The sequence below is a fragment of the Schistocerca piceifrons genome, chromosome 2, assembly GCF_021461385.2.
Source record: "Schistocerca piceifrons isolate TAMUIC-IGC-003096 chromosome 2, iqSchPice1.1, whole genome shotgun sequence".
In the NCBI taxonomy this organism is placed as follows: Eukaryota; Metazoa; Arthropoda; class Insecta; order Orthoptera; family Acrididae; genus Schistocerca; species Schistocerca piceifrons.
Genome location: NC_060139.1, coordinates 397,284,669 through 397,428,847, shown reverse-complemented (window position 1 = coordinate 397,428,847; position 144,179 = coordinate 397,284,669). Strand labels below are relative to the sequence as shown.

General features: G+C 41.8%; 1 protein-coding gene across 1 annotated transcript; it reads left to right on the top strand.

Annotated features, from left to right (window-relative positions):
- Positions 1-26,386: 26,386 nt before the first annotated feature.
- On the top strand, positions 26,387-143,067 carry LOC124776519 (RNA demethylase ALKBH5-like). The gene is made up of 8 exons (XM_047251547.1): positions 26,387-26,557; positions 27,207-27,416; positions 55,098-55,340; positions 85,061-85,192; positions 103,976-104,056; positions 105,640-105,738; positions 132,576-132,761; positions 142,269-143,067. The coding sequence occupies exons 1-7, from the start codon at positions 26,454-26,456 to the stop codon at positions 132,748-132,750; spliced, it is 1,044 nt and encodes a 347-aa protein (XP_047107503.1). The 5' UTR covers positions 26,387-26,453; the 3' UTR covers positions 132,751-132,761; positions 142,269-143,067.
- Positions 143,068-144,179: the final 1,112 nt, after the last annotated feature.

Here is a 144,179-nt window from a genome sequence, read left to right as displayed (position 1 = left end):
GTTGAAGTCTCTCACCAACTGATGTACTATAATGATGAGAATACCTTGTGATGTTCACTTTCCTCTTGTTTAACTCCTGTAGCCACATATAGTAGTACTATCTAGGTACTGTAATGACCAGATTGGCCAGCTGTTGTGGCGCATAGTAGTGATGGCCAATCGAGGTCAGGAAGTTGGTTAATTACCACCCTAGGGCGAGAGAGAGCACTGTTGTGGTGAATAGATATCTGCTAGTTGCCCCAAGAGACATCAGAGAAACACCATTGACAAACTATACATTTATTATTCAGTATACATCAGTATTCGTGTCGTCACCACAGGCAGCCATTACCCACAGGGTGTTGGAAGTACATGTCCAGTGAGATGGGCACTGTCCAGCACAGGCAGGCAGCAGTGAGAGAAGCAGCTGCATCGGCACCAGTGACACCATAATGCTGTTGATCTCATAGAGCTGGCACACTGCTTCACCACATTGCCCAGTGGCCACTAACAGCCTCAGGAGTAGTTAGCCAGGGTATTTATGATCTCAATGAACACAGTGCCAGTAGAAGAAGGCACCAGCAGCGGAATCTGCCCTTGAGAACAGGACAGGCAGCATGTAGTTTACCTATACAAGTGGGCGTGGACAAGTGGCTGCACGTACACAGTTGCAAACTAGAGGCCGCCAAGAGACCCACGGGTTGCAGGACACCAAGCCCATATCATTGGACTCTGCATTAGCACATCACCATGGCCAGCAGCATGTAAATACACAGGAGAAGACGTGCAGAGTATTTGAATTTGTACATCAGTAGACACAAAGACTGCAGACAATCATAGGTCACTCCTGGTAGCCAGAAGCTAGCAGACTGAGATAATGTAACTGAAAAAGAGAAATATTTATATAGACATGGTGAGCGCTATTTTGCTGCAGCAGTGGTTTCTTCCACTCAAGTCATAACAGGGAATGATCTAATCAGGTCACCTTCACCACTCTGTGTTTCTGCTGTGCCAGTCTTTTGGTATGCCTAGTTGCCTAGCTTGCCGACAACAGGAAGTAACTGCCTCACTTCCTGGGCAGCAGTTCTTGCTGCATCAGCATGCAATGCTGGGTAATTTGCTTGGTTGGCTTGACCTGCTTCTCTGGATTCTTGCAGCATGTGGGATGATGTCTTGATTTTACTCACCCACGCCAAGTACATAAGTTTGCAGGGCAACATACCTCCCTTCTTGAGAAAATCTGCCTCAGATTTTGCTCATGGCTTCTCTGGAAATGTCTCGACATACACTTACAGATTGGCAATCAAATACAGTAAACTTAGTTTTCCTGTTATACTAGTCTCACACTATCCACAAGTTTCAATGCCTGTGTTTCTAATTCTATGCATCATTTTACAAATTCAGACCTATGGACCCAGGTAATTTCCTTCTTAAATCTTACTTAACTATTCCTTACTTGGCACAGGTTACCCACTCTACTGGTGTTTGATGCACTGACAGTTCCTAGGGGGGTTAACAGGTTTCTGATTAAGACAGATGTAGGTTACACAAAATGCAATCAGAACTAATACAACACTCGAAATTGCGACGCTTATAGTCATAACGTTATGTCGCTGCTTATCGTGATACAGCTATACATGCTGAAATATCAGTTCTGCAGTAATCCATCCTTTTGTGTAGCTATATGCTGATATAAAGTGTGAAGGAATTCCAGTTTCAGGGTGTGAATTAAGAAGGTTAGGTTATGGGTTGGCAACACATCTAGAGGTTTCTCTTGCTAATACAATGGCAGCAGTATCAGTTTGATCATAATCATTCCACTGTCTTTTGCTGGAAGACGAAACTTCACACCCGCTTTGTCTCAGATCAAATCATTCACTAGTATTCTGTTACACAGTAAGTCTGACCTCATCATTCTCATAGGGCTTCCTCGGTTATAACATTTTACTATTGTCAGAATAAACTCAATGCACGACTACTTTCTGGAAATAAGGCTGTGGTGTCAACACTTCCCTCTGACATTCTGCTGCTTGTGATTTACCAAAAAAATAATTATACATCACATGTCCACGCACTAGTCTGAACCAACCTAGCTGGATACATCATAATGCTTCCCCTCTCTCTTCGTCCTGAATCATCCTGAATCAGCTCCACAAAAATAGCTCAACCTTAACATACACAGGTAACTAGCCAACACAGTGTCTGATTGTCTGGAAAATAAAATTCTTGATTTGAGATGCCGTTTCTGTATTGCATGCACTACTTCTCTCCTGAAGAGGTGTAGAAGGTCAGAATTATCATACCTGTTCTGGAAGTTCTCAGTGGTAAAACCACCTGGGAGAAAGAAATGTGCATCATTTCCCTTCCCCCTTTCAAAAAATGGGAGATACATGATTTATTAGTCCATTCACAGAGCGTGCTCACAATCTGAGCACTTAACCTATAACACACAAACATGATTAACAATAACAACTCAGTAATATAATCCTAATATACCAAAGCAGGGACAAACTACCTCCACATTACTTATAAATTACTCTACAAACCTCCATTATACAGGGTGAATCACAAGGAGATGCAAAGATTTTAATATGTTATTCTACAAGTAAAATTTAAAAAAAAGTTGATACAAACATAAGTCGCAAATGTTTATTTACAGAATTGTGGCTAGTAAAAGATTTTGTCTAAAATTTAGCAGCTTCCCTAATGTGAAGCCATTGCAAAACTGTATGATGTTAAAGTAAAGCACGATTTCCATTTATTTTGTCGTTATTGTTCTGGTGAATCTAATAAAACGTGTCCCAGGCTTGTATCTGCGGTAATTTTCCAGAACATCCAGAGAAGCAAAGATTATTATATAACTAAATTTCTTTATTTTCCATTAAGAATGTAGAAACATTTATTTCATTGTTGCCAACCGTAGTGAGTTGTTTCAGTTGTTTCCTAACCTTGAAACGAGTTAGTTTTCTGTAGTGTTCAGTGAAAGAACATAATAACAACAGTGTATGTAAGTGAAATCACATAGTAACTGTTGTAGCTTGTAGATTATTTATGAAAGAGGGATGCCTTTCAAATTTACAACAGAGGAATATGCCGATATGGTGTTTATTTACGGCAAATGTGATGATAATGCTGTGGCTGCAGTTAACGAATATCGCTTATTGTGAATGTATTGCGAAATTGTATGAACACTGTACAACTTCCTTAACAATCAGCTTTGTTTTTTCTGGTTTAACATTAATTCACATGGGCTATGGTATTAATAAAAGCAGATTATCTGACACATTCATACAGATTCAGTTAACATTATTACCACCATTTTTCCAAAATTAATTCTCTACAACATCTGTTGAAAACTTTGTTGAACTGTGTGGAATTAAAAAAAAAAAACAAATTGGGCCAAGTAGTTAATAAACTAAAAATTCTACGAAATTCCTTCTTTGTTTCTCTGGATGTTCTGGAAAACTACTGCAGATAGCCATCTGGAACATGTTTTATTAGATTCACCACACAAATAACAACAAAATAAATGGAAGTCGTGCCTAACATTAACCTTGTACAGTATTGTGATGGCTTCATATTGGCGAAGTTGCTCAATTTCAGACAAAGTCTTTTATTAGCCGTAACTCTGTAACCAAACATTTGCCGACCTATGTTTATTTGAAGATTTTTCTTTAGTTTTACTTGTAGAATAACATATTAAAATATTTACATATCTTCATGAATCGCCGTGTATTTCTGTTTATCGATGTAATCTACGCATAAGGCACCCTCTATATACCCTGCTTGTTAATCTCCACCTTCATCAGTTTTGGCAAAATGTCCACAGCTCCCCTAAACAGCTTAATGCTTATAGAAAACTTCTTGGGTGATAGTGTCAGGAATTCCTTTGTCTTACCCTTAGGTGTGTGGGGGCTTCTCAGCAAAACCCATTGATAAGTTCTGTACAGGGGTAATTTACCAACACATCCCACTTACTCCTGCTACTAGAGTGTCTTCATATCAGCTTTATTTACCCTCTTCCTGTAACATTTTTACAATCTTCTTCATTGACTCCCTCTCACACCAAAGTTTAGTCTTCATTACCTTAAAAGGTCAAAGCATCTTTCTATAATATATTACCTCACATGGTCAGAGTCTATATTACCCCAAATGATGAGAGTCTGATGCTACTACATACTTTAGAAGTATATGTTGCCACAATGTAAGGAAGGTAATGTCCCAACCATATTGACAGATATTTACACAATAACTTAACATTTTGCCCATTGTATGATTAATGTGTTTCTCTCTTCCACTTGATTGAGGGGGGAAAGGGCTAGTCCTGAGATTCAGAAAGAGAAGCAAATAGCATAGCTATTTAATCAGACCAGAAATAAAATTAGTATCTTAATCTACACTTATGATGTCAGGAATTCCAAACTTTAGTAAAAGTTGTACACACTGGCCTATGGCACTGTACTTGCTGGTTGATCAGGGATTGCGGCCATTGTGACATAATGGAAAAATGGTCTATGGTGGTTAGCAGGTAATGGTTACCCACCAGTGACGGGTTGAATGGTCTTAGAAATCCACCCCTAACGTTTCAAATGGTTTGGGTGCTTTCATTTAACCTTTGCAGTGGTATTCATTGATGACTGAGCTCTGCACATTGTGCACATGATATACAATTCCTGACATATTATTCAACATCCTGCCTCATTTTCCACCAAAATTCCTCAGTTACACAGTGATCAGTTGTCTTTCACCCATACAGGATCCACAGATATATGGTCATTTGCTTGCCTAAACACTTACTCCTTCAAAGCTGCATGTACCACCACATGTGATGTATTATATACAGCAGTTCCTGATGCATTGTAAGCTGCAGCTGTGTCCTAAATTCTTGACAGTCAGTGTCAGCAGCCTCTGTTTCTTGCCACTCAGCAACTCTTATGCAAAGTGCTAACACAACCCCAATTTTCCTGCCAAGGCGTCCAGATTTGTGTATTCTTGTTTGTGGTAGTAAGAAATCAGTTATTGCACAAATCAACCATGCATCAGTTTTCATATCCTCTTGGCTAATTATGTGATCCAGATAATTTACCTCTGCTGGTGCAAAATGACACTTCTCACTACTCAACATGAGATTTCCAGAATGTAGCATCCTAAACACTTCCTCCAGTCATTGTGCACATTCTTCCAAGTCTTTGTAAAATTCAACTATGTTGTTAAGATTAAACAAACACTGTATCAGTTTCAGTCCTATGAGCACTCCATCCAGTAGCCTATGGTAGGTGGCTGGCACATTCTTAAGAAGACTAGTATAGTGTCAAAAAATCGATTTTTTAAATTTTATATTGAAAAATTCTCTGTAGTTTTCTGAATAAGAAAAAGTTTATTTCAAGGATATAGTACTGAAGAAAGCACCAAAATAAGAGTAATTTAAAAGTTTCTGTACATGTGATGATGCTCCTTTGTCATGCACACGCCACTGTTAGAAACTGATCCTCGACCTCCCTTGTTTGATTGTTATGACCTTTTAGTCTGTAATGTCTTGATGATACAATATTAGACAAGTAATTACATGTGAGGACTCAAAACCCAAATGAGAGTTTTAGCGAGTGTATATGGGAACAAACACCAGAAACATTTCTGGTAGGACTAAATACTTTGAAAATAGGTGTGCTGGATGCTCTGCTATGTTCCATTGACGGTGGAGTGTGGTGAACTAAACATCCAAAGAACTTTAATTGCCATTGACCACAAAAGACTCTTTGAAGCAGAGAAATCGGTGCTGTAAGGCATCAAAGAAGCCATAATAAGAAGATGAAGTCTGAAAAAGAAAAGCGAGGGAGAACAACACTGGAAACTGTACTAATGTGGAGCTTGAATGCATCATTTTCATGTAGGGTAGGTTGAGAAACAAGCTTTACCTTTAATTTGGATCTCCTGGATGTTCGCGTTTTTGATGTTGTGGTACACATTGGTTAAAAGTTGTTAAAGGTAGAGGACTGAAATTTTGTATACTGTCGTAAAACATACTTAACGCAAAGTAAACTAACCTTATGGCTAAAATTTGAAAATTAAAGATATTTTTAAAGAAAATCTACCTGTTAATTACTAAAGTTTTTGGTAATCATTATTAAAAAATTTTAATTATAATTTATCACACCAATATCTTTTTAACAGTCTACTTCGAAAATAACATTTTAATAACTTCTGGAAAAAATCAGGTTTCTACTTTGATTCTATTTCGAGATATGTGTACCAATGCTGTAAATAAATAATTTACATATTTCGTTTCACTTATAACATAAAGTACAATGCAGAAAAGAGTCAGAGATCAAAAGCTGTGGTTTGTATGACAAATTGTTCCCAAGAGATCTGTTGAAAGATAGTAGTCATTGCATTGACTTACAATTCTTGTTCTTTGAGCAACACCATTTGGAAAACTAATAAATTTTTCAAGATTTCCCCTTGTGTTCATGAACCAGTCCCCATGAGACCAAACGGCATCCATCAATATACATAGTGACCTTAAGAAACAGTAAATGCAGTCTTTATCTCGGCTTCTGGAATCACTTCCAATTTGTGACAACCACTCTTTATATCCATTATTGAGAAGCATTTACATGCACCTAGGCTGTCTTAAGGCTCCATTATGTTCAGTACAGGATATGCATCTGTGATTGTTCTTGCATTTAGGTACTGGTAATTGTAACAAAACAAAATGTTTCCTTCCATCTTATGATTTCTTTGGGACGATTACAACAGCTGCTCCTCATGGACTATCAATTTCTTCAATAATGCCATCAGCCAACTGTTGATTAGTAAATTTATCCATTATCAGTTGTAGGTATATAGCTTTTTGTACATAGGAATTGTTACCTATTGATATCCTATGTTCCATCACTAGTGTTGCTGGTAGTGGGCCCTTAGGATTTAACAGATCCATGAATTATACAAACAAAGCTTCCATAGCTGACTTATTTCTTCCCTTCAAAATTCTTTAACTTCTGAGATAATGCAGATGTATTGACAGATTGCTTGTGTCAAGGTTCTCTTTACTCGACAAGTCCACATCATCTTGCCTGGGATGTCCAAGTTGGTAATCAATAAACCCTTTGCCAGACTCACCTCATGAGAGCCAAAATTATCCAAGCTCTTGTGAAGAATGTAATCTCCATCTAGTTCACTTGTCAATGCCATACTTTACACACAAAACAATGCAGTATGTCAAGTTCGCACCTGCGTGCCAATGCCTCTACAGCACTTACATCCAACTTCATACGTGAATACCCATACTTACACAAAATTACTTTCCTGTACCTCTCATTCCTTTATAACGTCAAATGCGCTTTAATGTATGTGTCTGCAGTTTATTTGGTACTACCTTTCATGATTGGTGAAACCTGTGATAAAGTAACAGACACAGCCATCGTTCCCAGCAGAAACAATGTAACACTAAGGTCTACATTATTCTGTGGAAGATCATTTTTTTGAGAAATCCACATAATCTAATCCTAGAATGACACAGTGCCACTCACCAATATGTGTCAATACTTTACACACTCCAGAAAACTCTTGGGTCCAGCGCTGAAACTGAGTAATGTTAATCCCAGTGCCGCCACATCTCTATCTCCTACTCCATGTAAACTGTATTATGGAGAGTTTAGTCTCTTCCTACCCAAGAGGTCCAGACTAATTCCAACACACATGTTCTGCTCTGACCACTAAAAAACTATGTTCCCTTCCACTTAGTATGCCTACCAAGAAGCACTCTGCCACTGCACATGCATTTCATGACTCTGTATTATTGGAAACGCCATGTGGTAGTTGAGGAATTACCATTGACATTTAACGAATGTCTATGACAGTGCTGACCATTTTGCTTCTTATTCTGACAGTCATGTGCTGGAAGCCTCACCACCCCTCAAAATAACACATCTAAAAATTTTGCAACACCCCAGTTCCCAGAACTCCTGAAGATAGACGTTGACTGTGGATATTGTATCACAGACACAGTCCCTTTGACTGTTCAGAGATGTCACTAAACCCGCTCAAAGATGTAAACAACCATGCATAAGCAGTACCTATTAGACAGATGCGGTTCGACAGCAGATCAGTTCCAGTCATTCCACCAGGAAGGAGGTACACAGCTAGTCTTGTCTGTAGTTCAACCATGCTTAGACAATCAATACGGCAGTTCGATCGCGTCCACATTGTTACTTTGTGCCAGGAAGGGCTCTCAACAAGGGAAGTATTCAGGCATCTTGGAGTGAACCAAAGCGATGTTGTTCAGACATGGAGGAGATACAGAGACAGGAACTGTCGATGACATGCCTCGCTCAGGTCGCCCAAGCGCTACTACTACAGTGATGACCGCTACTTACGGATTATGGCTCGGATGAACCCTGAGAGCAACGCCAACATGTCGAATAATGCTTTTTGTGCAGCCACAAGACGTCGTGTTAAGACTCAAACTGTGTGCAATAGGTCGCATGATATGCAATTTCACATCCAACGTCCATGGCGAGGTCCCTCTTTGCAACCACAACATTATGTAGCACGGTACAGATGGGTCCAGCAACATGACGTATGGACCGCTAAGTCTTGGCATCACGTTCTCTTCACCGATGAGTGTCACATATGCCTTCAACCAGACAATCGTCTGTTTGGAGGCAACCTGGTCAGGCTGAATGCCTCAGACATACTGTCCATTCGGGAGGACGACGGTTCAATCCTGCGTCCAGCGATCCTGGTTTAGGTTTACTGTGATTTTCCTAAATCGCTCCAGGCGAATGCCGGTCTGGTTCCTTTGAAAGGGCACGGCCGACTTCCTTCCCTATCCTTCCCTAATCCGATGAGACCGATGACCTTGCTGTCTGGTCTCCTCCCCCAAAAACAACCCCACCAACACACTGTCCAGCAAGTGCAGCAAGGTGGAGGTTCCCTGCTGTTTTGGGGTGGCATTATGTGGGGCCGATGTACGCCGCTGGTGATCATGGAAAGCGCCATAACGGCTGTACGATACGTGAATGCCATCCTCCGACCGATACTACAACCATATCGGCAGCATATTGGCGAGGCATTTGTCTTCATGGACGACAATTCGTGTCCCCATCGTGGACATCTTGTGAATGACTTCCTTCAGGATAACGAGGTCGCTTGACTAGAGTGGCCATGAGCCCCACTGAAGATGCCTGGGATAGATTGAAAAGGACTGTTTATGTACGACGTGGCCCACCAACCACTCTGAGGGATCTACGCCGAATCGCCGTTGAGGAGTGGGACAATCTGGACCAACAATACCTTGATGAATTTGTGGATAGTATGCCACGAAGAATACAGACGTGCATCAATGCAAGGGGACGTGCTACTGGGTATTAGCGGTACTGGTGTGTGCAGTAATCCAGATCACAACCTCTGAAGGTCTCGCTGTGTGGTGGTACAACATGTAATATGTGGTTTTCATGAGCAATTAAAAGGGCAGAAATGATGTTTATGTTGATCTCTGTTCCAATTTTCTGTACAGGTTCCGGAACTCTTGGACCAGAGGTGATGCAAAACTTTTTTTGGTGTGTGTATGAATGTGGCCCATGCTTGTTTTGCCACAGGGCTGGTTTCTTCCACTCCAACCATAACAGAACAACAGCCTGGGCGTGTGGTAATCAGGCCACCCATGCCATGGTACCTCTGTCCTTCTGCTGCATTGATACTTTGGCATCTCTGGTTGCCCAGTTGGACGAAAATGTGGAGTAATTGGCTCAGAGCCTGGGCAGCATTTCTCACCGCATCAGAATGCAGCACTGTGCAACTTGCTTGGTTGCCTTGATCCTTTCCCCTGACTTCTTACAGCACCCGAGATGATGGCTTGATTTTACTCAGCCATGCCAAGTACATTATTTTGCAGCACAACATTTCTTTGAATGTTAAATAATTTTCTTTATGATGTTTTTGAAATGGAAAGTCATTTTTATGTGCTGGACTCTTGTAGATTTTTCGATATCTGTGGGAATCAGTTGCCATACTATAGTGTCAACACACAAAACAAAAGCATTTTATATTGTGGTACTCGCAGCTTTTTGTTATGTGTTGAAGAAGAAAATGATAATGAAAGGACTCTTTAGAGCGATTTTTGATGTAGTGTTGAAATGGTAAACATCTCATTTTGTCAAAAAATTGGTTACTGAGATTTTAATGAAGTTAGAGTGACTCACTCTTAACATGTTTTCCTAATACGTAAAACTGCAGTGATTTCTTTAAAACTCTTCACCAAATGCTGGGATATTTCTCTCTCATGATGAACGCTGATGTCTCCTTCCATCCCGCTCAATCTGTGTTGACATTCTGTCTGATATAGCTATACTGAAACATTATTGTGACACTCTTTCTATGGTCAAATATTTAGAAGACTGCTGTAATGTGATTCGACATCAGACATGCAATGTTGTGAAAAACCTGTTTTTCATCTTACATCTATTTAATTTACAAGATCTTACAAATATTAAAAACCACACGAGATACACATAAATTAGAATAGATGATAAAGTAGTGAACTAAAATCTGTGCCACAGACATGACTTGAGCCCATGCCTCCTAATTACTAGACAAATGTGCTGACCACTATGAACCCAATGGATTCAGTTATTTCAGCTACATCGACTACTACAGTCCAATGGCCTCTCTAACATTTCAGTTAACTCCTTCAGGAAGGGCAATGGACTAGAGCAGTCTGTGCAGGTGAGGTAGCTAACCTTCTATGATGGTGTAGTGGTTAGAACATGTGCCTAGTAAGCGGAACATGTGGGTTCAAATACCAGCTATGGCACAAATTGTAATTCACTGTTTCAACTTCTATCCTACCTGAAGATAAATTTGAAACTGATATGTCTCCAGGAAAATGTAATTCCGTCACATTTAGATTAATTTATCTTTCAAATGGGTCTGATTTCATGGTTACCTAAATCCAGAAAAAAATTAGCAATAATCAAAAAATGGCTATTCAGAAATTGTAGAAAATTACAGACCAACTTTCATAATGATATCCAACTGTAAAATAATGGAAACAATTATGCACAAAGGACTAATGAAGTACTAGATAATTATAACATTATTTGAAATTGTCAAATCATTTTCAGGTTTAGAAGAAGTACATAGTTGCTATAGCAAACTTTATGAAAGTTGCTCTTGAAGCACGGGATGAGGGTGACCTTGTAGAGCACATACAAAATAATGTGACCACTACACAGAAACACATTCTCATTCTGAATGCTTGGCAAATGCTAGCTATTCCTGTTGCACAGTAAAAAGACGAAAGGAGGAGGAGGAAAACATAACTATAAGTATCTAGAATGAAATATTCACTCTACAGCGGAGTGTGCACTGATATGAAACTTCCTGGCAGATTAAAACTGTGAGCCGGACCGAGACTCGAACTCGGGACGTTTGCCTTTCGCGGGGAAGTGCTCTACCGACTGAGCTACCCAAGCACGACTCACGCCCTGTCCTCGCAGCTTTACAGAAGGCAAAGGTCCCGAGTTCGAGTCTCGGTCCGGTACACGGCTTTAATCTGCCAGGAAGTTTCATAACTATAAGTACTTTCCAATGCTTCATAACTTTGGAAAATTGCAGAAAAAAGAAGAAGAAAATTTTATATTTAGGTAAAATGATGAACAGATTGCAGGGGACTGACATATAATTTTCATATGACACACTGTCTTCATTGTATATTGTTAATATTTTAGTAAACATCATTATCTGGTACTTGTAAGTAAAACTTTTTAATCCTTTTTTTCTATGCAGTTTTGTTCTGGCAGCATGTGACTGAACTTGTTTTTTTTTGTCGCTACTTTTCTTATGAGATTAATTCTTTATTGGTGCTCTAGTAAGAAACTATTGATTTTGGAGATCTATATTATCGAATTATATGTCTTACTGACATGACCTCTTAATTGTAATCATGTACATTTACATACTCACTAGCTGCAGCTTTTCAAGTTATGTGAGCTATGCGTTTGTTTATAGGCTTCAGCTTTGGAACTGTAAACCCCTCCCTCTTCCTGTATGTGGCTGTTCAGGTTAGAACCCACATCGCTACCGGTGTCTCTCCCATGCCACATCATCTGTGCAGATATAGGCCAATTTATTTTGTATTTTCTTAGATTTCTCTCAGGTCTTTGACACTTTTATCCACAGAATGTTATTACATAAATTAGAGATAGTAGGAAAAAGAGGTGTGGCAAAATACTGGTTGAACCTAACCTAGAAAACAGAATGCCACAAACTGAAATTTCATATTCTTCAAGAAGATTACTGGTTAAACGCTTACTCAAAACAAAATATATTAATACTGACGTCTCTCTGAGGAGGGGATTAGTCCAAATCTTTTTCCTATAATAGATTAACAATTTCCCATCGTGTGTCTAGACAGTAAATAAAATACTGTTTGCTGATGACAGCAACACACTGATCACAGATAATACACTAACAAAACTGACAGAAAACCAATAATGCTTTAACAGATGTCCAGAGATGGTCATCGGATAATAGATTAAGCTTAAATATAAAAGACAAACTTCTGATTAAATAAAAAAATACAGTGATGCTAGATTAAAAGTCAATATCACTGTACTGGGATGTATAACTGAGACCAACTTCTAGTGGACGACTCTAAAATACCACTTGCAAGCAGATGGAATTTGTGAAGTTTTTTACAATGAAAATATCTACAACATGTTATGCACTTTGAATCCTCACTCCAGAGTGCAACATTTCATACCTTAAAATGACCTACTTTGGATATATCTATTCAGTCCTCAATTGTGGGATCATGTTTTTGGGGAATATATGCTGGAAATGTAAAGGCTATCTACAAGTTGCAGAAAGTATTGTATGTATCATTAAAGATGGTAGCAGTAGGGATTAATTGTGTTGAATTATTTGAAATGCGAGAAATACTGATTGTCCTGTGTAAATATATCTTTCAAAATATAATGTACATTAGGAAAGTCTTCATCTATAAGCCACAAACAGAAGAGCATAGAACAGGAAAGCCTAAAATACAAAATAGTGTGTTATATAATGGATTAAAGCCCAATTCACAATTGCCATCATGTCTCGTCACGTCAAAACATTCCACAATGAATTTCAAATGGTGGCATTCACACAGGCTGTCAACGACACATCACATCAAGATTTCTGGGAAAGAAAGTCGGTGGAGGGGAACTGTGTTATCGTCGGCTAATGCTAGAAATTAACTAATTTCCCCAGTGCTCACACCCGTTGCAGTAGTGTAGTTTGTGTTTTTGTAACTTCTTAATCTCAGTTCTATTATTTTGCGTTGATTCCGTTGAAACTGCAGATTTTCCTTTATGACTTAGATATTTTTTCCGTTGAGTGTTCTTCCATGAGCAAGGCCAGATATCCGATTGTGAAAAATGATTTTGGTTTTACAATAACAGAACTGAACTGATGTCTTATAGTTTTGTTAGTGGTGAGTACGACAAGGCATCCAGTGAAATGTTACTAAATGCTTCTCTGACAATAACCTTGAACTGGTAGTTCAGAACCCCACTCATGATGGAAATAGATCTAATAGCAACAAACAGACCTGACTTTTTTGAGTAAGTCCACATTGAAACTGGTATCAATGACCATAATGCAGCTATACCAACAATGAATACCAAACCACAAAGGACACCTAAAACAAGGAGAAAGATTTATATGTTCAGCGAACTAAACAGAGAAACAGTAGTGTGATACCTCAGTGAGGAATATGAAACCTTTAGCTCAGGACGGGAGCATGTAGAGGAACTCTAGCTCAAGTTTACAAGAATAATTGACCATGAACTGGACAGATATGTACCCACTAGAACAGTTCATAATGGGAGGGAGCCTCCATGATATATTGTCATTGTAATGAAACTGCTAAACAAATAGAGACTGTTGCATAATAGGCATAAAACAAAGCATGGGGTTGTAGAGAGAGAGAGAGAGAGAGAGAGAGAGAGAGAGAGAGACGCTGAGTGAAATGCGTTTGGAAGTCAAGATAGCAGTGCAATAAACCTTCATGACTACAGTGGCAGAATATTGTCAAACGACCTTTTGCCAAACCCTAAGAAGAAATACTGGACATATGTAAAGGCTGTTAGTGGCAACAAATTTAGTGTACAGTCATTTATAGATAAGACTGGAACTGAAGTTAAGAGAAGCAAAGCAAGAGCAGAAATGCTTAACTCTGTTTTCAAGTGTTCCTTTACAAAGAAAAATCCACGAATACTGCTCCAACTTAATCCTCAAACTCCTGAAAAATCGAGTGAAATAAATAATTGTGTCGGTGGTTTTGAGAAACAACTGAAATCGTTAAAATGGGGCCCGATGGAATTCCTATCAGGTTCTATACCCAGCTGATTTAGTCTATGTGTTAACTATAATCTATCGTAGATTCCTCAAACAAGAAACTGTGCCCACTGTTTCGAAGAAAGCACAGGCCACATCTGTCTACAAGAAGGATGGCAGAAGTGATCCACAAACCTTCTATCCACTATCCTTAACATCCATTTGATGTAGAATCTTATAACATATTCTGAACTCAAATGTAATGAGGTATCTGGAATGGAATGACCTTTTTTGTTCCGACTAGCATGAATTTCGAAAACATTGATCGCATAAAACCTAATGCACTATTTTCTCGTATGACATGTTGGAAGCCATGGACCAATACAGTCAGTTAGATGCAGTATTTACCAATTTCCAAAAAGCATTTGACACAGTACCTATATGGGATTTCAGACGAAATGTGTTACTGACTTCAGGATTTCTTGTCAGGCAGGACACAGCATGTTATCTTGCATGAAGAGTCATTGACAGATGTAGAAGTGACTTTGGGTGTGCCCCAGAGAAATGTGTTGAACCCTTTCTATTTATATTGTATATTAATGATCTTGTAGACAATATTAATAGTAAAATAAGACTTTTTGCTGATGATGCAGTAATCTATAATGAAGTACCATCTGGAAAAAAGTGCATAAATATACAGTCCAATCTTGATAAGGTTGTAAAGTGGTGCAATGATTGACAGCTTGCTTTAAATATTGAACAGGTAAAATTGTGTGCTTCAAAAAAAGAAAAATCCTAGTAGCCTATAAATACACTCCTGGAAATGGAAAAAAGAACACATTGACACCGGTGTGTCAGACCCACCATACTTGCTCCGGACACTGCGAGAGGGCTGTACAAGCAATGATCACACACACGGTACAGCGGACACACCAGGAACCGCGGTGTTGGCCGTCGAATGGCGCTAGCTGCGCAGCATTTGTGCATCGCCGCCGTCAGTGTCAGCCAGTTTGCCGTGGCATACGGAGCTCCATCGCAGTCTTTAACACTGGTAGCATGCCGCGACAGCGTGGACGTGAACCGTATGTGCAGTTGACGGACTTTCAGTGAGGGCGTATAGTGGGCATGCGGGAGGCCGGGTGGACGTACCGCCGAATTGCTCAACACGTGGGGCGTGAGGTCTCCACAGTACATCGATGTTGTCGCCAGTGGTCGGCGGAAGGTGCACGTGCCCGTCGACCTGGGACTGGACCGCAGCGACGCACGGATGCACGCCAAGACCGTAGGATCCTACGCAGTGCCGTAGGGGACCGCACCGCCACTTCCCAGCAAATTAGGGACACTGTTGCTCCTGGGGTATCGGCGAAGACCATTCGCAACCGTCTCCATGAAGCTGGGCTACGGTCCCGCACACCGTTAGGCCGTCTTCCGCTCACGCCCCAACATTGTGCAGCCCGCCTCCAGTGGTGTCGCGACAGGCGTGAATGGAGGGACGAATGGAGACGTGTCGTCTTCAGCGATGAGAGTCGCTTCTGCCTTGGTGCCAATGATGGTTGTATGCGTGTTTGGCGCCGTGCAGGTGAGCGCCACAATCAGGACTGCATACGACCGAGGCACACAGGGCCAACACCCGGCATCATGGTGTGGGGAGCGATCTCCTACACTGGCCGTACACCACTGGTGATCGTCGAGGGGACACTGAATAGTGCACGGTACATCCAAACCGTCATCGAACCCATCGTTCTACCATTCCTAGACCGGCAAGGGAACTTGCTGTTCCAACAGGACAATGCACGTCCGCATGTATCCCGTGCCACCCAACGTGCTCTAGAAGGTGTAAGTCAACTACCCTGGCCAGCAAGATCTCCGGATCTGTCCCCCATTGAGCATGTTTGGGACTGGATGAAGCGTCGTCTCACGCGGTCTGCACGTCCAGCACGAACGCTGGTCCAACTGAGGCGCCAGGTGGAAATGGCATGGCAAGCCGTTCCACAGGACTACATCCAGCATCTCTACGATCGTCTCCATGGGAGAATAGCAGCCTGCGTTGCTGCGAAAGGTGGATATACACTGTACTAGTGCCGACATTGTGCATGCTCTGTTGCCTGTGTCTATGTGCCTGTGGTTCTGTCAGTGTGATCATGTGATGTATCTGACCCCAGGAATGTGTCAATAAAGTTTCCCCTTCCTGGGACAATGAATTCACGGTGTTCTTATTTCAATTTCCAGGAGTGTATGATATTAGTGAGTCACTTTTGGAATTTCTAAACTCATACAAATATCTGGATGGAACTCTTAGTAAGGGCATGATGTGGAATGATCACATAGAGTCGGACATGGGTAAAGTAGGTAGCAGACTTTAGTTTACTGGTAGAAAACAAGCGAAATGTAACCAGTCTACAAAGGAGACTGCATACATATCACTCATATGACCCATCTTAGAATATTGCTCAAGGATGTGAGACCTTTACCAGATGGGACTAGCTGTAGATGTTGAACATATACAGAGAGGGAGAGTACAAATGTCACTGAGAACTAATCTGGCAGACTTGTGAAGACAGACAGAAACTTTCCCAATGAAGTCTACTAACAAAGTTTTCAGGACCAGCTTTAAATGATGACTCTAGGAATATGCTGTAACCCCCTAAATATTGCTGTCACAACGACCATAAGGATAAGATTAGATTAGCTACAGCACTAGGCATTTATACAATAGTTTCTCCCACGTTCCACACGTGAATAAAATATCAATTTGAAAGACCCAGAACATATCCTTGGAAAAAATGACGAAATTCGATCGTCAAATAATTTACAGTACAAGGAAATATACAGAAACTCTAATGATGCCAATTGACTTGAGCAGAATGAAAATGACTTCAGCCCAAAACGGAAATTTCTCTTACTGAGCGACAGGCATGGGAGGCAGTGCACAAAGCTTTTAAGTAATATGCTGGGGAAAATTACACTATAACCTCTTTTCTAAAATTATTCGAAAGTTACATAAAATATTAGTGAAAAGATCAAACATTAGAGTAAAACTGACGGTGTTGTAGTGGTTGCTGGAAGAGATGGTAGGAACAATGAAGAAAATCTATACGATTTTCGAAAAGCTGTTAATGAAGTAATACACAACACAGTTCAGACAAATTTACTACTGTGTACAGTCTCGTGCAAAAACAAACATATTTACTGATTAAATAAGCAAATAATGAGAGCTGCAGCTGAGCATGACCATGTTACAGCAACTGACATTAAACCATCCTCAGCAAAAATGATTAAACAAGGCTTGGTGTGCATCTATTGTTTAAAGGAAAAGTAGCTTTGTGTAACAGGCTGAAAGCAGAGCTGATCAGTGTGACAAAGGAAAATTCAGCATTAAGAACAATAAATAAGTATGTGGAAATCAAAACAGATACCCAAAATATATCTTAGAAAAATAAGCTGAGTTTTCATATCTCTGTAACAGAAATAAAGAAACCAAATGAAAATCCTAAACCTGCTGCAGAAAAAGAGAGGTTAAGGAAAGAAATTGTCACGTCAGAAATCTAGAAGAATTCAACAACAACAACTGAAAAGCGACAAGGGAGCCAGTTGAAGAAGAAAACTCAACTGTAGATGAAAATGAATGAACAATAGCAACGACATAATGTTTCCTGCTCACATGAACAATTTTTTTTAGCAAAGGAAAGAAAAAAACCCACAGGCTTAACATCACCCACAGACGAACAAGAAGCAAGAGCAGAAGTCTCATTGAATGTACATCAACTTAGGAACAGAAGCACATCAGTGCCATCCCATTTCTGAGATATTTGTAGTCCAAGAGCACTGGAAAACAACAGTGAGATAAATACAAGAGAAACAGAAGCCTGACCACATGTGATAACACATCAGAAAATGCAGTCCATAAAAAATTAACTTTTGAACTAATAGATATCCATAAATAACACTGATGCAGAATTAAAACCCACTGTTCTACGAGTAGCAGGGTACTTGCTCAAAGAAATTGAAGTTAAATATATAAATCCAGAAAATTATAAATTCATATCATACCTTTGCAGGAAACAGTTCAGTCGCACATTAATAAAGGTAAGACTAAACTGCCCAGTAACAGCAATTCCCATGGACAAACATTCCGCAGAAAAGCACTGCAAATTCAGTGTGTAAAAACTGAGCTACAAAACGTAACTTATAATATCTTTATATAGGGCACCAAGTCATTATTTCAATATATTTATATGAAACACATATAGTATACTGTCATAATTCTGAAAATTAAATTAAGTTTGTATGGGGACTTAAATTAAGTATTAACTCTTTATCTGACAAAAGATTCAAAACAGAATCTGACACTTTACTTAGAACCTTTTTGTTTTCATAATACTGTTACTACAATAACAAGGATACTCAACTTGGCATTGGTTTTATAATTATAGATGTTTAATTCAATAGGTATACATGCCTGATAAATGAAATTAGTCTATCACACCACAGTCTTTAATTACAAATGACACTGTGAAGGTAGATACTCACTCCTGTTAATCTTATAGAGACATTAACATCTATAACACAGATCTAAAGAAAATATTGGAAAAAGAAAATTGCCCTGAATTGTACCTTTCTGATAATAGAAATGATAAATAGAAAATTTTATTACATATGTAGAAAAGCTAAACCAGTGGCAATAGTGAATTTTGTAGGCTTAATTGAGGAACAAGAGTTGCAAGGTGATTTTAGTGGTGGTAACACGGATGACAAATATAGTGCTTTCCTTAACTATTTCCCATGGTCTTTGAAAACTGCTTTCCTTTAAAATTTTCAAAATGAGGTGCTAGCATTATAAGGCAGCCTGGATGGCTGACTAGTGGGTTTAGGATATGATGTACAACAAACTGGGAATTATATCAAAATGTTAGAAGTAATCCCAATCGGACTACATTAGCCCATTACAAACAGTACTGTAAGGTGATTAAAAGGGTTGTTAGGGAGGCAAAAACTATGTGGTACACAAATAAAACAGCTAATTCACAGAATAAAATTAAAATCATATCGTCAGTTGTGAAGGAAGTGTCTCTGTCAGCAGCATAAGTTGAGTATATAAAGTCAGTACATAGTAAAAATGCTTCTGTTGCTGGTAGGTCAGATAAATGTCCAGTATTTAACAATCACTTTCTGAACATAGCTGGTAAATTAAATAAAAACTTATTTTCTACAGGGAGTCATATGTATCTCCACTGCAGGATGTGATTTTAGTGTATTTTACTTCTGATGAAGGAATATTTAGATATACCGAAACCGTGGTCAATGATTTTAATAAACCTTTATCCTGCAACTGTTTGGCTGGTGTCATTTACCGTGAATCATATAACTTCCTTGGAAAATGGCTTTCTGAGATTGATATCTGAAATACTCCTATATGATATTGAAAAGAGTGGGACTGGGTCAATAATTATATCACTGATGACTAAGGACTCTCATGGATTTCATGGAGTACCTAGCAGAATACTGAAATACTGTGCTGCACATGTTAGCACTGTACCTAACCACATTTGTAATTCTTCCTTTAGGAATTTCCAGTTTCCTGAATGATTCAAGTACTCAGCAGTAAAGCTGCTTCATAAAAAGAGATAAAGTTAGAATGTAGACAATTTAATACCTATTTCTATGTCATCAGTGTTTACTTAAGTTTTTGAAAAGGCTGTGTATGTAAGGATAATTGATAATTTAAAAAAATGGTTCAAATGGCTCTGAACACTATGGGACTCAACTTCTGATGTCATCAGTCCCATAGAACTTAGAACTACTTAAACCTAACTAACCTAAGGACATCACACATCCATGCCCGAGGCAGGATTCGAACCGGCGACTGTAGCGGTCATGCAGTTCCAGACTGTAGCGCCTGGAACCGCTCGGCCACCCTGGCCAGCTGATCATTTTATTTCACATAATTTGCTATCAAATGTACACTTTGGTTACAGAAGTTGTTTAACAACTTAAAATGCTATATTCGCTTTCCTCTATGAGGTACTGAGTGAATGACATAAAAAGTTTCGAATGCTAGCCATCTTTTTGCATTTAACTGAGGCATTTAATTGTGTTGATCTCAAAATATTACTCCAGAAGTTCGACCATTATGGAATATGGGGAGTAGCTCACAATTGGTTCACCTCTTACTTTAAGAACAGACCGAAAGGATAATTCTCCACAGTACTGACAATGGCTATGATGTAGAGCACCAGTGGGGCACAGTTAAATGAGGTTTGCCCTAGGGTTCAGTGCTGGGGTCACTCCTGTTCCTTATTCGTATAAATGATATGCATTCTATTGTTGCAGGCGATTCTAAAATATTTCTATTTGCTGATGACATTAGTTTGGTAGTAAAGAATATTGTGTGCAACACTGACATTGTTTCAAATAGTGCAGTTCAATATATAAGTTCATGTACTGTAGAATATAAACTTACGCTAAATCACAGTAAGACTCATTTTTTACAGTTTCTAACACACAATTCAACAAAACGTGACGTTTTACTTAGATAGAATGGGTTTATAATTAGTGAGACTGAACAGTTCAAATTTTTAGGTGTTTGATAGATAGTAAACTGTCATAGAAAGCCTATGTTCAGCTTCTTGTTCAAAGACTTAACTCTGCTATTTTTACTACAAGAACACTGTCTGAAGTAAGTGATAGTTCTACATGAAAAATTTTCATTCACTTATATTTATGGTATCATATCCCATTCTAAAGGGTATTTTTGGTTCAGAATCTCAGGCAATAAGTGGTGTAAGTTTGTGAAACTCTTGTTGATCCCAGTTCATTAGTCTGCATATTCTGACATTGGCCTCTAAATACATAGATTCTCTAATGTCGTTTCTTGTTAACAGAACCAACTTGTTCCCACGAATTAGCAGGTTTTATTCAGTTAATACTAGGCAGAAATCCACTCTACGTTTGGATTGTACCTCCTTGACTCTTGTGCTGGAAGGCGTGTAGTATTCTGATGCACCCATTGTCATGTAAGCTATCACAGGAATTAAAAAATCTTAGCAGTAATCCACGTACCAACTAATCTTAACTGAAGAGTTTTCTCTTGCATCACTTTTTCTATTCTGTTAAGAACTTCCTTAAAAAATTGAGGTAAATCCTGTACTACACAGTTGATTGCATTTATATAAACTTACAGCTTGTCGTTTCTTGAGGATTACTAAACATTTTATTTTATCTATTATTAATTTTTTGTTGTTCCATGACCACAGAGATTTGCTCGTCAATTTGCTGCTACTGAAGCAGACGTGTAAAATAAAATAAATAAATATTTACTTGCTATAGAAGAGTGCCTACCAAGTAAAACAAGGACAATGAAGAGAAAGGGGGGGATGTACCATGTTTGATAACTTTTAACTATTAGCAAAGATCCTTATACACCACACGATTTTTATGAATATTATAATGCCTGCAAAAAGACTTACAGTAAGACACTTAAATCTCCAAGATAAATTTTGTGGGAAACACAATTGAATCAGTGTACTTGGAAACTAATTAACAAAGAAATGAGAAAATTGTCAGACAATAATAAAAAACATCCAAAGCTCAAAGAAAACAGTAGAATAACAGACAGCTAATTAACAAAGAAATGAGAAAATTGTCAGACAATAATAAAAAACATCCAAAGCTCAAAGTAAACACTAGAATAATAGACGATTCTTTATCTGTTAGTAACACTTTCAATAAATCTTTTACCAGCATATTCCAAAGACTCTCGCTAAATAACAAAAGTGATTCTCTACAAATATACAGCTGCTTAAAAATAAGCAACACTCCTCCATTTACTCATGTTATTTTTATCCTACAACAGAGCAAGAGATAATAAAAGTGACAAAGAAACTTGATAATAAAATCTACATTGGCATAAATGGGCTTTCATATAAAATTTTAAAGTTGATTGCAAATGAAATGGCCAAACCACTCTGCCGCTTTGCTAATTCATGTCTGACAGAAGATAGTTGCCCAGACAGACTGAAAATAGCCTAGTTTTACCAGTTTGGATTCAGAAAGGAAAATCAACAGTTTCACCAGCATTTTAATGTATAACTATAATCCCAGAGGGATCAGATCAAGACCAGAATACTCTTGACATATTTTGTGACTTATCGAAAGGTTCCAACCTAGTCGATCATGAGATTTTAATAAGGAAGCTTGATCACTACGAGATTAGAGGTACCGTTGAATCACACCCCCAAAATATGAAACAAGCAGTAGAAATACAATTCGAATGAAAGAAATATTTATTAGACTTTCAACAAGTAAGTCATGGCGTACCACAAGCCAGAATATTAGGACCCCTATTGTCTCTGATACATGTAAATGACTTACCTCTTAACAATGAAAGTGAAATGACTCTTTCTGCTCTTGATACTACCACTGTAACCACTGACACAGATCTACATGATAGTCTATCACTCTACCGCTCGAAACCAATAGGCTGCTTCTCAATAAGGAAGAACGTAAAGCAACACTATATAGGAATATCAACAGAAGGAGAATAGAGGAATTGCCACAATTAAAAGAACTGAATACGATTGTAGTTCAAACCACAAAGTACTTAGGGCTCACCATAGATAAATTTTTGCTGTTGGAAGAACATATTCGAAACATTAGATTGAAAGACAAATTTAAGCAAACAATAAAACTATTGAAACTTCCTGGCAGATTAAAACTGTGTGCCCGACCGAGACTCGAACTCGGGACCTTCGCCTTTCGCGGGCAAGTGCACTACCAACTGAGCTACCGAAGCACGACTCACGCCCGGTACTCACAGCTTTACTTCTGCCAGTACCTCGTCTCCTACTTTCCAAACTTTACAGAAGCTCTCCTGCGAACCTTGCAGAACTAGCACTCCTGAAAGAAAGGATATTGCGAAGACATGGCTTAGCCACAGCCTGGGGGATGTTTCCAGAATGAGATACTGGCAGAAGGAAAGCTGTGAGTACCAGGCCTGAGTCGTGCTTCGGTAACTCAGTTGGTAGAGCACTTGCCTGCGAAAGGCAAAGGTCCCGAGTTCGAGTCTCGGTCGGGCACACAGTTTTAATCTGCCAGGAAGTTTCATATCAGCGCACACTCTGCTGCAGAGTGAAAATCTCATTCTGGAAACATCCCCCAGGCTGTGGCTCAGCCATGTCTCCGCAATATCCTTTCTTTCAGGAGTGCTGGTTCTGCAAGGTTCGCAGGAGAGCTTCTGTAAAGTTTGGAAGGTAGGAGACGAGGTACTGGCAGAAGTAAAGCTGTGAGTACAGGGCCTGAGTCGTGCTTCGGTAGCTCAGTTGGTAGAGCACTTGCCCGCGAAAGGCAAAGGTCCCGAGTTCGAGTCTCGGTCGGGCACACAGTTTTAATCTGCCAGGAAGTTTCATATCAGCGCACACTCCGCTGCAGAGTGAAAATCTCATTCTGGAAACATCCCCCAGGCTGTGGCTAAGCCATGTCTCCGCAATATCCTTTCTTTCAGGAGTGCTAGTTCTGCAAGGTTCGCAGGAGAGCTTCTGTAAAGTTTGGGAGGGAGGAGACGAGGTACTGGCAGAAGTCAAGCTGTGAGTACCGGGCGTGAGTCGTGCTTTGGTAGCTCAGTTGGTAGAGCACTTGCCCGCGAAAGGCGAAGGTCCCGAGTTCGAGTCTCGGTTGGGCACACAGTTTTAATCTGCCAGGAAGTTTCATATCAGCGCACACTCTGCTGCAGAGTGAAAATCTCATTCTGGAATAGAACTATTGGTTATAGAAAGTATTTTCTATCTAGTCAATGAATACATACTAAATGCAAAAAATTGGAAGCAGGCAGTGTAATGGAACTATAGTATGTGTAGATAGTTACACAATACATTCAGTTCATGTTCTGATGTATGATAGAACAGAAATAAAATGTGTGTAGATAAACTGTCAGTAGATGCAAAATGTATAATTATACATGAAGCTAATATATTTAAAATTACATATGTTGGTAGTTAAGTGGTGTATATCATCACTACTGTGTTAAACTCGTAATGCAAATATGTACTTCTATCTGATCCACAGCTGCTAAATAAATAATAAATGATTATACGAGAAAAAGCCCAGATAACCAGTACAGTGGAACATATCTTCTGCCATGGACTTCATAGTGGTTCGAAGAGTATAGGTATAGATGTAGATGTTGGTGAAGACGCCTACAAGATGTATAAGTAAGAACATAAATCGATGAAAGAATTTTCATTAAATAACCTTCAAATTATGTGAAAAAGTCAGTTCTATTGAAGGAGAAGAATGCAGTTATTTGCTACATAGGGAAAAGAAACGTAATGGATAAGTTAATGGGCTCTATGTATTCTCTGTTGTTTTTATTCTCAGCCATTTACCATAAAAAATTTATCAGTTTATCAAGAATATCCGTTAATAAGTTTTCTTTGGCCATTAATGAGATTTTTTTTCAGTTCCTCAACTCCGATTCTATACTCTGATTTCTTATATCGTGGATGGTAACTCATTTTCATGGTTCCATATTTTCATGGACTAAGCAAGTGACATGACATATTCCTGGTATCCTGTGTGAACACACTCTAAGGATTATGTAAGGTGGCGGTCTAATGTGGATCATCCTTCACGCTGTACAGCAGCTAGGCACAAGAAATTAAAGATGTGAATTAAGCAGACAGAAAAAACATTTTTAAATAACATTTGTTACACTGTAAATAAACATTTAAAAACGCTGCAGATAGCCACTTAATGTCATTGAGCATGTAATACATAACTTGATATCCATCGATGAGTAGTATGTAACAATATCTGACATAACAAGCCTTGCTGTACGGCCAAAGGTAATTCACACTGGTTGTCACGTCATGTCACGTCACATGAAAACACTCCACAATGCATTTCAAATTGCGGCCTCCATAGTCATCGTCAACGAACCGTCATGTAACGTCAGGCCGTGTCAAGATTTCTTGGCAAGAAGGTTTTGATGGTGTCATCGTCTGCTAACATAGGAAGTTGACCAATTTTCGCCGCGTGAACTAGTGTTACAGTAGAGGATTTCGTGGTTTTGCGTCTTCTTAATATTTATTTTATTATTTTGCTTTGTTTTTGTGGCAAATTGCATATGTTCCGTGACGAGACGGATATTTTTTCCATTGAGTGTTCTTCCGCAAAGTCAAATACCTGACTAGGAAAAGTTATTTAGATTTGGGATAGCAGAACAGAGCTGACACCCACTCTGTATATAAATAAGAACATAAGTCGATGAAGCAGTTTTCATTAAACAACATTTTAAGTGGTAAAGTCGGTTACAATGAAGGAGAAAAATACAAATGTTGGTGACGTGATTAGTAACATAAGAGAAAAATTATAATGGAGAAGGTAAATGTATTCTATTTATTCCTTTATAAATATCATTTGAGGTGTATATATATATATATATATATATATATATATATATATATATATATATATATTGCCAGCAAATAAATGTTAATACTTTAAAATGTTGTTTCACTTCTCAGCACTTTACTACACAAAACTGATCAAGATTTAAACTGCTTTGGGCATTAATAAACTATATCGCTGTTAGTTCCTCAATTCCGACACTATACTCCGACTGTTTGTATCACGGATGGTAACTCATCATCTCAAGTTCACCTTTTGGTACTGGGATATGCGATTTGACGCGACGTGACGGGAAGGACGTTGTGAATACACCCTGACGTGACGGTGGTGTGACGTGACGTGACGGCCAGTGTGAATTGGCCTTAATTGTAACAACTATAAAATTTTTAAAATATTATGAATGATATGTCATTATGATAACAATCAATGTAATAGCCACTGACTACATCTATACACTGTAAATTGTACCACGGCTGAATAAATAAATCAAGTCCACTGTTCTGAATGGCTAAATTGCAATAGGCACTAGTTTTTTCCCCCTGGCATTTGGGGAATTTCCATTATAGGAAGTAATTCTAATGTCTTGGACTAGGTAATTTTCCGGCCTTCTACTGGATAATTAAATACTCATCTATGCCTTCGATGTTTTGGTTTGCCGTCTGATATACTCTCACAAATCAGAGATACTATTTCTCCTGGACGGCAGACTATCACGAAACCATGCTTTGAAGCAATGGTGAATATAGTGGATGCGCAATAGATGCAAAAATATCATGGCAGCTGGCTATACGGATTTGAGGCAAAAGTTGCAGCTGAAACAGAAAAGTTTGAAATCTCAGCAAAAAGAAAAGAAGTCAGTTTTGTCATTTCACTTACCTCTTTAAGATATTCTTGAATGTAACTGTAACGATGTAGTTGATTTGTTGTTATACTGAATACTTCCAGCAGTCGGCTTAATTTAGTTTTGCGAGTTGCTGTAACTAACGCATTACACTGTTCGTGACTGTATGTAATATAGCGTGTTCTGTCGTAGAAGCAACAGATTCGGTGACATATTTTGCGCTTAAACTATGTACAGTAGTGCAAAATAATATTCCTTAATAGTTGTTTAAAAATGGTTGACATTTACGGTTGGAAAGAAGTATTGATGAAGTTGTGGGCCATAAATTCAGTCGAGTACATTACATCGAAGGGAACAGCGTTTACGAGACTTGTCAGGCTTTAAAAAAAACTCGCTTGTTATTGCGGGCAAGTTTAAGTAAAAGTGAATTTTTCTTTTATATGAAATCTGTTTCCCCAACAATCGACTGCTGTAACCAGTAGTAATAATGCCAAAAATGTAGTTGTTACTATGTCAATGAGAAATGTTTTCGCATAAATTTGTTTTAAACTGCAATGTTAAATTATGTGGGACTCTGAAAGGAGACACGGACAAATATTTGTGTTTTTATGGATTTTCAACGGCTTGCAAGAGTGGTGATACCACTTGTTTCTTTTTGCAGATATATTAGCCCATCATATCATTACTCACCATACAATGTGGATGAAAATTTAGTGCTCTTGAAGCAAATTCATACAGGGATTCAGCAGAGAAGATTGTTTGATAATGATCAGTGCACTGCCATTGAAAATAAAATTGATGAAGTGGTCGAATTGGCAGACAAAGGAAAGTACAAACCCTGTACTGTTGACAGGGCACCATTACGGAACAAGTGAGTATGAAGTGTGCAATACATCTTGTTGTGAATATACCTTTAATTCACTTTAATAAGTTTCGCTGAGTGCAGTTTGGTAGTTACATTTATTGTAAAATTCCTCATGCAGTACCTGCCATCTAATTTTCCATTTCGTGTAACTGGGGATAGAGGAATGACTGTTTTATTCAAATTTTAAAAGTGTTCTAGTTGGAATATGGAAAAGATTGTATCTGCTTTCCTGGTTTGAAGATCATTAATACTGCCTTTCTTTCATTGTCCGGTGTTTTGTGAAAACTTCCTGAAAGGACAATTTGTGGATTGTCAGTATCCGTCAATATATTGGAGCTTACCTATAACCATATGTACAGTTGATTGTCACAAATTCTTTCATTTTTAGTTCTTAGTTACTTGTGTAACAATTTAGTTTACAGTTAGAAATCATTATGCACTTAAGCCGATAAATCAATACAATCAGACTTAGCTAATAGATGCCTTCGTGTTCAGTGTGTTTATATACTGATGAATGAAACTGTATTATTAGTTACATATACTGTGAAGTGGGTGTCACCTCATTGTGATCTTAATCACAGGGAACAGTTAACAAGAGAACAATATGGCTACAGTAATGTTGGCATCCTGGTGTAATGTTGAAAGCTGAGGTTGGTTGTAACTGGAAACAGTCGACTGTTATTCCAAAGTAGAAACAGCTATTTACATCCTTTTAAAATGAATAGTTAATATGTAATGTTTTTGGACAGTTTAGGTTAGCACAAAGGTACAGTCTTAGGAAGACTAGGCTGGATATTTGCTCATCTTTTCTCTATTTCAACATAGTCGTGGAAACAAAAGATCGTGAAAGGCAGAAGATGAGAAGCAGCTAGATATAGGCAAAGTGATAGGAAAAAAAATAATCAAAATGATGTGAGCAGTTAAGAAATGGGAAAAGAAATAAAGTTTGGAGGAGCAAGTCAAGATAGATGAGGAACAAACTAAGTTGTAAATAAATTACCGTCAGCTCGACAGAAGTGTGGGCTGTGTAGATACCCATATTGTGGTAGCATTTGGGAGTGAAAATTCAAATTATCTGAATGGTAAAATGAAGTTATCTGTTTCTACTATTACATTCAATAGCATATTAATTTTCTTTTAAGTCCTTTAGGTGACAAAGATTTGTTTTTCAGCATAACAATGAAATACAGGCCAGTAATCCTCTTTGGGAATAACAGTGAGTAAACCTGTGCTAAGTGTATTGTGTGTCTACCATCAGGAATGGGGTGATAAATATTCGTACCAAAGAATCAGAAGAAAATCAGTTACACATCATAATTTTAAGCGTATATCGAAAGTATAGGCAAATGGGAAATGGAGGTGGTGTATTGGTTGCAGTAGACAAAAGTTTCATCCACAGAGATAGAAATGGAAGCTGAATGTGAGATTGTTTGGGCAAGACTCAGTATCAGGTATGGGCATAAAATGATTGGATCCCTCCATTGCCCACTGGACTCATCTCCTGATGTAACAGGAAACTTTGGAGAAAACCTCAGTTCACTTGTACACAAGTTCCCCAGTTGTACTGTAATCGTTAATGGAGACTTTAATCATCCAACAATAAATTGGGAAAATTACCGTTTTGTTAGTGGTGGGCGTGATGATGAGTAATCCTGTGAAACATTACTGAATGCCTTCTCTGAAAAGTGTTCAGAACCCCACTTATGATGGAAATGTATTGGATCTAATGGTGAAAAATAGACCTGACCTCTTTGAGGATTTCCACAGGGCAGGAGCATGTAGAAGAATTGTGGCTCAGGTGTAAAAGAATAGTTGACCATGCAATGGATAGATATGTACCCAGTAGAATAGTTCATAATGGGAGGGAACCCCCATAGTATATAGGCACTGTAAAGAAACTTCTAAACAAACAGAGATCACTATGTAATAGATATGAAACAAAGTGTAGTGCTGTAGATAGAGATATGCTGAATGAAACATGTTTGTCTGTCAAAGAGAGCAATGCATGATGCCATCAATGAATACCATAGTAGAATATTGCCAATTGACACATCACAATATCCAAAGAAATTCTGGACGTATGTAAAGGTTGTTAGTGGCACCAAAGTTAGCATCCAGTCCCTAACGAATGAGACAGAAACTGAAAATTGAGGGTAGCAAAGCAAAAGCTGAAATGCTGAACTCCATTGTTCCTTTACAAAGAAGAATTGCCACAATTGAATCCCCAAACCACTGAAAAGTTGACTGAAATAAGTATTAGTGCCAGGGTGTTGAGAAACAGCTGAAATTGTTAAAATTGAACAAAGCTCCAGGCTCCGGTGGAATCCCTTTCAGATTCTATACCAAATTTATGGCTGAGTTGGCCCTTCTTACTATAATCTATTGTAGATCCCTTGAACAAAAAACTGTGCCCAGTTCTTGGAAAAAAGCACAGGCCACCCCTGTCTACAAGAAGGGCAGTAGAAGTGATCCACGAAACTACTGTCCAATACCCTTGACATCAATTTGTTGTAGAATCTTAGAACATATTCTGAGCTCAAACATAATGACGTATCTTGGACAGAATGACATACTGAAAGCTATGGCTCAAGGCAGCCAATTAGATGCAGTGTTTCTTGATTTTTGAAAAGCATTTGACTGAGTACCGCACCTATGTTTATTCTCGAAAGTGCAGTCTTATGGGATACGAAGTGATATTTGTGACTGGATTGAGGACCTTTGATAGGGAGGACACAGCATGTTATCTTGGATGGAGAGTCATCGTCAGATGTAGAAGTAACTTTGTGTTTGTCCGACGGAAGTGTGTTGAGATCTTTGCTGTTCATGCTGTATATTGATGACCTTGCAGACAATATTAATAGTAAAATCAGGCTTTTTGCAGATAGTGCAGTTATCTGTAATGGACTACTGAGAGAGACTGCATAAGTATTCAGTCAGATCTTTGTGATTTCAACATGGTGTAGAGATTGGCAACTTGCTCTAAATGTTTAGAAAAGTGAAATTGTGCACTTCACAAAACCAAAAAGCATAGTATCCTATGACTATTATATCAATGAGTCACTGTGCATTTGGCCAACTCATACAAATACCTGGGTATAATATTTTAATATTTCGTACAGATATGAAATGGAATGATCACATAGTTTGTCATGGGTAAAGCAGGTGGTAGATGTTGGTTTATTGGTAGAATACGGTAGAAGTGCAATCATTCTGCAAAAGAGATTGCTTACAACTCACTTGTGCGTATCATCCTAGAATATTGCTCACTTGTGTGGGACCCGTACCAGACAGAACTAACAGGGGATGTTGAACATAGACAGAGAAGGGCAGTATGAATGGTCACAGGTTTGCTCAGTGTGTGGAAGAGTGTTGTAGAGATACTGAAGGAACTGCACTGGCAGACTCTTCAAGACAGAAATAAAGTATCCCGAGAAAGTCTATTCACAAAGTTTCAAGAACCGGCTTTATATGATTACTCTAGGGATATATTGCATCCCCCTATGTATCGCTCACACAGGGGTCGTGAGGATAAGATTAGAAAAATTTCTGCATGCACAGAGGTATTCAGTCAGTCCTTCTTCCCACACTCCATCTGTTAGTTGAACTGGAAGAAACCATATATTTACCAGTGTCACTTATAGGGTTAATTACTGATACAAGCCCCCAGCTCAGTGTATTTTGTGTGCACTTCTGTTTTGCGTAAAATGTCAGCAGGATACTATCTTGTATTCTAGAACCTGAAGATGCTGAACACTGTCAGCCCCTCTTCACCATGAGCTCTGTGAATTCTGTTCTCGCAGTGTCTCAAGAGTAGTGATTTTTGTGCAGTTGCCTACATAACATTGTTGGTATAGGGTGAGGCAGAAAGGACGGACGTTTTTAGAACAGCTAGTATTCAGGTCAGGCCGTCGGAGTGGGGGGGGGGGGGGGGGCGATATGGTAACGTAATCGGTAGCTCCTGCCATTTTGTTTAGTCAAGGCTGTGGACTCTGCAACATCATGTGTTTATCTACGATAGTTTTGTGCGCAATAGTGAGTCTGTTGTTGCAGTGCGGCGTGAGTTTCGCGATTTCAATCTCGCTAGACATGATAGTATTCCCACTCGTAACACCATTTTATGTTGGGTAGAATCATTTCAAACATGAGGAACAGTTATGAACAAAAACCTCCAGGAGCACTTTGCGCAGTTCAGACACAAGAAAATGTGGAAAGAGTTCGGCAAGCCATACTCTGTAGTCCTGGCCGATCTGCTAGAAGACACTTGGCTGAGCTGCGCCTCAGTAATCGCTTGGTAAGGCATATTTTGCATACTAACCTAAAATTTCATTCCTACAAAATGGCCATTGTGCAGAAATTAAACCCAATGGATTATGAACAGCGGGTAAATTTTGCCTGAGAAATGGAGGCCATATTTGAGCAAAATGACATTATTTTGCTTATCAGATATGAAGCTCATTGCCATTTGAATGGAATGGTAAATCAGCAGAACTGTCGTTATTGGGCCAGTGAAAACCCAAAAGTGCTGCTTGAGAAACCATTACATAGTACCAAGGTGACTGTTTGGTGTGCTGTGACAGGTACAGATGTTATTGGTCCATACTTTTTCCAAGACAAGAACGGAACACTGTAACCGTAACCTCTGAACGATATAGAGAGGTGATCACTGAATTCTTCGTACCTGAATTAAGAACAACATGTATTTCCTATCCAGTGAGTGTGGTTTCAGCAGGATGGAGCGCCAGATCACATGGGAAGATTGACTATGGAAGCAATTAAGACTATTTTTCGTGGTAGAGTTATTTCCCGGTTCGGGGACATTCATTGGCCTCCTCATTCCCCTGACCTATCCATGTGTGACTACTTTTTGTGGGATTACTTCAGATCACGTTTGTAAGTGCATAAACCACGTACACTTGAAGAATTGAAGGAAGCTGTTCGTGTTGAAATCGTCCAAATAGACAGAGGCATGTTGCAGAGAGTTGAAACCAACTTCAGAGAGCGCCTTGAGAAGTGCATTGCTGAAACTGGCTGTCACCTGGGAGACATTGTTTTCAACCATTAATTTTGTTAAATGGCAACATTGAGTGTTATTCTGTAATTAAAAATTGTTTTGAAGCACTCCTAATGATGTATTGTTCATCTGAAAACCGTTCATCTTTTATGCCTCACCCTGTACAAACACATAAGGGAAAAAAGGATAGCCCATGTGATGCATGTATCATCTCAGTTTTAGTAGGTTAGAAAAAATATTTTGGATTCTTCCCATACCAGCAGCTCTTGGGTATGCAGTGGCTCATCTCACTTCTCTCGTGGTGTTATCTGCTGGTAAGAACATCCAGCCAATAGAGGGGAGCTCATCTTGGTGGTACTTCCATGAAATTAAATAATACACATATTAAAAAAAAAAAAGTTTTGTGTCACCTCGGTTTTGAGAGTTCCAGAACCTGTACAGAAAATTGGAATAGAGATCAACATAAGCATGATTTCCGCCCCTTTTTATTGCTCATGAAAACCACATATTGCATGGCGTACCACCATACAGCGAGACCTTCAGAGGTGGTGGTCCAGATTGCTGTACACACTGGTACCTCTTAATACCCAGTAGCATGTCCTCTTGCATTGATGCATGCCTGTATTCATCGTGGCATACTACCCCAAGTTCATCAAGGCACTGCTGGTCCAGACTGTCCCACTCCCAACGGCGATTCGTTGTATATCCTTCAGAGTGGTTGGAGGACCACGTCGTCCATAAACAGCTCTTTTCAATCTATCCCAGCCATGTTCAATAGGGTTCATGTCTGGAGAACACGCTGGCCACTCTAGTCGAGCGAAGTCGTTACCCTGGAGGAAGTCATTCACAATACGTGCACGATGGGGGTGCGAAATGTCGTCCATGAAGACGAATGCTTCTCCAATATGCTGCCGATATGGTTGCACTATCTGTCGGAGGATGGCATTCACGTATCATACAACCATTACAATGCCTTCCATGACCACCAGTGGCGTACGTCGGCCCCACATAATGCCACCCCAAAACAACAGGGAACCTCCACCTTGCTGCACCTGCTGGACAGTGTGTCAAGGCATTCAGCCTGACCAGGTTGCCTCCAAACACATCTCCGACGGTTGGTTGAAGAGAAAGTGATGCTAATCCTGAGCAGTTCATTGGCATGTTGTTTGGCCCATCTGTACCGTGCTGCATGGTGTCTTGGTTGCAAAGATGGACCTTGCCGTGGATGTCGGGAGTGAAGTGGCGCATCATACAGCCTATTGTGCACAGTTTGAGTCATAACATGATATCCTGTGGCTGCACGAAAAGCATTATTCGACATGGTGGCATTGCTGTCAGGGTTCCTCCGAGCCATAATCGGTAGGTAGCAGTCATCCTCTGCAGTGGTAGCCCTTGGGTGGCCTGAGTGAGGCATGTCGTCAACAGTTGCTGTCTCTCTTGTAACTCCTCTATGTCCGAACAACATTGCTTCGGTTCACTCAGAGGTGCCTGAACACTTCCCTTGTTGAGAGCCCTTCCTGGCACAAAGTAACAATGCGGACGCGAACGAAACGCGGTATCGACCGTCTAGGCGTGGTTGAAGTATAGACAACACTATCCGTGTACCTCCTTCCTGTTGGAATGACTAGAACTGATCGGCTGTCGGATCCCTTCTGTGTAATAGGCGCTGCTCATGCTTCGTTATTTACATCTTTGGTCGGGTTTAGTGACATCTCTGAACAGTCAAAGGGACTGTGTCTGTGATATCCACAGCCAACGTCTACCTTCAGGAGTTCTGGCAACTGGGGTGATGCAAAACATTTTTTTGAAGTGTGTATAATATTAATGTTAGTAAAAGCACAAAAGGTTTCCAATTTAGAGTTGTTGCCGTGGAAACAGTGCGTAAGAAGCAAGTGCCAAGTGTCTAGAACCAGCCTATTTCAAACAATCATTTTACTGGTTGAGATGGATACACCACACATATTTTTTTCTAAATTACAGGTAAGGGGGCTGTAACCCACAACAGATTGAAATACATCACACTCAAAATTTTGTTAAGGGCATTGTCTGTCGTAAAATAGTGAAAATTGAACCCAGAGAATTGCAGGAAAGGCAAGTGAATGTGGTTTTCACAGAGATCACAAAAATTGAAGAAGTTAACTTGTTCGTTAAAGAAAATTGAAATTTTTTTCCAATTCCGCCTGGAAGGCGGCAAGTGGGTCTTCTGCTGTAAATTGAAGGATAGGCCGAATGTAGGAAGCTAGGAGGAGCAGGTGAGGTGGAACACATGGTACTGCAATTAAGTGGTTTTAGTATATATCAACACGATACTTGAGTACATCAATTGTACTTAACTTTGGCTGAGATTAGCACGTAGGTGCGGAGCCGCACAGACATCAACGCTGTCAGCTACTAGTAGTTGGACAAGCCATCACTGAAGTAACAAAGTCCATAATGGCTAGCTCCCTATGAAGTAGAAACTGAGTTGCTTGGTCGTCAGCTCGGAATCAAATGGGCTGAATCCAGAGTGGCGCTTGTAGAGATGCACAGCGCCGGCTAGAGGGCACTGTAGTCGGTTTCGTAGTGCCAACCTACGAACTTGCACCTATGCCGTAGCATCGTAGCTATCGATACCACGTCCCTCCCCTCTGAAACAACGCACCGTCGTTGAGTAGGGCTTCCGATGGCAGTTGGAGGGACCAGGGGTGGCGTAACTGAGGGGGCGGTTAGAGGAACTACCGGGGCGCACTGACCACTCGTGTCCCCTAATTGCTTGCGAGGGGGCGAGGAAAATGCCCCGTGGAAAACCTGCCCAGGCTGCGCACCGCCCCTGGGTATGCTTGGATGAGGAGGCGGAGCAGCGATCTCCGTGGGTGGCAGCGTGACGGCAGCCTCCGCGTCCATCGGTTCCGGCACCGCAGAGGAACAAGACTGCAGCTGGAGGTGGGGCCATGGGGCTGGCAAGAGGTGCCCGTCCATTGCAGGTGACCAGACCTGCAGTGGCAACGATGGCAGGCGTGCCCATGATTGAGCCTCCGTCGGTGGAGTCATGGGCTGAGGCTGCAGATGCCGCGAAGCCTCCAATTCTGCCAGAAAACAACCAGTGGCAGAAAACCAAGAATGGCACAAACTGATCTGGTTCTGGTGTCGCTTGACAGTGCTGGAGGGACCAGAAGTGACAAATAAGGCGCGCCCAAGCTGGCGAAGAATGCGCCCCTGCTCCCAGCGCTGCCTGCCAGAGAAAACTCGATAGAACACCAAATCTGCAGCGCCAAGCCAGAACGAGGCGAAGCAGCAGGAGTGCATGGCGGCGGGTGCAAAAGCTGCAGGAGTGACCGATGGGCACGGCCATGTAGCAATTCCGCTGGGGAATGGATGCCGCACGTCTGGGAACAATGTGAAGCAAGGAAAGGCCAAAGCACATGCTCACGAGAGTGCAAGGGGCGCAACTTGCTCATCTGTGACTTCAATGTATGCACAAAACATTCAGCCTCACCGTTCGACTGGGGGTGGTACGGGGCTGAGGTCAGATGGCGAATGCCATTTGCAGCACAGATCGCTTCAAACTCGGAGGACAGAAATTGGGGGCCATTGTTGGAGACAATAACTTAAGGTCCTTAATACAGAAAATAGGCGTCAAAGCCCGAATAGTACTCGCAGATATAGTAGAAGACATAGGCACAACAAAAGGAAAGTTGCTGTACGCATCAATAACTATCAGCCAGTGGGTGTCCCAGAAAGGACCCGCAAAATCAATATGAATGTGCTGCCAAGGCGCAGTGGGAGTTGGCCACGGAAATAAGTGTTGGCGGGGAGCAGATTGATGCTCCGCACGAGAGTGACAATTAGCAAGCAAATTCTCAATTTGTGTATCAATGCCGACCCAAGTGCAGTGACGACGCGCTAAATGCTTCGTCCGCACAATACCCCCGCTAAATGCTTCGTCCGCACAATACCCCAATGACCAGCGTGCAGCAATCGGAGGATTTCAGACTCCAACGAACAAGGTACAACCACACAAGACTGATCATTGTGAGTTCATAACAAGATAACACCGTGGTGTACAGACAAGTTGTGACGTTGCGCAAAGTAACGTCGAATGAGTGGATCACGAATCTGCATAGCAGATGGAAGCCATTGAGTACGAAGATACTGCAAAAGAATCTGCAAAGAAGTATTGGCGGCTGTCGTGGAAGCAATGCGACGAAAGTCCACCGGAAAACCATCAGCTGATTTCCTTATTTTGCGAATCAATAAACATGCAGGACAGTTCAGAAGAATCAAACACCTCGTCAGGACCGATAGGCAGACGAGACAAAGCATCAGCATTGCCATGCTGGGCCGTAGGCTGAAACAAGATTTTGTAATTGTAGTAAGACAAAAACAAAGACCAACATTGCAACTTTTGTGCATTATGGGCTGGAACTGGCTCTAATGGGTGGAACGATGACGTCAAAGGCTTATGGTCAGTGACCGAATAGAACTTTTGACCGTACAAAAAAATCATGAAACTTCGTCACTCCATATACAATAGCTAAAGCTTCTTTCTTGATTTGAGAATAGTTTTGCTGGGCAGAATTGAGCAACTTAGACCCAAAAGCAATCGGGCGATCGACAGAATTAATGCAGTGCGAGAGAACCGCTCCAATGTCGTGAGAAGATGCATCGACAGCCAAAACAATTGGTTTGGAGGGATCGAAAGGAATCCAACAGTGATCACTCAACAAAGCAGACTTGAGCTTGTGGAAAGCAGCGTCAAACTCCAAAGACCACACACAAGGAACGTTTTTGTGCCGAATGCAATGCAAAAGTGCTGCAATCTGCGCTGCATTTGGTATAAACCAACTATAATATGTAATTTTGCCCAATGCAGACTGAAATTCTTTAAAGTGCGTGGGTGCTGGCATGTCTCTAATCACACTGAGATGTGACGGCGAGGGGTGGATACCCTGACCGTTAATCATATGTCCTAAATACTGAATCTCAGTTTGAAAATATTTGCAGTTGTCTCTGTTACACTTTAGTCCTGCCTGCAAAAGTACAGTAAATAAAGCAAGCAAATTCTCCAAATGTTTTGCCAGGGGTGCGACCTGATACAACTATATCGTCCAGATAATTGGAACAACCAGGGACAGTGGCACACAACTGCTGCAAATAAGACTGAAAAATAGCAGGAGCTGAAGCACAACCGAATGGAAGGCAGTGAAACTTAAATAATCCAAGGTGGGTGTTGATCACAAAATAGCGCTGCGACTGTTCGTCGAGTGGAATCTGGAAGTATGCGTCCCGCAAGTCAATCATGGAAAAGAATTTTCCCGCACCAAGCTTATCAAAAATGTCTTCAGGACGCGGTAAGGGAAACATTGCTATTACTGTCTAGGGAATTACTGTAGACTTAGTCAGCACAAATACGGAGACGACTGTTTGGTTTCTTCACACACACACTATAGGGGAAACCCAATGCGAAGCAGAAACAGGTTCAGTGACACCACTGTCTTGCAAATGCACAAGTTCAGCAGCTACGACATCACCCAGTGCGTGTGGTACCGGGCTTGCGCGACGGAAAACAGCCATGGCATTGTCTTTAACTACAACATGCGCTGCAAAGTCTGTGGATCAACCAAGGCCATCACAAAAGAGTTCAGCAAAATCATCGTATAGTGCGGCAACACAGCCTGCATGGTCACTAGCATTGCCTGAATTGTGAGGCCAAAAAGTTCAAATGCCTCCATGCCAAACATGTTTGTAGCATCACTAGAGCGGAGCACATGGAAAGACACTATATGTATCGTTGCAACATACGTGGCTTGCAAACTATACATGCCGAGCACTGAGATTTCCTGTCCAGTAAATGCAGCCAACGTGGAATGTGGACGACGAAGCGGGGGCGAACCAAGCAAGTCATACGTTGATTTGTTCAGTAAAGAAAACTGATGCACCAGTGTCCAGCTGCATGCGAACAGAACGTCCACAAATGTTCAAAGTCACAAAAAGTTTTCTCTCATATTGCTGAATGCGAGAGGAAGTGTCTGGGAAAACTCGAGTCACACAATGAGCTGCAGAAGCACGTGAAGCAGAAGGCTTTGAATAAATGGCATTAACGTCCATAGGCTGATGTGAATTATGAGCATGGCGGTTTCCATTGCAGTGACACCCACGTGAGTCATTTGAACGGGAGACAAGTTGGGAATTAGAGATTCTCTTACTACACAAAGCTTGCACATGTTCTTTCTTATTACAAAAATAACACTGTGCTTGACGGGATGGGCAACTGTCCCGCAATTGGGCACAAAAGCAGTGCGGACAGTATTTCAGTTTCTGAGTAGGTGCCTGATGGGAAACTTGTTTAGTTGCACGCGAGCGGTGTGGCTTGCCGTGCTGGGGCTGGGCAGGAGGGCACGTGTTGTGCCGTGCTAACAGTACACACACCCGGGGCCACGTTGAACGTGGAATTAGTCATGTCTAATATATCTTTTCTGTCTAGCAAGTCCACTACTTCCTGCAAAGATGGGTTTTTAAATCTGATGATTTGTTCACGGATGCAGTGATCCGCCACATTCAGTGCAATAGCGTCTCTAATGATTATATCCGCATATGAGCGTCCACACGGGCAATTAAAGTCACAATCAGAAGTTAGACCCTGAAGGTCCGCTAACCAAGATTTATTGGACTGATTATGGCCACGCCGGAGACAAAAGAATTTGTAGTGTGCAGCTACCACATTTACACTGTCACAGAAGTGGGAGTTCAAAGCATCAAGCACTTAATCATAAGTTTTAGTTTTTGGGCAGGTGGTGGGAAACAGTTTTACAAGCACATGGTATAACACAACACCCATGTTGGCAATGAGAAAGGCAAGCCGCTCTGTACCTGGTATGTTGTATGCTGCGAAGTGTGCCTCTAGCTGGGCAATGTATTCTGGCCAGCATTCAATGTCAAGATTGAAGGCGCAAAATGGCGGCGCTGGAGGTGTCGGCAGTGGTACTGGTGGCGGCGGCGAAGGTGCCGAAGTAACTGCGGTTTGTACTGTGACTAGTCAATTTATAGCAGCAAGCAGCTGCGTCATTTGCTGAGCCTGAAAATGTACAAGATTGGACAGCGAACCCTGTTCCTGTGGCGAAGCCATGGTTTACACAAATGAAAGCCTTAGAGCAAATAGGGGAAGCATTCATACGCAGACGCACACAGGCAAAGGGACAAAACTAAAGCAGCACTTTTTGTATCCCACCTGGAAGGCAGCGGGTGGATCTGCTCCTGTAAACTGAAAGGTAGACCAAATGTAGGAAGCTAGGAGGAGCAGGTGATGTAGAACCCGTGGTACTGCAATTAAAAGTGGTTTTAGTATATCTCAACACGATACTTTAGTACATCAATTGTACTTACTTTGGATGAGATGAGCATGTAGGTGTGAAGTCGCACAGGCATCAACGCTAACAGCTACTAGTAGTTGGACAAACTATCATTGAAATAACTGAAGCAACAAAGTCTGTAATGGCTAGCCCCGTATAAAGTAGAAACTAAGTTGCTTGGTCTTTGGCTCTGAATCAGATGGGCTGAATCCAGAGTGGCGCTCATAGAGCTGCACAGCGGGCCTAGAAGGCGCTGTCGTCGGTTTCGTAGTGCCAACCTACGAACTTGCACCTATGCCATGGCATCGTAACTATCGATACCACAGCGTTGCACAGTCGTATTGCAGCAAGGCAGATCTACTGTAATTGGGTTTGTGTGTCAAACGTTGAGTTTTTGTAAGTGTCAAAATTTTGGATATTCAACTATTGCTTAAAGAGCTCAAATTTCCTGTTGCATAGAGAGTGTGTGTGTGTGTGTGTGTGTGTGTGTGTGTGTGTGTGTGAGAGAGAGAGAGAGAGAGAGAGAGAGAGAGAGAGAGAGAGAGAGAATGAATATGCTTGTACACATTCAAATAAAATTATAAACTACCTAGGTGGTCATCCAGTACGGAACAGAAATTGCCTTCTCTGTTGAGAAGAATGTGTTCTGAAGCTTAGTATCAACAGGAAAATAAATTTTACTGAAGTAAAATAGCATGCAAGACAATGTAGATTCTAGCATATACTGAAATCCCTTACGTTCGCTGACATAGGGATTTTGAGGATTAGATTAGAATAATTACTACATGTAGTATGCATTCAGTCACTCATTCTTTCTGCGCTCGTTTAAGGAACAGGAAGAAAACCCTAATAACTGGTACAATATGGGACGTACCATTTGCACTCACCTCACAATGGTTTGCAGATTATGAATTCAGATTTGAATGTAGATCCTCTTCTCATAGTAATCCTCTAGTAAGGAAAAGAAATTTAGCAAAAAGTAGTTCCAATAAAACCACTTGATTTAAGAAACCCTCATAGACCTAATCAAGTGACTCCCCTAGTCATTCCTTTGTATTTGAGACTTAAAAGCACCTCATGTAGTTTGGCAATCGAATCCCACCTTCATTAAGGGTAGAGTTCCAGATAACTTCATTTCATAACAAATCATTCCCCTCTACAGGGTTATAGAGTAGTGTTCAGCTACTGACTCAAAGTTCTGTTAACCCCTGTGTTACAACTGTTGCTTAATGGGAAGTAAATACTGATCTTTCCTCAAGTTACTGCATACCAGTTTTGATGTGCTTCCCAAAAAAGAACAAAGCAAGCTGCTTAGAGTGAATTGGACACAGTAGGCTACTGTCATCATCGTGGGTTTCTTTATGCTTCCAGTGTTGCGTAGCTGTATTAAATGTTGATTGACCATATCACTGATATTTCCGTATTAGAGCCCTCAATGCAATTTAGAATGCAAACTTTCCCATAGTGAAAAAAATAAATGTCACTCTTCAGTTGAAGACAGTTTAAAGTTTGGTGATACTGCAAAGATTAAAGTCCATGCAATAGGGACAGAACCATACAGCTTTTTAGGTAACAAGGGAAAAACCCTGACAAATATTAGGAGAATTGGAAAAGTACATAGTGAGAGTTCCTCAATGCTATCAGTTGAGTCACAAGAGAATTTGTTAAAGACAGGTAAACACCTAAGGTTATTTCAATTTCATTACCTGCCATTACAGATAGAATCTAGTTACTACACACACCAAAAAAATGTTTTGCATTACTCCAGTTCCCAGAACTCCTGAAGATAGATGTTGACTGTGGATGTTCTATCACAGAGACAGTCCCTTTGACTGTTCAGAGATGTCACTAAACCTGACCAAAGATGTAAACAACCATGCATGAGGAGAGCCTACTAGACGGATGCGGTTCGACAGCCGATCAGTTCCAGTCATTCCACCAGGAAGGAGGTACACGGCCAGTGAAAAAACATTGGTTAGTTCCCATTACAGACGAAATTATGTTCAAAGTGGAATTTAACGTGCCCAATCGACAGAGCGATCCTTAATTAGTGAAGTGTGATGTTCGTTTTATCAGTGTGTATTAACAGGGGCAGTACAACACAAAGAATTACCAGTACTCCAGCAGTGACAGCACAGTCCTGAGCTGTGCTGGCTCTACCACCATGATCAGCACTACTCAGCTGCTGCTGGAGTTCTGATAATTCCTTATATTTTACTGTTACGGTTGACGTTGCAACAAAACGAATACTGCGCAATGGTAATGTGGGACCGTTCTATTGAATGAAACACACAATTCTGATTTAAAAATCATTTTGTTTGTATTGGGAAACACTGTCACTCTCCATTGATGCTGGACGCTGTGAAACGTGACCAGTGGAATTTGTTTGAGATGACTTCAGCTACATGTTGTAAAATCGAATTTGCAAATATCTGCCAAAACCCCAGAGAAAATGCACCCATAGGAGAGATATCCATTGTATGTAAATAAGTGTATCCCTCGCATCTAACTCAACAGGAAGTGGCCAAAATGTATAGGTATTAAATACACCCTTGTGTATAAGAGGAATTTTTAATACGCAACTTAAATGTTACTAGCAGTGAACACACAAACGTCAATTACTTTACACAACTGTTAACCATTGTCCGCTGTAAATGCTATTGGGAGTCTCTTACCTTTGTCACCTTTCGTCAGCTCCAGATATTTGCTACTTGCACAGGATTAATTAGATGCAGCTGTAAAATACCTTTTTGTGCGTTTACAATTACTATAATTAGATCAGTTCCTGTTCAAGCTCATTAAAAATAGACATTAGCTTCTCATTGATGAATCAAAGCTATTCCTAGATTGTATTGTATGTTAACAGAGGCTTTCATTCCTTATGTAATGATCTGTCCATTTCTCTCTTTAGAAATTCCTGTATAATCAAAACTCATTAAGGTGGCTTTTACTGTTGTAACTTGCTCCCTAGTTAATCTAACACATCAAAGTTTGCTTTAAAATAAGATGTGCCACCTTCATCTAAAGTACCAGATAATACCTTATTGATTGAAAAAAAAGAAAAAATTCAATAATTCATGTGTGGGATTGTCAGGAATTTTGTAAGTTATAAGTGGGCCATTTCATGCCAAGTGGCCTAATTTCAGGAAAAGTCCCCACAGGACCAACACGGATTTTGTCACATATGTTCCCATTGAAAATGTGTAGAGTTTTACTTTTGCCAATATAATAATTGCAGAAATATAGTCATTTGTTTGTCCTCAAAGCACAGGTGTTTACAGAGCACCTGAGTTTTCGGCAGCTTTGAGACATATCTTGTCCAGCAATATTCTTGAAAGAAAAAAAACTTAACCTTCCTGTACAACTTTTTGCCCTCTGTTAAGTGAAATAATAAAAAGAAATATTCTTTGGGCAACTTTCATATCAGTATTTTGAAACAAATTAGCCAAAAAAGATAGATGCTGGAGAAAAAGTGAAGCTTAGCTTTTTATATCTCCAGAACTAATTACGGGATAAACTTGAAACTTTGCATGTGATAACCTACCAATGCAAAGTCTTAGAAAATAAAATTTCATTCTCCTATTGCTTTCCAGTTGTTTGAAAATTGAGTTCAAAGTTGACAGTTTTTGTAAAAATGCCAAAAATGATTATTGTTAGCCAACTTTTACAATCTTCTATAAATTCTTTTAAACCATTTCCATTAGAAAGACCCTGTTCTAAAGGAAAAAAAAACTAGATTTTATTTTACAATGCAAACATATAAAGCCATAAGAAAATATGATGGTGGAGGCACACTGAATATGCACCCATATTCTACTGGTACTCAAATTAAATTGGACATCTTTTATTATGTTCAATATATGCATTTATTTATGTAAAAGTGGTGGACTGCAAATTTGAAGGTAGTTTAAACAATCTGTGCAGCTGCTGTTATGCAACAATTTTACTACTATGATCTCCAGCACCTTGATAATGCACAGTTAAATTCGGAGTGTGTAAATATGAAAAGGAAAGTTGTTGCTCACTGTATAGCAGAGATGCTGAGTCACAAATAGGCACAACAAAAAGACTGTCATAAATATCGGCCGAGAAGGCCGTTGTGAGAACACACACACACACACACACACACACACACACACACTGATGGTAGTAGCAACTGGGTGGGGGTAAGGTGGAGGCTGGGCCGGGGAGTGGGAGAGATAGTAAAGTAGGGTGGAGGACAGTGAAGTGCTGCTGGGGAGCATGCAGGGACGAGGTGGAAAGAGGTTAGGACAGCTAGGTGCAGTCAGGAGGTTAGAAGGAGGGCAGGGGTGAAGTGGGGGGGGGGGGGGAGGTAGTGGAAAAGGAGAGAAGTAAAAAGGCTGGATGTGTTGGCGAAATGAGGGTTGTGTAGTGCTGGAATGCGAACAGGGAAAGGGCTGGATGGGTGAGGACAGTGACTAACAGTTAAGGCCAGGAGGGTTATGGGAACGTAGGATATATTACAGGGAAGGTCCATGTGGCACAGGCTGTGAAGCAGTCATTGAAATGGAGGATGTTGTGTTGTGCAGCGTGCTCAGCAACGAGGTGGACAATTTTTTTCATGGCCACAGTTTGTCAGTGGCCATTCATGTGGACAGACAGCTTGTTGATTGTCATGCCCACATAGAATACTGCTGAGCGTGTAGATCACATGACTGGTTTCACAGGTAGTGCCTTTGACGGGATAGGTGATGTTAGTGACTGGTTTGGAGTAGGTAGTGGTGAGAGGATGTATGGGACCGGTCTTGCATCTAGGTCTATTACAAGGATATGAGCCATGAGGTAAGGAGGTTGGGAGCAGGGGTTGTGTAGGGATGGATGAGTATATTGTGTAGGTTCGGTGGACAGCAGAATAACACTGTGAGGGGGGTGGGAAGGATAGGGGCTGGGCATTTCTCATTTGAGGGTGTGACAAGAGGTAGTCACAACCCTGGTGGAAAATGTAAGTCAGTTGCTCCAGCCCTAGATGGTATTAAGTTACAGCGGGAATGCTTCTCTGAGGCTGAATGGTGAGATTTTGGAAGGTGGCGGAAGACCGAAAGATACGGCATGGGATATGTACCACATGTCACTGCAGATGCAACAACCACAGACGGCTAGTGTATATGGAAGGGACTTCTTGGTATGGAATAGGTGGCAGCTGTCCAAGTGGAGGTGTTGCTGGTGTTAGTAGGTTTGATATGGGCAGAGGCACTGATGTACTCATCTTTGAGGTGGAGGCCAACATCAAGGAAGGTGGCTTGTTGGGTTAAGTACAACCAGTTGAAGCAGATGGGGGAGAACTGTTGAGGTTCTGGAGGAATGTGGATAGGGTGTCCTCACTCACCCTCGATCCTAATCACAAAGATGTCATCAGTGAACCTGAACCAAGTGAGGGGCTTAGGATTCTGGGTGTTTAGGAAGGATTCCTCTAGATAGCCCATGAATAGCTTGGCGCAGGATGGTGCCATGTGGGTGCCTATAGCTGTACTCTGAATTTTCTGTAGGCAATGGCTTCAAAGGAGAAATAATTATGGGTGAGGATATAGTTGTACATGGTGACTAGGAAGGAGGTTGTTGGTTTGGAATCCGTCGAGCGTTGGGAAAAAGTGTCCAACAGCGGTAAGGCCATGGGCATTAGGGATGTTTGTGTAAAGGGAGGTGGCATCAACAGTGACAAGCAGGGCCCATGTCATAAAGGGACAGGAAATGTGGAGAGTCGGTGGAGGACACACGTGCACGACATTACTAACACTTGCTTCTACCTGTTTGTTTTGCAACATGCTGTACCAACAAGTTTTCCCAACTTATTTAAAAATCTCTGCAGTCTGTGCTGCCTTCTGCACTGCCTCTCTGCTCGCAACGCCTTCCAGCCATGCAATTCTTGGCACCAGCAAAGCCCCTGCAGCCACACAGCTCCAATTACATTATCTGCTTCCTCGTAGTTGGCAGACTCCTCCAGCAAGTCTGTCGGCTGGTGTCACTGCCTCCCTCTCTGCAACACTTGGCTCTCATGTCTGTCTGCCTACTTACCTCCCTTGTAGTCAAACCCTTGCCATTCATGGATCTTCCCACCTATCGAAAGACCTCACACTGCCCGCTCTTTGTCAGCCTGCTTCCCGCATAATCAAATCCATGCTATAACTAATTTCATGAAATCACAACTTCATCAAAAATTTCCCTAACCCAGAAAACTAATTATGGGCAGGGCACTCCTATAAGACCTGCCCAGTGAATTTATTGTGTGCACAACTTCTAATGGATAACACATTTTTTAGGCTCTAGTCATAGATCCTAAAGAGATTTGCACAATAATTTATGTGACAGGAAGGTGTCTGACAAAAACATTCTTACGTTTGGATAGTGTAGCTCAGTGTCGTTTGAACTGTTGGCGAGAGAGCACTTCAAATTCGTGCTGCTAATAAGCAGAGTACACCTTTTGTTTGTTACATATTTTTACAAGCTTCAAACAGGAATGAGTGCAGTAATGGATAGGAACTGTGATTGCTGTGCACAGATGCGAGCTGAGTTGGTGACCCTTCGCTCACAACTCCAGGCTGCGTTGGCTTCCGTCACACAGTTTGAGGCTGTTGCCAAGGAGCATCACTGTGGGGAAGCGGGGGGGGGGGGGGGGGGGGGGGGAGTCGGACGCAGTGATGCAAGGAACATCAAGCACATCCCATGTGTTCCCTGATCAGTCCACTGCTGTGGCTGCCCCGGGAACTGCCTGCACTGAGGTTGACTCCTCACCCGTGGTGGAGTGGGAGATGATTCCAAAGTCTGGCAGGCAGTGAAAAACTTTCGAAGGGCCCCATAGTAGGGCCTCCCTGGTTTGTTTGACGAACAAGTTTTGTGCATTATCTGTGGCTGACGATGTCTATGAGCCGGATGCAGTCGTCCACCCTGTTCCAGCGGAAGCTTCTCGGCCCACGAGGTCTGGGCATTCAGAGGGTGGGATTGCTGGTAGTTGGGAGCTCCAACATTACGCGCGTGATAGGGTCCCTTAGGAACATGGTTGCTGAGGAGGAGGAGGAGGAGAAGGAAGCCAGTGTGCACTCCGTGTGCATACCGTGAGGAGTCATTCCAGATGTGGAAGGGTGCTTCTGGATGCCATGAAGAGTGCAACGTGCAGCCAACTACAGGTGGTGGCTCATGTCAGTACCAATGATGTGTGTTGCTTTGGATCGGAGGAAATTCTCTCTGATTTCAGGCGGCTAGTGGAAATGGTGAAGACTGCCAGTCTTGCGTGTGAGGTTAAGGCAGAGCTCACCATCTGCAGCATCGTCGATAGAACCAACTGTGGTCCTTCGGTGCAGAGCCGAGTGGAGGATCTGAATTGGGTCAGGAGTCCACTACACACAGGAAGCGGTGAAACAGGTAGCGGGGGCTGTGTGGAAGGGACTGGGCAGTTTTTTAGGTTAGAGGGTCTCAGAGAACCACAGAAACGGCGTCTGTCTAAAAGAGGACAGGTAAAACACAGTAAGGTAGTTGCAGAAACGATTGGTATTGTAGTTGTAAATTGTCGTAGTTGTGTTGGGAAAGAACCAGAGCTCCAAGCACTAATAGAAAGCGCTGAAGCTCAAATAGTTATAGGTACAGGAAGTTGCCTAAAGCCGGAAATAAGTTCAGCCGAAATTTTGTCAAACAATCTAACAGTGTTCAGAAAGGATAGATTAAATACAGTTGGTGGTGGAGTATTTATTGCTGTCAGAAGTAGTTTGCCTTGTAGCGAAATTGAAGTAGATAGTTCCTGCGTAGTAGTATGGGTAGAGGTTATACTTGACAGTGAGAATAAACTATTAATTGGATTGTTTTAGCAACCCCCCCCCCCCTCCCCCCCAACTTGGAAGATACAGTTGCTGAAAGTTCAAAGAAAACTTGAGTCTCATTTCAAATATGTAGCCCACTCATACAATTATAGTCGGTGGTGACTTCAATGTACCCTCAATATGCTGGAAAAATTATATGTTTAAAGTTGGTGGCAGGTATAAAAGTCATCTGAAATTGTACTGAATGGTTTCACGGAAAATTATTTTGAACAATTAGTTCATGAGCCCACATGAAGCGTAAATGGTTGAGAAAGCATACTTGACGTCTGTAACAAATAGTCCTGGACGAATAGTAAGTATCATGATGAATACAGGAATTAGTGACCAAAAGGCAGTTGCTGAATGCTGTAACACCCACAACCATCAAAAAGGAATGCAAAGTTCATCTATTTAAAAAAAGCTGATAAAAATGCTCTTAGTGCCTTTTTAAGAGACAGTCTTCACTCCTTCCGATCTGATCATTTAAGCGTAGAAAGTTTGTGGAATGATTTCAAAGAGATAGTGTCGACAGCAGTTCAGAGATATATACCACTTAAATTAATAAGTGATGGTACTGACCCCCATGGTACACAATGTGTTAGATCGCTGTAGCAGAAGCACCGAAAAAAGCATGCCAAATTTAAAATAACGCGAAATCCCCAAGACTGGCAAAGTTTTATGGAAGTTCTAAATACAGCGCGTACTTCAATGCGAGGTGCTTTTAATAATTTCCATAACGAAACTCTGTCTCGAAATTTGGCAGAAAACCCAGAGAGATTCTGGTCATACATAAAGTGCACCAGTGGCAAGATTTCAATCAATACCTTCACTGCGCGATAACAACGGTGAAGTCACTGATGACAGTGCCGCAAAAGCAGAATTATTAAACATGGTTTTCCGAAACGCGTTCATCGAAGAAGATGAAGCAAATATTCCTGAATTCCAATGATGAACAACTGCCAGGATGGCAAACATAGAAGTAGGTATCCTCGGTGTTGCAAAGCAGCTTAAATCACTTAATAAAAGCAAGGTTCCTGGTCCAGATTGTATACCAGTCAGATTCCTCTGAGTATGCTGATACAATAGCTCCATATTTAGCAATTATATACAACCATTCGCTTACAGAAAGATCTGTACCTAAAGACTGGAAAATCGCTCAAGTCACACCAATACCCAAAAAGGGAAGTAGGAGTAATCTTTCGAATTACAGGCCCATATCACTAACGTCAATTTGCAGTAGGGTTTTGGAACATATTCTGTATTCGAACATTATGATGTACGATTTATTGACACACAGTCAGCACGGATTCAGAAAATATCGTTCTTGCGAAACACAACTAGCTCTTTATACTCGTGAAGTAACGAGTGCAATCAACAGCGGATGCCAAATTGATTCCATATTTTTAGATTTCCAGAAGGCTTTCGACACAGTTCCTCACAAGCGTCTTCTAGCCAAACTGCGTGCCTATGGAATATCGCCTCAGTTGTGCGACTGGATTTTTGATTTCCTTTCAGAAAGGTTACAGTTCGTAGTAACAGATGGAAAGTCATAGAGTAAAACAGAAGTAATATCCAGCATTCCACAAGGAAGTGTTATAGGCCATCTGTTGCTCCTGATCTATATTAACAACATAGGAGACAATCTCAGCAGCTGTGTTAGATTGTTTGCAGATGATGCTGTCATTTACCATCTTGTGATGTCATCAGATGACCAATACAAATTGCAAACTGATTTAGATAAGGTATCTGTATGGTGCGAAAAGTGGCAGTTGACCCTGAGTAAAGAAAAATGTGAACTTAGGGAGTACAATTACAAATAACCTAAATTGGAACGATCACATAGATAATGTTGTGGGTAGAGCAAACCAAAGGCTAGGATTCAATGGCAGAACACTTAGAGGTTGCAACAGGTCTACTAAACAGAATGCTTACACCACGCTTGTCTGCCCTATTCTGGAGTATTGCTGTGCGGTGTGGGATCCGCAGCAGGTGGGACTGACGGATGACATCGGAAGAGTACAAAGAAGGGCAGCTCATTTTGTATTATCTCGAAATAGGGGAGATAGTGCCACAGACATGATACGTGAATTGGAGTGGCAATAATTAAAACGACAGGATCTTCTCATGAAATTTCAATCACCAGTTTTCTCCTCTGATTGCGAAAACATTCTGTTGGCACCCACCTACATAGGGAGAAATGATCATCACAATAAAATAAGAGAAATCAGGGCTCGCACAGAAAAATTTAAGTGCTTGTTTCTCCCGCGTGCCGTTTGAGAATGGAACTATAGATAGAGAGCTTGAAGGTGGTTCATTGAACGCTCTGCCAGGCACTTTATTGTGAATAGCATAGTAATCATGTAGATGTAGATTCAAAAGCTCCAATTTATTCATTAATACATGGCCGATCATGACTCATGAAAAGGAAACAGTCAAACAGTTGACTTAGTAGCGACTTGTTGTGTCTTTCAAAAAGGTGTGTATTATTTTGTTTAAAAACACTAGAGTATGGAATGGAATACAGAGACAACATTAAAGCTGATAGGAGTTTTATCATGAATGAGAATGTTTATGGGATCCTACAAACTGTGAAAAAAAAAAAAACTGAAAAGATGAGATGCTTAGAGGGAGATAAGTGAGCTGTTAGAAAGTAATGTAAGTGGTGTGGAAAAAACGTGGGTCATTTTGGCATCCTTTTTTTTGTGTGTGAATGACAAAGAAAAACAAACAAAACTGGAAATGACCATTAATTTTTCTGCAGCTCTCCTAAAAGAAGTGTCTTCTTAGGAAATTTAAGGCTTACACGTAATTCAGTAACAATATGTAGATTTCATTTGGAAAAAATTATCAAATTTCATATACTCCAAGTCAGCTTTAAGGCCAAACAATTTTGTCCCACCACACTGTTCCCTTCTTTTTAAAACAGAGGTCATCCATTGTTATCATTTCTTCCTCTTCTTTTCCTAATGATCGTCTCCTTGCAGTAAAATCAATCCTGCACATGTGATAACTCTAAATCTTCTTCTTTCCTCATGATGTCTGCCGGTAAAATTGCAATTAAAACACTACTTTATAAGAATAACAAAATGAGAACAATGTTGGCAAGTTATCAGAGCCAACTGTGATTCTGCTTGGCCAGATCCCTCAGCCCTAACCCCTATGGTGAGGATGAGTGGCCAAATGCCAATGCAGTGGCGATAAACGTTCAGCTGAATCCATTGACTGCAGTTCATTGGCCTAGTCTGTACATGGCTTAACACAGGTTGTGCATCAGAGCCAAAGTGGGATCAGAATATGCAGCAGTGCCAATGCTGGTTTTGCTGGTTTTTATAAAGGCTTGCATGATGCATCTCCCAAGCAGTTGTGCACTTCGCTCATCTCTGTTCCTTCCAGACGCTTGTCTGCAACCGGTTGACTGGCCCGCAGTATTGTGACTGCAAAAGCAGTCTCTTGTGCATACTAGCATACTTGCATACTCGCAGATTTGAGGTTACTCTTTTACCCACACACAGTACGCAACATTATAACTCTGGCTATTCGCACCTGAGTACCTCACGCGATTCATTCGCGACTCTCTTCAGCAGTCTTTACTCCTATGTACAATTGCTTTTTTCAGCTGATGAATCAAGTGCTACAAAGTTTTGCCTGAGGTTGTAGTAAGTTCACAAATTGTAAACTGCAGTCAGTCATTGGTCAGAGATGTAATCCACATCTGTAGACTGTCAATTCCCAGCTACCCCATCACATGGCGTATGGTGCCAATTCAAGCAATCACATTTATCAGTTTCACGCAATGCAGAGCGACGAAAATTGCAATATTGACACATGTCTTAACTTTAAACATGTAGTAATTACTATTGCAGTTACCTGTGAGTGTCAGCATCATAGTAGTCTTTTATCTGCTAAGTGGTTATTACTGTGGACATTCGTATCTGTGCAGCCCTTTAAGCATAAGTTTGCAGACAAACAGTTGTTAAGTGTACATCATTTAATCAGATTGATGGCTTTGCAACAAAATAAACTGTCCTTTTTCGAAACATAATCATGATTTGAAACAGGCCTGTCTTCGGTATTTGTGGAATTAAATTTATATTGCAGTAATGTTTCATTGTATTTTCTCTGTTGTGCATACAAAGGCACTTTGTAGTTTTATCAGCATACAGCTGTTACAGGATACAGTCCTGGTGTCCTAGAATCTATAGCTTCATTACCAACAGTTTTGCTCTTTTACACATACATATTGCTATGATATTTTGGATTATTTTTGTCTTTGAAACAACACCAATCTGCAACTTCATAAAATTCACTCATTCATTCCAGACTTTATACAATAAATCTCAGTAGAAACTGTGTGTGACTGAAACCGAGTAACTTGCTAGATCCCTGAATACGATAGGTTACACTTTTACTAATGGTTCGTACAAAGCTTCTGTAAACTTCAACATAGTTAGTGTGTGAGCACAATTGATGAAACGTGGCATAAGTTTCCCATAAGCTAGCAGTGGAACATCGGCCAGAGAAGAGGCAACAAAGTGGTCAAATGCTGTACTAACCTATTTTGAGCGTATGTCACTGATGACTGAAGCTATTCGCTAAAAATTATGAAAAGCTGTAGTAGTTGGCTGCAACTACAAAGTTGTTACAGTTCATGTTTCACTGAACAGCAAACTATTTTCACAAATTTATTTATTTATTTTCATTGTTAAACTATTTTCACAGTATAGTTAAAAGTGAAGAATGTAGTTAGAAATCTTTAGATGCCCCCACCACCCCACAAGATAATTAAATGACCTCCAAAATGTTCACGCTTCCTCTTTTTTGGGAGCTCTGTAGTGTAGGAGGTCAGGATGTTTGAGTGGCAAGTTGACTTTCATGTTTTGGGATTGCCATTGTCAAGTGTGAGGCAACAAATGTTGTCCCTAACATCAAAGATGAGCAAATATAATCCCTTTTGAATCTGTATTTTAGTTTTAACACTTAAGGGGAGTACAAAAGTAATGTTGGTAAAAATGTCAATTTTTATGTTTTTATGGAAAATTGTTGTTTGAAGTTTTCTCTTTAATTTGTAGTATGTTTTGTTGATTTTGTACAACAAGTATTTTTAATTTATTTTGAAGTAATTTACAGCACAAGTAATTTCTACAATTTCCACGAACAGTTGTTTGGTTATGACAAGAAATCTCAGGAAGTAGTTGCTCATAGGAGGCAGTGATTTATGTTGATTTATAGCAAACATCCTGCTGCATAGGTTTTCTACATTGGTTGTTGTGACATCATTTCCTGTTTGTGGTATACTGCATGGTATCGTCCCTGTTTTGTAAGGTGCATTACATCTTTCATTGCGAATATTTGGACTTTTTTGTTGCTCATTGAATTGATGTTTCCGTCTCTAATGTGACTCCATCAAAGGGTATATTTAAGAAGAGAAGAAATAAGGGAAGTATATTCTACAGAAAATCTCCTCTTGAAAGTTTACATCCAGAGAATGAGATTGGTCCAAGCAACACTGAACAAAGTTTTTTTGTCATCAAGTATTTCAAGGAAGAAGCTTGTGAACAGTAATGAAATGTACAGTGAAACCACTCCAGGAATATCAGTTTAACATTAGGTTCAAGTGTATTAAAAGCAATGATTAATCAAACTCCATGTTGTAATTTGTGTGGTGGAGAGATAATTATTTCTGAAAATGTCTCCAAGAGAAACATTTTAGTTCTTAGTTTGGAAGTATAAGTGAGAGATTAATAAAGAATCTGGACATCTGAAAAATGTAAGAATAGTAACCTTTCTGAGGTGAATGTCAGATATTTCTAAGGGCTGAGATGCATTGGTTAAGGCCTCAGTGCTAAAAAAAAAACTTTGTTTGCTCTTATCTGTCTATTATGTCTCCCTAATAATGTTTCAAGATACACAGATGCTTTAGGGAAACCAGTAAAAGTAATTATAGAGGAATCAATGAACTGGGCAGCAATCTAAGCAGTTGAAGAAAATGATGCTAATGACGACATTTGCTTAGCATTTGCTGGAGCATCAGTCTAAAACTTCTTGTGCAGCTGCCACAAATATTATTGGGCAGGTGCTTGATGTTGAAGTATTGTCAGAACATCGCCACTAATGTGTAAAAGTGGGTACTAATAACGAAAAGAAAAAAATGTGTGAACACAACTGTCAGAAAACATATGAGAGATCCATTGGAGGGATGAAAGGTGCCTCAGCTGTGAAGATCTTTCAGCACTCTAAAGAACAACATGGGGTTATCTGTGTTAAAATCATTCATTGGTGATGGTGATTCCAGTTAATTCATATCAGTAATTGGCAGCAGGCCCTGTGATGACCTAATACCACAAAAGTTAGAATGTGTGTGTCATCTGCAGAAATGAATGGATTCTTGACTCTGTAAAATATGGAAATTTCTAGCAAAAAGCTTGAAGATCACAAGAGGACATACGACTGACAAAACAATCAATCAGCTAAAAGACTGCTATGGCCAAGAGTACAAACAACCTGGAAGGAATGAGAAAAGCAGTATGGACGACATTTTTCTAAAAGACATAGAGTTGTGATAAGCCACTACACAACTTGGGTTAAATTGTCTGGTGTAAATAATGCAAGACTGAGAATATACCCCTAGAATCACCATCATTGAAGTTGTTTGGTTAGTAATTAAGCCAGTGTGTATAGATCTAGCACACCCAGACCTTCTGAAGATATGTCTCGCAGGAAAAAGTCAAAATGTAAGTGAGCTTTTCAACAATGTTGTATGGACCAGGGTGCCCAAAAACATACTTGTATTCCTGAAAACACTGAAGATTGGCTACAGCGATGCTGTGGTGACCTTCAGTGATGGAAATGCAGGCAGAATAAAAGTTCTAAAACAATTTTAAATTAAATTAGGCCATAATACAGAAAAAATCCTTCAAGAATGGGATAAACAGTTAGTCTAAAAGGCAGAAATTATGGTCAAAAATACAACAGAAGCAGCAAGGTCCCTCAGATTGAGAAAGAGTTCTGGTACATCCTCAAGAAGATAAAGATTACAGAGCTAGAGTTTTAGGCTGTTTCTTCATTCAATAGCCAGTTTTCCTTTATGTTAACTGTCAAGTGGAATTTCTGAAAAACTACTTTTTTCCTCAGAAGTTTCCCATTATCTCAGAAACTCCCTAAACTAAAACTCTGACATTTTTACCTCTTATTAACAGCAGTACTAAGGATATTTGGGCCTACAGTGGTAGAGATAGTACTCGTAGTTTGATCATAAAAATAATTTTTTTAAAAAACTACATTAATTTTTAAGATCTTCATTAAAAAAGTTTTCTCTTTATTCTGAACAAAGTTACATACTTGATGTAGATAAATGAATGTATAAGGTATGAGTCTATATTCTGGTAAAGTTTTGTTATATTACCATGGCTAGTTTATGAAAAAATGGGATATAAATATATTGAATCTAACATTATCAGTATAAGGTATTGACATTCCACTTAAAAGAGCCATCAAAATTTGTTACTGTGTAATTTTTAAATTTATTACTTAAATTTTATAGGTACTTTTTTGGGGAAGGCTACACGTATGGATCTCAGCTCTCAAAACGAGGACCAGGTATGGAACGCTTGTACCCCCAAGGAGAAGTTGATCCCATTCCTGATTGGGTTCATAATATGGTCATTGAACCACTTGTAAAAGCAGGAATTGTACCTGATGGCTTCATCAATTCGGCAGTCATTAATGATTATCAACCTGGAGGCTGCATAGTTTCTCATATTGATCCTATACACATATTTGATAGGTTAGTATTACAATGTATCAGTTACCTCTAGTCAAGAGTTGACTGTTTGTTGGAAGGATTTTGATGCATAATTTCTCATGTTACATTTAAACTAAAATATATCTTTTTGGTGGAATTAAAGTATTTGTTTAATCTGCTGTGTGGATTAAAATATTTGCATTGATATTTTGTGTGTGTGTGTGTGTGTGTGTGTGTGTGTGTGTGTGTGTGTGTGTGTGTGTGTGTGTCTTCTAAGGCAGAATTTGCTGTGTAACTTAAAGCCCTGCATAATTTTTCTAGAAAGTGCACTCATGTAACCGCATAATATACTCAGTGTGCGGTGATTAACCCTCTGTTGGTCACAGCCTTTTTGTAACTTTGTTGTAATGTGTCAAAAAAGCATACAATAGATTCCCCTTGATTCTGTCCATATGTTGATTGGGTGTATTTCACCATCATTGCAAGCATAGTATCTGTGAAAAAGTGAGCCAACACTCAACTGGGGCTTTGGCCAATCTAGCTGCTCCTATGACCCCTGAAAGGTGAACGATAATATTTTCAGATCGTCTGTGGTTACCCTTATTTGGGGGCTTCCAGGTCCATTTGGTCTTTCATCATTTCCAGTTGTGAATTGTGGATCTTCTTCAGTATCACAAGCCTGTTCATCATCGGTATACTCTTGTTTGGTAGTGATATTATTTTATCCCCTTCAACCCAATCTTCTGATGCAATATCATTTTCTTCACCTAAATCTTCTGTTAGCACTGGATCCTCATCACCAACTGTCAAAAGTCGTACTAGCACCTTGATATCTGTCTCATTGCTCAAATCAAATGTCCTCTTCACCACATTATCAAAAAACCTGGAAGAAAGGACAAATGAGGTAAATTAGTTTCACCATAACAAGTTCTGTTGCAAATTACACACACATGAAAACACCCTCGTTTTCCATAAATCTGACAAAATAGTCTCACAAACTGATGAAATATAACCAATAAAGATGAATGCAACAAAAGCAATTCAAAATATGAATGTTGGAAAGTGTGAAGTCTTTGGTCGCAGTGTGCTTTTTTGGCCACTACTCTGGCTCCGTTCCCTGTGACAACATAGATACAACTGCGGTGGGAGGTAAAGAAAACCTCTCTGAGGCAGGAGGGCGCCACCTGCCGCAGGGGAGCCAACCGAAAAATTTTTGCTTCGCTTTTTTGATGGAACTGACAGAGGGTTAAAGATATTAAGGCAGTTGAAAGTAAAAATATGCACAATTACATCCAGATTTTTTTTTACTGTGTGAAGCAGTATTTAAAAAACTGGATGTTACATGTGGTTATGTTATTGGAGATGGGAATAGTTTCATGTAAGTAATGTTCACGTTCTATTATGTAACATATGTTATCTTCTAAACAGAATCAGCAACTTTCATGGCCTGTTGGATTTCATTGGAAGTATAGTAGTGTGTGTCCTGATACTTTGAAAATAGGAATTTCTTGATGACATTAGATAACTTTGTCCTCATATTGCAGAATGCAAGTGTGGAGTGCATTGAACCTAGTAGTGAATATGAAGTTCATGGCAGTTGCCATTAGAAGGTTGAGTTGACTGAGGGGAAATAATACATTTCAGCCACAATGTTTTATGTATGTAGTATTAGACAAATAGCAGACAAAAAAAGTGTTAATTGCAGCAGATTATATTTGAATGCGTATAAGGAAAAGATGAGCTTCCGGAACCACTTGCGAATTAAGTAACCTGGTTGATGGGTACAGGTCCTAGGTGGCACTGAAATATAGACATCTTCCCCTCTGAAATGGATTGGATTTGTAACCTGACCGTTCAGTAACAAATGCAACATCACTAAGTAACTTGAATTATTTGTGTAATTATTCCTTCCAGAATGTATCACAATGCTCTCTCTCTCCTTTTTTAAATTAATTTTGCATGTAGTGTACGCAACACAGGTTGTCTGCTACAGTTGGTGAGCTCTAACAGTGTCAGCATACTTAAGGAGCCTCCCTGTAACAGCCTCAGTTAGTATATCTTTACACACATCAGATTTTCACAGATCACAGTTTAAAAGAAGATTCAAGCATTAATAATTTTCATAGCGAGTCATAAAAATATTTAACATTGATGTAATAATAACATAATACCAAACACAGTCTGGTTGACATAGTTCATAAGTGTATTGAACTTCATGAGTATGAACAAAGAACACTGGTTACTACAGAAATTAATTATACATTTTTGACTTCTAGTAACTGTATGATGATAACCTTCACGCATAGTTATTCACGTGTGTGGGGCTAGGTAAGAAATGCTAGAGCTGTTATCGGGTGCTTCTATACAGGGTGAGGCAGCTAAGTCATAACACCCCTTGTACCTCCCCAACCATAATAGATACAAAGATGCCGTTTGGACAGTGAATTGCAGGGACAGGGGCTACTTGAATACGTCACATTTCATGTTTGTGCTATTTTTTGTTAGAGAGATATTAGGCCGACTTTGTTTTTTTTTTAATGGAACCCCGTGTTAAATTTTAGCATAACATGATGGGTTTAAAAAGACAGTTTCAAATATGTGTACTTCATAATATTTAGGCGAATAGTTTTTGAGACACAGATATGTTCTCGTATCGTGTTTATCCTTCAGTTATTTCGTGCGTATTTGTTTTTTATTTGAAAATATTTACTATTGATCACAATACAAAGCAAATAGACAGAAAGGTGCAAAATACATACTGAACATAATACAAAACTTTACTGAAGCATGTGCTCAAAATGCTTCCCCTCTACTGCAATGCACATTTGTAGTTACCGTTCGAATGATTTGTGAATGGCTGCGAACGTGTCACGTGAAATATCAGCGCATGCTTCAATGATACATTACTTCGTATCGTCTGGCGTAGTTGGTATTTGAGCATACACTTCATTTGATTGCGCCCCACAGAAAAAGATCAAGAAGAGTCAAATCAGGAGACTGGGCTGGCCACTTCACTTCATCACATTTTCCTATGCAACAATCCAGGAACTTTTTATTCAACAGCTTTGTAGCCACACGGGAAGAGTGAGGAGTGCAGCCGTCATGTTGGAACCACATTCACTGACCTGTAGTTAGTGGTACCTCTTCCAACAAAATGAGTAGAACAGTTTCGCAGGAACTGTGCATAGTTATTGCCATTTAGTATACCCGGAATGATGTACGGCCCCCCAATGACATTTCTGACGGTGCTGCACCACACGTTAACACTCCATGGTTGCTGATGCTGTACCTGTCGGAGCCAATGAGGTTTCTCTAATGGCCAGTAATGCATATTATGCAAATTCACATTACCATGGTTTATGAAAGCCACTTAATCAGTAAAAAGCACTCGTTGAAAAAACATTGGATCATCTTGTAGGCGCTGCAGAGCAAACCAACAAAATTCCTGGTGCCATTCAAAATCCACACCGGAGAGTGCTTGATGTAATGAGAGGTGAGGCGGGTGAAATCTATTCCGGTGCAATATGTGTAGAACACTTCTCTGACTTACACCACATTCTGAGGCGATATGTTGTGATGAAACCATAGGGTTGTTATGTGCAACGCTAGAACGGCCTCTTCAGGTACCTAGCCAGTTGCAATTTTCTGCCTTGTCCTCTGTATGGCATTCCATGATCCTGATTAAAGTAGTTTCTTGCAAATATGTGCAAGAAGCTGGCACGTAGGACGCTCACGATCAGGATGTACCCCTCCATATCGCTTTATTGTTCTAACAATATTTCTTCTGCTTTCACTGTACACTAGAAGCATATCTAACTTTTCTTCGTTGGTGTACATTTCTGATCCAAGAAACTGTGATGGAAATGCAATGTCTCATTACCCCAGCAGCACATTTATACCCTTCTCTCCAGCTGCCTCGTGCGTCACCGTGAAACGTTATCGAGAAGCAGAAAAACAAAGCCTTCTCTGTTAAGTTCCTGAGTGGTCAACAGGAAAGGTCGCATTGGACAACATCGCTTCGAAGAGCGAACACGATATGAGAACATATCTGTGTCTCAAAAACTATTCGCCTAAATATTATGATATACACATATTTGAAACTGTCTTTTTAAGCCCATCATGTTACGCTAAAATTTAACATAGGATTCCATTTAAAAAAACCAAAGATGGCCTCATATCTCTAATAAAAAATAGCACAAACATGAAATGTGATGTATTCAAGTAGCCCCTGTCCCTGCAATTCACTGTCCAAATGGCATCTTTGTATCTAATACGGTTGGGGAAATACAAGGGGTGTTATGACTTAGCTGCCTCACCCTCTATATGGATGAGTATGTGTGAGTTATCTGTGAAATCTATGAACACATTTTACTTTCAGGTGATAGAGGCCAAAATTAGTAGCGATGGAATCATAGTGAACCATGTAGGTATTTTGTTTAATTATGTGTTAGACAACTGTGAAATTTAAAAAAGTTACATGCACTATTTTGTTAATACATCTGCAGAGATTTGCCAACTTCATAGGTTCATAGTTTAACTAATATGCTTAATTTCTCAATTAACACTTTATTCTGATAATCAAAGGTATAAGGTCCGAAAATTGAGGAAACAAAATCATGACGTTGCTTCTTGGAATTAAACATGCTTTAAGGTCTGGAGGGTAGAAAGTTCAGTTACAAAAAACTTTAGTTCATGATTATAAGAAAAAGTAAAATGTTTACTTGAAAAAGGATATTAGGGTTTTCAAATCAGGTATGCCACTTTGGAAATAAATAATTATTATCCTACAACATTTTTATGAACACATGGTTTTTGAACATGAAATTACAGATTTCGCTTAAAAGAAAATATTTTTGATGAACCAAATATACCATTGTAATCAATATTGCTCAAAGAAACCATGTATAATGAATTGGAATGAAATATAGCTTAGAGAAGAAATTTGGTATTTTAAGTCACTAAATATGATGTAGTTGTCAAAAGTATAACAGAGATAAGGAAAAAATATCTGAGGAGTAGTATATAGCAGATGGAGTTATTCCACTGTGCTATGTTTAACATTGAAGATAAATTATTTATAGTAAAGATCATTGGCAGATTAGACATAATGCATAGAGCTAAAAACTGTAATAATTGACAAGAAAACAGTATAGTAATTCTGTGAGTCACAAACTTCTAAATGTGCTATTATCACTGAATGCAGGAGAGGTAACCAAAGTGAAAATGTGAAGTTACTATAGTGCTTTTAGTAGGACCACTCTGGTCATTTTGTATGTGATTGGGCTCTGGTCCATGTGTTCATTTATAAGAAAAAAGAGTAAAGGAATCATCCAGTTTGTAGCTGATATCTACATCTACATCCATACTCTGCAAACCACTGTGAAGTACATGACAAAGGGCACTTCCCAGCTACCAGCTATTAAGGTTCCTTCCCATTCCCTTCCCATGCTGTAGTTAAAGTTGTCCTCACAATCCCTATGGGAGTGATACGTAGGGGGTCAAATTGGACTGCTGTTGACTGTTCACCAAAAAAATGCACCAGCCACAGTTCCTCAGTGGTAGGTGGCAATGCCCCAGTCTACCCCTCTTTTATTCCTGGGTAGGACACTGGTAGAATTCATCTGTATGCTGCGATGGATCTTTCATGAGTACCTGTGGCCATGTCACCTTGCATCTCTTCTTCAGTCTTAGATGTGAGTTTGTATGGAGGTTTTTAGTCACTGACATGCTATACCAATTGCTGCAATGGATTTCTTATCTCTTATGTCCTCCCCAGATCTTCACCATCAATGCCAACTTGACTCTAAAACAGTTTTCTATTGTGGACACCTATGCCATGCCATGTTGCTCCCAAAGAGAGTTCCTTCATATTGTCAGAAAGGATCTGTTGCCCTTCAGATAAGTAGCTGAGCATCACCATTCCATGCTAACTCGAAGAACAGCAATGTGTAGTGCCCTTGGGTGATTACCATCAGCTTAACATGAAAATGATATACGATTGCCACTTATCGAACACTTTGCAATGCACATTGCTGGCAAGATAGTTTTCTCCACAGTCAACATCATCCAAGCATTTTATCATAACCAGTTGCACCAGAAGGTGTGTTTAAAATTGCTGTTTGCACTCCATCTCCTGGCATTGTTGACACAGACATTTATCCAGCAGGAAGATGCCATCGCCATTGGGGAAGACATCAAGTATGAAGGAGTGCAGGTAGCTTGCAGTAGTGTTGATGTAGTCCACAGCTGGCATGGTGTCTACTACCACAGGGCCCATGGAAGCCCAGGTGAATGTCCCCCTTAAGGTAATACTGCACCATCTACCTCCATCGATAGTGTGGTGCATTTTTTGACCAGCTGTTTATCTGGATTATGATATATTCAGACATGATCATCGACCTGGTGTAACAAGATACGGTTCATCCAAGAAGTGACACTTTCCCATTGAATCGTGGTCCAATCTCTATGGTCTCGTGCGTACTGCATTCGTAATTGATGGTACCGTTGGGTCAGCATAGTACACTTACGGGTCATCAGCTGCAGAGCCACTTATTCAGCAATGTGCACTGATCAGTGTTCTCCGAAACACTTGTGTCCACACTAGCAATGTACCCTGTCATCAGATCTGCCGCAGATCACCACCTATCCTGCTTTACAGATTGGTTTTGTGTTCTGTTATGATGTGTATACATCCAACTTACGATTTCAGCATCTTCACGCACATTCCATAAATGCTCACAAGAGTAGCACACAAACAACCCACCATATTCACCATTTCCAAGGTGCTAGTTCTCAGGTGTCAGGCCATAGCAATCTGCCCTCATTCAGAGTCCTTTAATTTAAACTTTTTTCTGCATCTGGTTTGTAAATGGATGGATGTTCTTAATTTTGGGGTGCTGAATACACTGGTAAAATCAGTTTTTCTCTATGACGTCACATTTCCTAGATAAACAGCAGAATAAAAGTGGTAATAGCAAAAATTGACACAATTGAGTCAAACAAAAATATGCATTCAGAACGTTTGAAATCAATACTATTTTGTACGTACATATGAGCATGATGTCAATAAAAGATCCAAATTAGTTCAGAAGATATTTTCACCTTTGGTTTTTGAAAAATGCTACGACAGAGCTCTTCTTTTGTTTGCCGTTTCATCACTCTCCTTAACAAGACCCCGGCAGTAGTCACCCTTCATCCAAGGGTTCCAATGGCCTTGGTAACAGTGTTCATGGTAAGAATGTCTTGGTGAAAACATTCACCATGCTCATCGCTTACGGTTCCCAAATTTTCCTGGAAGAAATCAAGGTGAGAATGCAGAAAGTGAATTTTAAGATACATTCTACACGACATGTTCTTATAGTTGTCCAACAGATCATTCACCATGGTAACATACTTTTTGTCTTTTCTGTTACCCATAAAGCCTTTCACAATTGCTTTAAAAGAAGACCAAGCAGCTAATTGGATATCTGTGAGTTTGGTATCAAAGGTTGGCTCTTTCAGCAATTTTCTTGCTTGTGGTTGGACAAATATACCCAATTTCAGCTTTGCCTCACTTAATATGGGAAACTTTTCTTTTAAGCGATTGAAGGCCTCACCTTCTTTATCCAGAGCTTTCACAAAGTTCTTGATAAGGCCCAACTTGATATGAAGGGGAGGCAGAATGATTTTATCGAGCTCAACCAATGGAGTATTGTTCACATTTACGTTTCCGGGAACATATGACTTCCTTATACGCCATTCCTTGACTGAAGAGTGGTTCTTGGTGTCACAGCTGTCTCAAAGGCACAAAAAGCAGCAATATTTCGTGAATCCAGCCTGTAAACCTGTAAGGATTGCAACAACTTTTAAGTAGCAGCAAAGCTGCCATTCATGATCCTTATACTTGAGTACCTCTTGCAGGAAAGCCATGGTTTCAGAAGTTTCTTTCATATCTACTGTGTAAGCCAAAGGTACTGATGGAAATGCATTGCCATTATGCAGTAGTACTGGTTTCAAGCTGGTTTTACTGCAGTCAATAAATAGTCGCCACTCCTGTAGATTATGTTGTACTCCTAGCTGCATCATCAGACCCTTGACATCTTTAAATACACACATTGAATTCTTCATATCGAAATATTGAGCGAAGGAAGCACGTCTTGATCTAAAACAGGAAATTTTTGTCCATGGAGCTAGAAAGTTCTGTTGTTGCAGTCTCGACCCCAAGAGTTCAGTTTACTGTTTCGAAAGTTGTAGATTGTGAACCAAATCATTCAGTTCCTTTCGATTAAAGAGCAGAGGCGAAGTGTCATGATATTGAGGGCAGTATTCTTCTAGATGTTCAATACTTTCTGATTCACTTGATAAGGTGTCTGATTCTGTGACTTTAAAGTTACAGATAGAAACAGGCAACCCCTCATCATGGAGCACAGGCAAATGCACTTAAGATACATTTGGATACTATATTTTATGTCTAGTTTTGCTTGAATGTCCCGAAATATTTGTAACACAGATGTAACAGTGTGAATAATGGTCTTTAGGCTCACACCACACCATCGGAACAGCGAATGACATTGCTCGGCATTTTCCTTTCAACCACTCAGTTAAGGTTGTAGTACAGGTTATGCAGGCAATATGAGGTGTAAAATTTTTATCTTGATCACCAACAGGACAATCAAAATACGACATATTTGTCTTCTTAACCAAATCAGTGATTGGTTTTCTTTGGGCTTTTGGAGTGAATTTCCCACACACATAACAAGAGTTGTGAAGGTGGTTTAGACAGCAAGGTTTACTAGTTGCCATTTTTCTTGGTGTAAGTTTTAAACACAAAAAGTTTGCACTATCTTTCACAGGAAACACTCCCTGAGGATCTCTTTTGCACCACTGGATTACCACACCAACCATTTACTGACAATTTGTAGATCTAGCTCTCCTCTGCAAATCAAAAACAAACAGTTAAACATCAAAACAGAAGAACAGCAAAAAGTGAAATACTGAATATGAAAAATAAAAAACTTTTACAAGCTCAAAAATGGTACCTGCTAGAACATTTTGAAAGGTATATTCGGATTCTACACACCAAAATACATACTAGTTGATGTATCACATCCCAGATGCAAAGTGGCTGTTCACTAGTGTAATCAGTGTGTGCTATTGGTTTCATATTGATGATGAATAATTAGTCTTGGCTCTAAGCAATCGCTTTGCTGTGCCATGACTGTTTAAAAAACAATCACCTGAAGATGTATGTCTACTCACTCAGAACTGGTAGTGACTTTTTAATAACAGTATTTTAACAGCCAGTGTGAAAGGTTTTATTCACCATGTGGAATTTTGGCTGCAGTTCTCTGCCCTCTAGAATTTATGATTTTCTGAGACTACACTTGCAAAAGTTAGTATATGTGATTCATGTACCTACCCTCACCCCCTCCTGTTTGCCCAGTATCACACATTTGTTGTTTTGCCATTAGAAATACACTCTGCATTTTCCCAAACCAGATTCCTCCTGTACTTTCGAATTGCTTGCAATTCCAGAAGATTCATATGCGAATACTTGATTTTTGTATCGTTCTTGGAATTAAGTCACACTACATTTTTGACTGACCTGTTTCAAGAATATATGATCAGTAGCATGAAGGTTTGGTTGGTTCTTGCACATGGCAATACACACAGAAATATATATATATATATATATATATATATATATATATATATATATATATATTTCTGTTGAATCCTACGTCAAATGACACTGTTGCACAAACAAGTATGCTATAACAGCTACACACAACTGTTTTGGTTCAAGACTGCTTTACTACCTCTTTGTGTACGGCAGTGAGTCCAGTATTATGTATGGGATCCCTGTGGAAACAACACATAGAAGGCTGTAGTGTGTGTGTGTGTGTGTGTGTGTGTGTGTGTGTGTGTGTGTGTGTGTGTGTGTATAGACACACACACACACACACACACACACACACACACACACACACACACACATTCCACGTAGGAAAAATATATCTAAAAACAAAGATGATGTGTCTTACCAAATGAAAGTGCTGGCAGGTCGACAGACACACAAACATACACATACATACACACAAAATTCAAGCTTTCGCAACAAACTGTTGCCTCATCAGGAAAGAGGGAAGGAGAGGGAAAGACGATAGGATGTGGGTTTTAAGGGAGAGGGTAAGGAGTCATTCCAATCCCGGGAGCGGAAAGACTTACCTTAGGGGGAAAAAAGGACAGGTATACACTCGCATACTCACACATATCCATCCACACATACAGACACACCAGCAGACATTTGTAAAGGCAAAGAGTTTGGGCAGAGATGTCAGTCGAGGCGGAAGTACATAGGCAAAGGTGTTGTTGAATGACAGGTGAGGTATGAGCAGTGGCAACTTGAAATTAGCGGAGGTTGAGGCCTGATGGGTAACGAGAAGAGAGGATACACTGAAGGGCAAGTTCCCATCTCCGGAGTTCTGACAGGTTGGTGTTAGTGGGAAGTATCCAGATAACCCAGACAGTGTAACACTGTGCCAAGATGTGCTGGCCATGCACCAAGGCATGTTTAGCCACAGGGTGATTCTCATTACCAACAAACACTGTCTGCCTGTCTCCATTCATGCGAATGGACAGTTTGTTGCTGGTCATTCCCACATAGAATGCGTCACAGTGTAGGCAGGTCAGTTGGTAGATCACGTGGGTGCTTTCACACGTGGCTCTGCCTTTGATCGTGTACACCTTCCGGGTTACAGGACTGGAGTAGGTGGTGGTGGGAGGGTGCATGGGACAGGTTTTACACTGGGGGCGGTTACAAGGGTAGGAGCCAGAGGGGAGGGAAGGTGGTTTGGGGATTTCATAGGGATGAACTAAGAGGTTACGAAGGTTAGGTGGACGGCAGAAAGACACTCTTGGTGGAGTGGGGAGGATTTCGTGAAGGTGGATCTCATTTCAGGGCAGGATTTGAGGAAGTCTTATCCCTGCTGGAGAGCCACATTCAGAATCTGATCCAGTCCCGGAAAGTATCCTGTCACAAGTAGGGGCACTCTTGGGGTTCTTCTGTGGGAGGTTCTGGGTTTGAGGGGATGAGGAAGTGGCTCTGGTTATTTGCTTCTGTACCATGTCGGGAGGGTAGTTGCGGGATGCGAAAGCTGTTTTCAGGTTGTTGGTGTAATGGTTCACGGCTTCCGGACTGGAGCAGATTCGTTTGCCACGAAGACCTAGGCTATAGGGAAGGGACCGTTTGATGGAATGGGTGGCAGCTGTCATAATGGAGTTACTGTTGTTTGTTGGTGGGTTTGATGTGGACGGACGTGTGGAGCTGGCCATTGGACAGGTGGAGGTCAACGTCAAGGAAAGTGGCATGGGATTTGGAGTAGGACCAGGTGAATCTGATGGAACCAAAGGAGTTGAGGTTGGAGAGGAAATTCTGGAGTTCTTCTTCACTGTGGGTCCAGATCATGAAGATGTCATCAATAAATCTGTACCAAACTTTGGGTTGGCAGGCTTGGGTAACCAAGAAGGCTTCCTCTAAGCGACCCATAAATAGGTTGGCGTACGAGGGGGCCATCCTGGTACTGGTACCCATGGCTGTTCCTTTTAGTTGTCGGTATGTCTGGCCTTCGAAAGTGAAGAAGTTGTGGGTCAGGATGAAGGTGGCGAAGGTAATGAGGAAAGAGGTTTTAGGTAGGGTGGCAGGTGATCGGTGTGAAAGGAAGTGCTCCATCCTTGTAACCATTGATACCACTTCCCTACACACAAATAGTCTGCACGTCCAGGGCCTCGCTGCGATGGAGCACTTCCTTTCACGCCGATCACCTGCCACCCTACCTAAAACCTCTTTTCTCATTACCTTAGCCAGCTTCATCCTGACCCACAACTTCTTTACTTTCAAAGGCCAGACATACCAACAACTAAAGGGAACAGCCATGGGTACCAGGATGGTCCCCTCGTACGCCAACCTATTTATGGGTCGCTTAGAGGAAGCCTTCTTGGTTACCCAAGCCTGCCAACCCAAAGTTTGGTACAGATTTATTGATGACATCTTCATGATCTGGACCCACAGTGAAGAAGAACTCCAGAATTTCCTCTCCAACCTCAACTCCTTTGGTTCCATCAGATTCACCTGGTCCTACTCCAAATCCCATGCCACTTTCCTTGACGTTGACCTCCACCTGTCCAATGGCCAGCTCCACACGTCCGTCCACATCAAACCCACCAACAAACAACAGTACCTCCATTATGACAGCTGCCACCCATTCCACATCAAACGGTCCCTTCCCTACAGCCTAGGCCTTCGTGGCAAACGAATCTGCTCCAGTCCGGAAGCCCTGAACCATTACACCAACAACCTGAAAACAGCTTTCGCATTCCGCAACTACCCTCCCGACCTGGTACAGAAGCAAATAACCAGAGCCACTTCCTCATCCCCTCAAACCCAGAACCTCCCACAGAAAAACCCCAAGAGTGCCCCTCTTGTGACAGGATACTTTCCGGGACTGGATCAGATTCTGAATGTGACTCTCCAGCAGGGATACGACTTCCTCAAATCCTGCCCTGAAATGAGATCCATCCTTCATGAAATCCTCCCCACTCCACCAAGAGTGTCTTTCCGCCGTCCACCTAACCTTCGTAACCTCTTAGTTCATCCCTATGAAATCCCCAAACCATCTTCCCTACCCTCTGGCTCCTACCCATGTAACCGCCCCCGGTGTAAAATCTGTCCCATGCACCCTCGCACCACCACCTACTCCAGTCCTGTAACCCGGAAGGTGTACACGATCAAAGGCAGAGCCACGTGATTTACCAACTGACCTGCCTACACTGTGAAGCTTTCTATGTGGGAATGAGCAGCAACAAACTGTCCATTCGCATGAATGGACACAGGCAGACAGTGTTTGTTGGTAATGAGAATCACCCTGTGGCTAAACATGCCTTGGTGCATGGCCAGCACATCTTGGCACAGTGTTACACTGTCTGGGTTATCTGGATACTTCCCACTAACACCAACTTGTCAGAACTCCGGAGATGGGAACTTGCCCTTCAGTATATCCTCTCTTCTCGTTACCCATCAGGCCTCAACCTCCGCTAATTTCAAGTTACCACTGCTCATACCTCACCTGTCATTCAACAACACCTTTGCCTATGTACTTCCGCCTCGACTGACATCTCTTCCCAAACTCTTTGCCTTTACAAATGTCTGCTGGTGTCTCTGTATGTGTGGATGGATATGTGTGAGTATGCGAGTGTATACCTGTCCTTTCTTCCCCCTAAGGTAAGTCTTTCCGCTCCCGGGATTGGAATGACTCCTTACCCTCTCCCTTAAAACCCACATCCTTTCGTCTTTCCCTCTCCTTCCCTCTTTCCTGATGAAGCAACCATTGGTTGCGAAAGCTAGAATTTTGTGTGTATGTTTGTGTTTGTTTATGTGTCTATTGACCTGCCAGTGCTTTCATTTGGTAAGTCACATGAGGGAAACATTCCACGCGGGATATATATATATATATATATATATATATATATATATATAGCCTTTTGTGCAACAGTTGGTGTTTTATTTTAAAGTGTCAGCTAATTCAGGTTTTTCGTAATTCCATGATAGTTTTCCACAGTTCAAATGTTGGACAGTTTATGATGCCTTTGTTTGTAAATATTCAATAAATTCTTTTAGTCCTATTTGACATGGGTCCCACACTCTTATCAAATTCATTGTACAGTATTGTTCAAGTGTTTTGTATCACTCAGGGGCCCCACAGCTCTTTTATGGGTACAAATGGGTACCCGTGTGATGCACATGGAGGCACCACAGAAATCACACTTGGTACCTGTGCTGTGATTACCTCGTGAAAGCTTAGGTGTGGTTGCCTTTGTTTTTGGGGCTTCGGAAGTCCCGGCATTGACAATAGTGACAGGTGGCGGTTGCTGTGACTGGGTTGCATCCTCGAGGTGATCGCCTGATTAGAATGGGTGGCAGCACGGCAGACATTTGGCTAATGAAGCATGTCAAACTCTCTAGCCACTCTACTGCGGCTGCATCTCTTCCTAGGAATAGTTCTGTCTCAGTTCCTGTTTCTGCCTTGCCAGCCTTTTCCCCCCTCTGCTACCCCATGAGAGGAGGGCCAGGCCTGCCAGCTTGGGGTGCAACCCTTTCTGCAGTTCCTGGCCTTGCCGCCACCAAACTTACTTACCCTCTCTCTCTCTCTCTCTCTCTCTCTCTCTCTCTCTCTCTCTCTCTCTCTTTTTTTTTTTTCCCCAACACAATTAGGACAAGTTCATTGAAGTTGAGCCCTTAAGCGAGATGAGATCTGGCTCTGATCTTATAAAGACAACGTCTGCCAGCCAGTTGGACGCCCTCTGTGTTTACGACTGCTTAGGAGACATTCCAGTGAATATCACTCCTCATAAGTTTCTCAATATGACACAGGGTGCAATTTTCCACAGGGGCCTTCTCATCCAGTCCAGTGATTAACTTAGGGCTAATCTGGAATGATGTGGCATTCATTATGTCGCGCAAGGCTGTAAGGACAGTCATGTAGACACTGGCACTTTCATCATGGGCTTTGATGGGGATACCCTGCTTGAAAAAGTAAAGGTGATGGTGTACGGATGTGATGTCAAGCCATTCATTCCACCTCCCATGCATTGTTACTGTTGCCTAAGTTTGGCCACATGCTCTCGCACTGCAGTACCACTCTCATCTGTGGTGACTGTGGCCACCCTCTTTGTGTGAGGAGCCCTTGCACCCCACTGCCTAATTGAATAAACTGCTGTGATCTACATTCTCCCCACTCATTGGGGTGTCCAGTATACACAAAGGAAAAAGGGATACAGGAAATAGAGATCCTTGACCGTCTCAGGCCTGGAAGGAATTTGACAGACTTCACCCTGTGGATCTCTCATCTATCTTTTTCAGTTACGCCATCCCCTCCTCCTCATCCTGCCCTCCTTCCCTTTCCTCCCCCCCCCCCCCCCCCCAGTGGTTCCAGTCACTTCCCCTCAAGGAACTTCTCCTCCAGAGAAGAAATCCTCTTCTCTGGCCCCTGCTAGGGACGGGGCACCCTCTCGGAACACCCCTCTCTACTGTTCTCAAGGTGAGAAGCCTGCACCGTTGGGTTGGATGACCCCCTGCGGGTCTGGGGGTTAGAATGGGCCCAAGGTATTCCTGCCTGTTGGAAGAGAGACGACTAAAAGGAGTCTCTCACATTTTGGCCTTTACGTAGGGTTTGATCTTTATTTTTCAAAATTTTTCCGAAGAGCGAGCCAATCGGGAAGGGCGCCTTACATGGTGCATCGTGTAGATCATGTGCTGAGACCTATTGCATACTTCATTGATGCGGATCTGCACTTCTGCTTATTCAACAACTGTTGGACGAGGTCACCCCACCGCCCCGGGTGGGTATTTTTCCATCAAATGTGCAGTATCATTTTCTATGCTGGTAGCCTCTGACCATACAGGGTTGCTCTGCTGATGCCTGCGCTGTTAACTCCCCACGTATGCCAAGGAACAGATGCCCGTCACCCTGGGGCATCGGGACTCCCAGCAATAGGCATCCTGCCAGGTGGCCTTTGCTGCAGCTGGGTGGCGCATGTGGGGAGGACCCCTGGTTGCAGTGGGTGGCATCAGGGCAGATGGCACGCAATGAAGCATACATAGTAATCATCTCTTGCTGGAAGTCAAACGCACAGAAGTACGACCCCAAATTGTTCCTCTCCCTGGCCACACCATGCAAGGAACATCAAGCTAAGGATACCAGTGACTCTTATTCGCCCCAGTACCTTGTATGTTTGAGACCTGATGGGGAATCTATCGTGACGATGAAGCCTCAGTTCTTTGTGGAGCATTTACAGGACAAGTTTATGGAGGTCCAAAATGAGATCCGGGTCAGTCTTGATCAAAACAGCATCCTCTGCCCAGTCACAGGCGTTACTCGCTTGTGACAAGCTGGAGGATGTTTCTGTAACCATCACGCCCCATAAGAGCTTAAATGTGTTCTAGGGTATCATATTTCACAGGGACCTGCTTTTGCAGTCTGATGATGAGCTGCGCACCAATTTAAAGCGGCGAGGTGTACATTTCATTCGGCTTGTCCACTGGAGTCTGAGGGATAAACAGGTTGCCACCAGTGCCTCATCTTGGCCTTTGAGGATGATACATTACTCGAGAAGGTCAAGGTTATGGTCTACCGCTGTGATGTAAAGCCCTATATCCCTCCTCCAAATCGGTGCTTTAAATTCTGGAAGTTCGGCCATATATCTTCTTGCTGTACTTTCAGCGTCACAAGTCACAATTGCGGGCACCCATCACATCCCAATACTCCATGTGCCCCACCTCTCATCTTTGTCAACCGCGGAGAGCACTGCCTTGCTCGTCTGACTGCAGTATTGTCCAGAAGGAAAGGAAAATTGTGGAGTAAAAGACACTGGACCGACCGACCTACACTGAGACTAAGAGAAAATTTGAACGCCTGCATCCTGTACATATCACATCGTCTTAAAACACCGCTACAACAGTTCTGGCACCATCGGCTCCGCCAACCCAGGTCCCTTCTCAGAGCCGGAAGACTACGTGTGCCCCCTCCCTGTTGCTCCTGCACCACTTACTTCGGGAGCAACACTCCATTCCACCCCCTCCCCCTCCCTCCTCCCTGCAACCGTCGGGGATATCAGTCCCCATTTCTGAGCCGGAGAAGTGTAAGTCTTTTTTGGCTCTTCTTGCTAAGAAGGGTTCCCATAGGTCATTCCCTTCCCGGGTTTCTGCTAGTGGGAAAGATGACATCTACCAGTGGCTGAAGAGCCAAAAGCAGCTGGTTGTAAGACTTCACGATAATCCTCAGTCCCGGAGCTGACTCAGTGAAGTCCTCCCAGCCAGGGAAACCAAAGGAGCAGGGAGATAAATCCAAAAAGAAGATACGCAAGACCAAGCGAATTGCGGTGGTACTCACACCACCACTACCTACAAGCTCTGTGTCTGCGGATGAGGTGGAGATTCTGGCTGAGGACCCAGATCTCACCTGACCTTCAGGCACTACTCAGGCGATAAGTCGATGGCAGCAGGTGACCCCGAGGTGTAAACTGCCTCACTGAACGTTTCATGCCTTCCCGGTCTCACGATGACGTAATTCTCCAGTAGAATTGCGGCGGTTTTTTCCACCGCCTGGCTGAGCTACGGCAACTGTTAAGCTTTACACCTGCTTTCTGAAGTGCCCTCAGAAAACCTGGTTCCCGGCAATGCAGACTCCTGTGCTCCACAGCTGTAAGGGATATTGAGGGAACTGTAGCAACTATAATAGAGTGTCAGGTGGAGTTTGCGTTTATGTCCTAAACTCAGTCTGTAGTGAAACTGTGCCCCTTCAAACCCCTCTTGAAGCTGCGGCTGTCAGAATAAGGATGACACAGGAAGTAATGGTCTGCAATGTATATCTTCCTCCAGATGATGCAGTACCCCCGAATGTATTATCTGCACTGATCGATCAACTCTATAAACCTTTCCTACTTTTGAGAGATTTTAATGTCCATAACCCCTTGTGGGGTGGCACTGTGATTACTGGCTGAGGCAAAGATGTCAAAACCTTTACTGTCTCAGTTCGACCTCTGCCTCTTAAAATACTGGGGCTGCCATGCATTTCAGTGTGGCTCATGGTAGTTCCTTGGACATTGATTTATCAATTTACAATCCAGAACTTCTCCCATCTATCCACTGGAGAAAACATGATGACCTTTGTGGTAGTGATCACTTCCCCATCTTCCTGACACTGCTCTGGCGTCAGGACCACAAACACCTGCCCAGATGGGCTTTAAACCAGGCAGACTGGGGAACTTTTACCTCTGCTGTCACTGTTGAATCTCCCTCACATGGGAACATCAATGTGATGGTTGAGCAGGTGGCTACAACAATCCTTTCTTCGGCAGGAAACAAGATCCCTCGCTCTTCGGGTTGCCCCCGACGAAAGGCAGTCCCATGGGGATTGCCAAAAGTCGCTGAAGCAGTTAACGAGCGTCAGAGAGCTCTACAGCAGCACCCTTCCCTGGTGCACCTCATAGCCTCTAAACGGCTCCGTGCCAGCATTCACCAACTTATCCAACGATGGAAACAGAAGTTTTTGAGAGGTATGTGTCGACCATTGGGTGCCGTATGTCACCTTCCCAAGTCTAGATAAAGATCAGGTGTATTTTTGGGTACCAGACACCACCAGTGACCTTGGCGTTAACATCAATGGCGTGCTCTCTTCCGACGCAAATGAGATTGCCGAGCACTTTGCTGAACATTATGCTCGAGCATCTGTGTAGAATTGCCCCCCAGCCTTTCACACTCTCAAACAGCGGCTGGAAGGGAAAGTCCTCTGGTTCACTACATGCCACAGTGAACCCTATAAGGCCCCCTTTACAGAGTGGGAGCTCCTCAGTACCCTTGGACATTGCCCCGACACTGCTCCTGGGTCTGATCGGATCAACAGTCAGATGATCAAATATCTCTCATCTGACAACAAGCGATATCTCCTCGTCATCTTCAGTCGGATCTGTTGTGATGGCGTCTTTCCATTGCAATGGCGGGAGAGCACCATCATTCCGGTGCTCAAACCCGCTAAAAACCCGCTTGCTGTGGATAGCTATCGGCCCATCAGCCTCACCAACGTTCTCTATAAGCGGCTGGAACATATGGTGTGTCAGCAGTTGGGTTGGGTCCTGGAGTCACGTGGCCTACTGGCTCCATGTCAGGGCAGCTTCTGCCAGGGTCGTTCTACCACTGATAATCTTGTGTCCCTCGAGTCTGCCATCCAAACAGCATTTTCCAGACGCCAACACCTGGTTGCAGTCTTTTTTGATTTATGAAAAGTGTATGACACGACCTGGCTGCATCAAATCTTTGTGCGACATTATATGAGTGGGGTCTCGAGGGCCCGCTCCATATTTTTATCCAAAACTTCCTGTCACTTCGTACTTTCTGTGTCCAATTTGGTGCCTCCCATAGTCCCCCCCCCCCTCCCCCATATCCAGGAGAATGTGGTCCCGCAGGGCACTGTATTGTGTGTCTCTCTATTTTTACTGGCTAATAATGGTCTAGCAGCAGCTGTAGGGCTGTCCGTCTCACCTTCTCTCTATGCAGACAACTTCTGCATTTCATACTGCTCCACCAGTAATGGTGTTGCTGAGCGGTGCCTACAGGGAGCCATCCACAAGGTGCAGTCATGCGCTCTAGCCCACAGTTTCCAGTTTTCGGCCACAAAGTCGTGTGTTATGCACTGTCGGATTCGTACTGTTCATCAGGAACCAGAATTGTACCTTAATGACGATCCACTCACTGTAATGGAGACTTATCGATTCTTAGGTTTTTGACGCCCGATTGACTTGGCTTCCTCACCTTCATCAGCATAAATGGAAGTGCTGGCAGCACCTCAATGCCCTCTGCTGCCTGAGCAACATGAACTGGAGTGCAGATCACTCTACGCTGCTGCAGCTGTACAGAGGCCTTGTTCAGTCCAGCCTTGACTATGGGAGTGTGGTTTATGGTTTGGTAGCACCCTCAGCATTGCATTTACTCGACCCAGTGCACCACTGTGGCATTTGCATCGTGACAGGAGCTTTTAGGATGAGTCCGGTGACTAGCGTCCTGGTGGAGGCCGGAGTCTCTCCCTTGCAGGTTAGGCATGCACAACTGCTGGCCAGTTACATTGCACACATTCGTAGTTCTCCTGCACATCCAAATTACAGTCTCATTTTCCCACCCACAGCAGTTCATCTCCCGCATCAGCGGCCCAGGTCAGGGCTTCCAATTGCAGTTCGTGTCCGATCCCTTCTTTCCGAACTGGAGTCCTTGCCTTTACCACCTATACTTGAGGTCCATTCACGTACACCTCCATGGTGTACACCTAGGCCGAAGCTTCACCTGGGCCTTTCACATGACCCTAAGGACTCGGTTAACCCTGCGGCTCTCCGTTGCCACTTTCTCTCGATTCTTGACATGTACCGAGTCCATGAAGTGGTTTATACCAACAGCTCAATGGCTGATGATCATGTTGGGTTCACGTATGTCCATGGAGGACATATTGAATAGCATTTCTTGCCCCATGGCTGCAGTGTTTTCACTGCCAAGCTGATGGCTATATCTCGTGCTCTTGAGCACATCCATTCATGCCCTGGAGAGTCGTTTCTTCTGTGTACTGACTCCTTAAGCAGCCTACAAGCTATCGATCAATGCTACCCTTGTCATCCTTTTGTAGCGACCATCCAGGAGTCCATCTATGCCCTGGAACGGTCGTCATTCAGTAGTGTTTGTCTGGACCTCAGGTCACGTCAGAATCCCAGGCAACAAACTTGCCAACAAGCTACATGGGAACCGCTTATGGAGATCAGCTTATCTGCAAGTGACCTGCGTTCAGTACTACATTGCTAGGTTTTTCAAGTTTGGGAGACGGAATGCCATAACCTCAGTACGCACAACAAACTGTGTGCCATTAAGGAGACTACGAATGTGTGGAAGACCTCTGCGCGGGCTTCTCGCAGGGACTCTGTGGTTCTCTGTCAGCTCAGCCTTGGCCACACTTGTGTGATACACGACTACCTCTTGCACTGTTGATGACCCACCTCAGTGTCAGTGTGGTGGCTGGCTGACAGTGGCCCATATCTTGATGAGCTGTCCTCCTTTGGCTGCACTGCGCCGGACTCTTCAGTTGCCGGAGTCATTGCCGTTAATTTTAGCTGACAACGCCTCATCGGCTAATTTAGTTTTACGTTTTATACATGTCTGTGGGTTTTATCATTCTACATAAGATTTTATGCATGTCCTTTGTCCCTTTGTGTTCTCCACTCTAATGCTTTTAGTTTGGATGTTTTAATGTGTCGCAGAGTGGCTGGCTTTTCCTTTTTATTCTCGTGGTCAGCCATCAACGGTCATCTGCTCTTTTTGTTTTTATCCCTTCTACCTGTCTCTTGGTTCTCTCTGTGGTTTTCTTTTCCTATTTTGTCAATAGTAGAGTTTGTTGTCCTGTCATTCTTCTGGTTCTTCCATTCTCCTGTTATTGTGCTGTATGTCTCCTTTCTTATCTTCCTTCCCTCCCTTGTGTAATTATTTTACTGGGACAAGGGACGGATGACCTCACTGTTTGGTCCTTTCCCCACTTCCTTGAAACAAACTAACCAACCAACCAACCAACCTGGGTTGGATGAGGGACGCACATCCAAGGGCCCCAAAGGTGCTCACTCTGTCTGATCCAGACATCGCTACCAGCTATTCCCTTACTGATAACACTTCCTCCCTGCCTCCCGAGGAGGAGGAGGAGAAGGAGAAGAAGAAGAAGAAGTAGTAGTAAGTCCAAGAACGAGGCTTACCCTGTATCCCGGGGACTTCGCCCCCTCCTTCTCACTCCGCACCAGACCCAAATTTTATGAACATCACCCCATCCTCATCAGTGACGACCACTGCTCCAGTGACAGGACCCCTGCTTAACTTCTTTATGTTTAACCTGGACTCTTGCCACACAGTAATCCGGTGGAATTGCAATGTTTATTACCGCCACCTACTGGAAATACGATAATGTGTTTCCTCTTATTCTGCAGTCCGTCTTGCTCTTAAAGAAACATACTTCCATGATGGCCACTCTCCAGTGTTTCATGGTTATGGGTGTTATGTCGGATCCGTGCCGACCCTTGAGATAGCATCTGGAGGAGTCTGCACTTTCATTCACACCGATGTCATTAGTAACTGGGTCCCCATTCACACCACCCTGGAAGCAATAGTGGTATGAGTGCAAATGACCCCAGCAATCACTATTTGCATTGTCTACCTCCCTCCAGATAGACCACTTTCTTATATTGAACTACCTACATTAATACTCCCACCCCCATATCTCCTCCTTGGGGACTTCAATGCACACAATTCCCTGTGGGGAGTGCCACTTCAACAGATAGGTATCTTGTAATTGACCAATTTATTACGGACTTTGATTTCTCTCTCCTCAATGACCATTCTCCTACCCATTTCTTGGCACCTTTTCTGCTGTTGACCTCATGATCTCTTCCCCTGCTCTAATGGCTTCTCTACATTGGTCACCCCATAATGATTTTTGTGATGGTGACCACTTTGCGATGATTCTGTCATTCTGCAGAGCCAATTGGCCGTATATTCATCTGCTGTGTACTTCAACATCTCTCTCAGATTGGATAGATGCAGTCATGCAAGACGTCTCTGACACAATTCTTCATGCCGTTGGCACTGCTATCCCCCTATCCACTGGTCCCCTTCATCATCGACCGGTACTGTGGTGGACCAGGAATGTAGCAGTGGCTATCCAGGACTGTCTAAGGGTGCTGCAACGATTTAAATGACACCCTTCACAGACCAACCTTATTGCTTTCAAACATCTCCATGCTAAGGCTTGTTACTTTATTAAGCAGAGTAAAAAGGAATGCTGGGAGCACACTGTTTCTTCCCTGGGGATATATGCCTCTTCATCTCAGGTATGATCCAATCTCTGTAGCCTTTCAGACCACCTGCATCAATTGTCTAGGTTCTTATCCTACAGGGTGCTCTGTGTACTGATCTCTCAGTTGGTCTTTGCAGAACCTCACGACACACTTTGTGACAGCATCGGAGCCCTCTTCCTATCCTGCCACCTTTCTCTGGCATAAACAGTGAGGTGAAAAAACCACCACCTATTTCAACCTACATCAAACTGAAACCTATAATGAACCCTTCACTGAACAGGAATTCTTGCAGGCTCTTGCCTTTTCACATGGCGTGGCTCCAGGCCCAGATTCCATCCACAACCAGTGATCCAACACTTGAATGTTACCTAGAGGCAACATCTACTCATGGTATTCAACTGCATTTGGCTCATGGGCTTCATCCTCTAACAATGGCAAGACAGCATAGTTATCCCCATACTGAAGCCCAGGAAGAACCCAAAGTATGTCGACAGCTACCGACCGATTAGCCTGACCAACATACTTTGTAAACTGCTCGAGAGGATAGTTAGCTTCCAATTATGTTGGGTACTCCCTTTTGGCCTACTGGCCTTTTGTACCCGTATCAGTGTGGCATCTGGAAGACTGATCTACAATGGCCATTTACTCAGATGGTAAACACCAATCCAACAGGCTTTTTCCAAATGCCGACACCTTGTTGCTGTCTTCTTTGACCTACATAAGGCGTACGACACAGCTTGGCAATGTCACATTTTAGTTACCCTTTGTGACTGTGGCCTTCATGACCCCCTTCAGATTTTTATCTGTGAGTTTTTATCCCACCAGCTCTTCCAGGTTAGAGTTTGCACTTCACTCAGCACTATTCGGATCCAAGAGAACAGTATCCCGCAGGGTTCTGTGTTAAGTGTAATACTCTTCCTCATTGCCATCAATAGGCTTGTAACCTCTGTTGGACCTCGGTTACCCCTGCCCTGTATGTCGACGATTTTTGCATATGATGTAGCTCCCACTCAGTAGCATCTGCTGAATGCCAGCTCCAAGGTGCCATCCGATGAGTCTCTGCCTGGGCCCTTTCGTGTGGCTTCCAGATTTCTCCCTCCAGAGCACAGGTTCTCCCAATCCAGACCTTTATTTAGGTGACAAGTGCTTAGATGTTGTAGCACAATCCCGTTTCTTGGGCCTTCTTTTTATAAAAGGTTGACATGGCTGCCCCATGTTAGCCATCTTATTACTACCTGCGTGCGGAAGCTTAATGCTCTCCACCTCCTGGCCCACCGTGCGGACCGTGCTTCTCTACTCCATATTTACCACACTCTGGTTTTCTCCAGATTAAATTATGGTTTCAAGTGTATGACTCAGTGGCTCCCACCACTCTGAAACTGCTTGACCCTGTTCTCCTCTATAGTGTGCATCGGACTATCGCTGCCTTTTGCATTAGTCCCATTGACAATCTCCTCGCAGAAATGGGGATTCCGCCTCTACAAATACGATGGGGCCAACTCCTGGTTTCTTACACAGTCACCATTCGACAGTTTCCTGACCATCCCGTGTACCCTCTCTTCTTTGGAAACAAGGGATGTCTCCCTCCTGATACCCACCCTTGGGTGGGATTGCTGGTTGGAATGCACCTCACCCCCACCTCCCACCAGAATGGTGCCACCTAGACCATGGATTAGGACCAACCTATTCTAATATCCTAAGTTCTCTGTCACCCCTATGATATACCGGTATCTTGTACATTCTATCCTTCAAGAGTTCCAGGGTGTTACCATGCTCTACACTGATGGTTCTAAAATGATAGATAAGGTGGGATACGCTTTTATGCCTCCTGCTGGCATGGAGCATCATTTACTGACAGATCCATGTAGTGTGTTCACAGCAGAGCTGGTAGCCGTTAACAGGCCCTCCATTTTGTTACTCATGCCTCCCTCCACAGTGTTTTAATATGTACTGACTCAATGAGCAGCCTGCAGGCTGTAGACCAGTGCTGCTCTAGTCTCCCTTTGGTCTCTGCTATCCATGACCTTCTCTCTGTCCTTGGCTTTACCAGCTGCTCAGTTGTCTTTCTGTGGGGATCCCAAGTCATGTGGGCATGAACTGGCTGACCGTTTGGCTAGAGGGGCAGATACTTGCCCCCATTCCCTTTCATGATTCCAGGTGCAGATATGCAGATACACATCAAATCTATTTTCACCCAAAAGTGGAATGACATCTGGTGCACTAATGCTCTCAGTAATAAACTCGACACAATCAAGGAGACTACTGCAGTCTGGAACTCTTCCTTCTGCTCCTCTCGCAAGGAGTCCATTGTCTTACACTGTCTACGCATCAAGTCGTACTAGGCACACCCATTGATTTCTCGTGCATAATGAACCATTCCCACAATGTGGCTGTGGAGGGACTGATGGTATCCCATATATTGGTGAAATGTCCCCTTCTTTTGGCCCTTTGTATTAAGTATAGCCTTTCAGATTCCTTGTCTTCAGTATTTGCAGATGGTTCACAGATGGTTGAAATGGTCCTCAGTTTCGTATGTGAAAGTGGTTTTTATTTTCATTTATAAATGTTTTCTAGGTCTGAGACCCATGACCACTCCCCATTGCAAAGACTGCTCTTTTATCCCTCTGTTTTTCCAGTTTTTAGATTATGCCTACCCTTTATGCCTTCTACTGTGTGTGTTTTTAGCTGCCTCACTTTAGAGTTTGATGCCTCTGACTGGATCCGCCTACTTTTAGCAGACACATGTATCCTAAGCATGTAACTTCTGAATTGAATTGCGGGACTGATGACCTCACTGTTTAGTCCCATAACCCTCTGTCAACCAATCAGGTGTTTTGTAAGCAGTCTTCTTTGTAGAGTGAGTGCATTTTCCAAGTGTATCTAAGTCTGTCAACTCCTTTGCTTGTAATTGAGCCTATGTGATCGTCTGTTTTGTGTCTGTGCTGATAGCTACACCCAAGTATTTATATGAGTTATCTGATTCCAGTTGTGATTCATTGATGTTGTAGTTTTTGTGTCTAATTCTACAAGTGACAAGTGCCTTCATGAATTCTGAAGTTGTATAGGGTCAGTTTATGCAGTGCCACTTTTCTCAGGCAGGTAGAATATCTAGCCACACGAGATACTCGATTGCAGTTATCCTCTTCACAGTTGGCTTTATAGAAATTGTTCTTTACAGTAATATTCTGCTTTGATTCTAGGTACAGTTATCATATCTCTCTACTGTAGTGTGATTTCATGGAAGGTTAACTCAAGGTGGAAGAGCTTATATGAACTTTATAGCTCTGACAGTTTGTGTGGCTGTATCTACTACATTTGTCTCTCTCACTAATGATGTCACAGCATTTTTAAAGAGCATTTCTTACTGTAGCTTAAGTTTCATTTAAGGTAGAGAAAATCATAAGAAATAATTCATTCATCCCCCCCCCCCCCTTTTCCTCCTTTTCAGCTGCTTTTATATTCCTTATTAGACTTCCAGCCTTATTTGGATATGATTTTCTATAAATTGACATTCTTAATCTGAATTTTCCATGTTGCTGAAAATATTGTGTATCTTGACTCATTGGTCTGCATCAACTAATATAAAACATTGGTGTGTAACTTTATTCCGACTCGGAGTGGGTAGCAAGAGTTGTGCCAGACACTCTGTCATCTGGATCCAGTATATGACACGCCTGTTTTGTTTCCTCAAAAACTTTTACCAGTTATCTTCATCTCATATTCTCCATTTCAGAGCACCTCCTCAGATGAGTTGCTGTTCTCAGTGGGAAGACTTGTTTGACGCAGCTCTCTGCTGTATCCTGTCCAAGCCTCCTCATCTCTGAATAATTGTTGCAAGCTACATCCATTTGAACCTGCTTACCATATTTCTTACTCGGTCTTCCTGTAAGATCCCCCCATCCCCTCCCGTCTGAACGGACATGCACATACTAAATTGATGATTTCTAATCTGTAACGCAATCTACTCTCCTGTAGCACACATTTCGAAAGATTCTATTCTCTTTTATCTGAACTGCTTATCATCCAAGTTTCACTTCTGTACATGGTTACAGTCCAGACAGATACCTTTGAAAAAGACTTCCCAACATTTAAATTTATACTTGACGTTTCTGAAGAAAATTTGTCAAACATTTTCTTGCCATTACCAGTCAGCATTTTATATGCTCTCTACTTCAGCAATCATTAGTTATTTTACTACCCAAATAGCAAAACTCACCTACTACTTTTAGTGTCTCATTTCTTAATCTGATTCCCTCAGCAGCCTGATTTAATTGGACTTCATTCCATTACCTTGTTCTGCTCTTTTTAGTGTCTATCTTATATCCTTATTTCAACACACTGTCCATTGTGTTAAACTGCTCTTCCAAATCTTTTACTGTCTGAAAGAAGTACATTATCATTGGCAAACCTCAAAGTTTTTATTTATTGTCCCTGTGTGTTAATTCCTTCTCCATTTTTTATTTCTTTTATTTATTTATTTATTTTTGGCTCAGTGTATAGATTTGATAACATTGGTGGCAGGCTACAACCATGTCTCATTCCCATCTCAACAACTGCTTCCCTTTCATACCTTTAAACTCGTATAACTGCTTTCTCATTTCTGTACAATTTGTAAATAACCTTTTCTTCCCTGTGTTATACCGTGCTACCTTCAGAACTTCAAAGAGTGTATTGCAGTCAACATTGTCAAAAGCTTTCTCCAATTCTACAAATGATCTAAACATAGGTATGTCTTTCATTAACCTTTCTTCTAAGATTAGTTGTAGGATCATTATTGCCTCGTGTGTCCCTACATTTCTCCGGAACTCGAACTGATCTTTCCTGAGGTCGGCTTCTACCAGCTTTTTCATTCTCCTGTAAATAATTTGTTAGTATTGTGCAACCATGACTTATTAAACTAATAGCTCAGTAATATATGTACGTGTTAGCACTTGCTTTCCTTGGAATTGGAATTATAACATCCTTTTTGAAATGTAAGAGTATTTGACATGCATCATCCATTTTGCACACCTAGTGTAATAGTTGTACCATGGCTGGTTCCCCCCCATGAAACCATTAATTCTGATGGAATGTCATCTACTCCAGGGGCCTTGTTTTGACTTAATTTTTCAGTACTCTGTCAGTTTCTTCTTGGAGTATCATACTCTTAATCTTATCTTCATCTGCGTCCTCTTCCCTTTCTACAATAGAGCCTTAAAGTTAATTTCCTACGTGTAGCCTCCCTATAAATTCATTTCAGCTTTCCCTTTTTTTCTGACTTAATGTTTGTACCCTAGTTATATGGGCTTCTATAGACTTGTAATTGTCCTCCAGCCATTCCTGCTTAGCCGTTTCACACACCCTGTCGATCTCATTTTTAGATGTATTTTTTCCTTTTGCTTGCTTCATTTGCTGAATTTTTGTATTTCTTCCTCTCATCAGTTACTTCATTAACTTTTGTGATGCCCAAGGATTTCCACTAGGCATTGTCTTTTTTATCTATTTGATCCTCTGCAGCCTTCACTATTTCATCTCTCAAATGTTCCCATTCATTGTCGACTGTGTTTCTTGTCCCTGTATAGTCAATCATGGTCTAATACTTGTTTTGAAATCCTCAAAAACTTCTGGTTCTTTCAGCTTATCTAGGTCCTATCTCCTTAATTTCTTACCTCTTTGAAATTCCTCTCTTTATTGAAATTTCTTCATTTTTGATATACAGTTCATAATCAATACATTATGGTCCAACTCCACATCTACCCCTGGAAATGTCTTACAGTTGAAAATCTGGTTGCGGGGTCTGTTCTTTTCATTGTATAATTAATCTGAAGCCTTTCAATGTCTCCAGGTCTGTTCAACCTGCACCTTCTCCTAGGATTTTTTAACAAAGTGTTTTTGATAATAAAATTACATATTTTGCAAAATTCTACCATGTGGCTTCCTGTTTCATTCATTTCCCATGGTCCATATTCTCCTATTATTTTCCATGTCTTCCTTCCCTGGTAACAAATTAAAGTCCTCCATCACAATTAAGCTTTCCTCACCTTTATTATCTGAATTATCTCTCTTATCTCATTATGCATTCTTTGAATCTCTTCATCTATGGAGGTAATTGGCTTACAAACTTGTACTACCATTGTGGGTGTTGCTGCAAACTTCATTAATTACTGCTTTATCTGACTTAAACTTATCCATTTCACTTTTTAAATTTCAAACCTATCTACCCTATTAAGGAATCTTAACATTACACCCCCTGGTGAAATCCCTGTGAGTAGCTCCACCCAGAGATCCTAATGGGCGATTATTTTACCTCCAGAATATTTTAACGAAGAGGATATCATCATCATTTAATCATACAGAGTATCTGCATGCCACTTACCCCTTGCTTTCAGCCATTCTTACCACCAGCATTATTTGTTGATGTTATAAGGCCAGTTCAGTAGATCCATACTTTTGTCCCTGCAGCTACTGTAAAGGCTGCTGCCCCTCTTGAGGAACCAAACCACATTTGTGTGTGTGTCTTCACAGGTACCGCTCCATTGTGGCTGCACCAACGGTATGGCTATTGTGTCGTTGCAATATGCATGTCACTCCGTCCCAGCTCGGCAAGGTCTGTGACTTCTGGGAGGCAGGAGTTAATAATAGGGTTATTTTACTTCGTTCTGCTACATTTTTCCTTAAGTTCCTTTCATCCCGATTTCAAGTATATGTATTGCCAGTATTATTACTCTGATTAACAATAATCATCATCGGAGTAGGTTGTCTGTGAACAGTTTGAAGGCTGCAATTTGCCAGCTCCAGACAATCTGATAGTGGGCCAACTGAGTTTCCAGTAGAATTGGAACCTGACACCTATTTGTGTCTCATGACTGAATTACAAAATAAACTTCTGTATCACATTGCTGCATGTGAAATGACGTAAATAGTGACAAAACACACAATTTTAATCACATGTAAGGTAATTTGTCAGTAAATTTAATCGATGTATGTAGAACATCCTTAATTACGAAGTGATCTGAGGACATTCAAGAATGCCGTAAGCATAAATATGGTAAATTTGCTGTTCTGGTATGACAAGAGTCACCAGTGTGCCAAAATCATGACTTCGTCACATTCATTGTTGAAATGTTACTAAGTACAGTTCTTTTAAACTTTCATTGTAAAGCATATATTTTCTTCTATGTTATCACATTCAAAGTTTTGACATAACAAAGAACATGAAAAATGAAATTTGACAATGACAGTTCAGTCAAAATTCCCATTTTGACATATTCATGGTTTTGGCATAAAAAAAATTTGTATTGGTACTTGAATAATGTAGCATCTGTAATGAGGTTTTCTTTTTTCTTTATTTTTTTCTTTTTTTTTTTTTTCTCCTCCAGGCCAATTGTTTCTGTCTCATTCATGAGTGACAGTGCTCTAAGCTTTGGTTGCAAGTTTAGTTTCAAACCAATCAGAGTATCAAAGCCCATCTTATGCCTGCCTTTGTCACGAGGCTGTGTCACCATACTGAGGTAATCTTCGTAGTTTCTGTTAACTTATGTATTACATGTGTGTTGCATTATTAAAAATATTATTGTGCAAAAGTAAGATTTTTTTATTCAAGGGCTGTTTGGAAGAGTTCAGTACAATTTCAGATTACTTGCACAGAATTGAATGTATTGTGAGATGACAAGAGATGCCTGTATAGACATGGCAGTTAGTGTGAATAAATAATTGACTGTAATATTTTGTTTTATCATAGTTTTCTATTTTGTTCTTCAGTCTTACCAAAACTTTTTTTTTCTTTGTTCACACAGGTAACCACATTAATAGAAGCCTTTACTTTATGCCAGTAGTGTGGGGGAAAAAATGATCTGGATATGAAAAATGATGTAGTATAGTGTGTGTGAATTTAGATATATCCCAGCATTAAAATAACTATTTCTGTGTTTCGGAAAGACTTTTTCAATGTAAATATTCAATGAACAAAACTAAAATTTTCTCTCTCTCTCTCTCTCTCTCTCTCTCTCTCTCTCTCTCTCTCTCCCCCTCCCTCCCTCCCTCCCTCCCCCCCCCCCTCCCACTCCCCCTAGCCCTCCCTCCCCCCCACCCCTTCCCCCTATTTACCTCCCACCCTTCACACACACACACACACACACACCATTGGGTGGGGGGACAGCGAGCTATCTTAGGTTTATGCCAGGGAGGTTACTGGAGTGAATGATGTGCTGTAAGGATAGCTCTGATCTGCACAGCTCAGAAAAGGGAAGTTCCAGATGGCACGGGCTGTGAAGCAGCCATTGAAATCTTGCATGCTGTTCTCTGCTGCTGTAGTGTCACTCAGTGGTCTACCTCATTTTTGGCAACTGTTGTAGTGGTGGCCATTCATACTGGTTGACACCTGGTTAGTTCACATACCAATGTACAACGCTGTGCAGTGGTTGCAGCAGAGCTGATATATAACATGGCTGCTTTCACAGTTGGTACGGCCTCTGATGGGGTAGAATAAGCCTGTGATAGGACTGGAATAAGAGCTGCTGGGTGGGTGGACAGGATGGGAAATGGCCACTGAGTGGAGGGTCTGAATCAGAGGCTGAGACGGTTCTGCGACCGTGTGGGCTGCAGATTCCTCGACTTGCGCCATAGGGTGGTGGGGTTTCGGGTTCCGCTGGATAGGTCAGGAGTCCACTACACGGAACAAGCGGCTACACGGGTAGCAGGGGTTGTGTGGCGTGGGCTGGGCGGTTTTTTAGGTTAGATGGCTTTGGGCAAGTACAGAAAGGGCAACAGCCTCAACGGGTGCGGGGCAAAGTCAGGACATGCGGGGACCAAGCAGCAATCGGTATTGTAATTGTCAACTGTCGAAGCTGCGTTGGTAAAGTACCAGAACTTAAAGCGCTGATAGAAAGCACCGAAGCTGAAATCGTTATAGGCACAGAAAGCTGGCTTAAGCCAGAGATAAATTCTGCCGAAATTTTTACAAAGGTACAGACGGTGTTTAGAAAGGATAGATTGCATGCAACCGGTGGTGGAGTGTTCGTCGCTGTTAGTAGTAGTTTATCCTGTAGTGAAGTAGAAGTGGATAGTTCCTGTGAATTATTATGGGTGGAGGTTACACTCAACAACCGAACTAGGTTAATAATTGGCTCCTTTTACCGACCTCCCGACTCAGCAGCATTAGTGGCAGAACAACTGAGAGAAAATTTGGAATACATTTCACATAAATTTTCTCAGCATGTTATAGTCTTAGGTGGAGATTTCAATTTACCAGATATAGACTGGGACACTCAGATGTTTAGGACGGGTGGTAGGGACAGAGCATCGAGTGACATTATACTGGGTGCACTATCCGAAAATTACCTCGAGCAATTAAACAGACAACCGACTCGTGGAGATAACATCTTGGACCTACTGATAACAAACAGACCCGAACTTTTCGACTCTGTATGTACAGAACAGGGAATCAGTGATCATAAGGCCGTTGCAGCATCCCTGAATATGGAAGTTAATAGGAATATAAAAAAGGGAGGAAGGTTTATCTGTTTAGCAAGAGTAATAGAAGGCAGATTTCAGACTACCTAACAGATCAAAACGAAAATTTCTGTTCCGACACTGACAATGTTGAGTGTTTATGGAAAAAGTTCAAGGCAATCATAAAATGCGTTTTAGACAGGTACGTGCCGAGTAAAACTGTGAGGGACGGGAAAAACCCACCATGGTACAACAACAAAGTTAGGAAACTACTGCGAAAGCAAAGAGAGCTCCACTCCAAGTTTAAACGCCGCCAAAACCTCTCAGACAAACAGAAGCTAAACGATGTCAAAGTTAGCGTAAGGAGGGCTATGCGTGAAGCGTTCAGTGAATTCGAAAGTAAAATTCTATGTACCGACTTGACAGAAAATCCTAGGAAGTTCTGGTCTTACGTTAAATCAGTAAGTGGCTCGAAACAGAGGATGACACGCGTAAAGCTGAAATACTAAACACCTTTTTCCAAAGCTGTTTCACAGAGGAAGACCGCACTGCAGTTCCTTCTCTAAATCCTCGCACAAACGAAAAAATGGCTGACATCGAAATAAGTGTCCAAGGAATAGAAAAGCAACTGGAATCACTCAATAGAGGAAAGTCCACTGGATCTGACGGGATACCAATTCGATTCTACACAGAGTACGCCAAAGAACTTGCCCCCCTTCTAACAGCCGTGTACCGCAAGTCTCTAGAGGAACGGAGGGTTCCAAATTATTGGAAAAGAGCACAGATAGTCCCAGCCTTCAAGAAGGGTCGTCGAGCAGATGCGCAAAACTATAGACCTATATCTCTGACGTCGATCTGTTGTAGAATTTTAGAACATGTTTTTTGCTCGAGTATCATGTCGTTTTTGGAAACCCAGAATCTACTATGTAGGAATCAACATGGATTCCGGAAACAGCGATCGTGTGAGACCTAACTCGCTTTATTTGTTCATGAGACCCAGAAAATATTGGATACAGGCTCCCAGGTAGATGCTATTTTTCTTGACTTCCGGAAGGCGTTCGATACAGTTCCGCACTGTCGCCTGATAAACAAAGTAAGAGCCTACGGAATATCAGACCAGCTGTGTGGCTGGATTGAAGAGTTCTTAGCAAACAGACCACAGCATGTTGTTATCAATGGAGAGACGTTAAAGTAACCTCTGGCGTGCCACAGGGGAGTGTTATGGGACCATTGCTTTTCACAATATATATAAATGACCTAGTAGATAGTGTCGGAAGTTCCATGCGGCTTTTCGCGGATGATGCTGTAGTATACAGAGAAGTTGCAGCATTAGAAAATTGTAGCGAAATGCAGGAAGATCTGCAGCGGATAGGCACTTGGTGCAGGGAGTGGCAACTGACCCTTAACATAGACAAATGTAATGTATTGCGAATACATAGAAAGAAGGATCCTTTATTGTATGATTATATGATAGCGGAACAAACACTGGTAGCAGTTACTTCTGTAAAATATCTGGGAGTATGCGTGCGGAACGATTTGAAGTGGAATGATCATATAAAATTAATTGTTGGTAAGGCGGGTGCCAGGTTGAGATTCATTGGGAGAGTGCTTAGAAAATGTAGTCCATCAACGAAGGAGGTGGCTTACAAAACACTCGTTCGACTTATACTTGAGTATTGCTCATCAGTGTGGGATCCGTACCAGATCGGGTTTCGTCACAGGGTTATTTGGTCCGTGATAGCGTTACGGAGATGGTTAGCAAACTCAAGTGGCAGACTCTGCAAGAGAGGCGCTCTGCATCGCGGTGTAGCTTGCTCGCCAGGTTTCGAGAGGGTGCGTTTCTGGATGAGGTATCGAATATATTGCTTCTCCCTACTTATACCTCCCGAGGAGATCACGAATGTAAAATTAGAGAGATTAGAGCGCGTACGGAGGCTTTCAGACAGTCGTTCTTCCCGCGAACCATACGCGACTGGAACAGGAAAGGGAGGTAATGACAGTGGCACGTAAAGTGCCCTCCGCCACACACCGTTGGGTGGCTTGCGGAGTATAAATGTAGATGTAGATGTAGAAAGTTACAATTTACTATGCAAATGATTGCATTTTAGACTCTAAATTCAGAGAATTATTAATATAATATTTAATTGCACAACACTCCATCTGATATTGTTATGTTAACCCTGCTATGCAGCTAACTTCAGTGTGAACACTTTTCTCATGTAAGATTATGTAAATCTTCACCTTTTTCTTATAACCCTCCAAAATTAGTGATTCTGAATAGATAAGTGCTGTGAGGACCAGAATAATTAATGAATTTATTCGGTTCAGAAGAGACAAAATAATTAGATTGTTATTAAAAGTTTTCCCTCAGTGCTAAAAAGAGAACAGTTAAAATCTACACAGTAAACTTTGAAATGGCTTCTGCGACGGCTGGCATTCTCCCTATCCAGATGTACTGCACAAAATTCTGTGTGTGTCCTGTCACTAGTCCACCAAAAATATTATGTAAAGTGGCGATCACGAGTGGTTTGAGCTGGTAATCAAATGTCGCAAGTTCTATTGCTCTAGCAGGATGCAACAAGATTGATCGAAGTATGCCAGTGCTGTGTATATTTGCCAGTAATAACTGCAGCTGTACCCGGTGCTGCCGTCGACTGCCTACATTGCTCGATGAGTTCCTCTGTAGATGGCCAATGGAGCAGCAACTGCAATGACGCGCGATCGTGATAAACATGTTCCTATGTAAAACTACTACCTCCGTACTCTGTAACGCATAATACAGAGTACTACGACTTGCTAAAGCACTCAGAACATGAATCCATTTTTCTCAGATAGAGTGTAGCCTCAGTGTCTCCTACTCTGCACCAGCAGGCTGCCCAATTATTTCCGCCAGGCCACTGTGTTCCCTCCAAACACTGTGTTCATGGGTATTATCGTCCCAGGTCACACAATTACAGCCAGTGGGCTGCTTCTGGAAGGTGTTTTAAGTTGAAACATTGTTGATGCTTCTGCATTGCTAATGGAACTGTCGGAATGTTTCTGCAGAGTCACATGCCAAGAGGGGGGGGAGTGAGGGGTTTACAGGGAGTGCACTTCACCAATTCGACTCATAGTGGCGCCAGGCCGTCTTCTGTGTTAATAGGCACCTTGGACGCAAAAAACTGAGTCTGGGCCAGCTGTCCACATAGTGGAGAAATCGCATCCTTGAGTTTTACGGTGCAGGACAAGAGCGCAATCCCACCCCCATCCTGTACAAAGGCTGCCGCCGGCTGAGGGCAGCGTGTCCGCTGGCTTTCTCTCAGACCACATATGGAGGCCGCTATAAACTGCCTCGAAGGCCGTTCTCCCACTTCATTGTGTAGGGCACATTGCAGCTTGCTCACAGAAACCGAATTATTTTTTTCTGCTACAAAATTTACTGTTTGTGTGAAATGTGACATTTAATCACCTCTTACCCCGCTTGGTTACTCCCGTGTAAGGACAAAGAAATATTCAGAATGATTCCGCAAAACCATATGCAAACTGCATAGTTGTGTATTAAAAATGTAAGGTGGGTGAGTGAAATGGGTCTTGCACTCATTGTGAGAGGTCCACATCAGTTTCCACCTTGCAAGGGCAGGGCTTGCATCTGGGTCTTCCACAAGGGCATGATCCCTGTGACAGGGAATTGGGGGTGGGTTGGCATTGGGGGGTGGGTGCTATTGGAATGGACTAGGATGTTGTGGAGCTTGGGTGTGTGGCATTATACCACTTTGGGAGGGGATGGAAGTATCTTAGGTAGGATGTCCCTCAGGGCATGATTATGGATAATCAAAGCCCTGATGAAGGACGTGGTTCAGTCATTCCACTTCTGGGTGGTATTGGGTGACAAGGGGGTTGCTTCTTTGCAGTTAGTTCTTGGGATGGAGGTGAGGCCTTCAACATACTGGGAGAGTTCTCATCACTGAAGATACATTTGCTGCGGGAGGCCAGACTGTATGGGAGAAATGGAGAGGAGCAGGTGGCAGACAGCTGGGCACACAATTTCACAAACAGCTCACCACTCCCCCACAAGCTGCTAGCCACTTCCCCCCAACACCCTACGTGCCTCCCGCCTCTCTCCACCCCTCATCCCACCCCACCCTGTGGCCACACCTCACCCAGTACATACACTCGTCATGGGCCAGGAAAGAGCTGGCAGCAAACTTAAGTACAGTGTAGGTGTGTGTAGGGGTGTGTGTGTGTGTGTGTGTGTGTGTGTGTGTGTGTGTGTGTGTGTGTGTGTGTGTGTACATGTTTCTCCTACAAGTTTGTGTACCTGTCGATGACAGCGCTTCTGCCCGTCGGTGATTAATCTCCTTTTTTCCTAAATGATTTGTTATTGTGAACCAGAACTTTAGTACATTATTATGCTACAATAATAGATATTCTTGTACAGTATAGAAGGAATTGTCAAGAAGAAAGTTCTTCAGTTTGTTTCCAAATCACACTTTGCTGTCTCAGACATTTTATATCACTTAGTAAGTGATAAAAAATTTTAGTTCCAGCATGTGCAAAGACAACCTTAATGTGGAGTAATGAATATCATTTTTCTTTGTTCATTGTAATTATGTACATCATTGTTTCTCTTGAACTGCATTTGATTATTTACAACAAACTTCATGAGGAAATAATGCTCTGAAGCAGTTGTCAAAATGCCCAACTCCTTAAACAGGTGGCTACAAGATGATTGTGGGGTCAGCACCTTGTATTATTCTTACAGCATGCTAAGTTCAAATTTGAAATAAGTTTTCTATCTCTATTTTTGTAAATTTCTTAGCAACGGAAACACTATCCATTACACCTTTCAGCACATGCATTGTTAATACTTATTTACCAAAGTGATAGCAGCTTCTCGCACCATGAAGAAATACTTGGCTTTGCACCACTGCTAATGCAAACAAAAACATATACCCACTCAAAATGAAAGAAAATAATTAAATGCGTAAAACAGATATCCACTGCATCGTCAAGGAGTAGGAGTAGTAGTAGGAGTAGTAGTAGTAGTGCACAGCATCATTGAGGAACATTTTTTCAAAACTTGATAAATGCAACAGGTACAGTTTCTCATAAAGTGAGTTTTTCTGTTTTCACCTAGTAGATATGTTTGAGCATTTGAATTTTTATGTGACATCTAGATCTCACTTACATTAATAAAGTGTTTTAGTGAAGTATATTAAAAGTTAATTTTTATAACAGTGTATGAAGGTGTGATTTTTCAGTTATTTTCCAAAAGTTGATAAATGCTTATTACTATTGATATCGGTTACGTTGTCTTTAATTCTGTGTGTTTTTCTCCATAGCTAATTTGTGCTGTAGTGTTGATTGTGTGTCTGCATTGTTGTAAAACGCATATTTTTGCATATATTGTTATATGAAAAACATTTTTTATTTATAGTTTTTGGCTTTATTGAGAATACAATAGTAGTAGTAGTAGTAGTAGTAGTAGTAGTAGTAGTAGCAGCAGCTTTATTCATCTGTAGATCTCTTTTTACAAGGATATAGGACATGTCAAAGTATTTACAAATTTAATATAATGGAAGGAAACACTCCACGTGGGAAAAAATATATATAAAAACAAAGATGAGGTGACTTACCGAACAAAAGCGCTGGCAGGTCGATAGACACACAAACAAACACAAACACACACACAAAATTCAAGCTTTCGCAACAAACTGTTGCCTCATCAGGAAAGAGGGAAGGAGAGGGGAAGACGAAAGGAAGTGGGTTTTAAGGGAGAGGGTAAGGAGTCATTCCAATCCCGGGAGCGGAAAGACTTACCTTAGGGGGAAAAAAGGACAGGTATACACTCGCACACACGCACATATCCATCCACACATACAGACACAAGCAGACATATTGCTTGTGTCTGTATGTGTGGATGGATATGTGCGTGTGTGCGAGTGTATACCTGCAGACACAAGCAGACATATTGCTTGTGTCTGTATGTGTGGATGGATATGTGCGTGTGTGCGAGTGTATACCTGTCCTTTTTTCCCCCTAAGGTAAGTCTTTCCGCTCCCGGGATTGGAATGACTCCTTACCCTCTCCCTTAAAACCCACTTCCTTTCGTCTTCCCCTCTCCTTCCCTCTTTCCTGATGAAGCAACAGTTTGTTGCGAAAGCTTGAATTTTGTGTGTGTGTTTGTGTTTGTTTGTGTGTCTATCGACCTGCCAGCGCTTTTGTTCGGTAAGTCACCTCATCTTTGTTTTTATATATATTTACAAATTTAGATCAATTTAAAATCAGCTAATTCGTATACACATATATTTACAGACTTCTAGTTAGAGACAATTGTTGGATTTACTCCTGGTATACAATACGTTTTTTACAAATAACTTATTAAATAATCTAATGCCACACTGTTTACTCATATCTCACTATCAGTCACTGCACACATCGTTCCATAACACTTCGCACACCACACACACACACACACACACACACACACACACACACACACACACACACACACACACACAAGTGATCTCTGGGCCATTTTCTGTTCTGAAACTTCCTCTTTCCTATCCTGGAAAACTGAGTCAGCATCCCTCCATAATGAGTGAGATGTTGAGCTCAGAAAGAGGAAGAGGTGTTAGTATTGTGCTATACATAGCTTGCGGGGTAAGTATTTATAGAAAGGAAAAAAAGAGGAATAAAACATAAAGTGAAGGTGGTATGTGGAATGTTGGATATTTTATTATTATTATTATTTATTTGTATAACTTCTTTTTTTTTTTTTTTTTTTTTTTTTTTTTTTTTTTTTTTTTTTAATCAAACCCCTACTCTGTGCTAAGTAATCCTTCAATATATAAAATGTACTGCAAAACAGATACTTTTTATCTGCCTTTTTAAATAAGTTTATGTTTGCAATTTCTTTAATCTCTTTACAGTTTTATTCCTTAATAGAAAATGCTGTTTTGAGTTTTATGTTTATTTTTTCTTGGTAAATGTAAATTGAGTCTCCCTCTTGTTGCATGGTCGTGGACAGAGCTGTTTGTGCAGTAATTACCAATGTTATTTCTGATGTGTACAGCTGATGTAAATGTATTCACATGGAGCAGTTAAAATCCCCAGTGTTCTGAACAGATCATTACAATGAACTCAACTAGTATTTTTGGTTATTATTCTTATGGCTCTTTTCTGAAGTTTGAAAATTGTGTTCATATTTTGTGCATTTGTTCCCCAAAAAAATAATGCTATAGCTGAGAATTGAGTGTACATATGAATAATGTGTAATTAAAAGACACTGCATGTTCCACACTGATGATAGGATACTAAGGGCATAACATGCTGATGGCATTCTGTTTGCAAGTACCTTTGTGTGTTCACACCACTTCAACTGAGAATCAATATTCATTCCTAGAAATTTTGCATTTGTTGCACTGTCTATAGAGGTGCCATGTACGTTTAATTTAACATTCATTTTTCCTCTTCAAACTGAAATTCATGGCATTAGTTTTCTTTATGTTCAATGTCACTTTATTACTTATTGACCAATCATAAACTTCGTTGAGAGTTTCATTTGCTTTCTTGGCAAGGAGTTCTCTTGTTTTCTTAGTGACTATAATATTGCTGTCATCGGCGAAGAGAATGTTTCGTACCATGAGTCACACTACTGGGAAAGTCATTGATGTACATCAGGAACAGTATTGGTCCTAACCAGCTACCTTGCGGAAGCCCTGTATTAACGTATTTTGGTTCTTATAAGTGTTCTACTAAATATTTAGATTTATTTGAAGTATGTGTTACCTCTGCTCTTTGTATCCTGTCTGTTAGGTATGATTGAAACCAGTCATTAGCTACCCCTCTTATTCCTAATGCTTGTAATTTATTTAATAGAATCTTATGTTCGACTGTATCAAACGCCTTAGAAAGATCCAAAAATATGCCTGTGATACACTCATCTTTATCAAGAGCATCAAGTAAAACTTTTGTGAATACTACTATGACAGACTGTGTATTTTTGCCGCTTCGGAAACCAAACTGTGATTCACTTAAAAGATTGTATTTATTCAGGTAATTCATTAATCTATCTTTCATAATTGTTCTATTATTTTTGAGAATGGTGACAGCAGTGAAATGGGCCAGTAATTTTCGATGTCTTCTGCATTACCTTTCTTAGGCAAAGGTACAACTCTTGCCTGTTTTATCTGCTCTGGAAATGTCCCTGATGGGAAGGATTCTTTTATTATATTTGTTAAGGGGCCTTGTCTAATCCCTATGCATTGTTTCATTACTTCATCTAAGCCTACTGACTCTTTATTTTTTAGTTTTTGAACAGTTTTAATGACTTCATTGTCTGTGGTTGGAAGTAACCTCACTGTATTTAGTGCAATATTATTTACAGGTGTTTTATTTGTTTGGGGGAATTTTTGCTCTAACTTCTCAGCAATACTTGAAAAATGCTCATTTACATAGTTTGCTAAGTGTTGTGGATCATTTATGACCTTATCCCCCCCTCCCTTAGCAGTATGTTATTCTACATTTGTTTGCTCCTCCCCGTTTCCTTTTTTATAACATCCCAGACTGCTTTGCTTTTATTCTCTGCATTATATGTTATTTTGTCAGTAAATGACTTTTTTGCAGCAGTCAGCACCTTCCTATAGATCTTTTTGTATCTGTGATAGAAATTTAAGAATTCTGGGTCATTGCGAGTGTTTTCCATGGAACTGAGGTGTTTAAGTGTTCTGGAGGACTTCTTAATACCTGCTATTATCCATCTGTTTTTGAGAGACATTGATACAGACATGCATACTTTTGGAAACGCCTTTTCAAAGTTCAATTTAAACAGTGTGGAGAATTTAGAGAATTTCATATTCGCATTGGTTTCCTTATACACTTCATCCCAGCTTTGTTTTTCTAGTTCTTTTGAAAAATCTTTTATTATGATTTCTGATAGGTGTCGTTTGTAGGCTTGTAGTTTAGGGAATGATTTATGCCTGATTTTATTATTGTTGTTGTTGTTTGACAGAGATGGTCTGATAGTCATAGATCTTTTCCAGCTGCATCACATTTTTCCCTGTCCATATTTGTGGCCACATGGTCAATTACTGATGAAGTTGTTGTGGTAACCCTTGTTGCACTATTGACCATTAGGGACATGCCAAAACTTTGAAGGATATTTATGAAGGTGCTGCTAGATTCATTTATGATATTAGTGTTGATATTAATGTCCCCACACAGGATTATGTTGACCTTTGTACTTTAGACTTTATCGAGAACTTCTGTTAACTTATTGAAAAAAGTGTCCACACTACCACTGGGAGATTTATACACACACAGACACACACACACACACACACACACACACACACACACAATGATTAATTTCTTGGTGATATCAAGCCCTGTTGATTCAATAACTGATATTTCAAAGTGTTTGACTTCACTTACTGTACTAAGGTCATGTCTTGATTGAACTGTGTTCCTTTTCTGATGTAAATGCGTGATCCTCCACCTCTTGAAGTAGTTCTGCGGTAAGAGTTTGCCTTTTCATATAATGATAATACTACATGTTGGATTTCTGTCTCTCTACACCAGTGTTCAATAATGCAAACTACTTTGTAGTTCAAAGATTGGAGCTCAACTTCTAATAGTTGTATTTTATTTTTTTATTGATTGCATGTTTTGATGGAGGATTGTTAAGTCTGTGAAATTCCCCATGTTACTCTTTCCAATGGTTTGTTTTTCTTTGTAACATCTGGTATATGTGATATTTGAGGTGTTTAAAATCTGTCTTGTGAGTGGATGCTTCAGTATTTTTTAAAGTGCCAAAGCTATTCTTTAGGCAGGGGAACCTGTTGTCTGGATTTATCCTAAAAAGACTTACTTTTCCTACCTATGACAACAGATATTTGACCATGTGTGGCTCAAAATCCCCCCCCCCCCCCCCCCCCCCCCCCAATACTTTCATGAATCAGCTGTACCAATCTTCCCTTCCCAGTCCTGTTTTGGTGTAGGCCATAATAATAATAGAAATACAGTGGCATAATAGAATAATAGCAAAGATAACTATTTTAACATAATTGTTTAGCTGATATCTTTATTATCAGTACTACATGAATTATGAAATGAATAACATGAAAGTATTGAAAGCCACAATCACATTGTTATGCCACGTTTTCTGTCTTACGTCTATGCATTATTTATCTAGGACATCTTTGTAAAACTCCTTGGCATGATCTGGAATTTCAAAATAGTTTAGCAAGGCACACACATCTCTCTTCTTTCTGTGCGTACCACATTTTGTTTTGGTAAAAGGGTGGATGTTAGTACTTTTGGATAGCATGGTTTCTTTCGTCTCAGGATGTCCATTTGTACTGGGTGTCCAGAATATGTATCACATACTGATCAGACACATTAACAGTTTTCTGTGCTTTCTTGTATGAGATGACTCGCAGGCTGGTCATTTTGAATGGTATCTTGGATTTTAGTACTTTCTGTGCACTATCTTCGAGATTTTTAACACACTAATTTGTGTTTAGAACTTTGAGAGTACCATTCTCTTCTACAATATCAATATTCTTTAGTTGACAAAATGCTTTTTTTCTGTATGACTTCTCAGTTCTACCAAACAGTTTGGAGGCATGTAGCTATGACCATGAAAATTATTGAATCTTGTGCTGTTTTTGCAAGTACACTGTAAGCATCACAGTCGCACAGCTGTTTTTATTTTGGCTGCCACAAGAATCTGAGATTTATTTAAGAAACCTTCCGACTGACAGTTTTGGAATAGCTCGGTTTTGCTGCATGTCAAAGCAAATCTCAATAACATTTCAATTTTCTTCCTTCATTACATCATAAAACCACTTTGCACAAATTTTATGTAATCAATGTCTAGTTTGTAATTCATTCTTCTTCTGCAAACGTGTTTCTGTTTTTATTTCCATTAAATGAACATTAGAATTGGAGCAGGTGTACTGAATGATAGATTGAAGTGTTTGTAAAATACATGCTTGTATTTTAATAAGGAGCATTGTTCCAGTCTTAAATTTTATCTTCGCAGAATCTCTTGAACATTTTGACTGAAATCTGGAGGCAAATAACCTCTCGCAGACTTCCCTCTTCCCTGGTGGCTCTCTCTGAATTTATATTTTTTAACAACATTCTTAATGGCTATTGTTACCTCTTTATGACCCCTTCCTGTTCTGTTGCTTCCTCTCATCTCATCTGCTTGCTAGATAACCTATCATGTGATGCTAGATACTTGTTGGAAAGCTGCAGCACAAACAGGCACTACTTCACCATTCCTATTTCCATTGGTGTACTTCACTGTCATTGCTTTCTTCCTTTTTGCATTCTGGGTGTGCATTACTCTGCATTAAGGTGAAGAAATTTTAGCAGAAACTTAACTTGAGCCATTTTATTTAATGATACAGGGTACTTTTCTGGTTCATTTTTATGTAAAAATCAACACCTATTTCTTGCAGGCACTTTTTATAATGTATATGTTTTACAGATTTTTTGTTGATATCAGGTAATGCAGCACACTTTCTAAACAAATTAGAAGTATTCTGAATATTTTTGAACGTGCTTACGGTTATTAAAAAAATTAGAAAGAAATTGATGCAATGTTTTTTCCAAAATGCTTCCTCAAATTGAGGTAACATTTAATCCAATGTTATACATTTGAAGGAGACCAATTTTTACCAGATATGCATGACATTATGGCTGAGGTACTAGACCTATTTAATTCCACCTATTATTTATATTACAAGGATAAGAAATATCACAACTTACATTTTAATTTTTATAATTTTTTGCATATTAAATTTTTTTTTGTATAATTTAGTTAATTCTGCAATAGAGCTTAGGTGTACTATATAAGTATGGACTATTGCAAGTTACAGAAAAAATTAGAGCAATGTTTTATAAACTTCAGGAAATATTTGTACCTGAATTCTGAAAAATACAACTTGTGGGAAATTGCGAATGATGATAGGCGTCCAATTAAACTGTGCCTTAAAACATTCCTGAAGCATAGTCTTCATCCTGCAGCATTTCTTCATCTTCAAGCTTCCTTTTGGTATTCCTTTTAGCACTTCTTGCTTCTTAGGTAACTTGAAGAGCGAGTCTTTCAGCTTCATGCTCCCGTTGTCTGTCACACACAAGCAATTGATCTTCTATATTAGAGCCACATTTTATTCCTAAATTTCTCAGGACTTCCAACCTTCCTCTCACACCATCATTGAAACATATCACTGCATCTAGTAAACTGACTTTTAATCTATTTAGCCCTACAAAAACATTCTTGCGTAATCTTTCCCATATGCAATGGTTGAAACTTTCATTTGTATTCTGAGCGTCCCCATGAAGACATTTACTGAGCTAAACAGGGTCAGTCAGATCTCTAAAAATTGGTTTTATTTCATTCATAACAGGCTCGGGAAGAGAAAGCTTATGGTGGTATATTTTACCATATTCTTTTGCTTTTTGGTAACCACACCAGGAATCTGCTCCTTTAAGGCAAAGTCCATGAACGGGATAGCCATATGTGAACAACTTATGAAAGTAGGTGGCCCATACAGATTATCTCATTGCTGTAACATCATTCAGAAGTGCAGTTTGTCTAATGACCAGTGCATAATAACTCCAAAGGAGGTCTATTCCAGTTTGTCAACCTGCCTAGGCCAGAGAGAGATTTTCCATCAGAGAGCAACTTTCCTTTCATTTCTCTTCGTAGCTTCCTCAATCTAGCACCCATCCTCTTTTGCACATGTCCACAACACTCCAGTTTTGTTACCAGGGTATCACCGTAAACATTGAACTCATTAATTTTATTGAAAGTTTTAGAGTCTCCATCGCTTAGATGCTTCATATACATAAAGTTATAAATGGGCACCGACCTCTGAAATATTTTTAGAGCTCCATCACACTCCATACCTCCACTGTAACTATCATAATTCTTAGAACACTGATGTCCAATATGTTCTTCAGTGTTACCATGGCAGGTGTGGCAGTACTTAGATAAGCACTCAACATCAACAACTTTTCCATTATTCAGAGAAGTAGCCCTTAAAAACACCATTCAAGGAACGATGTCCTCGACATTGCCATGTCCCATAAAGTCCATCACCAATGTCCCTGATTCCACTAATATCTACAGTTTCTTCTACTGCATGTTTCATAGATGCTTTAGACACAACTGTAAAGGCACCTAAAACTATTTTGATGTACTTGCTGAACATACTGGGAGGAGGAGGAGGAAGGAAGGAAGAAGGAAGGTGGAAGGTCCATCAAGCCACAAAACATTTGAGCAGCTTTTTTTTCCTTTTCCTATTGCATGCATTGCATACACTAACTTCAAATTCACGTCATATGAAATATGCACACAAAAAAAAATTTTTTTTTTTTGCACTAAACCCTTCGTGCTACTTTGTTGTTCAGTTATTTCCAAACAGCCTACATCATTACATTGTTTACATTTCGCCACTGCCTTTATCAAAGAATCCACTACAAACAGCATCATTATTAACACAAAAATTTGAATCACCAGGAGGTGTGTCATGTGGAAGTTTTTTCCGTGAAGAACTGATACATAGGTTACTTTCAACAGTGTGGTTTGCTTTGTTTGTGAACTGGTTACCATGGAATTTCCTTTTATTGTATTTCTTGATGCATGGCATAGTTCGTATTTATTGCACGCTAAGGGATATGTACTTCCACAAATATATGTAGCACTAGGGCACCAAACATTCAGTAACACGTGAACAAAGTGCTTCAACGAAACAAAAGTAAATACTAACAAAGATAATCATTTACAGACACTAGAAACGTGCACTGTTACCAACACATACAATGTATCATACATATAATCGCTCAAACAAAGTTCACAGTTCTTTTCAAAATAATACTGGTTTCTGTAACAGAAATAAAGGGGGCATGGCGGCATATATAACCATAACTTTAAAATTTGGTGTATATAGGTCATTTTTCATTTGAAAGCCTATAATGTATACAGGGTGTTACAAAAAGGTATGGCCAAACTTTCAAGAAACATTCCTCACACACAAAGAAAGAAAATATGTTATGTGGACATGTGTCCGGAAACGCTTACTTTCCATGTTAGAGCTCATTTTGTTACTTCTCTTCAAATCACATTAATCATGGAATGGAAACACACAGCAACAGAACGTACCGGCATGACTTCAAACACTTTGTTGCAGGAAATGTTCAAAATGTCCTCCGTTAGCGAGGATACATGCATCCACCCTCCGTCGCATGGAATCCCTGATGCGCTGATGCAGCCCTGGAGAATGGCGTATTGTATCACAGCCATCCACAATACGATCACGAAGAGTCTCTACATTTGGTACTGGGGTTGTGTAGACAAGAGCTTTCAAATGCCCCCATAAGTCAAGAGGGTTGAGGTCAGGAGAGTGGAGGCCATGGAATTGGTCCGCCTCTACCAATCCATCGGTCACCGAATCTGTTGTTGAGAAGCGTACGAACACTTGAACTGAAATGTGCAGGAGCTCCATCGTGCATGAACCACATGTTGTGTCGTACTTGTAAAGGCACATGTTCTAGTAGCACAGGTAGAGTATCCCATATGAAATCATGATAATGTGCTCCATTGAGCGTAGGTGGAAGAATATGGGGCCCAATCAAGACATCACCAACAATGCCTGCCCAAACGTTCACAAAAAATCTGTGTTGATGATTTGATTGCACAATTGCGTGTGGATTCTCGTCAGCCCACACGTTGATTGTGAAAATATACAATTTGATCACGTTGGAGTGAAGCATCATCCGTAAAGAGAACATTTGCACTGAAATGAGGATTGACATATTGTTGGATGAACCATTCGCAGAAGTGTACCCTTCGAGGCCAATCAGCTGCTGATAGTGCCTGCACATGTTGTACATGGTACGGAAACAACTGGTTCTCCCGTAGCACTCTCCATACAGTGACGTGGTCAACGTTACCTTGTACAGCAGCAACTTCTCTGATGCTGACATTAGGGTTATCGTCAACTACAAGAAGAATTGCCTTGTCCATTGCAGGTGTCCTCATCGTTCTAGGTCTTCCCCAGTCGTAAGTCATAGGCTGGAATGTTGTGTACTCCCTAAGACGCCAATCAATTGCTTCGAATGTCTTCCTGTCGGGACACCTTCGTTCTGGAAATCTGTCTCATACAAACGTACCGCACCACGGCTATTGCCCCGTGCTAACCCATACATCAAATGGGCATCTGCCAACTCCGCATTTGTAAACATTGCACTGACTGCAAAACCACGTTCGTGATGAACACTAACCTGTTGGTGCTACGTACTGATGTGCTTGATGCTAGTACTGTAGAGCAATGAGTCGCATGTCAACACAAGCACCAAAGTCAACATTACCTTCCTTCAATTGGGCCAACTGGCGGTGAATCGAGGAAGTACAGTACATACTGATGAAACTAAAATGAGCTCTAACATGGAAATCTAGCGTTTCCGGACACACATGTCCACATAACATCTTTTTTTTATTTGTGTGTGAGGAATGTTTCATGAAAGTTTGGCCGTACCTTTTTGTAACACCCTGTATATAGGAAAGACTATAAAATTTGATAAAGTTATGAAAGATATTTCAATTTTCCCACCATTTGTAAGTACCCTGTATCCTTAATGATGTCACGTGGTGGTGAAAGTGAGAATATCTTTGCAGCAGAGTTAAACAACTTTGCACTATTTCATTCCTTTAGCTTTTGAAGACAAAACCTCAAGTTCATGATTGCATTTAATGCTAGGTTCCTTTTTACGCTTTTTGCTTTTCGTTTGAGGTCAATGTAAGCTCTTCTTCAGTCGCGATTTTCTCCTATCAGAACATTCTTTGGGTTGTATGCATTTCCAGAATCGCAAGGATCATCATCCATTTTACATCTGCTTTCAGTACTGCTTTGTAGACATACACTTAAGCGTAAAGTGAATATTTGTCGGAAAGTAAGCTGCAGGTGTTAGACGACAAAATCTGGTTGCAATACTATTTCCACCAGTTAAAACAATGAGAACATTGCTTAGTACACCCAGTATATTCCATTATTGTTAACTGCTTGCTGGGGAAAGAGCCGAGACACTAGAGAGTAATTATATTGCATTTCATTTGCCAACTTTTGCTGTAACTGCTAGAATGCCTGTATCGTGTTTTGCTAAAACCTTGTGACTTGGAGCGTTCATACACTCAGCAGTATTTGACTTTTGCTAAAACATGGTTCGGGGATTGATGTAAAAGGTCGACATTAAGCCATTACAATGCCCATCTCAATTTTTTTTAATATGTTGAGTTTTGAAAAAATGCCCCTCAATTCTGAGATTAACTGGAAATGTTATCTTAAATTTAACACACATTACTACCATCATTTCAAGATGTACCTGAATAGCATAATAAAATTTGGGTCCTGTTAAGTGTACGATGAAAGGAAATCAGATCCAAGGTGTGAAATGTTAACTAAAAAGTAGATTTAATGAGATAATAGAACTTAACCAGTCATAGGCTGCGCAAGTTCGGTAGGTGAGGTTCTTTTGACACACATGATGAGGCTTATTCACTATATGACATACATGACTGAAGCTTCGGTCTGCATTAGTGTAGTACTGTTATATGCAGTTATATCCATTGGTATATTATTTGCTAGAGCAGTTAGTGGGAACTGTATAGTAGTGAGCTATTGTACATATTTACATCAACCTGTATAGCTACCTTTAGTAACCATCTCTTGGCAAATTTGAAGATAGCCAAGGTATTTTAAACACACTGTTAATTATATTTTTATAGTTAACACTGTAAAAGTAAATTGTTAATACTGCAAAACTGCAGTAATGTTTTTTTCTGTACACAGTGGCTTCGCAGCAGATGAAATTACACATTGTGTGAGGCCTGAAGATACTATTGCTCGGCGTGCTGTTATCTTACTTAGAAGGTAATTCTTTGCGCACATAGAAGTTATATAACAAACAAAATACTGTTGCAAAGTTTTTTTGTTCTATCTACTCTTTATTTTATTTTGTCATTTTAGATTATGTGATTGTTTTAATGGGAAGGAAACCGTGATGTTAGAATTTCTATGCGTAAATGGTCATGACTTCAGAAATGGCCTATCTATAACATCAAACCTGCTTTAAACAGTTTGTATAGGCAGTTACAGAATTTGTAATCAAACATAGGTTGGATTTGTCATTCAGAAGCATTATTATTTGAAAATATTTTGTTTATATTTATAGCTAAACAGCTACAGCACACCTCGTGTTCTAACAGTATCTATATAGTTTACCAAAAGCACTCCATACCATTACTTTTTCTGTCCATTTAGTCGCATTCAAGTAACCTAGGTACAAAAACTTGACAGCTGGTTCTGTTACTTCATTCTTGATTTGTTCTGTTTTCTTTACAAAGTATTTATTTAACAGCCTCAAAAAGTCATTAATTAAAATTTTAAGGCCTCCTTTTAAACCCGTTCTATCAACTTCCATTCATTGTTGAAGTTAATATATATCACAGGCAAACAGGGCAATATACCCAACAAAATGGCAGTTTACATATGTTCTGTTCATGCATATTCTTCCATTCCCCCAGTTTAGTGTTGTGAGAACTCCCTCTAGGCCTGTTGAATATAATTTTGATGAGGCTAAAGTTCCTTGCTTGACTTTGATTCCAGTACTGAATTTCCCACTATCCTGGAGAGTCATATGGAAGCTGCAGCACACACTGACATAGTATGAAGCAATGCTCTGATTCTCAATGGATGTTTGTACAGACTTCATTTTTTTCCCCCTGTCTGGTTGCTGATAATTTTAGTGCCTTACATGGAACAGGCTGATGGGCGGACTTTTCTGTTACATGTCTCCTTTCATGTAGGAGGAGGAAAATTTCAACATTGTTCCTTCTTGGGGAGTAAGACAACCCTCAGCTTACATTATAGACAAAGTAACACAATCAGAACTACTCTTCAAACTGATTTGTGCACTGATATTCTCAAATTTTTGTGCTGCTGTCAACTGTTAATAAATCTACATCCATTTCTTTTTGTTCCTCCTCCTTTTCTACATACATGCTTATAAGTTAATGCATGTTAGAGATACATAAAAAAAAAAGAAATGTGGTGGTAACATTGTGTAAGCTAAACTGTTGCTGTACAGCACATAAAGACTGCTTTGTGTGCTTGCAACAGTCTGTTTAGGCAGAAGCCTTTGGTAGAGTAGTTCTGTTGTGCGGGCTTCATACGTACACAATTTCATCTGAGTCCCAATCTCATTTTTCTACTGTGCTTTGTATCCATATGTGTTTTTAGTATATTGTCAGTGCACTTATAACACGAGCCTTATTGCCTTACCTCGTGCATTAAAAGTTGTCGGGCACTGTAGCTTGAAAGCATTTAAGGAGTGTCTCATCATATGCCTATTGAAAAATGCTTTATAGTGAAATCACTATTGTCACTTTTCATCTAGTGCTGGAATATGCCAATATTTTCAAGGTAAATTTTAATACACTGTGTGATTCTTACAGAGTCTTTCCTGATGCACCACGATTAGCGCCAGATGAAGTGATACCACCTATTCCAATGAATGCATCTACAAGACAACAAGAAATTAATGGCCTGTCAAGGTATTTAGTATTTATGTATTAATACTGGAATTTTGTTGAATGCTACTTGCTATTCTCTTTAAGTGACTACTTAGTTAGATCTACACAATATGGCACTCAGACTGAACAGTAACTGTTTTTTCCATGTTATCTGAAAAAGCTTTTTATAACAGCCAAGGATCAGCACTCCAAGACATCCTACAATTTTCCATTACAGCATTAAATCTACATTGTCAGTAGCTCATCGCAATATTTTGAAAGTTTGGTTTTCCTATATGTGAGGACCACTCTGAAAGTGGTTCCCCTTGATTTAGTTCGCTTTCAATTCACAAGGAATTTGAGTGAAGTTTGTCTCAACATTTGTGAGTAATCTTTCACTTTCCTGTATAATTTATCCATTTTACCAATTTTTCAACAAGGGCATGCACCCCTATGCAGTAAAACTTATTTGATGTGTTACTGTTTTGCCAACCATTAGAATCAAAAAATTTTCCAGAGTTTCTGTATCTTAAAAGTGGTGATAACATTTTAGTGGCCCAAACAGGAGGTCTGGTGCCACAGTCGGGCCTGCATGGCAGATAAGGCAAGATTTTCCCTCCAGTTTTCACAATCAGCAGTAGTAGACACACTAGATATGTTTCAGATTTTTTGATTGGTGGACTTTTGGACCTGCTGTAAATTGCTTTGGGGAAGATTCAGTTCCTTCCATCTTATTTAGGAGAAGTGAGGTATAAGCCCTTGTTCAATCATCCCAGGGACCTCTTAACTCTTGTGTATGTGCATGGTGAGCATAGGGGCCTTAGCTGCTGCAGCATTTTTTCATCCTATGTCACAATTTTATTACCTGACTATTTCTTTTTCTTTGACTTGATTTTCAAGATATCAAATAAGGTATATCATCTCTCCCATACATCCGGTATCTGCTTTCAGTTTTTATATATGTCCCCTTTCAGTTTATTTATAAATGGCCCCATTCCTGGGTTTGACCTCAACATTATTTTCAGATTTTGTAGTTTTTATTTATTTATTTATTTATTTCAGTAGCACAGGGCTTGCCTAATACTCTGCACGGTAGACAGTCCTTGTGAGTGGCTGTCTGGTACCTGTACAGTGGTAGCTCCTTGACTATGCACTGAACACAGTTTTGGTGTGTGAATGCTGATGAGTATGTTTCTGTCTTGTGGGGGCATAGGGACTCCAGACAATGACCTCCATACCAGGAGGGGTGGTACCCATAAAGAGAGCCTCTGGTTGGAGTGGATGGCATTACGGAAGACCAGTCACAACAAGAGAACTATGCTGGTGGCCACATGTCCCTAGCAGTCTAGTCAAAGCAGTTGACTCACTTTAATGCAGAAGGATATAATCCCAATAAGTTTCTCTCATTATGTATGAATCGAAATGAAAACAAACCTGTCAAACAATAGCGAGATGTGCCTCGGTTCCTGTTATGTAGCAGGACCAATGCTGAACTTTTAAATAATAAGCCATTACTTTTTGTGGAGGAAATTGATGGGAAGTTCTGGGAGGTCACTAAAACAAAATGCAGAAGGGATCCTTGCTAATAAAATCAGGATGACCCTCCGTCATGGGCATTGTGAAGCTACAACAAACTAGATAATATCCTCGCAGGAATTGAAATTTGGTCAAAGGTATTATATTCCACTGTGATTTCATACTGTAAATGGACAAGAAATTATGTGCTAATCGGGAACAGTGTTGCATCCATCTTATCTGTCAAGTCCACTGAAAGCCTGAAGATAACAAAGTAGACCTAGGAGGAATTATCCTGGGTTTTAGAGTTTATTTACTGCCAGATAAAGTTAAGATTATGGTTTATCAGTGCGACGTAAAACCTTAAGCACCCCATGAGGTACTTAAAGTTTATAAAATGTAACCACGTATCTTCTACATATGCAAATGAAGCCATCTGTGGAAATTGCAGACATCAGGCCTCAGAATGCCTAATTCTCTTCTGTACCAGACTTTTATCTAGATACTGCTCCTACCTAATCAACATCTCATAAGGAGATGAAGGAAGAGAAGAAGAAACCAAAGATGAAAACGGACCTGGTAGTCCTTAGTGCCCTGGGTTCTTCCCCTCCAATCTTCAGTATGAAGATCACAGAGAGCTACATCAAACCAGTCTTTGGATTGAAGACTTACAACATGTACAGATCTTACCTGCTCATGGCTAAATCTGAATGTGAATTGGTTACATATTTTATTTCCCTACATTTAAAATTATTTCATTTGTTTCAATTATTAATCTTTCAGACGTCTTCTGTAGAATCTTATTAATCTTTGGGACGTCTTCTTTAGAAACAGGCAGTCATTTTAACACCTACACTATGTGATCAAAAGAATCTAGACACCTAGCTGAAAAGGACGTAAAAATTTGTGGCGCCCTCCATCGGTAATGCTGGAATTCAGTAGTGTTGGCCCACCCTTAGCCTTGATGATAGCTTCCTCTCTCATAGGCATACATTCAATCAGGTACTGGAAGGTTTCTTGGTGAATGGCAGCACTGGGGAGAGGTACAATGTTGGTCGGTGAGGCCCGGCACGAAGTTGGCGTCCCAAAACACCCCAAAGGTGTTCTATGGGATTCAGGTCAAGACTGTGCAGACCAGTCCATTACAGAGATGTTATTGTCGTGTAACCACTCCACCAGAGGCTGTGAATTATGAACAGGTGCTCGATTGTGTCGCCATCCCTGAATTGCTCTTCAACAGTTGGAAGCAATGTGCGTAAAATATCGATGTAGGCCTGTGCTGTGATAGTGCCATGCAAAACAACAAGGGGTACAAGCACCCTCCATGAAAAACACAACCACACCATAACACCATCGCTTCCAAATTTTGCTGTTGGCATTACACATGCTGGCAGATGATGTTCACCAGACATGGGCCATACCTACACCCTGCCACTGGATCGCCACATTGTGTACCGTGATTCGCCACTCCACACAACATTTTTCCACTGTTCAATCGTCCAATGTATACTCTCCTTACACCAAGTGAGGCGTCGTTTGGCATTTAGCGGTGTGATTTGTGGCGTGAGAGCAGCTGCTCAACCAGGAAATCCCACCTAACTGTCATAGTACTTGCAGTGGATCCTGATGCAGTTTGGAATTCCTGTGTGATGGTCCGTATAGAGGTTGCCTGTTCCACATTACGACCCTCTTCACCTGTTGGCGGTTTCTGTCAGTCAACAGACGAGGTCGGCCTGTGCGCTTTTGTGCTGTACGTGTTCCTTCACATTTACACTTCACTATCACATCGGAAACAGTGGGCCTAGGGGTGTTTAGGAGTGTGGAAATCTGGCATATAGACATATGACACAAGTGACACCCAATGGCCTGACCACGTTCAAAGTCCATGAGTTCCGCGGATGCCCCATTCTATTCTCTCACAATGTGTAATGACTATGAGGTCGCTGATTTGAAGTACCTGGCAGCATGTCAGCACAATGCACCTAATATGAAAAACACATGTTTTTTGGCAGTGTCCGGATACTTTTGATCACATAGTGTATATTGACCAGCAAAGAGAGCAGCTTGATAACTGGTAAACTGATCCTTCTGCTAGTGCCACACCCCATGCTTGATCCATGGAACAGAAATTGGAACAAACATCTCTTAAAGTATCACATCACAAAACACAATATTAAGATCTTTTCATTTCAACATCAATAGAAAACTTAAGACTACTTACAATCCATATGTTAAGTGGCAAAGATTACTCGATGGTAAAGAGTGCTAATCACTGTATCATCACAACCTCCAGATTCTAAGCTATAAAGTTAAGTGGGTGGGAGGGTTACAAAATAGCTCGCAAAGTAAACCTAATAGACTGATAGGGCTAACTGCTTACTGCTTAGGGAAAAGAAGGAAAGACTCCTATCAGAATTATTGATGTGGGTGTGTAGTGTGTACTGCTAATGTATCAGACTTAAAACTGTTGGCTAGACATTAAACAGGAATTCTTCTTCAAAAACCTGTTAAATATATTATTTTCCTTCTGTGGGAAGTTGAGTACAAGACTAGTAACAGGCTAGCTAATCTTAAGTGCCAAACAAAAATCTGTGATGGGTAGATAGTTCGTTACTTAAATACTAAGCAAAATCACAAAATGTCCTATTTTGTCATTTTGCTTTTGTCATAGTCCTTATGAACATTATGTAAAGGCAAGGAAAGAATGTAACCAGTTCACAAATAATATTAAAAATATTAGAAGGCTACGTTTGTTCAAAACATGACATCTACATGCAAGAATTTGCAGGTGGCTGGGCGCTGTCAGTTTTGCATGTCAACAGAGACCACATGGGGATAAGAGGCAGAGGGTTGTGATAGGCTACAAATTCATAATAGCTGCCAGAATAGTGAAAGGAATTGCCCCTTATGGCAGCAGCTATGTCTCAGAGGGTGCAAAGGATGAAGGAGGGAGGCAGCGCACTACAACCTGCAGGAGGGGGGGGGGGGGGGGGGGGTCATGCGCCTCGGCAATTATCGCAGCAGCAGGTGTGTGCTTGTTGTCGAAGTTACTTTGATAACTGCCCACAGTCTGCAGGGCAGCAGGCAACAGGTGCAGGAAAGCTTACACTGATGTGATTGTTACAATGAGATACAGGAGTGGAGGAGTCTTCCATTCTAAAGTAGCAGTGAACCAGAAAGATTGTGTACTATTTTTAACCTTTACAAGCAATACCTTGAAGGACTAATAGAAACAGATATGTCAAAGCAGGAGACATATTGAATTTAACTTAACACAATATTAACTACAGACAAATCATTGAGAATTTCAGTTGTAGTAATCCATGTTAAATATTGAAAATGTACTTAAAAAATAGAAGGTTCTGCAGTAAGATGGGCCTGGTGTTCAACACACAGCAGTAAAACTAAACACTAAACAATTCTGAGAGGTAGTTTAGGAGCAAAACGCTGGAATTCTGCTGAGAGACATACGTACGTGTCAAACAATGCTCATCCTGTGAGACTGCTCACAGTTAAGGAACAGGTCGTAAACATGTAGATTGCATGACAAACATGATACACCCTTGTCAGTGACAGAGAATACATAATACCCAAAATATAAAAATCTGAAGTGTGTTCGAGATAATCCAAAAAATATACAAACTAATATCCTAAAGCCATATGGACTTCATAAAATTGCTGATAGCTGCAACAGAAGTTGTTATAAAAAGACTGAGCTTGTAGCACTTAATAGCACAATGTATGACCCACCAAGATCTCGTCAGAAGACAGTGATAGCAAATTCAAAGGAGAGTCCGCCTCAGGTTGATAAAACTTGAAACTTACTTGAAGGTAAAATCTTGATTAATTGTGTAGAGTTTAATGCAGAATAAAAATGGCTTCAGTATGTGGTTGGCATTGGACATTTAGAATCAAAACATCATCACGCTTCATAAAAAGAACTTGCAACAGAAGAAACTAATATATCCATGTCCATACCAAAAAGCGAAGTAACGAGGCAGTTAAATGAACACAATAACCGTCATACACTCCATGTCACAGACTACAAACACAAAACACATCTTTAAAAGAGAGTTAAAATTATTAATAGTTTGTATGTGGTGGTACATCAATTTTAGTTGTTTTACAGCTCAGTTTAGGCCTTCACTTCAGTAGCTTGCTCAGGGTACCAGAGGAAAGTTCACTTTTACTTCATAATGGAAACTTCATAAACACATTTCAGTCATAAAACCCTTCATGTGCATCTTTCATGATAACTAAAAATATGGTAGTGGAGCTATGCCTGATGGCAAATGCCATATTCCAACTAAACATATGATTCTTATAACATCCAGAGCTGTATATTCCCCCAGGAGCTCACTGTTAAGCTTTGACATGGCTCAGGTTAGCATTTGAACAGTACCTGGTGCGTTTGTGCATCACATATGGTTAATAATAATACAAATCTCTCATCATAACTAATAGTAGTATTGAAATATCTCACGCATTTGCACTACCAGCTAAGATGTCTGTTTCAGTACTGTATACTTCAACTCATATCTTCTGTGAAATTAGCACTAAAAGCAGCTTCAAGTTGGACATTGATTTTGTGCATGACAATTTCAACACATTTTAAGACAAGTGTGCATGTTTCCTTTTAGTGCCTAGACACTTGCATTGTGTCCGTTCTGGTCCTGAAATAAAAATTCACTTCCACCAAGTTCACACATTTAGGTCTATTTCCTGCTGCACTGATTGTTGCCTTTGCGTGTTACATGCGGTGTTACGAGAAAATAAGAGGTGCACAAATGCTTGAATTTCACACATCTGTAATGCACATGTATTTCTAAGGTTGAAGCCTACTCCCATCTAAAGAGCTCAGTTAGTACAAAACTAATGAGAATCCTAATTTTTTACCTAAATCGCTCACTTGACTCAGAAACTTTCTCGATCTACAGGGTTTTTCTGCTTTCCCAATGTGAGCCATATCATATATTTTGTGTAGCTGAAATGACTCTACACAAGTGAGAGTGAAAGTCTTACTTATGACAGTTCTGATGTTAAAAAGAAAAACTTCAGTTGTGTGACCCAAACTACCATATCATTAATATTGTGTAATTTTAGCATTTTTTATTACATGTCTGTGAAGGTACTTTCCAACACTTTGCAACTGATGCATGAATGTGAAATTACATTAAATGGAAAAATAGAGAAAATGCGTAGTATCATGTATGGTGCTGGAAGATGTGAAAACGAGAGAAACGTCTCACCCAATTTGGATACTCCGTGAACATCAACACAATTGGGTACTCCATGGCAATTTACCCAGATATTCACAAGCATGAGCTGCTGGGAGAGATATTCAATTTCTATCAAAGGTTCATACTAACCTATACTACAAATGAGTAAGGATAACCTTTGAATGCCTAGAAACATGCATTCTTATCCTTATAGATTGGTCCTTTGTACGAAGACTAGGCTACTAGTAGCAATGCTCATTAATATGTACTATCGCTCAAATCTTAAGAGGATGTAAAAGGCAACTGAGTGGATATACACATGGAAAGTCTTCCTCACAACAGTCATCAATGGTTAAAACCCAGGCAGTATATGAGAATTGGCTAAAGCAGTACATTGACATATATGAATTCTTAGCTAGAGAAAAGCTATAACTTAAAACACACGTGATGAATGAAAGGTCTCTCAAAAGAAAACTAGATTGATACCACAAAGCTCACAACTTAAAATGTATAAAATTAGGTGACCAACTAAATAAGTCCACTGACCTACAAAAGCTTTTTTAGCTATTTTCTTAGCATTATCATTTACCAAATGGGAACAGCACAAAACATTAACCTCCAAACCATTTCCATTCATTAGCATATAACACCTACAACAATGTAATTGAATCAAGGGGAGTGCAGTACAAAAAAGTAAAATCATCAAATTTCATATTGTTAGTACTGGAAACTAACTACCTGACAAGTTGCTTAGTTACCCAGCACTGACCTATGGGTGCTACAGCAGAAAAAAAAGAACACTTCTCCACATTATCCTACTTGCCATCCCAGCTGAAACTTGTATCCTCATCTTCACATTAGTCATCACTTCATTAATGACTATATTACGAAAAGGACAGATAGGCCCAACAAAAAGACTGTCAAACAAGTAAGCTTTTGGCCAAACCAGCCTGCATCACAATTAGAACACACACACACACACACACACACACACACACACACACACACACACACTCACACACTCTCTCTCTCTCTCTCTCTCTCTCTCTCTCTCTCTCTCTCTCTCTCTCTCTCTCTCTCTCTCTGCGCGCGCAAATGCATCTCTCACACGACAACAGTCTGGCTGCCGAGGCCAGACTGCAAGCAGCAGCACATGATATGGGAGAAGCGATAAAGAGTGGTGAGGGGGAGGGGGAGGGATAAAGGTAGGGGTAGGGGTGGGTGGGCTGTGAAATGCTGCTTGTGGAGCATGTGGCGATGCAAGGTGGAGAGAGATTAGGGTAGCTAAGTACAGTCTGCACATTAGACGGAGGGGAGGGAGGGGGGTAGTGGAAAAGGAGAGAAGTAAAAAGACAATGGGTGTGTTGGTGGAGTCAAGGGTTGTGTAGTGCTGGAGTGGGAACAAGGAAGAGGATAGGTGGGTGTAGGACAATGACTAACGAAGGTTGTGGTTACAGGAACATCGTAAATCTTGCAGGGAGAGTTCCCACCTGCACAATTCAGAAAATCTAGTGTTGGTTGGAAGGATCCAGATGGCAAAGGCTGTGAAGCAGTCATTAAAATGAAGAACACTGTTGGGCAGTGTGCTCGACAACTGGGTGATCCAGATGTTTCTTGACCACAGATTGTCATTAGCCATTCGTGCAGACATCCGGCTTGTTACTTGTCATGCCCACCACCCAGATTGCATATCCTATCATGCGGTGTCTATCTGTGACTTAGCACCTCTGCTGTAAGGTGAATAATAGTCTATCCTTTATGTAATATTGTGTCCTTGTTAATTAAATTCCCAGTATATATCATGTTTCGTATAATACTCCATTCAATATAAGGTACTCAACTTTCCCATTATCATCCCTCATAAAACCCATAACTGTTCGTGCAGAGTTCCATTTTCATTTTGATTGGCAACTACCAGTGACAGAGAGGTCTAGTGCCACGTACTTTCACAAGTACTTGAATAGATGCAAGCAAGATTGAGAAACTTAATAGTTCATGGCTTCCTTTCAAAACCTATACACCTATGTGATATGTATACCTTAACCTGAAACAAAACTTTACTCCCATCAATGTTTAAATATTAAAGCCATGTCCTGTCCACACAGATGACATCCCCTGCGGGCCTGAGGGTTAGAATAGACCCGAGGAATTCCTGCCTGTCGTAAGAGGCGACTAAAAGGAGTCTCACACATTTCAGCCTTTATGTGATGGTCCTTGTAGGGTTTGACCTCCATTTTTCAAAATTTTCCTGAAGAGCGAGCCAATTGGGGAACGTGCACCTTATGTCGTGCATTGAGATCTTTAGCCCACTTTCTCATCATGGCATTGCAGTTCTGCTCATACTCCATCTCTTGAGCGAGGATACCTTCCTGGGTGCCTCCACCCACTATGCAGTGTCGTTTTCTGTGCCGACGAGAACCATGCAATACTTTGCACCTCATATCTAGCACGGTAGCCAGTCCATTGTGGTGGGGCCGCCATGTACCCTATTGGTTGTAGCCCCATGACTACACAGGGATCGCTCTGCTGATGCCTGTGCCGTTACTTCCACGTATGCCAAGGAGGAGATGCCGTCAGCCTGTTGCACTGGACTCCCAGCAATGGTCATCCTGCCAGTGACCTTTGCTGCGGCAGGGTGGTGCCCGTGGGGAGGGTGTCTGGTCGGAGTGGGTGGCATCAGGAAGGATGAAGCATACCATGTCATCACTTGCTGGTGATCAAACACCAGCAGTCTGTAAACATTCCAAGTCTCAGTACATTGAAAGGAAGTATGATCCTACATCATTCCCATCCCTGGCCATAACATGGGAGGAATGCCAGTAAGGAAGGCAGCAAACCTTATTCACCCCAGTACCTCTTATGTACGAGAGCTGATGGGAACTCCTTTGTCTCGATGAAGCGTCAGTTTTTTGTAGAGCATTTAGAGGACAAGTTTGGGGAGGTGGAGGGCTTGCCCAAAATGCAGTCAGGGTCAGATTTGATAAAAACGGCATCCTCTGCCCAGTCACAGGCATTACTCACTTGTGACCAGCTGGGGGATATTTCGCCTTGCCATCACGCCTCATAAGAGCTTAAATATGGCCCAGGGTATTATATTCCACAGGGTCCTTCTTTTGCAGTCTGACGATGAGCTGCGTGCCAAATTAGAGCAACGAGGAATTCATTTCGTCCAGCGCGTCCATTGGGCTCTGAGGGATAATCAGGTTGCCAGTGGTGCCTTCATCTTGGCCTTCAAGGGTGACACAGTACCTGAGAAGGTCAAGGTGATGGTCTACTGCTGTGATGTCAAGCCATATATCCCTACCGCAATGCGGTTCTTTAAGTGCTGGAAGTTTGGCCAATGTCTTCCCACTGTAATTCTAGCATCACATGTCGAGATTGTGGACGTCCACCCCATCCGAATACTCCATGTACCCCACCTCCCATTTGTGTCAGCTGTGGAGAGCATCATTCCCATTGCTCACCAAACTGCAGGGTTTTACAGTAAGAAAGGAAGATCGTGAATTACAAGACCCTGGACCGACTGACCTACACTGAGAGGTAATTTGAGCACCTACATCCTGTGACTATGACCCCCTGTTATGCCGCCACTACAAGAACAGTTTTAGCCCAACCAGTTCCGCGAGTTGCAGTCGGCTCTCAGAGCTGGAAGACTACACCTGCCCTCTTGATGATGGGGTGACACTTCCCTCCCTGTTGCTCACCTACCTCGGAGCACTGTCCCTCCCAACCATTGGGGACCTCAGTCCCACTTCTCAGCCTGAGAAGTGTAAGTCTTCCTCGGCTCCTCTTGCTACGATTGGGTCCCTTGGGGTCACTTCCTTCCCAGGTTTCTGCTAGTGGGAAAGATGACACCTGCCAGAGGCTGAAGAGCCCTAAAGCAGCTGGTTGTAGGACCTCACAATCATCCTCAGTCCCGGAGACTGATTCAGTGTTTCATGCCTTCCCAGTCTCATGATCGTCATCCTCCAGTGGAATTGGTGGTTTTCCACCACCTGGCTGAGCTTCGGCAACTGTTAAGCTTTACACCTGCTTTCTGCATTGCCCTCCAGAAAACCCGGTTCCCGGCAATGCGGTCCACTGTCCTTCACAGTTACAGGGGATATTACAAGAACTGTAGCGAATATAATAGAGTATCAGGTGGAGTTTGCGTTTATGTCCTGAATTCGGTATGTAGTGAATCTGTGTCCCTTCATACTCCTCTGTCAGTATACGGATGACGCAGGAAATAACGGTCTGCAACCTATATCTCCCTCCAGATGATGTGGTACCCCCGAATGTATCAGCTGCCCTGATTGATCATCTCCCTAAACATTTTTACTTTTTGGAGATTTTAACGCCCATAACCCATTGTGGGGTAGCACTATGCTTACTGGCCGTGGTAGAGACATTGAAAATTTACTGTCCCAACTCGACCTCTGCCTCTGAAATGCTGGGGCCACCATACATTTCAGTGTGGCTCATGGCAGTTACTCGGCCATTGATTTACCAATTTGCAGCCCAGGACTTGTTCCATCTATCCACTGGAGAGCACATGACGACCTGTGTGGTAGTGACCACTTCCCCATCTCCCTGTCACTCCCCTGTCATCATACTCACAGAAACCTAACCAGATGGGCTTTAAACAAGGCAGACTGGGTAGTCTTCACCTCTGCTGTCATTGTTGAATCTCCCCTACGTATTGCCATCGATGTTGTGATTGAACGGGTCACTACGACGATTGTTTCTGCAGCGGAAAACATGATACCTCGTTCTTTAGGGTGCCTCCAGCAAAAGACAGTCCCTTTGTGGTCGCGGGAAGTCGCTGAGGCAATCAAAGAGCGTTGGCGAGCTCTACAGCGACATAAGCGGTGCCCTTCCCTAGAGCACCTAATAGCCTTTACGCGGCTTTCTGTCCGCGTTCACCTGCTTCTAAAATGACTGAAACAGGAGTATTGGGAGAGGTAAGTGTTGATCATTGGCTGAAATATGTCACCTTCCCAAGTCTGACAAAGATCAGACGTCTTTTTGGGTTCCAGACCCCAACATCAATGGCATGCTCTCTACCGACACAAACACGATTGCCGAGCAATTTGCTGAGCACTATGCTCGAGCCTCTGTGTCGGAGAACTACCCCCCCAGCCTTTTTCACCCTCAAACGGTGGATGGAAAGGAGAGTCCTCTCGTTCACTACATGCCACAGTGAACCCTATTACGCCCCATTTAAAGAGTGGGAGCTCCATAGTGCCCTTGCACATTGCCCTGACAGCTCCTGGGCCGGATCGGATCCACAGTCAGATGATTAAACTTGTCTCGTCTGGCTACAAGCGATATCTCCTCATCATCTTCAACCGGATCTGGTGCAATGGTGTCTTTCCATCGCAGTGGCAGGAGAGCACAATTATTCCGGTGCTCAAACCCGGTAAAAACCCGCTTGATGTGGACAGCTATTGGCCCATCAGCCTCACCAACATTCTCTGTAAGCGGCTGGAACGTATGGTGTGTCGGCAGTTGGGTTGGGTTCTGGAGTCACGGGGCCTACTGGCTCCATGTCGGGTCGGCTTCCGCCAGGGTTGCTCTACAACTGATAATCTTGTGTCTCTCGAGTCTGCCATCCGAACAGTGTTTTCCAGACGCCAACACCTGGTTGCCGTCTTTTTTGGCTTACGTAAAGCATACGACACGACCTGGTGACATCATATCCTTGCCACATTGTATGAGTGGGGTCTCCGGGGCCCACTTCCATTTTTTATCCAAAACGTCCTTTCGCTCCATACTTTCCATGTCCAAGTTAGTGCCTCCCATAGTTCCTCCCGTATTCAGGAAAATGGCATTCTGCAGGGCTCCGCATTGAGTGTATCTTTAGTTTTAGTGGCCATTAATGGTGTAGCAGCAGCTGTAGGGCTGTTGGTCTCCCCCTCTCTGTATGGGGATGACTTCTACATTTCTTGTTGCTCCTCCGGTACTGGTGTTGCTGCACAGTGCCTACAGGGAGCCATTCACAAAGCGCGGTCATGGGCTCTAGCCCATGGCTTCCAGTTTTCAGCTGCAAAGTCGTGTGTCATGCATGTCTGTCAGCATCGTACCATTCATCTGGCACCTGAACTTTATCTTAATGACGATCCACTCACTGTAGTGGAGACGTATCAATTCGTAGGACTGGTTGTCAATGCCTGATTGACTTGGCTACCTCACTATTTTCAGCTTAAGTGGACGCGCTGGCAGCACCTCAATGCTCTGCACTGCCTGGGCAACACCAACTGGGGTGCAGATTGCTCTATGCTGCTGCAGCTCTAGAAAGCCCTTGTTCAATCCCACCTTGACTATGGGAGTCTGCTTTACGATTTGGTGGTGTCCACAGCATTGCGTTTACTCGACCCAGTGCACCACTGTGGTGTTCGCCTAGCGACGGGAGCTTTTAGAAAGAGTCTGGTGACCAGCATCCTGGTGGAGTCCAGAGTCTCTTCATTGCAGATCCGACATGCCCAACTGCTCACCCCACATCGGCAGCCCAGGTGAGGGCTCATGATTGCGGTTCGTGTGCAATCCCTTCTCTCTGAACTGGAGTCCTTCCCTTTACCACATCTATTTGAGATCCATTCAAGTACACCTCCATGGTGTACACCTCGGCCGAAGCTTCATCTGGACCTTTTGCATGGCCCTAAGGACTCTGTTAACCCCGCCGCTCTCCGCTGTCGCTTCCTCTCAATTCTTTGTGTTTTCAGGAGCTCTGAAGTTGTTTACACCAATGGCTTGATGGCTGATGGTGATGTTGGCTTCACCTTTGTCCATAGAGGCCATATTGAACAGCATTCCTTGCCCGCTGGCTGCAGTGTATTCACTGCAGAGCTTGTGTCCAAATTTCACGCACTTCAGTGCATCTGTTCCTGTTCTGGCGAGTCATTTCTTCTCTGTTCTGACTCCCTGAGCAGCTTACAAGCTATCAGCCAGTGCTACTCTCGTCGTCCTTTGGTAGTCCCAATACAGGAGTCTGTCTATTCCCTTGATCGGTCCAGTCATTCAGTGGTGTTTGTGTGGACTCCAGGACACGTCGGAATCCCAGCCAACAAACTTGCTGACAGGCTGGCCAAACAGGCTATGCGGAAACCGCTCCTGGAGATGGGCATCTCTGATACTGACCTGCATTCTGTCTTATGCCGCAAGGTTTTTCGGCTTTGGGAGATGGATTGGCACAACAGTATGCACAACAAATTGCAATCATTAAGGAGACTGCGAATGTGTGGAAGTCTTCCCTGTGGGCTTCTCGCAGGGAATCGGATGTCCTTTGTCGGCTCCGCATTGGCCACACATGGCTCACACGTGGTTAACTCCTCTGTCACGAGGACCCACCTCAGTGTCGCTGTGGCTCACAAATGACAGTCGTCCACCTCTTGCTGGACTGTCCTCTTTTAGCTGCTCTGTGGCAGACTTTTAACTTCCCCAGCACCCTACCTTTGGTGTTCGGCGACAATGCCTCAACAGCAGCTTTAGTTTTATGTTTTGTTCGTGAGGGTGGGTTTTATAATTTGATCTGAGTTTTAGCGCATGTCCTTTGTCCCTCTGTGTCCTCCACCCTAGTGCTTTTAGGGTGGAGGCTTTAATGTGTTGCAGAGTGGCTGGCTCCTCCATTTTTATTCTCATGGTCATCCAGCCATTGTAATTTGCTTTCTTGTTTTTAGTCTCTTCTCCCTGTTTCTTGCATTGCTCTGTGGTTTTCTCACCTTGTTTTGTCCATTGTAGTGTTTGTTGTCCTTCTGTCGTTCTTCTGGTTCTTACTTTCTGCTGTTATTGTGCCGTACATCTTCGTTTCCTTCTTTCCCTTGGGTAATTGTTCTAATGGGAACAAGGGACCGATGACCTCGCAGTTTGGTCCTTCCCCCCCTCCCCTCCTTTTAAACCAACCACAGATGACATTGATTCTGTCCAGACACAGAGTAGTGGATGAGGAGAACAAATCTTTCCAGCCCTTATGTCTCTTCAGGGGGGGGGGGGGGGGGGGGATTTATGCACATCAAGGCTTGAAATCACACTTACAAGAACGATGAAAGAAAACAGGAGGGAAGTGAAAGAAGAAAATGTCATGACCAGCTTGAACTATCTGGTCACTAAACCACATCTTGCCAGCTGCAAGGTTCTGGAGCCCTCAGCCATCAACTATGCATGAAAAGTGGTTATCAGAAAACAACTTAAGAGTAAAACTCAAAAACCTACACATGTACTTAATGCTGTTCAATGCAGTGTCCTTCCTACTGTTTGTCACATTCATTAAGTAAAACAGTGTGGCAAATGTAATGCAATCAAGTTCCACAAGTACCAACTAAATGTTCTGCCTACAAAATTGCCGCTCTTAACAAGGAAAAATGAACCTCTTCCTAATGGCTATATCACAAAATAATCAACATAGTTAGTAATCCCTGAACTTTTCCATTTAAAACTGTAATTTCCTGATCTGCATGTCCCCATTTGCTCTCATTAATCAGAAGTTCAAAGGTACTTACCCAGTCATGGCACAGTGCGACATTATGTGCATTTGGCGACGGCAGCAACATGCATGTTGGTGCTGTTACTATAGGCACGTGGAACCAGCGTGGACATGGTATGGACCGGTCAGTGGTTGCTGGCTGCAATGGCTTAAGGAAGAGAGGCTCTCGCATTGAAGCCTGAACTGTTGGGCTGAACATGTGGGCTATGCCTAAGAAAGAACCCACAGCTGCATGTGGTGGCATGACTGTTGCCCAGGTAAGGGCAACAGAATGCTGCTTGTTGTGGGCTGCACAACTAGGTGGCAGCAGCTTAGTGCACGGGTAGGCAGTGTTGCTGCGAGGGCAGCTGCACAGTCAGTGATGGGATAGCATCTCTGGGTGGTGGCACAATTTGCACTCTGCTTGCATGTGAACTGTGTTGACTACGATGCCCAGCGTTGGCATACAACTGGTGCCTAGCGTGCCCGGCCATGGCAGCAGTGGATGGCTGTTGCTGGTTGGTGGTGGCATGGCAAGACAGACTTGGACAGTGTGCCCAGGCATGTGGCAGGGCCTACCCAATGTGTGATTTGCACAGCCCCTACATGCAGATAGTTATTCACAGGAAATTTCTGGCCATCACCCACTGGCAGCCACAGCTGTCATATAGGCCCCAGCAGCACAACTCATATGCAGTGAACCCTTGTTCTGTGGTTAGCTGCATGGTGCGGCTCAGTGCACTTGTTGCAAGACTGCATCAAGCAGCAAGTGATGCAATGGACTCTGTCCCAGGCGCAGTGGAACGCGCAGATGTGGCACATCTGTTCATATGCTAAGGTGCACCTGCAGCTCCTGGCCCGTAAGAGTGGTGACTCTTTCTAAGCAGCCATGCAAAGTGTCAAAGATGAACCACAAAATTTTGCCATCACCCTTGAGATTGAATAGTGGATAGGATCCCAGTTCTGGTGCCAACTGTGTAGGATGCAGAGCAGGATAGGTGAGTGTCAGAAGGGACATGGCAAAATAAAAGTTCCATTCTTTGAACTGGGTATTGTTGTTGGATACAGAAGGGGCTTGCGATGGGTCCGGAGGTAACAGTTGACTGACAGTCTAAGAGTTTTGCCAAGAATAATAAAGGAGTAGGGAACTGGACGGTAGGGAACTGGACTGGTAGTGGTGGTTCACATTCATGTGGCTCGTGGCCAGTCTCAGTGAGTGGGCCTTGGCAGGCACAATCCGCTGTCGTGTCCATTTTGGTCGCATCAATTTGAACCATGGATGCATCCAACAAGAAGCTGCCCCATTGATGAGCTTTGCACTAGCTGAGTCACTTCCTGAAATCCTAGCTGATAATGTCAAAACTGTAAATAAAGTTTTAAGTTTTATCCTTCAGAGTGGATTTCCTTCTTTTCTCTGTGACCTTTATTGTTATGGATATGCTGGTTGCAGAATGGGTTGGAAGTTCTCTTTTGCCACATTTTTAACCTTACGCCATCTCAGACACCACATATGGAAGGCTGGTTTGACCCCTGGCATGCCAACTCAGTTTAAATTTACTGAGAGTCTTAATTTCCTTTTAAAAATGTTTTACTGCTCCTCCTGTTATAGGGCTGACCACCATTTGTGCTCCCAGAGTGCACTCACACTCCATGAGCACAGTAGCATCTGCTGTGTGCTCTGGCTTCCCCCACCCCTGCATTATTCCAAGCAGCTGTGAGACGGCTATATGCTGAAGGCTACACATGCAGGGAAACTTAGGAAGATGTGTTTGCAACACAGTGCAGCTACTCCTAAAAGATGAATGTTGCAGCATACTTTTATAAGCAGACATTTTGTCATGTGTATATATTTTCAACTTTTTATTTTTCTGCTAATGAATAACTTTTATTACTTGGTTAAACAGTTACGTTACATAGTGCTAATATGGTAAGCAGAACTACAAGAAGCATTACATACAGGCATTTATCATTATGTTTAAAAAAAACTTGTACATCTTTAGATTTTAGAGTATGTAATAATTTTGGAACTAAGTTTGTGATAGTCGCACAGCGTGTCACATTAAAATCTGTTAAACCAGAATGTTGGTGAGATTTCATCAATTACATAAGAGAAGAAACAAAGTTCCTGCACATTGTTGAACCAAACACAGAAATAACTACTGGTTTCCAGAATGAGATTTTCACTCTGCAGCGGCGTGTGCGCTGATATGAAACTTCCTGGCGGATTAAAACTGTGTGCCCGACCGAGACTCGAACTCGGGACCTTTGCCTTTTGCGGGCAAGTGCTCTACCATCTGAGCTACCGAAGCACGACTCACGCCCGGTACTCACAGCTTTACTTCTGCCAGTATCTCGTCTCCTACCTTCCAAACTTTACGGAAGCTCTCCTGCGAACCTTGCAGAACTAGCACTCCTGAAAGAAAGGATATTGCGGAGATGCGGCTTAGCCACAGCCTGGGGGAGGTTTCCAGAATGAGATTTTCACTCTCATCTGGAAACCTCCCCCAGGCTGTGGCTAAGCCGTGTCTCCGCAATATCCTTTCTTCCAGGAGTGCTAGTTCTGCAAGGTTCACAGGAGAGCTGCTGTAAAGTTTGGAAGGTAAGAGACGAGATACTGGCAGAAGTAAAGCTGTGAGTACCGGGCGTGAGTCGTGCTTCGGTAGCTCAGATGGTAGAGCACTTGCCCGCGAAAGGCAAAGGTCCCGAGTTCGAGTCTCGGTCGGGCACACAGTTTTAATCTGCCAGGAAGTTTCAACTACTGGTTTGTTTGTGCAGTTAAGGATATTGCTCTTGGGGTAAAATTGTCTATGTCTTTTAAATTCCTAGATTGGACAAACCAGTTGTTGAGCTGGGTGCTCCAGTGTACACCTGTAATGTTGTAATTCCCAGTAAAAAGCAAAAATGGTCGAACAGATAAATCGAAATCTGTCTTTAGTGATGCAGTATCTTGCAATCCTGTGAGAACTTATGATGAAATGTTCAAATAACTGATAAGTATTCAGTCACGTCTGGTCCACAGGTTACTGCCTTGATTTATGGGAAATGTTCGATTTCATGAACGTGAAGATTTTGTCACCACTTTACTTACACTTAACTCAGTTTTACCCCTAATGGCCACCTTCATTTTAGCCAGTGTTCACTGTCGTTCATCAGCAAACAAGTGCGTTGTGTTGTCTTTGTTGCTGGTGTTGTAATGACGTTTCAATGTTTTTCGAGCTCGTAATACTGTGATTGCAGATTAACCACTTTGCACAGCCTTTAAATTATACAAAAAATAAGAGTGTTCCCATTTGGCATTGAACGATGTGGCTCCTCCACTTTTTCTTTGTTTAACAAGTGTATAGGCATCGTGGTATTCCTAGTGTTGAACATGAATCTAATTTTAACGCAAGTAGTATTGCCACCAAACAGTTCGATGTCTGAAAAGACAACTGTCCAGCTCTAGCAGTGTCTGGCTGCAGCCTTGATTGTCCTCCTCCTCCTCCTCCTCCTCCTCCTCCTCCTCTTCCTCTTCCGCACCCTTCAGCCCCACTCATGTCTCCACCTGGAGCCCTAGGCAGGGACACGACCAGAGTGCTCATGGAGCACTGTTTGCCCAGGCCTATCTTGTTATATGTAGCGGATTGTCAAATCTTTTGACTTAATTTTGTGGGTGGGCAAGCCTGGCTAAGTAGGGATGTGCCTTCCGCTACATGACAAGCCACTGTGGGAGTTGAATCACTCCTAGCTGACATCAACCCTGTCCTGTTGCTTTATCCTCCTCATGTTTCTAGTAAATCATTCTTAACCCCTCTTATGATTGCCCCATGCCAATTTTATTTTACCTTCATTTTTTGGTAATTTAAAATTGAATGAGTTTTTCATGTTTTCAGACTTCCGGTATGAAGGAATCAAGGACCATATTAATTTAATTCCTTAAACCCCATAATCCATCCATACATAGTTCATACACCCTGATACAGGTTTCTCTGTGGTTTTTGTAAAGCACGTCAAGCAAATTCCAAGATGTTCCCTCAACAAACTGAGTGAGGCTGTGCAGTTGTAAACACAATTGCTCACATTTGGAAGGCCCTGGGTTCATTTCTAGATCTAGATTTTCTTTCATTTCTGCAAATTGGTTTAGGCAGATTTTGGGATCATTCATTGAAATGTGTTGTGGTGAATTTTCTTGTACCAGTTTGAGTTTGTACCCCATCAGTAATGACCTCCATTGGCTGGTCATTTAACTGTGATTTTCCTTCCAGCTAGCATCAATAACATCACTGCTACTTTGCGTCTCTTTTCTTGAGTGTATACTTTGTCTGCAATGGCCTTGAAGTTGATAAGGAGTTACCTGTAATAAATACATGGTTATTTCCCCCTCCCCACCTTCATTGATGTTTGGTGGATTATTTTTGTAGAACTTCATGCTTCACTGTACAAAGCTACAATTACACCATTCTCGATATGCAAGTGAGATTCATGCCTGATACCTCTTGTGAAATAAAGTGTTTATTTTTTGAGGCAATGTAAAATAATTCAGCCATACTATTAGCTTATTTGCATGTTTTAATGGTTTTAGATTTTCATAGTTTTATTAATTTTTGAGATCTGTTTAGCCATTCTTGTGTACATTGAACATCTATAGTGACCATGTCTTACTTTTTGGCAGGAATTTAAACTTCTCAACAGAAGTCTTGGATGCCATTGCATAGATTGTTGTACCTCCTTCAGTGTAAGTGGCACACAGAGTTCATTTATACTTCCTACATTTTGTAATCTGGGAATGATTTTCCTGTTTTGGTTTTATTTGCTACACATTACATAACCCAAAATTTGTTTTCGTTCTTATTTATTTCATTCTTAGTGCAGAAAAATAAGTTCTCCCCTAGTTATCTGGAGCTAATTTTGGTCATATAGGGTTTCATTTCACCATCATATGAGGCATTTTCTTGAATATGAGTACTTACACTAGGCACAAGTTGTCTGTTGTCTTATTGCATGCTGCAGTGATTGACATATGCAGTTCCTTTACTATACATGGTCTTCAAGAGAGAATTCTTTTGTCAAAAATTCAAAGATAATTGCAAGAATTGAAATCAGTCCTGTTCTTTAAAAAAAGAAAGAGGAGGAAATAGGTTTGTTGCATAAACCATAAATGTATATTCAATGTCATGAAAACACTCAAAAATATTGACTGTGTATAGTCTGGTTCTATTTTGCTTAAATTTGTAATCAAATCCACCAAATCCCCCAGGAACAGAATTAGTACACAACTTGAGGAGTACTACTGTGGTATTCCACTGCTCATCCATCCGGATACCTAACATCCTTGTCTGTCCCTATTTCAGTCCTGCTCCAAACCACCTTGCCCCATCGCCTGTAACCTGTAAAACACACCAATGCTAGATTTCTCTCATATTCTCCTACCACATACTTTAGTCCTGTATACAGGCATTTCTTATATCACTGAAGGCAGGGTTGCCTTCTAGTTCACCAACTTACTGCAACCATTGAGCTGCATGCCACATGGGCATCACCACAAAAAGGTCACATCCAAACTGTGTGAGACAGCTAGACCACCCAGGTGCCAAGAATGCTATGCAACATGGAGTTCCTGGCTTAAATGGGTATGAAACACCACTGTATCCTTTGTTCCCACAATCTGCTTGGTCTTAAGTTATTCTCTGTATTTTCCACCTGTTTCTATCCCCTCCAAACTCCTGCTCCAGTATCTCTCTCTCTCTCTCTCTCTCTCTCTCTCTCTCTCTCTCTCTCTCTCACACACACACACACACACACACACACACACACACACACACACACACACACACCTTCTGTCCCCCTGCCCCCCATCTAAATAATCCTTTCTCTCTCAGTACTTCTCTCCTCTCCCTCCCCCCTCCCCATCCCATCCCATCACAGCTCTCCCGATGTTGTACCTAACAACCCATCATCCTATCCAGACCATGTCCCTGCACACTACCACAGGCAGCACTGCAGCATTCTCCTCATCACTACCCTGCTATCAGTCCCTCCCATCATACCCCACATCTGAGAGAGAGAGAGAGAGAGAGAGAGAGATGAAGGGCTTTTTCTGATTTCACATTTTTGCAGTTCTGATTTCACATTTTTGCAGGATAATTACATAATTGTCTTGTAAATCTGCTGAATGTGACTTGAATAAACAAATCTGCTCTTCAAACTTACATCTTTAGTCATATTCTGAAATATTTACAATGAAGTTTTTGCATTGTTCTCCATCTTTATTGAGCCTAATATTTTTCTTAATGTCTTTCTTTCAATGATTTCCAGCTCTTCCATCACTTTCTTATTCAGTAACAGATATTTTTGTGTGAATTGCTGTTGACACAGTTGAACTACTGTAGACATTCGTCTAAGTGTAGTGTTGAAGGATATTGATTTCTATTGTAGATAATATAGATACATTTGGTAAGGTGATATAGTACTTTCAGTTTGGCAGGTCTTGAATGAATTGCCTCATCTGTTCTTTGTTTGGCTGCCGTTTCTCATAAATCTCATAGGATTTCTAGGTGGTCTGCAAAAGTATATTTGTAGGTTTCTGTCCCTTGTATCCTAGTTTAATTTTTCTGTTGATTTGATTTTTACTCATTTCCTCCATTCTCCTGTGTCTGCTTCAAGAACACAGCAGTGGTGAAATATCATCTCCTTGCCTGACTCTTGTTTTAATATCAAATTTTCTAAATATTTAAGGTGTCAAAAATCATGGATCACTAGAGGGGTTAAAGTATTTTGTGAAAGGAAAAGAGAAACGTATCTTCTGGCTAGAACAAGTAGACCCCGCAATAGTTGCACACTACAAAAACTGCTCAAAATTGCTTAGAAATGTTGTTAAAACATCAAAGAATATGCACATAATGTCAAAAATCAGTAATTCAGACAACAGACTTAAGGCTGTGTGGATATTAGTTAAGCGAGATACAGGACAACCAGCCACAGAAGAGGATAATGTCATTATTGAACAGACTGGAAGGGCTACAAATGACGAGTCATGTGTAACAAACAAATTTAATACTCATTTTTTAAATGTTGTAGGAAGCACAGGGACAATCAGTTTGTGGCCTATCTAAGGCATTTGACTGTTGAATCACCATATCCTAGATAAATTGAAGTTTTATGGGATTGATGATATAACATACCAATGGATAATGCACATCTCACCAAAAGAATGCAGAAAGTTGTACTTAGTAATTCAGCAAATTTAATGTGGGGGACGCAATTCTGACTAGGGAGAAATCAGTAAGATGCCATATTTTGCATATTTTCATTCAATAATTTCATATGGAATAATGTTCTGGGGTAACTCATTGTTAAGAAAGTAAGTCTTCATTGCTTAAAAAGTGCTGTTAAAAATAATATGTGGCACTCACCCACGATCATGTTGTAGACATCTGTTTATGGAGTTGGATGTTCTGGTTACTGCTTCACAGTATATTTATTATCTCATGAAGTTTGTTGTAAATAATCCCCTACAGTTCAAAAGGAACAATGATGTGCATAAGGCCGGCCGAAGTGGCCATGCGGTTATAGGCGCTGCAGTCTGGAACCGCGAGACCACTACGGTCGCTGGTTCGAATCCTGCCTCGGGCATGGATGTGTGTGATGTCCTTAGGTTAGTTAGGTTTAACTAGTTCTAAGTTCTAGGAGACTATTGACCTCAGAAGTTGAGTCCCATAGTGCTCAGAGCCATTTGAACCATTTGATGTACATAATTAAAATACCAGAAGGAAATTTGTTATTCAGTGTGGAAATTGTCTTTAACACAAGAAGGAGTGCACAGTGCTGCAACAAAATTTTTTGCTCACTTACCCGGTGATGTCAAATGTCTGACAGACAGCAAAGTAAAATTTGAAAACAAACTGAAAAAGTTTCTGCTTGACAAATCATCCTATTCCACAGAAGAATTTCTGTTATTGTAATGTGTAAAAGGTGGTAGGTAGGAATTACCAAGTCACACCTGTGTATAAAAAAAGTAAAAATAAGATAATTAAAAAAGCTTATAAATGTTCAGCTTGTAACCATATTTACTAATTAATTTGTGATGTGAATGTAAAATGACTCATTCCACATCATTATGATTTATTGTGTAAAATCCTTCACCTGACTTGTGTGACACTTTTGTGAAGACTGTAAAGAGATGCTCCAGAATGGCCATTCCTCAGGGTGGTTGAACATCATACATTCCCGGTCTAACTTCAGAACTCAGTGCTCAGTGTACAGAGTACTTATAGTACTATTCAAAGATGATCTATTTGGCGAGACAATGCTGGTGGCTGCAAATAAACTTATTATATTTCTGAAAGAATCCAAAAGGAGTTCTTGCGTTAAAACTAGAACAACTTGATCTAACCAGAAACAGCCATAGAGCTTGGAGATTATTGAGATGCCTCAATAATGACCCAACCAGATCCACAGCACACTGCAACATCACTGCAGATCAGATAGCACACCAACTGCTCGTGAATGGGAAAGGTAGCCATAGAATCAAATTGCCAAAAATACCCCAAGAGGCCCAAGATATCTGAATTAAACAACACTATTAAGGAGAGCAAAACTGGTAAAGCATCCGGTTTAGATGACATCCGTATGGAGCAAATTAAGAATTTCGGCCCAGCAACAAGAAGATGGCTCCTCCAGCTTCTCAGTAACTGCATGAACCAGTGACAATTACCAAAGATCTGGCGAAAGAGCAGGGTGATGGCTCTTCCAAAACCTAGAAAGGAAGCAGATCACCCTAAGAATTGAGCTGCTCGGAGGAACAAAATGGTAAGCGCCAAAATCACAGTTTCGAGATACAGCGCATCTAAAGTTTCCATTGATCTGCAAATCTGTGTAATTTTTTTTTTTTTTTAACAGTCCTTCTACTATACAGGCATAAATGAAAATCAGAACTGACTAAAACACATGAAATATACAAAAATTATTACATTACCATACACCATTAACAACACACAGTGATAGAACATTACATATTAAATTTTACAGTAAGTCTTCAACACTTTACTGAAACTGCAAAATCATTCATCACTCTCATCACTAATGTCTTTTTCATCTAAAACTGTTGGCTTTAGTGACAGGAAAAATCCATTGTGGACAGGATGTATGTAATTTAGGAGCGATAGGACGTCAGCAACTTTCTTCTTTTCAATAAGCCTTGGCCCATTGTATTTAAGTCGAAGCGTAGGAACTGGTCCTTGCCTTCCACGTTTCCTGAAGTTTATTTCATGCCAAATGTCATGACAAAATGTCTCGCTGATGAATAAAGATGGATATTCGGAAGTCACCTTCCACTTACATATTTTCCTTAGGTTGACAGCTTGATCATCAACTGTCTTCTTTCTGAAGACAAACGCTTCTTTAGAGTGTTTTATTTGATAGAAATCCTCTCATTTCATATTATATACAAGCCGACTTCTTGATGATCTCGCACCACTGATCTGGACTCTACACATCTTGTACTTGTCGGCGAACGTAATTTTCAAATGCACTTCAGGAACATAATGGTATGTACATGCACTTACCATTATGTTCGTGAAAAGTACTGAAGACAGTATATTTACAAAATAACATACCTCTGAGTCATCTGAATCGTTAGGAATGTATTCTGGATCCCTCTCAAAGATATTAGTATCATTGGAAGTATATTCCTTGTCTCCTGCCATGTTCACTATTGCCATAATCTCAGAGATGTTTTTACTTGCCACCATTCTCTCTGTCACTTACCATTATGTTTCCGCAACAGACTGACAGTGGTGCTTACCATTAAGCTCCTCCCTGACATCTGTTGAGTGAATTTGGAACTACTAGTAAGTTTACTGCATTGTGCATCCCACAGGTGGTGTCATTAGCCATCTGCCGCAAAATACACGGCGATGGCGCTTACCATTGTGTTCCCCCGAGCAGCTCAATTTCAGGCCTGTTAACCTTTTGAGTCACCTTCATAAACTGTTCAAACATATGATTCTGAATAGAATCCTACCAGTAATAGACCCTCTTCTCGTACCAGAACAAGCAGTATTTCGACCAAACAGAAGCTGCACAGGGCAACTTTTCAATCTCACTCAGTTTATAGAGGATGGCTTTGAAACCTGACAGGTAACCGACGTGGTCTTCATGGATCTCAAAGCAGCATGTGATACTGTCCATCATTGATTACTCATGCAAAATCATACAATATGCTCAAGAACGCCCACCTAGTTAGACTAATCAGCACCCTCCTCCAAAACCACAAGGTTTTTGTTGAATTTAGAGAACAGTGCAGTCACTGGAGAGCGCAGAAAGTGGTCCGCCTCAGGGAAGCGTCTTGGCTCCACTTCTCTTCAACATTTATACCAACAACCAGCCATTGACCCCGGGCACGAAGATATTCTTATATGCAGATCACCTAGCGCTTGATACGCAGAGCTCATGCTTTGAAACAGTGGAAAGAAACCTGACAACTGCACTTAGAACACTGTCGAGCTACTTCAATCGGAACCAACTCAGACCAACCCCTTTGAAGACACAAGGGTGTGCCTTTCACCTAAGGAACAGGGAAGCTAATCGTGATCTAAATCTTGAATAGTCAGGCATCCAATTGCAGCAGCTTCATGCCTCTAAGTACTTGGGAGTCACTCTCTACAGAACTGACATTCAAAACCCACTGCAAGAACACCAAAATCCCCAGTTGAAACAACCTAATTCGCAAACTAACTGAGACACAGTGTGGCTCACATCCACAAACTATTCATTCTTCTGCAATGGCACTATGCTTTTCTACTGCCAAATATGTTTCCCCGGTTTGGTACAGGTCATCTCGTGCCAGACAAGTAGACACAGCTCTCAACAAAACCTGGTTTTCCAGGCCCCAACATGGACTGTTCTGCATGACAGTTATGTTGGGAGAGTGCTTTATTGAACTGCATTGCAGGAGCTAAACATACCGATGAGCACAGCTGGTGACATGTTGAGACTGATAGATTGAGGGGATGGGCAGAATGAGGGGGAGGAAGAAATGCACAGAGAGAGGGGAATGGGGGAGGGAGATGCACGAGGCAGGTAGAAGGTGTAGTGGGCAGGTGGAAAAGGAAAGGAGGGTGAGGCAGAGGTGGGGGGGGGGGGGGAGAGGGGGTAATATAGTCATAGAGGGGGGTAGAGGATGTGGACAAAGGGAAGGATATGAAGAGAGTTTGTGTGGAGGAGGAGATAGACAGGTAGAAGTGGGAGGAAGAGATGTGTGGAACACAAACACCAGCAAAGCCATGGGGAAAAGGTTAGTTTACAATAAACAAGGCTCTCACAGTTTCTCAGAAAGTGTACACTGTGGGCTGCTCTTCTCTCTTGACATCTGGGAAGGAAAGATGCAAAGTAACCACAAACATTATTAGCTGTACCATTGCCTTGAGTGAGTTGAACATTGATGTATCATCCTCGGTTAAATAATTTTATGAGAGATCAGTGGTTTCAGCAAAACTTTTAATCGGGTCTCAGAGAGGTTGCAAGTCCATGCACAATATTTATTTTGTTCCATATATGCTCACTTGGCATTGCACTTTATTATGAATCATGTAATTAGTTAGTATTACAGTTACACTTAATTGAAAACGTAAGGTTTTTATCTTTTTTAGTGCCTCATTGTTACACTGCTAATTCGAGGAAAACTGAAAATGTTTGTACATGTCAATAAAAGAGTTACTTTGTTGCAGGCCCAAACGGGAAGGTGAAGGGAACAATCCACGGAAACGGGTAGTAGTAATGAGCAGTTCTTTGCATCCTCGCCATGATTCTGCATCTGATAGTGAACCAGACGAAGATGTAAAGTCGAATAGTGAAGGATCAGTCAAGCGCAGGCGTGAGGCAAGTCCTGGGTCGGAGTGTTAGTATTACTGATGGTAAGTGAAAGTAGCTGTATTCCAATAATGTAGGAATTAGATGCTGTGTCAAAATATGAAGTAGTGTGTGTTTTCATAAATACCCTTCTGTCTAATATATAAGTATAGTTTATGTATCATCTTGGACAGTTTTAATTCAGTTAATTTAACCCTTATGTGGGCAGTGGGGGATTATACTTACCAGTAACTGTGTTTTTTCCCCTGTGTTTGTGGGAATGTCATACCACTTCTGTATGCTCCTGCACTACCTGTAGTTTCTGTTTATTGTGAAATATAGCTTTTAGGGCCATAGGAAGTATACATTCCACCAAGTAATGTTTTAAAAGCCTTTGGGAAGTATGCTAACCGCCAAAGAAGTTCGTCCAAGAGGCGGCTTGAGAAGCATTTGGGAATATGTCTTATGATTTCTGGATGGATGGTCAGGTGTATAAAAACTGCTACGTCAATCACCTTCTGTTTGTCAAACCATGGAAAATCCAGGATGGAATAGTGACAGTATTATGAAAAGGGTAGTTTGCTAATCACTATATAGAGGAAATGTCAAGTTGCAGACAGGCACAATAAAAAACTGCTATACATTTAAGCTTTCAGCCAAAAGGCCTCCTTCTAAGGTAGAAAACAAACACACACACACACACACACACACACACACACACACACACACACACACACACACACACACACACATTCACATTCACATTCATTCACACGGGTACAAATCGCACACACATGATCACTGTCGCTGGTCACTCAGGTCGGACTGCGAGCAGTTGTGCACAATTGGAGAAACACTTTGTGGGTGTTGGGGATAAGGAGGAGGCTGGGGCTGTGATGGGGAGGGACAGCAGGGTAGAGGTGGAGGAAGGTGTAGTGCTGGTTGTAAGAGCATGTGGGGACGTGGTGGAGACAGGGTAGAGCTACTAAATGAATCATGAGAGGGGGGGTAAGAAAAGAAGAAAAGTGAAGGGCAAGGACTAGCGAAGGTTGAAGGGCCAGGGGGTAATGGAGACATAGGATTTATTGCAGGGAGAGTTTCCAAATGTGCAATTCAGAAAAGCTGGTGTTGGTAGTAAGGATCCAGTTGGTACAGGCTGTAAAGCAGTCACTGAAGCACATTGTTGTAGGCAGCATCTTCAGCAACTGGATGACCCAGCTGTCTCTTGGTCTCAGTTTGTTGGTGGCCATTCATGCGGACAGACAGCTTGCTGTTTCTCATGTCCACATAGAAAGCGGCACAGTGGTTGCAGTTTAGTTTGTAGATCACTTGACTGCTTTCACAGGTGGCTCTGCCTTTGATGGGATAAGTGATGCCTGTGACCTGACTGGTGTAGGTGTTGGTGGATGTGTGGGACAGGTCTTGCTACTAGGTCTACTGCAGGGATAAAGGTGAGGGTTTGGGAGCAGAGGTGAATAGGGGTGGACAAGGATGTTGGTTAGGTGCAGTGGGTGGTGCAATACCAGTGTAGACGGATGAGAAGGATAGTGGGTAGGATATTACCCATTTCAGGGCATGACAAGAGGTACTCAAAATTGTGGTGGAGAATGTGATTCAGTTGCTCCAGTCCAGATGAAGCCATCTTTGAGATTAGAGGCCAACATTGAGGAAAGTGGCTTATTGGTCTGAGGGGGACCAGCTGAAGTGAATGGGGGGATGTGATGTTGAGGTTTTGGAGGAATTGAGGTTTCGAAGGAATGTGGATAGTGTGTCATCACCCTCAATCCTGATCATGAAGATTTCATCGGTGACTCTGAACTAGATGAGGCGTTTGCGATTCTGAGTGCTTAGGAAGATTCTTTGAGATGCCCTTGAACTGGTTGGCATAGGACAGTGCTATGTGGGTGCCCATTGTTGTACCATGGATTTGTTTGAAGGTGATGTCTTCAAAGGCGAAGTAATTATGGGTGAGGATATAGTTGGTCATAGTGACCAAAAAGGGGTTTGTAGGTGTTGAGTCTTGTAGGTGTGGATTCAGTCAAGCATTGGGAAAGGTAGTGTCCGATATCAGCAGGGTCATGGGTATTTGAGATATTAGTGTAGAAGGAGGTGGTATCTGTAGTGACAAGCATGACACCATGTGTTAAAGGAACAGGAACTTTGTTGAATCGATGGAGGAAATGCTCATTGCCTTGTATGTAGGAGGCTAAGTTACAGGTAATAGGCTGAAGGTGTTGGTCCATGGGAGCAGAGATTCTCTCAGTGGGGGTACAGTAACCAGCCACAATCCCCCCTGCGGGTCCGGGGGTTAGAATAGGCCCGAGGTATTCCTGCCTGTCTTAAGAGGCGACTAAAAGGAGTCCATCCCCCTCAAGGCGGTAGTTAGCGCCTGCATCCGGAGACGTACGGTTCCACGACCTATATTTGTGGTCTTTTTGGTTTTTCACTTCTCGTTTCTTCCTTCCTTTGGTTGGTTTCTTTCTTTGTTCTTCTCCATCTCACTGTCTTCCTTACTCTTTCCCTTGCCTTCTTCTCCTTGCCTTCTCTGGTCTCCGCCTCGGCGTTTGAGACAGTCTGTCCTCTCTCTCTTCCTTTTCCTCTTCTTCCTTCCTTCCTTCCTGTGCGCGCCTGAAGGCCGACCCACGTGTAGCCGGTGACGGGGTAACGCGTAATTCCCCGCCCTGGGTAGACAAGTAAGGCACGCACGTACCCCCTGGTAAAGGCCAGGCCCAGGGAGGGGTGATTGCCTGAGCTGATACCTTCTGACCATGCCGATTGGTCCCTCAGTCTGTTTCTCGGGAGGTGTGACCTGAGGTGTAAACATTCACCTAAGGCGGGAGTGCCCTCTGAGAGGGTCCCCATAAGGAAGGAGCGCGCCATCGGAGACGCTGACAATCATGGGGGATTCCTCCGCAATGGATTTCTCTTCTTCTCTCTCGACTTCTGCCCACAAACGGAAACATGACCAGCCACCAGTGACAAAAGTACTACCGCCTGCCTCACAGTTCCTCGTCGTTTCTTGATCTGAGAATGGAAAGGATTTTTCCTCTGTCAACCCTTTCGTTATCCAGAAGGGCGTAGATGCCATAGCCGCTACTGTTAAGTCTTGTACAAGGTTGCGTAATGGTACCTTGTTACTAGAAACTAAGAGCGCCTTTCAGGCACAGAAACTGCTTCGAGCCACACTCCTGTACACGTTCCCTGTCCGGGTGGAGGCTCACCGAACTTTGAATTCGTCTCGTGGTGTGGTCTATACTAGATCCCTCGACGGATTGACTGACGAGGAGATTCAGTCTTTCCTCGCTGAACAGGGCGTGACGGCTGTCCATAGGGTCATGAAAAAGGTCAACAATGACCTTGTACCGACCCGGACACTTTTCTTGACCTTTGATAGTGTTAAGCTGCCATCGCGCATCAAAGCTGGCTACGAGGTTATTTCTGTTCGCCCTTATGTCCCGACACCTACGCGCTACTACCAGTGTCAGCGTTTCAATCACGCTCGACAGTCTTGTTCCAATGCGGCTAAATGTGTCACTTGTGGCAGGAATGTCCATGAGGGTGACTGTTCACCTCCGTCTCCTCGTTGTGTGAACTGTCAGGGTGACCATGCAGCGTCCTCCCGCGACTGTCCCAGCTGTATCCAAGAAATTCGGGTCAAAGAGAAAGTGTCCACCTCGGCAGCTCGCAAGCTATTAGCTAGTAGGAAGCCCACGCTGCTCCCAGCGGGGAAATACAGTACTGTCCTCGCCTCTCCTCGGACTACCAGGGAGGTGGCAACCCAGACATGCGATCTGACCTTCAGCACCACGGTCGTCTGTTCGGCCAGTGCTAAGATCGCGCGGTCGACGTCTCCTCTTCCTCCCATCACCCCACAGACACAAGCCCCTTCATCAGCTTCTGCTAAGACGAAGACCCAGAAGTCAGATGCACGGGCCTTCAAAAGGAACCGTCCCGTGCAGACTTCCTACGTACCTCGACCTCCCAGCCATCGACCAGTACTTCCACCAAACGACCTTCCAAGAAGGCTCATAGGAAGCACAGTTCTCCTTCTCTGCCACGGTGCATTTCTTCTCCTGCGCCACCCAGCGGTTGCCGCCCCAGGCCGTCATCCGTTTCGCCTGGCCGCACCGCTGGTAGCCGAACATCTGGCCGTTCACCGGCGGAGGAAGCTCCCCCTCCCAGCCATCTTACCAAGATGGCCGATGAACCTATAGAACCAGTGGACGATGACTGTCCGCCTACTGATAGCGGCGGCAGTGCTCGCTCGAAGCCAGGCCCTCAGCAGCCTTCAAGGTGACCCCTTCTTTCATCTTCCTTTTCTTCTTACGATGGCACTTATTCACTGGAGCATTCGCTCCAACCGAGAGGACTTGAAGTTGCTGCTCCGCTTGCACCGTCCGATCGTCGTAGCCCTCCAGAAAACGAAGCTACGCCCGTGCGATCAAATTGCCTTGGCACACTACACCTCTGTGCGTTTTGACCTACCCCTGTGGTAGGTTATCCGGCTCATGGAGGGGTTATGTTGCTGGTCCGGGATGATATTTACTACGATCCCATCACGTTGCACACCGGCCTGCAGGCAGTTGCCATCCGAATTACTCTCCCCACATTTACGTTTTCCATTTGTACCATTTACACTCCATCGTCGTCTGCCGTTACCAGGGCAGACATGATGCAAATTATTGCTCAGCTACCTGCACCATTTTTGTTAACTGGAGACTTCAATGCCCACCACCCCCTTTGGGGCTCTCCAGCATCCTGCCCGAGGGGCTCCCTGTTAGCAGACCTTTTCAACCAGCTCAATCTTGTCTGCCTCAATACTGGCGCCCCTACTTTTCTTTTGGACACATCTCACACCTATTCCCATTTAGACCTCTCTATATGTACTACCCAACTTGTACGCCGGTTTGAGTGTAATGCACTTTCTGATACATATTCGAGCGACCACTTCCCGTGTGTTATCCATCTCCTGCAGCATACCCCCTCTCCGTGCTCATCTAGTTGGACCATCTCCAAAGCAGACTGGGGGCTCTTCTCTTCCAGGGCGACCTTTCAGGATCAAACCTTCACAAGCTGCGATCGTCAGGTCACACACCTCACGGAAGTCATTCACACTGCTGCTGAATATTCCATCCCTCACCCTACTTCTTCTCCACGTCGCGTACCGGTCCCCTGGTGGACCGCAGCATGTAGAGACGCTTTACGTGCTCGTCGATGTGCTTTAGGCACCTTTAAACGCCACCCTACAGTGGCGAATTGTATCAATTATAAACGATTACGTGCACAGTGTCGTCGTATTATTAAAGAAAGCAAGAAATCCAGCTGGGCTGCTTTCACAAGCACCTTCAACAGTTTTACTCCTTCTTCTGTTGTCTGGGGTAGCCTGCGCCGGCTCTCTGGCACTAAGGTCCACTCACCAGTTTCCGGCTTGACGGTCGCGAATGACGTCCTTGTGGCTCCTGAGGATGTCTCCAATGCCTTTGGCCGCTTTTTCGCAGAGGTTTCAAGCTCCGCTCATTATCACCCTGCCTTCCTCCCCCGCAAACAGGCAGAGGAGGCTAGGCCACCTAACTTCCGCTCCTCGAATCGTGAAAGTTATAATGCCCCATTCACCATGCGGGAACTCGAAAACGCACTTGCCCGGTCACGGTCCTCCGCTCCAGGACCTGATTCTATTCATATTCAGATGCTGAAGAACCTTTCTCCTGCGGATAAAGGTTTCCTTCTTCGTACTTACAATCGCATCTGGTTTGAGGGACATGTTCCCGCATGCTGGCGCGAGTCTATTGTTGTCCCGATTCCTAAGCCGGGGAAGGACAAGCATTTGCCTTCCAGTTATCGACCCATCTCGCTTACCAGCTGAGTCTGTAAAGTGATGGAGCGAATGGTTAACTCTCGTTTGGTTTGGCTGCTCGAGTCTCGACGCCTACTTACCAATGTCCAATGTGGATTTCGTAGGCACCGCTCTGCTGTTGACCATCTGGTTACCTTGTCGACCTTCATTATGAATAACTTCTTGCAGAAGCGCCCGACGGCGGCTGTGTTCTTTGATTTGTAGAAGGCTTACGACACCTGTTGGAGGGCGGGCATTCTCCGCACCATGCATACATGGGGCCTTCGCGGTCGCCTCCCTCTTTTTATTCGTTCCTTTTTAATGGATCGACAGTTCCGGTTACGTGTGGGTTCTGTCCTGTCAGACACCTTTCGCTAGGAGAATGGGGTGCCACAGGGCTCAGTTTTGAGTGTCGCTCTCTTCGCCATAGCGATCAATCCAATAATGGATTGCCTCCCAGCTGATGTATCAGGCTCCCTTTTCGTGGACGATTTTTACCATCTATTACAGTGCGCAGCGTACATGTTTCCTGGAGCGCTGTCTTCAGCGTTCTCTTGACCGTCTTTACTGCTGGAGTGTCGCCAATGGCTTCCGTTTTTCTGCCGAGAAGACGGTCTGTATTAACTTCTGGCGCTACAAAGAGTTTCTCCCACCGTCCTTACGACTCGGTCCCGTTGCTCTCCCATTCGTGGAGACAATAAAATTTTTAGGTCTTACATTTGACAGGAAACTTAGCTGGTCTCCACATGTCATATTTGGCTGCCCGTTGTACCCATTCTCTAAATGTCCTCCGTGTTCTCAGTGGTATGTCGTGGGGAGCGGATCGAACCGTCCTACTTCGTCTATATCGGTCGATCGTCCGCTCCAAGCTGGATTATGGGAGCTTCGTATACTCCTCTGCACGGCCATCCATCTTACGCCGCCTCAACTCCATAAAACGTTGGGGCTTACGACTTGCGATCGGAGCGTTTTATACTAGTCCCATCGAGAGTCTTCATGCTGATGCTGGTGAATTGCCACTCACCTACCGGCGCGATATACTGCTTTGTCGATATGCCTGTCGGCTACTGTCAATGCCCGACCACCCGTCTTATCGTTCCTTTTGTGACGACTCTCTCGACCGTCAATACGGGTTGTATGTCTCTGCCCTGCTACCCCCTGGAGTTCGCTTTCGTCGCCTCCTTCAACACCTTAATTTTTTCACTCCCTGCAACCTTTCGAGTGGGCGAGAGCCACACGCCACCTTGGCTCCAGGCTCGGGTTCGCGTTCACCTTGACCTCAGCTCGCTCCCAAAGGAGGTTACCCCCGGTTCGGTCTACTACTCCCGTTTTGTCGAACTTCGTTCGAAGTTCATTAATATGACCTTCACTTATACAGATGGCTCTAAGACCAATGACGGGGTCGGGTGTTCTTTTATTGTCGGGGCACAAAGTTTCAAATACCGGCTCCATGGCCATTGTTCGGTCTTCACAGCTGAGCTCTTTGCCCTCTACCAGGCTGTTCTTTACATCTGTCGCCACCGACATTCTGCTTATGTCATCTGCTCCGATTCCCTGAGCGCCATCCAGAGCCTCAGTGATCCGTATCCGGTTCACCCTTTCGTGCACCGGATCCAACGCTCTCTTCAGCAGCTGGTGGACATCGGTTCTCCGGTTAGCTTTATGTGGGTTCCTGGCCATGTCGGTATCCCTGGGAACGAAGCTGCAGATGCCGCGGCCAAGGCTGCGGTCCTCCAGCCTCGGACAGCTTCTTGTTGTGTCCCTTCGTCAGATTGTAGCAGGGTCATTTGTCGGCGCATTTTATCGCTGTGGCATGCCGATTGGGCTGGACTTACAGACAACAAGCTTCAGGCCTTGAAACCTCTTCCCGCGGCTTGGACGTCCTCCTCCCGCCCTTCTCGATGGGAGGAGGTCGTTTTGGCCCGGTTACGAATTGGACACTGCCGGTTCAGCCATCGCCATCTGCTGACGGCTGCGCCGGCGCCGTTCTGCCCATGCGGGCAATTGCTGACGGTCCGCCACATTTTAACGTCCTGTCCGGATTTTAACACACTGCGTCTTGATCTTGGCCTGCCATGTACTCTAGATGCCATTTTAGCGGATGACCCACGAGCAGCTGCTGGCATTCTTCGTTTTATCAACTTGACAAACCTCTCTAAGGACATTTGATTATGCTGTTTTTTTAATCAAATGCCTGTCAGTCTGTCTTTTATCGTGTTTTCCCTTTTCGTTGCTGTTTTAAACTTGTGACTCGCGGTGCATTCCTAACGTAGTCTGGGTGCTAATGACCGTTGAACTTGTGGCCCCCACCCCAAAAAAAAAAAACCCAGCCGCAATGGGCCATCCTGGGTGGTTTGTTTTATTTACTTCAGGAAACATGTTGAAGGTTGTAGCGCAGGAAGTGGTAAGAGTTTTTTTTTTTTTTGGAGGGGGGGGGGGGGGGGGAGACAGAGAGAGAGAGAGAGAGAGAGAGAGAGAGATTCAGAGTAGTAGTTCTGGGATGGGCCTAAGGATTTAAGGAGAGACTGGAGATCCTGTCAAATTTCTGGAATGAGGTCATTGTGGCGCAGTTTGAAGGTGGATGAATCTAACTGCTGGTAGAGTCCTTCCGCCAGGTCATATCTGCAGTTCAAAACTACAGTGGTGGTGCCTTTGTTGACCAGTGGGATTAAAAGGTCGGGATCAGTTTTTAGGTGGCAGATTGTGGTTCTTTCTGCGAATGTAAGGTTTGCTTCCATGTTGATGGATTTTGGGGATGATGGTCATTCAAAGTTTGAGGTTAAGAAATTCTGGAATGTTAACAGGAGCGTGATTTGGGTGCAGTATGGGTGAATCATGACTGGATGGACGAGTGGACTAAATCGGGCAGGATTCAACATCGGCTTTGGGTAGAGTCTTGATTAGTAGGGTTGGTGGCAAAAAATGTGTTTCCACTTTCCTCTTTCTCCCTGTCCCTGCAGTGCTCTTCATACAATCCACTTGCACATTACTGTAATATTATTGTAAAATGAACTTTTCATGGTATTTAAAATATTGAATCAAATTATGCATCTTCATAACTGTCACACGCCATAAAAAGGTATGAATTCTGCACTGACTCACAGCAGAGTGACGCTGAGATATCTAACCTTTGCTTTTAAGTTTTTTCCTGGTTGTTTGTTGTTAACAGTAAAAGGCAGAATCTGTATTGCTTTCAAGGAACAGTGAGTACCTGAGTGTCTTTGCTACAGTGAAACAAAGTGAGATGGTGCAGTGGTTTAATCAGTGGTCATGCGTTCGGTAGGAATAATTAGATTATAATGTGAATCAAGTGGGATGTTGAATGTCAAAAAGACAGAAGTAAAGATTTTTCATATAGTAAGACACAAGAAACTGGTAGATCAGAGATGAGAATAAAGCCTTACAAAAATAGCTAGGTGCACGGATTGATGTGTGGGGGATGCAGGTGAAAAAGAGGAATGAGAGAAAGCCATGAAATATAATAGGGGAAGAGAAAAGAAAAGTAATGTAACCTAAGTTCAGACTAGTGTTGAAAACATGAAGACGGGAAATCTTATGCTATACATACACTAACATTGGAATTTGCTATGCAGAGAACATGAATGGTGCAGTAAGTTTCTGTAGTAGTACCAGTCAACTATCATTCACTTTATTAGTATTAAATAAATAATTTATTATTTTTCTAAAATTGCTACTGTTACATTGACCTTGTTAATAACTAGGCTGATTTTGTTTCCAGTCAATGAAGTTGTGCCGAGACCATTTGAAATTGTGATAAGGAAAGCACCATAGTCTGTCTTCATTTTGCAGATTTGCTTCAGTTTCTTGTAAAAAGGCTTGTATTGAATTTTTTTGTTCACAAAATTGTATTAATGATGTTTGTGACTTGTAAATATGTAAAAAGTTTTAAACTGTAAAATATGAGTAAAGCTTTAATATGAAGTTGTAAGAAGTTTACAGAAAACTTATATTTTGTTTAATGTTTTCAGTCAGATAATATGTTCCAGTTTTAAAATGTATGTCTGAATTGACTTAAACTGCTGTTACTTGTTTTGAAAGGCCTTTGTCAGTCAGCCATTCAAATGTGCATAGCGCAGATTATATTTTATTACAATAAATATTTTAGTATTCTGTAAAATTAAATCAATGTTCACTTTTGTTGTTTTATTCCTTCATTGAAATATTAGAATGTGTTGTTGCAGTTACCAGTTGAGTAGGATGTTTTATGTTCCTGTGGAATGGTTGTAAATTCACAAAACTTTTATCTTTACTGATGTAGAGTTTATAATGATATGTATGTGAAAGTGTCTTTCTCAAAGTTTTTAAAAATTCATTGAAGAAAAAATGGCAGGTGTGTACCACTTAACATGACAATACATTTGCTTGCAAGAGATAAATTTGAAGTCATTATTACGTGGGGGGAAGTTGAGGTGGAAAAAGAATGGACAAGCATGAGGGGTTATTATGCAAATGTGAGAGTATTTTATGTAGCTTTTGTATTTTATTTTTAAAAATTAAAATTTTTACTGTGTGTTGAACATAATTCACTTTTGTTTACCAATCCTTTTGAACACATGTAAAATTAAATTAAAAAGCTTTGAAAATACCATGAAGTGTGGAAAAGCAGATACCAACAAAGTGAAGATGATACCTGATAAAAATTTTAGAGCCCAAGCCTACTACTTATGTAGCAACAAAAGAACTGCGAAAGCGATAAGGTGTGATATTTTAGGTGATGTGAAATGTGATGTAGTTCCTATCTTGACAGTCAGTATGTACACTACTGGCCATTAAAATTGCTACACCAAGGAGAAATGCAGATGATAAACAGATATTCATTGGACAAATATATTATACTAGAACTGACATGTAATTACATTTTCATGCAGTTTGGGTGCATAGATCCTGAGAAATCAGTACCCAGAGCAACCACCTCTGGCTGTAATAACGGCTTTGATACGCCTGGGCATTGAGTCAAACAGAGCTTGGATGGCATGTACAGGTACAGCTGCCCCTGCAGCTTCAACACGATACCACAGTTCTCAAGAGTAGTGACTGGCGTATTGTGACGAGCCAGTTGCTCGGCCACCATTGACCAGACGTTTTCAGTTGGTGAGAGATCTGGAGAATGTGCTGGCCAGGGCAGCAGTCAAACATTTTCTGTATCCAGAAAGGCCCGTACAGGACCTGCAACATGCGGTCGTGCATTAGCCTGCTGAAATGCAGGGTTCCACAGGGATCAAATGAAGGTTAGAGCCATGGGTCGTAACACATCTGAAATGTAATGTCCACTGCTCAAAGTGCCGTCAATGCGAACAAGAGGTGACCGAGACGTGTAACCAACGGCGCCCCAAAACATCGCGCCGGTCGATACACCAGTATGGTGATGACAAATACACGCTTCCAATGTGCGTTCACCACGATGTCGCCAAACACGGATGCGTCCATCATGATGATGTAAACAGAACCTGGATTCATCCTAAAAAATGACTTTTTGCTATTCGTGCACCCATGTTCGTCATTGAGTACACCATTGCAGGTGCTTCTGTCTGTGATGCAGCATCGAGGGTAACCGCAGCCATGGTCTCCGACCTGGTTGTCCATGCTGCTGCAAACGTCGTTGAGCTGTTCATGCAGATGGTTGTTGTCT

What these genes read in the sequence shown, in the direction of transcription:
- LOC124776519 (XM_047251547.1), top strand. Translation starts at nt 26,454, where the DNA reads ATGCGCAATAGATGCAAAAATATCATGGCAGCTGGCTATACGGATTTG. An exon ending in TCTCAGCAAAAAGAAAAGAA is followed by an intron (nt 26,558 to 27,206) that starts GTCAGTTTTGTC and finishes TTCTTTTTGCAG; the next exon opens with ATATATTAGCCCATCATATC. An exon ending in GCTGTTATCTTACTTAGAAG is followed by an intron (nt 104,057 to 105,639) that starts GTAATTCTTTGC and finishes TGATTCTTACAG; the next exon opens with AGTCTTTCCTGATGCACCAC.